The 144,179-nt window shown below is 43.3% G+C and overlaps 3 protein-coding genes across 5 annotated transcripts in view; all 3 read left to right on the top strand.

Annotated features, from left to right (window-relative positions):
• Positions 1-7,612, top strand: part of Slc35f6 (solute carrier family 35 member F6) — a 17,098-nt gene extending 9,486 nt beyond the window's left edge. The window contains exons 2-6 of one of the 2 annotated variants that reach the window (XM_045150556.1): positions 39-111; positions 974-1,145; positions 2,292-2,504; positions 3,039-3,149; positions 5,574-7,612. In XM_045150556.1, coding sequence (XP_045006491.1) covers positions 39-111; positions 974-1,145; positions 2,292-2,504; positions 3,039-3,149; positions 5,574-5,851 — 847 coding nt within the window. In that variant the 3' untranslated portion in view covers positions 5,852-7,612. Of the gene's footprint in view, positions 1-38; positions 112-973; positions 1,146-2,291; positions 2,505-3,038; positions 3,150-5,381 lie in introns of both variants that reach the window. The other variant, XM_004669357.2, reaches the window with a different exon arrangement.
• A 10,151-nt stretch (positions 7,613-17,763) lies between these two features.
• Cenpa (centromere protein A) lies at positions 17,764-26,175 on the top strand. The gene is made up of 5 exons (XM_004669358.2): positions 17,764-18,108; positions 22,382-22,491; positions 23,328-23,405; positions 23,698-23,858; positions 25,870-26,175. Exons 1-4 carry the CDS (start codon positions 18,027-18,029, stop codon positions 23,830-23,832), a joined length of 405 nt encoding a protein of 134 aa, XP_004669415.1. The 5' UTR covers positions 17,764-18,026; the 3' UTR covers positions 23,833-23,858; positions 25,870-26,175.
• Positions 26,176-49,741: 23,566 nt separating this feature from the next.
• On the top strand, positions 49,742-143,680 carry Dpysl5 (dihydropyrimidinase like 5). 2 transcript variants are annotated; one of them, XM_004669360.3, is made up of 13 exons: positions 49,742-49,888; positions 85,310-85,574; positions 115,789-115,947; positions 117,764-117,943; positions 119,785-119,853; positions 122,643-122,687; positions 124,258-124,333; positions 125,536-125,692; positions 131,297-131,438; positions 134,002-134,144; positions 134,598-134,805; positions 137,863-138,031; positions 140,569-143,680. In XM_004669360.3, the coding sequence occupies exons 2-13, from the start codon at positions 85,314-85,316 to the stop codon at positions 140,652-140,654; spliced, it is 1,695 nt and encodes a 564-aa protein (XP_004669417.1). In that variant the 5' UTR covers positions 49,742-49,888; positions 85,310-85,313; the 3' UTR covers positions 140,655-143,680. The 2 variants fall into 2 exon arrangements, with proteins under 2 accessions (XP_004669417.1, XP_045006822.1); XM_045150887.1 differs by lacking the exon at positions 49,742-49,888 and adding an exon at positions 50,854-50,872.
• Positions 143,681-144,179: the final 499 nt, after the last annotated feature.

The following is a 144,179-nucleotide window of genomic DNA, read 5'->3' as shown; positions in this document are numbered from 1 at the left end:
TATATGCCAGAATCTGACCTTTCCTCCCTCTGCTGCAGGTGGGCAGACAACTTCATAGCTGAGGGCTGTGGAGGGAGCAAGGAGCACAACTTCAAGCACCCCTTCCTCCAGGTACCAGCCCTGCCCTCCCAACCATTTTTTGGGACTCACCCAGGTAGCACCTCTGAGGCTGGGCTGTTTCCCAGCCTACCAATAGAGCTCCCCTAATCTTAGAAGAACCATCTACTTTTTTCCTCTTGTAGAATAGGGCCAGAGTCCGAAATGTCCCTTGAACCTCCACAATTCTCGGTGTAAGGCGTGCATGAGTCCCAATGAGCAGTCATGTCTTCACCATGTCCTTCAGGACACATGGGAAACTCCAGCACCAGTGGCAAAAGTGTGCTTTCCATCCCCTTTAAGGTCAGATCCCCTTAGGGGAAAATGGAAGATACCACATTACTGAGCAAGGAGACACAGATTTTTACCCCAGTCTATACAGCTTGTTTTTTGACCTTCCAAAGTCTGAGCTTCTCTGAGCCTCAATGTCTACCTGGATCATAGCAAGGAATTTGCCTGCATGTGTGGACTTCACACAGGGTCACACACCATAGGGCCTCCACTGAGATGTCCTGGGGCCCTTTGTGATAGACCTGTGGAACTGGTTGGCTGCCCATGGCAGCTCTGCTTCTGTCTGTTTAACATGTTGGGTTTCTAGGTCAGCTCTTGTCTAAAGAGAAGTTGTGTTTATAAACAAACAGCAACTGACCATGGCAACCCACTTCGTTAGTCCCAGAACTCAGGAGGCTGAGGGAGCAGGATCACCATGAGTTTGAGGCCAGCCTGGGACTACAGAGTGAGTTCCAGGTCAGCCTGGGCTAGAGTGAGACCCTGCTTCAAAAACACCAAAATAATAAATAAATAAATAAACAAACAATGCTGCTAACGGTGGTTTCAAGGTCCCACCAGTTGAGTTCTCTGGGTCTCATCTCTGCAGGCAGTGGGCATGTTTCTGGGAGAGTTTTCCTGTCTAGCTGCCTTCTACCTGCTCCAGTGCCGAGCTTCTGGGCAGTCAGATTCCAGTGTGGACCCCCAGCAGCCCTTCAACCCTCTTCTTTTCCTGCCCCCAGCCCTGTGTGACATGACTGGAACCAGCCTCACGTATATGGGTGAGTAACCGGGCCAGGCTGAGAAGGACTCAGTAAAGGCTTTGCCTGAAGGAGCCACTAGTGAAATAGCATTCTCATCCCCACCATTCCATTTTCCTAGACAACATATGCAGTCACTTATGGACACAACCAAAATTTAGTGAGAAAGCTCAGCTTGTTAAGAATAACCCTGAAGACACTTGGGTGGTAGCCAGCCTTTGCCCTCATGAACTAACAATTAGGAATGGGCTGGAGAGATGGTTCAGTTAGTGGTTAAGACTCTTGCCTACAAAGACAAAGGACCCAGGTTCAATTCTCCAGGGCCCACATAAACCAGATGCACAATGTGGTGCAAGTGTCTGGAGTCCGTTTGCAGCAGCTGAAGACCCTGGCATGCCCTTTCATCTCCCCCACCCCCCCAATAAATAAATAAAACTAAAATTATAAAAATACTTAAATTGCCGGGCGTGGTGGCGCATGCCTTTAATCCCAGCACTCGGGAGGCAGAGGTAGGAGGATCACCGAGAGTTCAAGGCCACCCTGAGACTCCATGGCGAATTCCAGGTCAGCCTGAGCCAGAGTGAGACCCTACCTCGAAAAAAAAAAAAAAAAAAAATTAAATTTTTGTTTTGTTTTTCGAGGTATAGCCTCACTTTGGTTCAGGCTGACCTGGAATTAACTATGTAGTCTCAGGGTGGCCTCAAACTCACAGAAATCCTCCTACCTCTGCCTCCGTACTGCTGGGATTAAAGACATGCGCCACCACACTTGGCTTAAAAATACCTTTTTAAATGCTTGGTTTGGTAGTGCATACCTATAATTCCAGCGCTGGGGAGGTAGAGACAGGATGATTTCTGGGGCTCAATGCTCAGTCAGTCTAACTTAATTGGTGAGCTCCAGGCTCAAAAAGGGGGGACATTGTTCCTGAAGATGACACCCATGGTTGTCCTCTGGCCTTCACATGCACTTGTACACACATATGTACTTTGGTTTTTTCAGGTAGGGTCTCACTTTAGCTCAGGCTGACCTGGAATTCACTATGTAGTCTCACGGTGGCCTCGAACTCACAGCAATCCTCCTACCTCTGCCTCCCGAGTGCTGGCACGCCTGGCTTGTACATATTATGTTTTTTAAAAAGAGCTAACATTTATGTCTTTCTTTCCCTAGCCCTGAACATGACCAATGTCTCTAGCTTCCAGATGCTGCGGAGTGCAGTGATCATATTCACAGGCCTGTTCTCAGTGGCCTTCCTAGGCCGAAGGCTCGCACCCAGTCAGTGGTTGGGCATCTTAGCTACCATTGCAGGCCTGGTGATTGTGGGCCTGGCTGACCTCCTGAGCAAGCAGGACAGTCAGCACAAGCTCAGTGATGTGATCACAGGTAAGGCCAAACAGTGTGAAGTGCAGGCTGGTGATGAGTAGGAAATGAGAAGAAAGGGCTTGTCTGGATGTGTGGTTCTGCTGGTCTGAGCTGGGGAGATTGCTCAGTGGTTAGTGGTACCTGCTTGCAAACTACTGGTCTTTAAAAGAAAGAGAAGGGCTATCTGTTAAGCCACATGACCAGCTCCATGTACTCTCATCACAGTAACCCAGTTTCCAGAGGGAATCATTACTGTCATGTTACAATGAAGTGATTCCTCTGAGTCACCCAGAGTCAGAATTAAAACTAATGTGTCTCCCTCAAGCCTGTTCTTCTCTAAAGGACCCCATCTTCACCCCACAATACAGCTACCAGGCCCACACGTCCCTGGACTTTGTGGAGCCCCAGGCCTGCCTACTGTCCTGACCTCAGAGGCCTGGAAAGCAGGCCCCATATGAAGCCCTGAAAAATCAGAAACTGGCACGTTCTGTCCCCAGTACTACCCCCAAGCCCAGCCCCAGTGCACACTACTTCACCTGTGCCTCTTTTCCTCAGGGGACCTGCTGATCATCATGGCCCAGGTCATTATTGCCATCCAGATGGTGCTAGAGGAGAAGTTCGTCTACAAACACAACGTTCACCCACTAAGGGCAGTGGGCATTGAGGGTGCGTGTGGGTACATGCCTAGGAGTAGTGGTTGTTAGAAAGAATGCTCTTGCAGCAGCATGAGTTGTAAAAGGTACAAATAGAGCAAGTACAGATGCTGGGGACCCCACAAGAGGGGTGGGGTGAGCCTCTTGCTCTAGCTCTTCCTTTTTCCCCAGGTAAGAGTTTACAGACTTTCTGGGCCAGGCAACAGGAGGCCAAGGACAGAAAAGAGCAAGAGAGGAAGTAGAGACTGGCAGTACACTTGGACCACTCATATTCTAATCATGCCTCATTTGCCAAGTGATTCTGAGTGCCATGGGTTAGGGAGGGTGACATTAGAGCCAAACTTTTAATAGGCAAGGTTGAGAAGAAAGGAATTCTAGATAGGGTAAGGCCTGAATTGCTATATGTGAATTTGGAAACTGGTAAGAAGTCTTTTGAGTGCAGTATAGATTTGATGTTGGGGAACTAATCAGGAACTAAGGAAGTCAGGATCGTATCATAGTGTGGCTATAGACTAGATGACAATCAGAAGGAACCACTGAAGGCTTTTTAGCAGGGAAGCAGCTGTCAAAATTACACTTTAAAAATTCAAGATGCATTACAGCTATGCTTTCAGATGGCCCAGGGCAAGAGCCTATAGAAGCTGCTTGTTTCTGGCCCAGTGAACAGAGGAACTGACTGCAGAATGTAAATCAACTACATCACAAAGCATACTGTTTGTTTCCACTTATTTTTATTTTCTAGTGAGACTTTGTGAATGAAGCAATGCCTTGACTTATATTCTGGCACAGGCTCCTTAACACAGAAAGCTATTCTCTAAAGCTGAGCATGGTGGTACATGTCTGTAATCCCAGAACTTGTGAGGTAGAGGCAGGATCATCAGGAAGCCCAGGTCATACTTGGTTATATAGCAATTCAAAGCTATCCTGGGCCTTTTGAGACTCTGTCTCAAAAACTGAGAAAAGCCAGGCGTGGTGGCGCATGCCTTTAATCCCAGCACTTGGGAGGCAGAGGTAGGAGGATCACTGAGAGTTCGAGGCCACCCTGAGACTACATAGTGAATTCCAGGTCAGCCTGAACCAAAGTGAGACCCTACCTTGAAAAACTAAAAAAAGAAAAATAAAAAATAAACTGAGAAAAATGGGCTGGAGAGATGGTTTAGCAGTGAAGATACTTGCCTGCAAAGCCTAAGGACTCTGATTTGATTCCCAAGTACCCACATAGTCCAGATGCACAAGGTGGTGCATGTGTCTGGAGATTTTTTTTGCAGCAGTTGGAGGCTCTTACAAACCCATTCCATCTGCCTCTGCCCCTCTCTCTCAAATAAATAAATAATTTTTTTTTCAAATGAGAGAAGAGGGAACTATTTTCACAAGCTTGTGAAAGCAATGTAGTAAGTTGAAGCCAACAATTCTTTTTTTTTAAACTTTTATTTCATTGTTTGCACAGTACTTTGAGGCTGAGTTATAATATTAACATCCCTTGATGAAAGCCTAATCTCAGGATATGATCAATCACTGAAAGCTTACAAATGGGAAAAATGGTTTTTTTTGAAGTTTTTAAAGATATTTATTTATTCATTTGAGAAAGAGAGAAGCACCAGGGTTCCCATTACCACAAAGGAACTCCAGACACATGCACCATCCATGGGACAGATGAAAAATGTTTTAAGAGAAGATTTATGTTAGCGTTTTGTTTTTTTTTTTTTTTTTTTTTTTTTTTTTTGAGGCAGTGGTTCATGGAGCCAAGACTGGCCTAGAACTTACTATGTAGCAGAGGATAATTGAACTCCTAATTCTTGTGCCTCAACTTCCCCAGTGCTGTGATTAGAGGAGCCATGTCTGCCTCCTAAAAGTCCCAGCAGTTCTTTTTTAAATGAAAAGAACAGAATTTAAACATTTGCAAGGGTTGTACACAGTACAGTGGGTAGACATTATATTGAGAGTACACATCTGTGCACATATGCATGCCTGGGCATTCCTATGATAAATCACACTATAAAATGCATTTCTTACTCTTGGTTCAGCCAAAAGCCACTGAATGGAGAAGAGGCAAGTAGAGCCCATTGGATAGGCACAGATTCCTGAAGTGAGGGGTCCAGAAGTACACCATGAGTGGGTGGGCCATGGGAACCCAACAAAAAAAGTAGACCTGGGATCAAAGGCTGCTATGCCTGTGGGCTGCTGCGGGCTGTACTAGGAGGACACGAGAGGGTAGAGATGTGATATGCTTCCTGGCTTCCTTCAGGCCTGTTTGGCTTTATGATCCTCTCCCTGCTCCTGGTGCCTATGTACTACATCCCTGCTGGCCTCTTCAGTGGAAACCCTCGAGGGATGCTAGAGGATGCCCTGGATGCCTTCTGCCAGATGGGACAGAAACCACTGATTGCCCTGGCACTGCTGGGCAACATCAGTAGCATTGCCTTCTTCAACTTTGCAGGCATCAGTGTCACCAAGGAACTGAGTGCCACCACCCGTATGGTGCTGGACAGCTTACGCACCGTGGTCATCTGGGCCCTGAGCCTGGCCTTAAGCTGGGAGATCTTCCACCCACTGCAGATCCTTGGCTTCCTTATCCTCCTCACAGGCACTGCCCTCTACAATGGGCTACATCACCCACTGCTGGCCTGCCTGTCTAGGTGGTGGCACCCCACCCAGGAGGGTGAGAATGAGAGACTGCTGGGTGGTAGCCAGACTCCCATCAATGAATCCAGCTGATTCTCCCATAAGGCCTCTGCTACCACCAAAATACTCTTTCTTTCTTCTGAGGCCCATGCAGGATGGTAGGTCTTGAGTGCCCTGACCCCAAGGTCTCACTCTGCCTCTTCCTACTGCTCTCCCCCAGGGCAGCTACTACCAGAGATAATAGGACACCCAGATCCTCTTTTCTGGGAGGCCTGTAGGACTGAGACCTAGCCTATACAAGCTTGAGTGTAGCAAGTAGCCCCGCCCCTCCTAGCTCCTACAACACTAGAAGTAAATCTTGAACATGAATGGGAAGAATTTACAACCCAGATAAAATATTCCTTAAACCTGTCTGGAGTCTTGGATTTCAGTGCTGCAGACTCAGCATGTGCTTTTTCAGTCCTTGAGCCCTGGAGCACAGGTGTCCTGTCCATGACCCCTTGTGCATTCCTCTGAGACTGCCTGAGAAAAGAGAAGCAGCCCTCTAAGCCTTCTCTCCCCATGCCTGTTTTGATGTCCTCCTTCATAAACATAAGTTCCCCTACCTAAAAATGACTGCAAAGTAATTCCTGGCAGCCCTTGATAATCATTTCATGAACTTACTATTTGAGGCAAGGTCTTACTATGTAGTACAGGCCTTGAACTCCTTGTTATATCCCCAGCTAACTTCAAACTCATAATTCTCTTACCCTGCCCCACCCTCCCAGGAATTACATGAATGTGCCACCTCCCCTTGCAAAAGTCCATTTTAATTTTGTTTTGTTTTGTTTTTTTGAGGTTTCACTCTAGCCTAGCCCAGGCTGACCTGGAATTCACTATGTAGTCTCAGGGTGGCCTTGAACTCCTGGTGATCCTCCTGCCTCTGCCTGCCAAGTGCTGGGATTAAAGGCACATCACCACGCCCAGCAAAACTCCATTTTAAGGTGAAGGGATTGAGGCCCAGGGATTGTATATTTGGCAAGGTGTGGGGAGGACCTCCAACCACCAGCTCTGGCCAAGGACCTGAAGAGCCCATATCCAGGCAGCCTTGACTCTGCTACCAGTAAGGACCTAGAGCAGGTATAGCTCATAGCCCCACCCCCAGCAACCTGGCTGGGTAGAGACCTCTACCCCTCACCCCACGCTCCAGGATAAAAGATTCTTTCATGTAGAGTAATTCCAGTATAACTAGCTTCAGAGGTAGGTCCAGGTAGCAAGACTGCTCCCATTCATTCCCCCAAAGGCTAAGTGACTCCTTACAGATCCAGGGTTTGTCTGATTCCACACCTGTGGCCTACTACCATATGGGTCTCTGGGTCTTACAGGGCAGATTTCTATGGCTGGACCAGACATAAAGTGTTATTCTCCCTGTACCCCCCCCCCCCACTCTGAAGAGAGAGAATAACTGCAGGAACACCAAGAAACTGACAGCCCTTAATTCCAGTATGGGTCATAGCAGTGATCGAATGGCAGCTTGATACCTCACTTTGTGAGGAAAGAAGGCCTTAGTGAGCAAATGCCCTCAGGTTGTTTTCAATTCCAGTAGGTTCTCTTAGTTTGTCAGGAGAGGGACCTCTCCATTTCACCAGCCTTGAGCCTCAGAGGCTCTGAGCTTCTTTGAGCTCTGGAGATGAAAATAGTACCCATTTGTTGAGGGTAGTGGGGACATTGTAGCAGCTGCCTTGTCCAAAACACATGCACACACAAACTGAGGCCTTAGAATGTTGTTCTGGACTTTATTTTTTAAAATGAAATGCAAAATTGGCAGTGTCAGCCTTTTTCTTCTAATTGAAATAAACTTTATTTAAAAAATTATATAATCCTCTCCTACCACCTTCCTTTGTCCCCATTCCCCTCCACTGAACTTCTTTCCTACTATTCCCTCTTCTATATTTGATATCTTTTTTTTTCCCACCATTATCCACAACTTTTTGATGGGCCCAAAATTATGCATGTCTTATTCAGGTAGCAGTAGCCACTATGAGATCACAAATACAATAACCAATTTGTGTTGGAAAGACAGCATTCCAAAGTCTTTCGCCCAACTTTTGGCTTATACTGTCTGCTACTTCTTCCACTGTAGTCCATCAGTCTTGTAGGGTGTGGTAGAAATGTCTCTTTAAGTGCTGAACACTCAACTGTCACTTCTTCCCAGCACTCCCATGAGTTTTGAGTCTCTCCTGCATAGACTGTTTCTTTTTAATTGAAAGAAATGGGACACAAGAACTATCAGAGACTAAGGAGTGTATAGAAGGTGAGCGTGAGAAAGCATGGCATGAGCAAAGTTTGGACATCACCTGTGCGACAGCAGGTGGTAAACAACAGCAGGAGAGTCAAACTCTGGCAAGGGGGAGCTGTCTATAACACTCCTAAGCCCACCACCACACCTCCTACAGCAAGGCACCATCTCCCAAATGGCCATGATCTGGTGACCAAGCATTCAAAACAGGAGTTTACGGGAGACATTGATTCAAGCCACTACAACTAGAGAAGTGTTTCCACTCTTGTGAGAACCCACATTGATGTACCTGACAGTGACTGCATATAGCCTCTGCCTATCTTGCCCCATGCATACAATCCTCAACCAGAACCATACAAAGAAATCTCACAGGAACCCTAGCCTAGGACAACTGCTTTGTGTCTCTGAATGTCTGCAGGAATCTGCTAGCCAGTGCAAGTCCTCAGGGCTGCTGTGGACAAGATGTGTTTTTAGACCCAGAGTTCTACTACCTCTTCCCACCTCAGCCTGCCTCAGACATCTGTGCCCACTTTGAAGGTCGCTGAATAGAGCCAGGAAACCAACCACTCACCAGAGCCAACAGCTCACACACCAGTGCTGTTTTACTGACAATGCTATACCATCCCACCTTCCCCCATGACACTGAGAAAACACTTTCTTCAACTTCCACCTGCAGTCCGAGAGCCCAGATAGCGTGTATAGAACCATCTGCCAGAAAACAAAACCTCACTCCCCAGTGCTGGGACTACAAGCAGGCCTGTGCCCAGTGCGAGCTTGGTTTTTTATTTTGCTCTAATCACAAAAGCTCAAACACTAGGGATGGGAATGTAGCTTAGTTATAGAGCACTTGCCTACATTGGCAAGGCCCTAGGCTTTACTCTCAGTATTGTAGATAAATAAGAAAAGATCAACAGAAAAAAGAGCAATTTAAATTTCATACTGTCATACCTATTTAAGAGAGAAAGAGGCAGACACAGTAAGTATGGGCATGCCAGGGCTTTCTGCCACTGCAAACAAACTCCAGTTGCATGTGGCACTTAGTGCATCTGGCTTTACGTGGGTATTGGGGAATCAAACTCCAGTCCTTGGGCTTTGCAGACAAGCACCTTAACCACTGAGCAATCTTTCCAGCCCTCATGCCTATTTTGTTTAAACATATTGTACCTGCCCTGATCATTTAAATTTCTCATTCCTTTGATATATTCATTTGTCAGCCAGAAGCAGGAGTATCAGGCAGTTTTGAACTTTGTCTACAGTTATGTAGAGGCTGGTGGAAAGCCAGGAGAAGTGGGTTCACTGAAGCCATCTAGCCTAGCCTGAGTCAGGAAGAACTGTCATACTCCCCACCAGCCAGCAGAGTTGGCTGTTGGATAATCCAGGAAATTACTTCCAATTAATGTGCATCAGTTTCTCTTCTAATTTTCAGTTTCATCTATGTGGACGTAACCTTGATTGTTAAGTCTTATGAAGGATCTTACAAACATCAGGAATCAGGAGATGGTTCAGCAGATAAAATGCTTACCGCTGAAGCCTGAATACCTGAGTTCAGATTCCCAGACTTCATATAAAAGCCAGACACTATGGCAGACTGTCATAATCTCTGCTCCCCTTCAGCAAAATGGGAGATGACAGGAGAATCTCCCAGAAGCTCATGGGACAGCTAGCCTGGCTAACATAGCAGTGAACTAACACGGCAGTAACAATGGAAATGAGACTTTCCCTCAAAAATGTGGTGAAATGCAAAGACTGATGGCCGAAAGTTGTCCTGACCTCCACGTGCATGCTATGGTGTGCATGCACCCATATTTGTGTGAAAACACACCCCACACGGAATGCTGAAATTCGAGCTCCTGAGCCTGGGAAGAAACCCAACTATATTTCTTCTAGAATCTAACTTGTCTTCAGGAAGACCTGAGACAGTTACAGCGGGGATTTGGCTACTGGGTACTATGTCTCAGATACAATGGCACAACCAATTTCTCTTTCTCTCTCCTTTGCTGGACTCCCCATTGCCAACACCATTGGTGCTCGGTTTTAGGGGTTCCTAGGATCTATAGTTTGCTACTCTGTTCCATTCAGCTTCTCTGAAACTCAAGGAGGTCTAGTATTTACCTGACTCATTCAAGTCATTTAATTATTTTCATTTAATTGTATTTTAAAAACAGATTAGTAATTCAGCTGGTTCAAAATAGCCAGGTAGGGTGGTCTTTAATCCCAGCACTCAAGAGGCAGAAGTAGGAGGATAGCTATGAGTTCAAGGCCACCCTGAGACTAGTGAATTCCAGGTCAGCCTGGGCTATAGCGATACCCCCACCCTGGAAAAAAAAAAAAAAATCAAAATAGTTCCAGAATGGTGGCTCATGCATTTAATCCCAGCATTTAGGAGACTGAGGTAGGAGGAACACCATGAGTTTGAGGCCAGCTTGGGTTTCAGATTGAGTTCCAGGTTAACCTGGAGTGAGACCCTGTGGGTTCTTGGGTCCTTGGGTGGGCTACGGTCCCCCAAAGGCATCCTAGACAGGGTTGGTGAGTGCATAAAAGTAAAAATGCTTCGGGAGATAGTTTCAGTGGACAACTCTTGGTTTATTGTCAGGGAAATGGGTTTATTAGCATCTGAGGGTGGGGGAGGGTCTAAAGATGGGGTCAGGTGATCTAGGCTCTCAGGGGGATGGGCTGTGAAGGTACTGGCTGATAAGGAGTTTCCTAGGCAACTAGCCAAAGGTCCCAGGGCTATGGGCAAAGCCTAAATTCAGGTGTGCCAGGCTTGGAGAGGGAATGTCCTCCTGTAGCCCCAGGGTCCTTAGCCATGCCTGGCAGCTCAGGCCCCTTGCCTGAAGGCTCCAGCCTGTGCCTGGCAGTGTCTGACAAGACCCTGCCTCAAAAAAAAAATCAAGGGCTGGAGAGATGGCTTAGCGGTTAAGGAACTTGCCTGCGAAGCCAACAGACCCAGATTCGATTCCCCAGAACCCATACAAGCCAGATGCATAAAGGGGCGCATGTGTCTAGAGTTCATTTGCAGTGGTTAAGAGGCCCTGGTGTGCCCATTCTCTGTCTGCCTTTATCTATCTGTCTGTCTGTCTGTCTGTCTGTCTGTCTGTCTGTCTCAAATACACAAAAATAAATCTTAAAAAATCAAAATACAGGGCTAGAGAGATGACTCAGTGGTTAAGAGCACTTCCTGTGCAAGCATGAGGACCTGAGGGCCCCGAAAACTACTTAAGTTTAAGACCCAAGGGCTGGAGAGATGGCTTAGTGGTTAAGCGCTTGCCTGTGAAGCCTAAGGACCCCGGTTCAAGGCTCGATTCCCAGGACCCATGTTAGCCAGATGCACAAAGGGGTGCATGCATCTGGAGTTCGTTTACAGTGGCTGGAGGCCCTGGTGCACTCATTCTCTCTCTCTATCTGCCTCTTTGTGTGTGTGTCACTCTCAAATAAATAAATAAAAATAAATAATTTTTTTTAAAAGTTTGAGTCCCAAGATCCACGTTAAACAGCTGGGCATTACCATGTGTACACATGACTCCAGTCCCATAGGGGCATAGAAACCCAAGATTCACCAGAGCTCATGGGCTGGGGAAAAAAGTTAGCTCTAGGATCAGTAAGAGACTCAGGCTCAAATAAAACCAGATGATAGAGCAGTGGAGCAGGATACCCAATGTTCTGCTCAGTACTGCAAGGGCATATACCCATACATGCACCACAACACACAAACACACATATGCACACACAAATGTATATATATGTATAAAAAGTACACATTGATAAAAATTACTACTTCTGTCTTAGTCGTAGTAATTCAATTTCTTTTTTGTTGTTGTTTGGTTTATTTTATTTTATTTTTTATTTTTTTAATTTTTTTAAATTTATTTATTTATTTATTTATTTATTTATTTATTTATTTATTTATTTGAGAGTGACAGACACAGAGAGAAAGACAGATAGAGGGAGAGAGAGAGAATGGGCGCGCCAGGGCTTCCAGCCTCTGCAAACGAACTCCAGATGCGTGCGCCCCCTTGTGCATCTGGCTAACGTGGGACCTGGGGAACCGAGCCTTGAACCGGGGTCCTTAGGCTTCACTGGCAAGCGCTTAACCGCTAAGCCATCTCTCCAGCCCTATTTTTTTAATTTTTATTAACATTTTCCATGATTATAAAAAAAATCCCATGGTAATTCCCTCCCTCCCCACCCTCACACTTTCCCCTTTGAGGAATTCAGTTTCATTAGTTCTTTTTTGGTGTGTATATGTGTATTCACATGCATATGTGTGACATGTACAGGTCACAGAACCTGAACAGGTCAGAGAACAATTTCATCTATTGCTGCTGCTTTCCACCTTGTGTGAAATAGGGTCTCTCATTGTTCCCTGCTGTGGCTGTCCCACAAGCTTCTGGGTGATTTTTCCTGTCTTCCTCCCTTCTTGCCAGCAGGCACACTGGGATTATAAATGTTTGTACTGCAGCATCTGGGCAGCTGGCTTTTTTGTTGTTTTTGTTTTTCAATGTAGGGGGTCTCACTGTAGCCCAGGCTGACTTAGAATTCACTATGTAATCTCTAGGTGCCCTCAAACTCTCAACAATTCCCCTGCTTCTGCCTCCCAAGTGCTGGGATTAAAGGCACATGCCACTACACCAGGCACATCTAACTTTTTATGTGAATTCCGGGGATCCAAATTCAAGTACTTTTATCCATTGAGGCATCTCTTCAGCCTTAGTTTCTTTCTTTCTTCCTTTCCTTTTTTTTTTTTTTTTTGTTTTGTTTTTTGAGGCAGAGTCTCACTCTAGCCCAGGCTGACACGGAATTCTCTTAATATTCTCAGGCCGGCCTTGAACTCACTCAGTCCTTCTACCCCTGCCTCCCAAGTGCTGGGAATTAAAGGTGTGCACCACCACACCTGGCTTTCTTTCTTTCTTAATAGTATGTGTGAGCCTGCTGTGGTGACACACACTTTTTTATGTTATTTTATTGTTTATTTTTATTTATTCATTTGGGAATGACAGAGAGAAAGAGGCAGAGAGAGAAAATGGGCGCACCAGGGCCTCTAGCCAGTGCAAATGAACTCCAGATACATGTGCCACCTTGTACATCTGGCTTACATGGGTCCTGGGGAATCAAGCCTTGAACTAGGGTCCTTAGGCTTCACAGGCAAGCACTTAACCGCTAAGCCATCCCTCTGGCCCATGATACACACTTTTAATCCCAGCACTTGGGAAGCTGAGTTAGAAAAATCACTGTGACTAGAGTGAATTCCAGGTCAGCCTGAGCTAGATTGAGACCCTACCTCAAAAAAACTTTAAAAAAATGTATGTGTGTGGTGTGTATTTGTGTGGAGGCCAAAGTTAACCTTGGGTGTCTTCCTCAATTGTACTCCAACTTACTTTTTTTTTTTTTTTTTTTTGGTTTTGCGGTTTTTTTGAGGTAGGGTCTCCCTCTAGCCCAGGTTGACCTTGAATCCACTATGTAGTCGCAAGGTGGCCTCAAACTCATGACAGTCCTCCTACCTCTGCCACCCAAGTGCTGGGATTAAAGGTGTGTGGCACCACGTCCAGCTTTCAATTTACATTTGAGAAAGTCACTTGAACCCATGGGTCCTTGATTCAGCTAGAGTAGTTAGCCAATGCGCTCTAGGAATCCACCCATCCCTGCTTGTCCAGCACTAGGTTTACAGGTGCATGCTACCAGGTCTGATATTTTATGTGGGTGCTAGGTACTCGTGCTTGGGCCACAAGTACTTTTATCCACTGAGCCATCTCCCAGCTCCAATTTTACTAGCTTCTTAGAATTCTAGAGTTTATCTTTGACCTATTTTTCTACTTCTAATTGAATGAAGCACTATCTGTCTAAAGCAGAATTAATGAGTAAAGATTTTCTCTCCCTCCTCCCCCCCTGTGTGTGTGTGTGTGTGTGTGTGTGTGTGTGTGTGTAGTATGTGTGTGGTGTAGTATAGTATATACATGTGTATCTGCTGATGTGGTATTCTATGGGCAGCCTGTGGCAGTCAGAAAGAAAAACCAAACATACAGGTGCCTCCCTCCATCACACCTGCCTGTTTTTCCTTTGCTTTCTCATGATTCCGGAGCTTGCCAGTTCACCTCTCCAATCTCCACTTCCCCATAAGACGGGTTAAGTAAAGCTGAACACAGGCATAAAAATACCTTCTGAAATGACTGCTTTTAGTTCTTTTGAATATATAGCAGAAATTGATCTCTGATACATGGAGTGACTCTATGTTTGAGTGTGTGTGTTGTACACTAGGGATTGAAACTGGGATCCTACATATGCTAAGTAAATGTTCCACTACTGAACTATCTCCCCAGCTACTTTTTTGTTTTTGTTTTTGTTTTCTTTCAAGGCAGGGTTTCACTGTAGCCCAGGCTGACCTGGAACTTACTCTGTAGTCTCAGGCTGGCCTTGAACTTACAGACATTCCCCTACCTCTGCCTCCCAAGTACTGGAATTAAAAGTGTACAGCACTACACCTGGCCTTCCCCAGCTTTTTTATTTTTATTATTATTATTACTGTTGTTGTTTGGCTATGTTTTATTTTTGAGATGGGATCTCATTGTATAGCCTGGCTGGCTAGAAACTTGCTATGTAGACTAGGCTGACCTCCAACTCCTCCTGTATCTGATTCTCAAGTGGTAAGATTACAGGCATATGCCACCATGCCCTTTTAAAGTATTTTTATTTTGAGACAGGGTCTTGATATGTTTCCCAGGCTGACCTTTAAATCACTATGTAGCCCAGGCCAACTGGCCTGAGACTCTCAATCCTCCTGTTTTAGCCTCCCAAATAGCTGAATAACTGGAATGATAAGATTTATAGGAGTTTAGATCTGTGCCATCCATCATATCCAGGATTTTTTAAGCTGGGGGTGTGGAGTGCTGGGAATCAAGGCCAAAGACTCATATGTGCTACACTCCACTATCCCATCTGTTTTAGCCAGTTTTCTGTTGCTGTGGTAAGATACCTAAGAAAATCTACTTAAAGGGTGAAATTTTTATTTCAGCTCTCGGTTTCAGAGGTTTTTGCCATGCACCCAGCTGAATTGTTTATAGGCCTGTGGTGAGGTAGAATATCATGGCAGGGAGTGTGTGGTAGAGCAGAGCTGCTCCCCTCACAATGGCCAGAAAACAGAGTTCACTTTTTTGAGGGGGGGTGTCTAGGTAGGGCCTCACTCTAGCCCAGGCTGAGCTGAAATTCACTACATAGTCTCAGGGTGGCCTTGAACTCACGGCAATTCTCCTACCTCTGTCTCCCAAGTACTGGGATTAAAGGCATGCACCACCACATCTGGCCAGAATTTGCTTTTAAAAAAATTATATTATTTTTATTTATTTATTAGAGAGGGGGAGAGAGAGAGGGAGTGAGAATGGGTGTGCCAGAGCTTCTAACTGCTGCAAATGAACTCCAGACACATGTGCCACCTTGTGCATCTGACTTATGTGGATCCTGGGGAATCAAACCTGGATCTTTTGGCTTTGCCATTTCTGAACACTGCTTGCATTGGGAACCTAGCCTTCAACACATAAAGCTTTGGAAGACATTTGAGATTCAAACCATAACACTATTATTTCATAGCATCTGTGCCATTTTCCATTCTCTTTAACATTGCACAAGGATTTAATGAAATCACTGCTTATATAAGGATTCTTCTGATTACAGTACACATTCACAGCTGAACACTGCCCACTGGAACTTTTTCCCTGGGGGGACTCAACCACACAACTATTCATTCTAGATGAGGCACAAATGGCACACCAAAGCATGATTGCAAAATTCCAATTTTGGTGAACCAGTGAGTTATATTGGTGTTATTTACTGAGCACAAGTGAGGGTTATTTACAGGAGCATGGGTGACACAAGCAGTTGCATTACCTCAAAGTCCTACCCCGCCTTGATTGATGACCTCATGAAAACTGTATCAAGTCCCACTTCTAGTTCACCATCTACTTCCTATATAAGATCACTTGCAGTTGACAGGAGGGCAGTAGAGAGCAATAGCTGAAATCCCCAGATGAAGTTCTTTTGACCCTCCCCTCCTCCATCTACTAGGGTGTGTCAGTAGCTCACCATTGCCATGGCCATAAACCTAGCTGTCACTGTATTGTTGTGCTCCAAAATTGCCATTGCTACTGGGCCAAAGCATTCTTTACTGCAAGACGGCATCATGTTAAGTCTGGATGGAAAAATGCCATACAGCAAACGGAAAATTCAAAAGAGCAAAATAAAGGAATTAACATTCCTTTTACTGTAATTATGGAGACATAATACTAGTGCCTGTCCTGCCTGCGTTTTGTCCTAAGAGTCCACCATACCAGCTGTCATGACCCTAATCATCTATAAAATTCATGTGGTTAAACTTGCCTCTGAGTTATATTTCCAGGGTGTTCTTGGGGAGGATCACAGGTGCTATATGGGGTTGTCACACTTTGGAGATCTGTTTGCTCATTTACTTTTTACTGTATTATTATTTTATATTATATTTATTTGTTGTTGTTTCGTCAAGGTAGGGTCTCACTCTAGCCCAGACTGACCTGGAACTCACTCTGTAGTCCTAGGCTGGCCTTGAACTCAATGATCCTTCTACTTCTGCCTCCCAAGTGCTGGGAATAAGCATGTATCATCATGCCTGGCTTTGCTCTTTTTTTTTTTTTTTTTTGGTTTTTTGAGATAAGCTCACTCTAGCTCAGGCTGACCTGGAATTCACTGTGTACTCTCAGGGTGGCCTCGAACTCATGGTGATCCTCCTACCTCTGCCTCCCAAGTACTGGGATTAAAGGCATGCACCACCACACCTAGCAAGCTTTGCTCATTTTTTAAAGCCAACTCAGGGTTGACACAGCAACATAAAATGCTTGAAGATAGCGATCTGCTTAGACATATTCTACAAATGACTATGCAAACCTTCAGAATTGAGCTTTCTGTTTTTTGTTGTTGTTTTGTTTTTCGAAGTAGGATCTCGCACTAGCCCAGGCTGACCTGGAATTCATTGTGTAGTCTCAGGGTGGTCTCGATCTCATGTCAGTCCTCCTACCTCTGCCTCCCAAATGCTGGGATTAAAAGCCTGCACCACCAAGCCCAGCCAGCTTTCTAATTTTGTTGTTGTTGTTGTTTTTTATCGTGAACATATAGGTTTTTTGTTTTGTTGGTTTTTCAAGGTAATGTCTCACTCTAGCCAGGTTGACCCCCGGAATTCACTATGCAGTCTTAGGGTGGCCTTGAACTCACGGCGATCCTCCTACCTCTGCCTTCCCAGTGCTGGGATTAAAGGCGCGCGACTTCACGCCCGGCTCACGTGAACATATACGTTTATTTCAGCAATAAGTTTGAAACTCTTGCCTTAAAGCAAGGGTACTACAGTAATTATAAATCAGGAACAGGCAATTCCCTACACTCCAAAGAAAGAAAAGTTCTTTTGCACTTTCAACACTGATCAACAAGCAGAGTCAGTCTGTGTTTGCTCTGACAGATCTACTGAGTTAGCCCAACCTGCTTCTTCAGAGACTCTGGCATCTCAGGGGAGGAGGACGAGGGAGCCTGAAGACCTTCACAGAGTCAGAGATGAACCACCGCAGAGCAGTGAGGGTGTCAATCATGATGATGCGGGCAAACAGTCCCTTCCAGACACCTGTAAAGCCGAGTCTGGTTTTGACCAAAGAGGACGGAGAAATAAGTCCCTCCCTCATAGATCCCAGTAGCCACGCCTCCCTTCCTCCAAGTGCCCATTGGCTGATTTCACTACCGATTCCGCCTTATCCCCACTCTCCTCCTATCACTGCCGCGATCTGTTTCTACGGCTGCATTCTGATTGGTCGTTCTCGCAGCCACTGGGAGTCTCCATATCGAGCTTTTTAAAAAAAGCCGCGACTGGCGATTTGACCCGAAGGTGACCGGACGGCGGCGGAGCACGGATTCTGACCCACGCTGTCCGTGCCCTGGGACCCGGAAGTGTGACGGGGAGCCGCGAGGCCAGGACTCCCCCTGCCCGGCATGGGACCGCGCCGCAAGCCAGAGACCCCGAGACGTCGCAGCTCGAGCCCGACGCCCGGCCCCTCCCGCCGGGGCACCTTAGGTAACCACCCCTTTCCCAGCAGCCGCCGCTCTCCGCTCGCTCTCGGCCAGACCGAAGCTCGTCGGTCCGGTGGTCTTCCACTGCCGGGAACACCTAGGTCCTCTGTCCAGACCTGGCACCCGGCAGGGACCAGCGCCCCGCCCAGAGGGGCTAAAGAGAAGGCGGCAGGCGGGACCACCTGCTCCTAATACCAGTGCATCCTCGTTCCCGAAAGCATTTCCCAAACTCCTGTCACTAAGGCGACATTGTGTTGTTTCTCGTGCATTGCAGGATAGCCTCGAACTCATGACGATCCTCCTATCTCTGCCTTCTGAGTACTGTGATTAAAGGCTTGCGTCACCAATTCTGCTTTTTAAATTTTAATTGGCAATTTCCATACATATAGACAGTAAACTGTGACCATAATCCCCTCCCACTACCTTCTCTTCCCCTGCCCCAACCCCTGTTGTTCAGCTCTTGTGTAGGTAGTATTAACCACCGTCCAGGGTATGATAGCGATATCACAGTGCTGAACACTTCACTGTCACTAGTGAATTTTAAGTCTCCCCAATGGTCACCACATTCTGAAAAAGAGATGCTTTTCTAACAACAAAATATGCGAGTAGCACTATTATATGGGCATAAACATAAATATTTAGAAGGCAGTTTGGTGAGCATAACAGGATTTAGCAGACAACAGTAGTAGTTTCACCTCTAGAGCTTATGATCTCCCCAGCCATAGGCTTTTGATTAGGTTTTCAGTACTAGGCAGGAATTTCCTCTCATGGTGTGGGCCTCAAATCCAATCAGAGAGCATTTGATTTCTCCTGTAATAGACATGCCACTAGTACAATCGGCCCAGCTGGTCAGCCATAGAACTTGCAGGATCCACTTCTGGTTAAGAACATCAATGACTTTTTTCTCCTCCAACAGGCTATATAGCTCTCTACCTCATTATGACAGCTAGTCAAAAGGGAGGAGACTCATCTCAACTCCATCCTGATTTCTCAGTGTCCTGCAGGCCAACCATGAGTCTTCAGCAATAGGGTCTTACCTTCTAGTTCTGTTGGGCAGCCTAGAGCCTTGGCAAGATCACTTGGGGTCACCAAGGATCTCCGTGATACAGGATTTTAAATGTTTGTGCTTTTTTTTTTAAGACTATGTCTCACCAAATCGTCCAAACTAGCCTTGAGCTTGTCATCTTCCTGTCTTAGCCTTCCTAGTACAAGGGTTATGAGCCTAGCTTGTTTGTGCTGGAGATGGAACCCAGGGAGGACCTAGTGCTTCCTAGGCAAGGGCTCTACCACTGAGCTACATACATCCCCACCCTCTATGCCTTTTCTAAATTACAAACTTGTTTATTGGCTTGCTTTTCATGGTCATTTCAAGAGTCCTACCCTTAGAAGATGTCTTTCCAAATGCATTTTACTTCAGTGAGAGGCTGTGTGTGGCTCTCTAGTGCATTGTTGCCACATAGCTGAGAACATTGTGAATAAGTATGTTATAGGTTATTTCTAGGTGTTCCTGCCATAGGTGGGTTTTGTTTGTTTTTATTAAAACATAAAACTTTGCATCTGGCCAATTTCCTAAGCTCCCATTAATTCTAATAGTCTTTTTGTTGCTTCAGTTGGAATCTTTCGACAGACCTTTATATCATCTGCAAATAATGACTTTTGAATCTTTTCATATATTTTTATTTTCTATCTTTGGTTTTTCGAGGCAGGTGCTGTAGTCCAGGCTGACCTGGAATTCACTATGTCATCTCAGGGTAGCCTTGAACTCATGGTGATTCTCCTACCTCTGCCTCCCAATTGCTGAGATTAAAGGCGTGCACCACCACACCCATTTTATTTTAATTTTTATTGAATGGTTTAGTGAGGCCCTGAGACTGGCATTATGACAGCAGAGTTCTGGTTATCTTTGCCCTGCTCTCAGTACTCATGGGAATATTAAGCATGATGCTGCTTTCCAATGTAAAAGCATGCTTCTTGCTAAGTAAAAGGTTTTAGCTCAGATGAGCATTTTCACCTCTTTGCAGTCCCATTGCCCTTGTCAGTTAATCTTGCTTTTCCATCTCATCATGATTATTCTGTACCTTTTTCTCTTCCACTTCCAATGGCTCCAGCCTTCATGCTTACTCCTAGTTAATGGTGGCCTTCCCTAATTGTCCCCTTTCCTAAGCCATTCCTCCTTTGTAGGCTCTTGGTTATATCTTTCTCTTGCCATGAAAGGAACCTTGCTGTGTCCTCTGTACCTGTGCTTAGAATTGAATCCACACTCCTTATATTGACATTGGCAAATGGTCTCCTATATTTATAATCTGAAGGAAATGAGTAGGGATGTTTCCTTGACTCCATTTTCTAATTCTCTGTATTCTCCATTTCTCTCTACTTTCTCTTCATTCCTAACCTTTTAAATACCCAGGCTGTTGTTTATTTTGAGACAATCTGAATATACCCTAGAGAGGGATTACTCTAAATAGCTGGGATTATAAATGTGTGTCATCTCACTTACATCCTTGTTAACTGCACACACATTGTGTCCTTTTTCTTCCCAGTCCCCCTCCCACCCATCCCAATGCTGCTCCCCATCACCACAAGCTCTATTTCCAGTGCACTTGAACTACTCCTACCAGAGCCACACAACTTTCCTGCTTTCAACAACAAAGGTTGTTTGCTACTCTCTGTCTTGGAAGCATTTGACAAAGTGAGCCTCCTCCTTAAAACTTACTGTTTCCATGGCTTTCATGGCACCATGCAGTGTAACAGTTCCTCCTTTTGCTTAAATACCTGTGTTACCTCCAGCTCCTTGCCACCCTTTTCCCTTCATCTCTTTGCTAGAGATATCATCCATCCCTGTGTTCTCTAAGTACTCATTCATTGACAACTCAAAAATCTATAATATCTGGCCTGGCATGATGGTACCTGCCTATAATCCCAGCACTCAGGAGGCTGAGATAGGAAGACCTTGACTTGGAGGCCAGTTTGAGCTATACAGTTTGGGCTAGTTAGTGAGTCTGGGGCCAGTTTAGGCTACACAGAAGCCCTGCCACCCCCACCCCACCCTGTAAATCATTTGCCAAAATCTTTCCTAATTGCAGATTCATCTAGCCAGCTGTCTTTCTACCTCAATGCCCCTATGTTAGTCAAACTAACATATCCAAAGCTGAACTTTTGAATATTCCTCTTGTGGTGGTTTGAATGAAATGTATATTCCCATTATCCCCATTGCCTAAAGTATTTTTTTTTAATTTTTAAAATATTTTTATTTATGTATTTATTTACAAGGAGAGAGAGAAAAAATGGTATAGCATATGAGGGCTTCTAACCACTGCAAACAAACTCTAGATGCATGTGCCACTTTGTGGCTTTACTTGTGTACTAGGGAATCAAACCCAAGTCATTAGGATTTGTAGGCAAGTACCTTAGCCGCTGAGCCATCTTTCCAGTCCCAGAGGGTTTTCTTTGCTTTGTTTTATTTTGTTTTTAGCGGGAGTCCAGGCTGAGCTTGGATTCACTCGGGAGTCTCAGGGTTACCTCAAACTCAGCAATCCTCCTACCTCTGCCCCTTGAGTGCTCAGGTTAAAGGCGTGCACCACCACGCCCAACCCGCATTTTTGTTTAAACTTGCCACTTAAGTCTCCCACAAGCAAAGCCCTGCTGGAGGGTGTGTCACTAGGGGTGGATCTTAAGTCCAACCCTAAGGTGTGTCCAGAGCCAGGGGAGCCCTGGCTGTTGGTTCTTGCTGCTGCTGGCAGCTGTTTCTCTGTACTGTGGATACTAAAGTGAGCCAGCTTCCCCCACCATTGATAATGTTTCCTTTGGAATATGTAAACCTGAAATAAAACTGTTCCTCCAATAAGCTGCTTCTGGTCAAATGTTTGTCCTAGCAACAAAAAGTTAACTGCAATGCCTCTAGACCTCTTTTTCTCCAGTTTTTCCCATTTTAGTAAATGGCACAACTAAATGCCAAGATGTCCAAGCCTGGTTCTTTTCTCTTAATCCCATGTACAACCTAATGCAAATTTCAAGCATTGTCATCACATTGCATAATCTCCCACCAGCTTTGTCCAGACCAACAGCCTGTTCCCCACTACCCTTCAGTTCTTTCCTTGCACAGTAACTGGGATGTTCTTTTTAAGTTAGTCTTTTGGTGTGAATAAAGTAGGCAGAAGTCCCTGCTCTTGTGTGGCTATGTATTTTTGTAGTCTGTTGACAGTTTGTTTCAGCCAAGCTACAAAACTTGACTTATCTTCCATTACACTCCCCCTTCATGATGCAACTGTTTCACTCAGGCACTTCCTTCAGTCAGCGTCATAGGCGAAGAAATGTCTGGCTTAAGGAGATCCGAAAGCTACAGAAGAGCACAGACCTCTTAATACGGAAGAGGCCATTCAGCCTCTTGGTAAGTTCCAGGGAGTTTCTGTCTGCCCTGTGCCTCCTTCCTTTCTTTAAATCTTCCAGGGTTGGGAGACCTTACTATCTGTCATGACATGGCCAAAGGACATTTTTAACGTAGTACCTCTTCTGAAAGGGTACCTTGCAATTTTTTATGAATAGCTTCTCTTCACTACCATTGAAACTGTGTCTTTTGACTATAAAAATAGAACACAGAACCTTCTCTCCTTTGATCCCTTTTGCTACCCTGGAAATAGTTTCTTCCCTAATATTAAGGACAAATGATGGAATGATTTATTGGCATCACTTGGATGATCAGAGAGAGTCTGTTTCTTTTGAATCTCTTATTTTTTTTTAAGAGTTTATTTTCATTTATTTATTTATTAGAAACAGAGAGAGGGAAAGAGAGAGAGAGAGAATGGGCACACCAGGGCTTCTAGCCACTGCAAACGAACTCCAGATGCATGTGCCACCATGTGCATCTGGCTTACATGGGGTGTGGAGAATCGAACCTGGGTCCTCAGGTTTCACAGGCATGTGCCTTAACCACTAAGCCATCTCTCCAGCCCTGAATCTCTTATTTTTAAAAAAATATTTATTTATTTGTTTATAAGCAGAGAGAGAGAGAGAGACTAGGCATGCCAGGGCCTCTAGCCACTGTAAATGAACTCCAGACACATGTGCCACTCTGTGCATCTGGCTTTACATGGATACTGGGGAACTGAACTTGGGTCATTAAGCTTTGCAGGCGAGTGCCTTAACTGCTGAGCCAGCTCCCCAGACTTTCTTTTATTCTTTACTTTTATCACCATTTACAGTTATCACCATTCCACTCCTCTACAGGTAAGAGAAATATGTGCAAAATTCACTCGTGGCGTAGACTTATTTTGGCAAGCCCAGGCCCTGCTGGCCCTTCAAGAGGTAAGAAGAGGCAGATACAATTAATTGGGTGAAGGCTGAGAGTAGGAGGAAGATCCTCCCAGAATTTCACAGGCTGTCTGTGCAGTAACAGTTGGATATGTCCTATTGAAAAGAGAAACCAACATGTTAATACCTGAAGGCTTGGAGGGGGCTCTGTGGTGGCAGTAGAGTTTCATTGCATTTATAAACAGTGTTTTTCTTTCAGTATCTGAGTCCTTAAAGTCAGCAGATCTCTATGAAAAAGGGGTCCCAGGGCCTTCATCTAATCCATCTTTTTCTCTTTCTGCCTCAGGCAGCAGAAGCATTTCTAGTTCATCTCTTTGAAGACTCCTATCTCCTCTCCATACATGCTAGGCGAGTCACTCTTTTCCCCAAGGACGTGCAGCTGGCCAGGAGGATCCGAGGCATTCAGGAAGGACTTGGCTGAGCTCCCTCAGCAGTGACTTTGGCTCTGTAAGTCTTTCTTGCTCACTGTAGAGTTCTGCTCAACGCTGGGGCTGGAGGTTGCTCTGAAGGAATTGTCTTCCATCCTAGTCCCTTGCCACCTCACCTTCCCTTTGTTCCCTAGTAGAGGTTTAGCTTTACATCACTGCTTGGGAATCCATGGCTCATGCCCTTTTGTACAATTAAAATAAAAGCTGGGTATGGTGGCTTGTACTTGCAATCCCAACAAGGTTCAGATGATACAATTAAAGAAGGAAGAAATGGCAAACAAGTAAGCCCTCCTGTGTAAGCCCCCATAGCATTCCAGCCTCCAGCACCCTTGGGGCAACCCACACCAACTCTGCCCAACCCTCTGTTCCTACAGCAGACCAAGAAGGCCCCCAGTGTGACCTAAAGAAACTCCTGTCAGGCTGAGGTGGTTCTGGCTATATCAGAACAACCTAAAAATCCTACTATGCTTGTGGCCATGGTGGTGGTCAGCTCCTGTGAGGCAATGTATTTACCCCAAGTAGAAGGGGATGTCTCTTGGGCTTTCATTGCAGATCCCCCTTTATGGGAACCCCTTTCATGAATGGATCCACCATTCCCCATATTCAGTAATGTCCCTTCTTGGCTAAGATGCATGGAGCCTTTGAAGTTAATTGCCAGTTCAATCTTACCCACATTTCACCTTCAGAAATCAATTACTGATCCACTCATTTCCCAATATGCATGGGTTTTATAATTTATACCTTACACCCAAGCTGCAGATTTTGCTTCACTTAAAAACTGGCCATCAGCAAGCCGAACTTTTGGCTGTGAGTAGTTGTGCACATGGCAAAGAGACAATGACTTCATCTTGACTTCCTATGCCCTTTGGCTATGTTCATCCTAACATTCATTCTGAATATCAAGCAATCCCATGGGAATCATGTTAGGACCCTATAGGGCACATCACTAGATTGAATTATTGATTGGGCCCCTAACGGTTGTACTCATGATAGACATAACCATTTCCTATCTGTCTATACTTCCTATTTCAGTGACCCAATAGTGTATAGCAATGATTCTACTATATGGGTAGAAAGAGGGCTATCCAGCCCCCCAACCCTTTTGAGAATTGAGACCACCACAAACCACAATTTTGTGATTTGGCTATGTCTTTTTTAATTATTCAGTATAGAAAAGTTAAATTGCCAAAGCAAATAAGGTCTCTTCACTTTCCACCACAACCATACCAGACCAATTTACTTATGTACTCTTAATCCATATGGCTTTCTTGTTGGTCCTTTAAATATTACATGAGAAGAAAATCTATTTCATATTCTATGTTCTTCAGCTGCTACTATGCTGCCTGTTTTATCTGCTTGTCTCTGAACCAAAGTGTCATAATTTTGTGGCATAAGGCCTATGCCTATGTCCCAGTAAACCTTGCTGAGCTTTGGGAAGAATTCTGGGTTCTTACCATAATTGATAAAATAATACAAAGATGGTTTCTTAGAATGCTCACAGCCACCATAGTTGCTGCCATTTTTATCCTAGCTGCTTCTGCCATGGTAGTAGCAACAATCATTCAGTTTACTCAAATGGCTTACTTTGTAGATCAGGTTGTATGTAATGTAACAAGCCCCCTTACTGTACAACATGAGATAGACAAAAAACTGCTAGCCCAAATACAACATACAGAATCAGCTATAACATGTTGGATACCAGGTTTAGACTACTCAGCTCTAGGCTGCTTTAAGTTGTGATTAGAAACACATGTCCATATGTGTAATCCTATATCCTTGGAATAAATGTGACCATACATGGGACGGTATTAAGAAACATCCTCAAGGATCCCTACATGGTAATATTACTATGGATATTAATTGATCACATAACCAAATTAGGCATTGCTTGCCTTACAAAACAGTGTTGAAAAGATATCTTGGTGCCAGGATTTTGCCAACAATTTGTCTTGGCTTATCTATCCCTTTGGTTTCCAAGCTCTTGACATTAAACCCTTGGATTAATTATCTGTGCTTTGTTCTTTGTATAGTTGAAAGAATCAGCCTAAAAATACTTACTCCAGCAACAACAACATGTCTGATTCATCTTTTGAAAGAAAAAGAAAAGGGAAGATGTGGATTTCATCCTTCTCAAAAACAGGATAATCTTTGCACAGGCTAAGCAAGCCTGGGGACATGAAAAACTATGCACCTTTGGGTGTGTGCTCCTAGGACATGAAGAACTCAACAGTTTTCTTTATGATGTTATAAGCATGTTCCAAAACAAAATGTTTAAGCCAGTAACTCATGATCTGCCTTATGCCAAGAATAATAAACGTTTTTCAGTTTGGTCTAAACTCCCCCATAACTTTTACTGCCTTAAAACTGTGAGTGGGGCTGGAGAGATGGTTTAGCAGTTAAGACACTTGCCTGCAAAGCCTAAGGACCCATGTTCAACTCTTTAGATCCCATGTAAGCCAGATGCACAAAGGTGAGGCAAGTACAAGGTCATACATGACCACTAGGTGGCAAAAGCATGTGAAGTTAAATTTCAGTGACTGAGGCCCTGGCATGCCAGTTCTCTCTCTCTCTCTCTCTCTCTCTCTCTCTCTCTCTCTCTCTCTCTCTCATTTCTCTCTCTAAAAATAAAAATAAACAAAAAATTTAAAAACTGCAAGTGAAGTCAGCTCAGAGTTTCATTCCAGTGGAGCCTCTGACCCTCCTTCCAATTCTTTGTGTATTGCATGATCATTTTGTGTCGTCCCAGGTATCCCAGGACAGTAAGGATAATTATGTATATTTGCACTTTTATTTAAAATATAAGGGTGGGCTGGGGGCAGAGGTAGGAGGATCACTGTGAGTGTAAGGTCAGCCTTGAACTACAGAGGGAGTTCCAGATCAGCCTGGGCTAGAGTGAGATCCTACCTAGAAAAAACAAAACAAATAGATAAATGATTGATAGATAGATAGATAGATAGATAGATACATACATACATACATACATACATACAACACTTGAATTAGTTGCATGAAAGGACCCAGAACTCCTAGCACACAAATTCTTACCTTCTGGTTTAATCTCATCATGAGTGCCTATCAATAAATGTACAGGGGGTGCTGGAGAGATGGTTCACCAGTTAAAGGTATTTGTTTGCAAAGCCTGCTGGCTCAGGTTCAATTTCCCAGCCACCCACCTAAGCCAGAAGCAAAAAAAGCCATATACATCTTGAGTTTGATTGCAGTGGCAAGAGGCCCTGACACCCATTACCACTGTCTCTCAAATAAATTTAAAAAATTATGAAAAAAATAAGTAAAGGTTTTCAAAACTTAATTGGGGTTGAATACAATTTTTTTTTCTCTCTCTCCTTTAAGTGCTAGGGCTTGAAACCAGAGTTTTGTATATCCTCAGCATGAGCTTTACTGTGAAGCTATAGCCTAGCCTGAAATACAAAATCTTTGTGGTTTCTTCTAGTAAACTGCTAACAAAATCATTCAGAAATCCTAATTCAGACTTTATTCTTAGTTGTAAATCATACAATATATATTAGTCCAGGGCTGGAGAGATGGCTTAGCGGTTAAGGCACTGCCTACAAATCCAAAGGACCAAGTTCAATTCCCTAGGACCCACATAAACCAGATGCACAAGGTGGCACATGCATATGGAGTTTGTTTGCAGTGGCTGGAGGCTCTGGGGTGCCATTCTCTCTTTCAAATAAATAAAAATAAAATATAAAAAAATTAAAAAAAATATCAGTCCAAATTTTTAAAATATTTATTTATTTATTTGACAGAGAAAGAAGGCGAGAGAGAGAGAGAATGGGCATGCCAGGGCCTCCAGCCACTGCAAACAAACTCCAGATGCATGCACCCCCTTGTACACCTGGCTAACGTGGGTCCTGGGGAATTGAACCAGGACTTTTGGCTTTGCAGGCAAAAGCCTTAGCCACTAAGCCATCTCTCCAACCATCAATATAAATTTTTTAAAGTGTCCCCCTCCCCAGTGGTGTTACAGGCATCATTATAGCTTGCATGGGTACTAGAGATCAAACTGAGGTCCTCATGCATGCAAAGCAAGTACTTTACTGACTCAACCATTGTTACAGTCAGGTTTGCATTGCTGGAAAAACTCACCTGACCAAGAGCAGTTTGTGGGGTTTATTTGGCTTATAGACTTCAGGGGAAGCTCCATGGTGGCAAAACAATGACATGAGCAGAGGGTGGACAATAGCAACAGGAGAGTGTGCCAAACACTGGCAAGGGGAAATTGGCTATAAAACCCACAAGCCCGCCCCCCCAAAATACACTGCCTCTAAAAGGTGTTAATTCCCAAATCTCCATCAGCTGGGAACCTAGCATTCAGAATGCCTAAGTGTATGGGGCCACCTGAATCAAACCATCACAACCGTCTCCCCAGCTCATAGTTTCTGTTTTCCCCAAATTTGGAGAAAACATTCTGGTCTGTCTCTTCTCGGGTTTTCTTTTGATGTCTAGTAATATTTGAGGTTGGAGACAAAAATGCTAATTGAGATTTCTGAAAGGGATAGGACTTGTAAGTCTTGACTTTGCTACAGAATGGTCATTTGAGCATTATGGAAAAGAACAACCCTCCACCAGAGTAGACAGATGCAGAACAGTCAGCCTCAGGAGAGGCTAAGGCCTAGATGGATCTAGGGTTGAGGATGCCCTTACTCACTGTGCCCAGCATAGGAGGCTGAGGTAGGAAGATCACCAATGAGTTCAAGGCCTGCCTGGGGTTACTGAGTGAGTTCCAGGTCAGCCTGGGCTAGAGTGAAACCCTGCCTCAAAAAAAAGGGGGAAGGGCTGGAGAGATGGCTTGGCAGTAGCTTAAGGACCCCTGTTCGAGGCTCGATTCCCCAGGACCCACGTTAGACAGATGAACAAGGGCGCACGTGTCTGGAGTTCCTTTGCAGTGGCTAGAGGCCCTGACGTGCCCATTCTCTGTCTATCTATCTGCTTCTTTCCTCTGTGTGTCGCTCTCAAGTAAGTAAGTAAGTAAGTAAATAAATAAATAAAAGCACTGTGAATAAGCCTTCATATTCCTGGCCTTTGACCTTTCTGAGTCCAAAGATCTTCTATTCATCTTAAGACTTATGGGACATCTGTAGCAACAGGAAAAGGTGATCATCCAGTTCCAGTGAGTGGTAAGAAAAACACTAGACAGCTTGCAACCAGTCCTCTGTTTTATTCAACACATGCCTGCAGTTGCAGAAATATCTGATATTTCTGAGCTTGTGAGAATTTTGCAGCATAGTTTGTGATGGTTCTCAGTTTTGCCCACCCCTAGCTTGTGAGCCCACTATCTTGGGTCTATGAAATCAATGTTCACTTGTCCATTTGCTTTTTAACTTTCAAAAATGTGTTGCTGTTTTTGCCTGTCTTGTATGCCCCATCTTTGTGAGTTCATGCTGATTTTCTTACTCTACAGAATTGCATATTGGCAGTTTTCTCTTTTCACATGAGAAAGCTGGTTTCTGTTTTTGTTGAGTTGTCAGTCCAAATGTTGCTCCTTTGAAATCAATACTATTTCTCTGATTTATCTTTTTATTTATTTTGATTAGCATTCATCAAGCTTTTGAATATGGACTAATGTCTTTTCACCAATTTTCAACTGTTACCTCCTTATTACCTCTCCTGGATCTCAATGATTGATTTCTATGCCTTCTCATTCTGTTTTCTATTATTTTATGTCAGTACTATCAGATTATTTCCTCTGCTCAACTTCAAAATCATTGATTTTTTTAAAAATGTGTATTTTGGGCTGGAGAGATGGCTTAGCAATTAAGGTGCTTGCCTGCAAAGCCTAAGGACACAGGTTTGACTCCCCAGAACCCATGTAAGCCAGATGCATAAGGTGACACATATACACAGGTGGCACATAAATACAAGGTGACACACAATTCTGGAGTTCATTTGTAGTGGCTAAGGCCCTGGTGCATCAGTTCTCTTTCTATCTCCATATCATATTTGTATCTTACATAGTTTATTTATAAGAGAAAGCATAGGTGCACCAGGTCCTCCTGTCACCACAAACAAAAATGCATATGCCACTTTGCACATTTGGATTTATGAGGATACTAGGGAACTGAATCCTGGGCCAGTGGTCAGCAAGCAAACACCTTTAACCAATGAGCCATCTCCCTAGCCCATATTTTTAATATACTTTAAAACATCCATTTTCTCCTTTTTTTTTTTTTTTCTTCTTTTTTTGTGTGGTTTTTCAAGGTAGGGTCTCACTTTAGCTAAGGCTGACCTGGAATTAACTCTGTATTCTCAGAGTGGCCTCGAACTCATGGCAATCCTCCTACCTCTGCCTCTTGAGTGCTGGGATTAAAGGCATGCACCACCACGCCCAGCTTCCATTTTCTTAATTTTAGTTATTTTTCTTTAAGTTGTAGAGTCATTTGTTTCTTTCACTGTTTTTTTTTTTTAAGTGGGGCTTTTAATTAATTTATTTATTTGAGAGAGAGAATGGCAGCACCAGAGCCCCCAGACACTGCAAATAAACTACAGACACATATACCACCTGTTGCATCTGGCTTACGTGGGTACTGGGAAATCAAACCTGGGTCCTTAGGCTTCGCAGGCAAGTGCCATACTACTAAGCTATCTCTCCAGCCCTCTTTGGGTTTTGAGGCAACCTCATAAGCAAGGTGGACCTCAAGCTTGCCATCCAGGGATGACCTTGAATTCCTAATCTTCCTATCTCCATCTCCTATAGGATTTCAGGCATGTGAGACCATGCCTGGCTTCCTCCTAATTTTTCCATGTTACTTTTTATAGCTTCCAGTTCCCTACTAAAAAATTTGAGTTTGGTCTTTTTCTCCTTTAATAGAGTAAGCATGGTTGATGATTCTAATATTTGAGTCCCTGTGGATCTGTTTCTATTTATGGTTTCTGTTTGTTCTCACTTGTAGTCTATTCTCTTTGATGATTAATACAGTTAATAGATTAATAGTTAATAGATACTCTGCCTGTCATATCAATATATGGAAGTAATTTAAGGCCTCAGATATCTTTTTCTAGAGAGGATCTTTTCTATCTTTCTGTTTTGTTTTTTTTGTTTTTCATGGTAGGGTCTCACCCTAGCTCAGACTAACCTGGAGTTTACTATGTAGTCTCAAGGTGGCCTTGAACTCTTAGTGATCCTTCTACCTCTGCCTCCCAAGTGCTGAGATTAAAGATGTGCACCACCACACCCAGCAAGAACTATCTTTTAAAAAAAATTATAAAATTTTTTATTTATTTGAGAGACAGTAAGAAAGAAGCAGAGAGAGAGAGAGAACAGGCATACCAGGACTGTAAACAAACTCCAGACACATGTGCTACCTTGAGCATCTAGCTTATGTAGGTCCTGGGGAATCAAGCCTGGGTTCTTTGGCTTTGTATGGAAATGTCTTAACTGCTAAGCCATCTCTCCAGCCCTGGAACCATTTTTAATTGGTTTCTCATTCACATCACTCCATGGAAACAACCAGATTTCCCAGGGCAGCATCCCATGCTACAGCATTCGTCTTCCTAAAATGATGAGGCTGGCTAAAGTGAAGCTCATTTCCCAGCTATTTTCTCAGGGCTAGCAAAACCCAGTAGAGAAAATGTCACAATGCCAACCTAATTTGCTATCAAACCCATCTCAGATTTCCATTCTCTTTGGTCTTGGGTCAGTAATCACTAGCTTATTATCTATTCAGTGCTTTTAATGAAATATGTAAATTCGGCCTGGTGGTGTACATCTGTAATCCTAGCACTTGAAAGGCTGAGATAGCATTACTGTGAGTCTGAGGCCAGCTTGGAACTACATAGTACCAGGTCTGTCAGGGCTATAAAGAAACCCTGTCCCTGGGATGGAAGGATAGCTCAGAGACTAAGTGTGCCTTCCACACAAGCATGAGGGCCTGATGGGGCCAAAGCCTGTCTGAGTTTGAATCCCCAGAACCCATGTAAACAGTGGGGTGTGGCCACACACGTCTGTAGCTCCAGTCCTGTGGGGAATAGAGACCATAGAGTCGCAGGGGTTTGCTAACAGCAAGCTCCAGAACCAGCAAGGGCTCCTCACAAGGAAAAACAGGCAGGTGAATGATGAAAGGAACACCTAGTGTTCTATAGCTGCTGCAGGGAAGAACACAGGACATCAGCACATATGTGTGCATACACCACTCACACCAAAAAGAAAAAGGTTGTGGAGATAGCTCAGTTGGTAAAGTGCTTGCTATGTAAGCCGGAGGACCTAGGTTCAGATCCACAATGCCCACATAAAAGGGCCTGGCCCATATCATTACTTTAGTGTGTACTTAATAACAAAACAATAAATTTATTCAGTATCAAACAGCATATTGTCCTGTGTATCAAAGCAGTGCATTGTAAATTTGGGGAAGGCAAGTCAAATTGACTAAAGGGGGAAAATCTCAAGTAAGGGGACATATTTCATCACAGCTTACTCGAGAGACTATAATGCCATCAAGATGCAGTTTCTGTTCTTGGCTTTGTATCTTCTGTTAATGGCACACTTCAGCAGCCCTTCAGAATCTGTAAATATGTTTATTATGTGACAGGGGAATTAAGAATGCAGATTGTGGCAGTTACCTTCTCATTACTGAACAAACACTTAACCAGAAACAGCTTATGAGAGGAAAGGGCTTATTTCAGGATTAAAGATTTCAGAGGAATCTACATCATGACAGAGAAAGTTGACTCACTTCATACAGCCATAGCAGAGAGATAACATGAACATCCAGAGCTCAAACTGGCTCTGAACACACCTCTTAGGGCTAAACTCAAGATCTGTCACACAGTGACATACCTACTCCAGCTGCAGCCTAAGTAGGAAGCTGAATCAAAATGCCTGAGTCAACCTGGTGGTGGTACATGCCTTTAATCCCAGCACTTCAGAGGTTGGAGAATCACTGAGTTTGAGGCCAGCCTGGGCTAGAAGGAAACCCTGCCTCAAAAAAAAACCCTAAAAAATAAAAATAGTCTATGGGGCCATTTACATTCTAACCACCACACAGATGAAATTAAGAATACTAATCAGTCAATGCTAAAATGGATTATCTTGGATCATGGCTTAAATCTTCAATTGTGTTTGTGGAGAGAGAGAGAGAAAAAAAACACAGGTGCTCCAGGACCTCTTACCACTGCAAACCAATACCAGATGCATGCACTGCTTTGTGCATATGTGAGTACTGGGGAATCAAACACAGGCAATCAGACTTTGCAAGCAGGCAGGCACCTTTAGTTAGCCATCTCCCTCCCCAGCCCTGTTTTTTCCATGTCTTGACCCCTTTTCACCTGAGAATTTTTTTTTTTTTTTTTTTTTTTTTTTGGTTTTTCGAGGTAGGGTTTCACTCTGGCCCAGGCTGACCTGAAATTCACTGTAGTCTCAGGGTAGCCTCAAACTCACAGCAATCCTCCTACCTCTGCCTTCCAAGTGCTGGGATTAAAGGCATGAGCCACCACACCCAGCTCACCTGAGAAATTTTTATAGCATCCTGGTATATAGGTATATAAAATAGTATATAAATCAAACATCTAGATAATAAATAATAAACTTATTTAGAAACAATTTTTGGCTTTTCGAGGTAGTGTCTCACTGGTCTAGGCTGACCTGAAATTTACTATGTAGTCTCAGGGTGGTCTCGAACTCTCAGCAACCCTCCTACCTCTGCCTCCTAAGTGCTGGTACTAAAAGTGTGTGCCACCACGCCTGGCTAGAGACAATTTCTTTTGAAGCAGAGTCAAACTCACAATAACCCAGCCTGACCTTAAAGGCTATCCTACCTCAGGCTCCAGAGTGAGTGTACATATTTTATCTTTTATTAAAGATAAAAATAGATGTGCAAGCTAATGAGGTGGGTATGTGTTTTATTTTTATATAAAGAAATGTTCACTAAGTATTTTTTAAATTTTGTTTTATTTTTAGATTTTTCAAGCTAGGGTCTCACTCTAGCCCAGGCTGACCTTGAATTTACTATGTAGTCCCAGACTGGCCTTAAACTTTTAGCAATCCTCCTATCTCTGCCTCCTGAGTGCTGGGATTAAGGGTATATGTCACCACACCCTCCTTTTGGCTGAGCATTTGTTATTTCAGGTTATAAAACATCTTCAGTATTTTTTAGAGTTATCAGTTTGGGGTTTGGGTTGTTTTGTTTTGTTTTGCTTATACATAGAATGTGTGGTGTGGTGTGTGTAAATATATGTGGTTGGCTCACCTGCAGTTGCTAGAGAAAAACACTGCATGTCCCTCTTCATCATTCACTCACCTGTTGCAGAAAAGACTAGGGTTACAGATACATGTGGCCACTCAGCTTTTTACATAGGTTCTGAAGTTTCCAACATGGACAGTCTTGGGTTCCCCTAGACCCTCATGGTTTGTGCAGGAAGCACACTTAATCCCTAATCCATCTTTTTTTTTTTTTAGCCCTGATCAATATTTGGATTTTATAATTGTCAATGCTTAAAATTCTCCTTCATGTAAGCAGGTAGCATAAAACTGGAGAAATACAGTTAGGCATGGTGGTGCATGCCTTTATTCCCAGCAGTAGGGAGGCAGATGTAGGAGGATTGCCATGAGTTTGAGGCCACCCTGAGACTACAAAGTGAATTCCAGGTCAGCCTGGACTAGAGCAAAATTCTACCTCAAGAAACCAAAATAAATAAATAAAATAAAATTGAAGAAATATGTTTAGGGCTGTTTCAGAAAGTTGGGGGAATTTTGTCCTAATCCCAAACCAAAATTTATTGAACTTAAAAGAAAAATAAAATGAAACTCAAGCCAGAAAGTCAAAAAGCAATTTTTACAAATCAAACATTCAATCATAGTACAAGCTAAAGATACACAAAATTGTTACTTACATGCCAAGAAACAATGCTAAGAGAATATTTTTTCTTTTCCATAATGAAACCACTATGTTTCTATAAGAGCAGAAAATTTTCTGTATGGTAAAAATGCTGCAGTTCATAACATTCAATACTCTGGAATCTGAGCTAAGGTGTTTGAGGAAGCATGTAGCTTAATGGTATGCACAGTGCCAGGAGTACATGATGAATGTTCAGAAGCAAAGCTGCAGTGAAGTGTGATGCAACAGTGGTGACTACTGTCTCTGTAACCATGAGTTCTACTTCCTTGGATTCAGCTAAGTTCGGATAAATTTGAGGGCTGGGCACAGAGCTGAACAGATAAAGCACTAGTGCTCGAGTCCAAGTACCCAAGTTGATCCCAAGACCCCACATATAAAAAAAGAACCCCCCCCCCCAAAATAAACAGGGCCTGGGCTGGAGGGATGGCTTAGCGATTAAGGTGTTTGCCTACAAAGCCAAAGGACTCAGGTTCGATTCCCCAGGACCCTAGTTAGCCAGATGCACAAGGTGGCACATGTGTCAGGTTTGTTTCTAGTGGCTAGAGGCCCTGGTGTGCGCCCATTCTCTCTCTCTCTCTCTCTCTCCCCCCCTCCCTTTTTTCTCTGTCAAATAAATAAAATAAAATATATATTAAAACAAACCACAGGGCCTGAGGAGATGGCTCAGCATTTGCCACTTAAGCATGAGGGCTTCTGGGGCTACAGGCCACCAAGTTTGATGCCCCAGAATCCATGTAAGAAGCTGGGTGTAGCCAGCCACATCTGTAAGTCAAGGCTGTGCACTGGGAAGTGGGAGGTGCAGAGATCAGATGCAGCTGAGCAAAAAGAGGACACCTGACTAGTCTGGCCTCTGTCAACATATGTGCACAGGGGTTGCATGCTTCCATACATGGGCATACTCCACCACAAACATACTCTATATACACAAAGCTGAAAGCCAGATGGGCTTCTGTAATTCTAGTATTTTGACACAGAAGGTGAGACTGGAATTTCTTGGAAGCCCATGAAAAGTCCAGCAAAGAACAATAGCAGTGAGATCCAGAGAGAAACTTTGCCCCACAAGAGGTGGAAAGGTGAAGGCTAACCCCAAAAATTGTCCTCTGACCTCCACACAAGTACAATGGCACTTGTGTGCCTGCTCTCACACACATACAAAGTAAATAAAAAATTTGGGGGAGAGCTGGATGTGGTGGTGCACGCCTTTAATCGCAGCAATTGGGAGGCAGAGGTAGGAGGATCGCCAAGAGTTCGAGGCCTCCCTGAGAATACATAGTGAATTCCAGGTCAGCCTGAGCTAGAGCGAGATCCTACCTCGAAAAACAAAAACAAAAACAAACAAACAAAAAAATTGGGAGAAAAAAATACCTGGGTTACCTCACTAAGTATAATACTTTCCAGATCCATCCATTTTCCTGAAATTTTCATAACTTCATTTTTCTTTACCGCTGAATAAAACTCCATTGTGTAAATGTGCCACGTCTTCATTATCTACTCATCATTTGAGGGACAGCTAGGCTGGTTCCATTTCCTTGCCATTGTGAATAGAGTGGCAATAAACATGGTTGAGCAAGTATCTCTAAGGTAGTGAGACAGTCCTTAGGATATATGCCTAGGAGTGGTATAGCCGGGTCATATGGTAGATCTATTATTAGCTGTCTCAGGAACCTCCACACTGATTTCCACAATGGCTAGACCAGATTGGATTCCCACCAACAGTGTAGAAGGGTTCCTCTTTCTCCACATCTTTGCCAGCATTTATGATCATTTGTTTTCATGATGGTAGCCAATCTGACAAGAGTGAGATGGAATCTCAACATAGTTTTAATCTGCATTTCCCTGATGACTAAGGATGTTGAACATTTTTAAGATGTTTATATGACATCTGTATTTCTTCTTTTTGAACTCTATTTAGTTCCATAGCCCATTTTTAATGGGGTTGTTTGATTTATTTAATTTTTTGAGTTCTTTGTGTATACAAGATATTAATCTTCTATCAGATGTATAGCTGACAAAGATTTTCTCCCATTCTGTAGGAGGCCTCTTTGCTCTATTCACAGTGTCCTTTGCCATACAAGAGCTTTGTAATTTCTTGAGGTTCCAGTGGTTGATCTGTGGTTTTATTTCCTGAGCAATTGGGGTTATATTCAGAAAGTCTTTGCCAATACCAATATGTTGAAGGGTTTCCCCTACTTTTTCCTCTAGCAGTTTCAGAGTTTCAGGTCTGATATTAAGGTCTTTGATCCATTTGGACCTAAGTCTTGTGCATGGAGAGAGAAAAGGATCTATTTTCATCCTTCTACAAATACATATCCAGTTTTCCCAGCACTATTTGCTAAAGAGGCTGTGTTTTCTCCAATGAGTATTTTTGGCATTTTTGTTGAATAACAGGTGGCTATAGCTATCTGGGTCATCTATTCTCTTCTATTGATCTACATGTCTGCTTTTGTGCCAGCACCATGCTGTTTTTGTACTATGGCTCTGTAGTATAGGTTAAAATCAGGTATGGTGATACCACCAGCCTTATATTTGTTTCTCAAAATTGTTTTAGATATTTGAGGGGTTTTTTTTATGCTTACAAATGAAATTTTAGATTTTTTTTCTATTTCTTTGAAGAATGCCAATGGAATTTTGATGGGGATTTCATTAAATGTGTAGATTACTTTTGGTATGATTGCCATTTTTACAATATTGATTCTTCCAATCAAAAAACAAGGGATATCTGTCCATTTCTAAGTGTCTTCTGCAATTTCTTGCTTGAGTGTTTTAAAGTTCTCATTGTAGAGATCTTTCACTTCCTTGGTTAGGTTTATTCCAAGGTACTTCTTTTTTTTTTGATGCAGTTGTGAATGGGAGTGATTCTCTGATTTCATCCTCTGTATGTTTGTTGTTAGCATATAGGAAGGCTACTGATTTCTGTGTATTTATTTTGTATCCTGCTACATGGCTGTAGGTGTTTATCAGCTTTAACAGTTTGCAGGTAGAGTCTTTAGGGTCCTTTATTTATAGAATCATGTCATCTGCAAATAATGATAACTTGCTCTCTTCCTTTCCAATTTGTATCCCTCTTATCTGTGTCTCTTACCATATTGCTATGGCTAAGACTTCCAATACCATATTAAATAAAATTGGGGACAGTGGACACACACTTGTCTTGTTCCTGATTTTAGTGAAAAAGCTTCAAGTTTTTCTCCATTTAGTATGATGTTGTCTGTAGGTTTGTCATAAATAGCCTTTATTATGTTGAGATATGTTTCTTCTATTTCCAGTCTCTGTGGGACTTTTATCATGAAGGGATGTTGGATTTTGTCAACTATTTTTCTGCATCTAATGAGATGATCATGTGATCTTTTTTCCTTCAGTGCATTTATATAATATATTACATTTATTGATTTGCATATGTTCAACCATCCCTGCATTTCTGGGATAAAGCCTACTTGGTCAGAGTGAATGGTCTTTCCAATATAGTCTTTTTTTTTTTTTTTGAGGTAGGGTTTCATTCTGGTCATGCTGACCTGGAATTTACTATGTAGTCTCAAGGTGGCCTCGAACTCACAGTGATCCTCCTACCTCTACCTCTGCCTCCCAAGTGCTAGGATTAAAGGTGTGCATCACCACACCCAGCTCCTTTTTTGTTTATTTTTATTTATTTGAGAGCAACAGATAGAGAGAGAAAAAGACAGATAAAGAGAGACAGAGCATGGTTGTGCCAGAGCCTCCAGCCACTACAAACGAACTCCAGACGTGTGTGCCCCCTTGTGCATCTGGCTAATGTGGGTCCTGGGGAACTGAGCCTCGAACCGGGGTCCTTAGGCTTCTCAGACAAGCGCTTAACCACTAAGCCATCTCTCCAGCCCTATATGGTCTATTTTAGAGAATGTTCTATGTGAGGCTGAAACGAATGTTTGTTCTGCAGCATTTGGATGAAATGTCCTGTATATATCTGTTAAGTCTATTTGTTCTATGACCTCATTTAATCTAAATGCATCTCTATTTATTTTTTGCTGCAATGACCTGCCAAATGATGAGAGTGGGGTATTGAAGTCATACACTACAACTGTGTTTGGTGGTATCTGTGACCTTAGTTCTAGTAGTGTTTGTTTGATGAATTTGGGAGCCCCCATGTTAGGTACATATATATTTAGGATGATAATGTCCTGTTGGAGTGTGCCTTTAATCAATATAAAGTGACCTGCCTTATCTTTCCTAACTGATGTTGGACTGAAGTCTACCTTGTCAGATAGTAGGATAGCAACCCATGTTTGTTTTCGAGGTCCATTTGCTTGAAACATCATTTTCCAACTTTTCACCCTAAGGTAGTGTCCATCTTTTATAGAAAGGTGAGTTTCTTGGAGGCAACAAATTGAAGGATCCTGCTTTTTAACCTTTTTGGTTGGGGCATTGAGGCCGTTGATATTAAGAGTTATTATTGAAAGGTATGCATTTCTTGTTACCATTTTTGTTTTGTATTTCTTCCAGTTTTACCTTTGCTCTCTTGTATTAACTAGTATTTGAATGTGGTTTGTTTTTTCCATGTTCTTTATATGTGTGCTTTTCTTTCTCTTCAGCATGGAGGATCCTTTCAAGTATTTTCTGTAGAGCTGGTTTTGTCTTCAGATATTCCTTTAACCTGTTTTTGTTTTGGAATGTCCTTATTTCTCCATCTATTTGAATGGATAGCTTTGCAGGATAAAGTAACCTTGGTTGACAGTTGTTATCTTTCAGAACTTGGAATACATCGTTCCAACTCCTTCTGGCTTTTAAAGTTTGTGTTGAGTAATCTGCTGTGATCCTGATGGGCTTGTCTTTGTATGTGACTTGCTTTTTCTCTCTAACTGCTTTTTAATATATTTTCTTTGGTTTGTATATTTGGTAGTTTAGTTTCTATACAGCGAGGAGAGATTCTTTCCAGGTTTTATCTGTTTGGTGTTCTAAAGGCTTCCTGTATCTGCATTGGTATCTCTTTCCCAATTTGGGGGAAGTTTTGTTCTATGATTTTGTTAAAAACACCTACAATGCCTTTGGAGTCAAAGTCTTCTCCTTCTACTATACCCTGAATTCTTATGTTTGATCTTTTCAAAGTGTCCCAAATATCTTGAAATTCCCATTCATACTTTCCTATTAGTTTGTCTTTCTTTTTGATGGACTGTATTAGATCTACTACCTGGTCTTCTTGTTTAGATATTCTGTCCTCTCCTTCTCCATTGTACTGGTGAGATTTTCGATAGGGTTTTTTATTTCATTGACTGTGTTCTTTGCTAGTAATTCTGACTGGTTTTTCTTTATTATTTCTATTTCCTTATTTATATCTTCTATTGACCTCCTTATTGCATTAAGTTGGTTTCCTGTTTGATTCCTTTGATTTCTTTGAACATATTTATAATCATTTTTTTGAAATCTTTCTCAGGGATTACCTCTAAGTCAGTCTCACTGGAGGTCATTTCTGATGCACTAATACTTTTTGGTGGATTTATATTGTCTTGATTCTTTTTGTTTCTTGTGGTATAATGTGCATATTTTTGCATCTTGGATTAACTTAATGCTTGGACTTTCTAATTAGCTGTATTATTATTAGATATATCAATCAATCTGATGTTATATATCTTCAGGATAGGAGCTTAAGGTGTGAGGTGTGGCTCTTAAGACTCTCAGAGTAACCACAAAAGTGTTCCTAGTTGTTGGGTTTGCCTGCTATGAGAGTATTCAAGTAGGCTGAGTGGAACAAAATATAGGCATATTTCAAAATTTAACTAAACAATGTACACATTCAATTGAAAACAGTCCCTAAGGATGTGTGTTGCCACACACCCTTGATGCTATCAACTGGGAGGCTAAGATTTTTGGTCTGCAGAGGGTTCCAAGTGAGCTCATGACCAAATGAGACCCTTCCCTAATGAATGACAGAAGAAGAAACAAAGGCACTATTAATCCGGAAGCAGCAAATAACAAGCCCAAAATATAATTTATTTAAGAATGGCAAATCTGGTGGTGCATGCCTTTAATCCCAGCACTCGGGAAGCAGAGGTAGGAGGATTGCTGAGAGTTTGAGGCCACTCTGAGACTACATAGTGAATTCCAGGTCAGCCTGGGACCACAGTGAGACCCCTACCTCAAAAAACAAAAACAACAACAAAAAAGGGCGGGAGAGATGGTTTAGCGGTTAAATGCTTGCTTGTGAAGCCTAAGGACTCCAGTTCGAGGCTCTATTCCCCAGGACCCACATTAGCCAGATGCACAAGGGGGCGCATACATCTAGAATTTGTTTGCAGTGGCTAGAGGCCCTGGCATGCCCATTCTCTCTCTATATATATATCTGCCTCTTTCTTTGTCTGTTGCTTTCAAATAAATAAATATATAAAAATAAACAACAAGGGCTGGAGAGATGGCTTAGTGGTTAAGCGCTTGCCTGTGAAGCCTAAGAACCCCGGTTCGAGGCTCGGTTCCCCAGGTCCCACGTTAGCCAGATGCACAAGGGGGTGCACGCATCTGGAGTTCGTTTGCAGAGGCTGGAAGCCCTGGCATGCCCATTCTCTCTCTCTCCCTTTATCTGTCTTTCTCTTTGTGTCTGTCCCTCTCAAATAAATAAATAAATAATTTTTAAAAGATAAAAATAAAATGGTAAATCTGATCATCTATCAAATTTAACATATAATTTACCCTGACATGGAAGGTGCAATTAGCACTTCCAATTCAAGCCTATATACCAGGCTTATTTGGCAGATACTGATCTGATGTAATCCCAGTTCCCTTTTGGGATGGTTTTGTTTTCAGTTATGCTGTGCTCCTGCTTGGGTTCCTCTTTGCTGCTTTGTGGACTCAGGTAGGCTGACTGCATCACTGGGTTGCTGCTCTCATTGCCTGTGCTGTGTGCTGTGTAGGTGAGCTCCCTTCCCCAGGTCTTTGGTGCTTGCTGGCACTTGAACTGGCAGTTGCGGAGGGGAGGCTGTGGATGGTGGCTGAAGTTCTCCCGCTGGTCCTCGCAATCCTGTTCATTGGTCCCTGCCATCCTCCCTTCATGTTTCTTGAGTTTGCGAGGAGGTCAGTGTGAGTGGAGAATCTCCTCGCCTGGCTAGCTGTGGCCACATGGACCTGAGTCTTCCGCTACCGGAGCCACTTCTGCCTGCGTCTGTGGTCTCTAGACCCTCTGAATCTCTCCTACTTCTCTGCTGCAGTTGGTAATTTCTTATATACCTCACTTTTTATTAAAACATTGTATTTTGCTGGGTTTTTTTTTTGTTGTTTGTTTATTGGCTTTTTCTCCCCTAAGCTACTTTGACATGGTTCCTACACCACCATCTTAACTGGAAGTCCCTTTCTGGTTCCTTGAAGGCTCTCACATAAAATCTCAGAGGTCTGTAGAAAAGAGGCAGGTGGGCTGGAGAGATGACTTACCAGTTAAGCGCTTGCCTATGAAGCCTAAGGACCTCAGTTCGAGGCTTGATTCCCCAGGACCCACATTAGCCAGCTGCACAAATGAGTGCATGTGTCTGGAATTCATTTGCAGTGGCTGGAGGCCCTGGTGTGCCCATTCTTCCCCCCCCCCCCCCGCCTCTTTCTCTCTCTCTCTCAAATAAATAAATGAAAATAAACAAACAAACAAAATAAAACAGAAGAAAAGAGGCAGGTAAGATTGATCCCATTTTCAGATGGGTGAGGGAAAATCCAGGGAGCACGTGTCTTTTCTAGGGAAGGGCTTGCCCATCTCCTATCCTGCTGCTGTGGATATTACCATGGCACAGTGTCATACCACAAAGGTCCCAGACAGAGCCAAGGCCCTGAAGACCAGAATGAGGCTGGCCTTTGCATGAAGCAGCTCATGACAACACTACCAGTGACCCTCGTCTTAACCTCAAGGTCTTAAATCCAAGGGAAATGCCTCTCTGAGGAAGGGCCTAAAGCTCTCCAGTCCCAGGGCTCCGGGTACTCTAGCAAGTTTCAGGCTGGGAGGTTAGCCTCCAATCACCACCCTCTTTGCTGTTCCCTTCTTCTCAGGATTCTCCCTTTTCCTCCACTGTTTCAAACATCTACTCTTCATCTGCTCCCTCAGTACTCAATCTTCATCCCTACATCTCTAACTCCCCTCTGCCTTTGGCTTCTGGCATCTTGCAAGGATGTTTCTCCTTGTCCACAAATAATGGCCCTGTCCTCCCCCTCTTAGCAACTTCCCTCTACATCTCTGTCCACTTCTCTCCTGACATGTTTGCCCTGCTTTTAGCTATGGACCTTCTTCACACTTCACACATTGGTTTTTCAAAGTAGGGTCTCACTCTAGCCCAGGCTGACCTGGAATTCATTATGGAGTCTCAGGGTGGCCTCGAACTCACAGCAATCCTCTTACCTCTGCCTCCCAAGTGCTGGGATTAAAGGCGTGCACCACCATGCCTGGCTCTATTATATTTATTTTTGAGGTAGGGTCTCACTCTAGCCCAGGCTGACCTGGAATTCACTATTTCATCTATCCATGACAAAGAGTATCAGAAAAAAATTGCCGAGTGTGGTGGTGCACGCCTTTAATCCCAGCACTTGGGAGGCAGAGGTAGGAGGATCGCCATGAATTCTAGGCTACCCTGAGACTACATAATGAATTCCAGGTCAGCCTGAGCTAGAGTGAAACCCTATCTCAAAAAAAAAAAAATAAGAGTATCAGAAAAAAATCAAGTAAGAGGGGCAGGGAGGAAGGAGATGGGACCAACACATGACTTAGCCATACAACAGTTTCTAATTAATAAAACTAAAAATCAGGTAAAGTTAGTGATGGGTATTTCTGTTGTTGTTGTTGTTGTTTTTGTTTGTTTGTTTGTTTGAGATAGGGTCTCACTCTAGCCCAGGCTGGCCTGGAATTCACTATGTAGTCTCAGGCTGGCCTTGAACTCAGCGATCCTCCTACCTCTGCCTCCCAAGTGCTAGGATTAAAGGTCTGTGCCATCACATCCAGGCTTTATTTCTGTTTCCATTGTTCGTTTTTGTTTAATTCACTTTGTAAATAACTCAGCTTGTGGGCCGGGCTAAGGGGCTTTTGTCCCAGTGTCCTCAGCTCCTCATACTGTTAAGGGTTTAATGAAGCATTGTGTTGTGGAGTGTCACAGGTGGGGAACAAAACGATGATTGAAGATCTAGCTCCTAGGTTATTTTGTTCTCTGAAGGTGATTGTTATGAGTTGTGGTTCTTGCCCTCATTATTATTCTTGCTAATAAATGGATTTTGTTCAGGGAGAAAAAGAATAAGACAAAGGTTGGTTTTCCTCATCAATATAATGCTGGCATTGTGAGACTCTTCCGTGTCTAGGTCTCTTCTGGTTTAAGAAATCACATTCATGTACAAAAGAAATGCAAGTTTAAAGCTATAGATTTCAGCCATGGGGCTAGGGCAACTAAAATCTTCCCACAGTTTCTCCTGGATACTAGTTTTCTACTTATTCTATTTGTAAGAGCAGACAGACTTTTTTGTTGTTTTTTCTAGTTAGGGTCTTGCTCTAGCCCAGGCTGGCCTAGAATTCACTATGGAGTCTCAGACTGTCTTCAGACTGTCTACCCCAGCTTCCTAAGTGCTGGGATTCAAGGCATGCACTACCAAACCCAGCACAAACTTTTACTTCAAAAGTAAACTTTGAAAAAAAAAAGTAAACTTTGAATCCCATCACTAAGGGGGCTAAGGAGGATTGCCATGCATTCAAGGCCATCCTGGACTACAGAGTGGGTTTTAGGTCAGCCTGGGATAGAGGGAGACCGCTTCAAAAAAAAATAAAATTGAAGTTTATAAAAACCAAAAAAAATTTTTATTTATTTGAAAAGGACAGAGAGAGAGAGAGAGAATGGGCGTGCCTGGGCCTCCAGCCACTGCAAATGAACTCCAGACGCATGCGCCCCTTTGTGCATCTGGCTAACGTGGGTCCTGGGGGATCAAGCCTCGAACAGGGGTCCTTAGGCTTCACAGGCAAGCGCTTAACCACTAAGCCATCTCTCCAGCCCCCCCCCAAAAAAAATTTTTTAATAAAATAAAAGTAGCCTAAGCATGGTGGTACACAGCACTCAGGAGGCAGAGGTAGGAGGATTGCTGTGAGTTCAAGGCCAGCATGAGACTACAGAGTGAGTTCCAGGTCAGCCTGGACTAGGGACCCTACCTAGAAAAATCCAAAAGGAATAAATTAAATGAAAGTAGAATAAAATAATAAATCCTCTTGGTAGGCTAGAGGAAGTGATTTAACTTTTGGAGAGCTCCTCAGTATTTCATATAACAAACCACTGGAATTAACTTTGCTTTCTGCTGAATGCCCTCCCCAGGTCTCCTTTCCTGTGTTGTCTATATCAGGCTGGATCCCATTTCCCACTGTCCTTAGTTTGTATGTCTATTTATCTCTATGCTTATTGGTGGTGTTGGGGATTAAACCTAGGACTTTACATGATGGCAAGTACTCCACCACTGAGCTCCACCCTCAGCCCCATGTCTATATATCTTAGATCTTCTTCATGCTTCTTCTCTCTTCTTTATCCCTTCCCAATACCTTTCTCTTTCTTTGTGTATGTGTTCATTTCAGTGCAGATATGTATAAATGTGTATGTACATGTGTGGAGGCCAGAGAACAGCCTAGGGTATCATTCTCAGAACACCATCTACCTTCTTTGAGACAGGGTCTCTCTTATGGTCCTGGAACTCATCAGTTATTACAGACTAGTTGGCTATTGAGGGCCAGGGATCCTCCTGTGTCTGCCTCCCCAGTGCTAGGATTACAGGTGACTCCCACTATGCCTGCTATTTTTACGTGGGTAATGAGGATCCCACTCAGGTCCTCATGCAAGCACTTTATAGACTGAGCTGTATCCCCACCCCTAATTTTGACATTCCCTGTCACTGTTTTGGTCCCAGGTCTATGACAATGACCTGTACATAGAAGTTTGGCTGATGGCTAATGAGTATCCTAATGGCGAAGTAGATGTCATGGTATGTTCTTCACTTTAGGGTTATCGTTGAGATACATGACAGTGTGAAAGAGAAAGATGAAGAAGAAGCAACACAGGGCTGGAGTGATTAAGGCACTTGCCTGCAGAGCCAAAGGACCAAGGTTCAACTCCTCAGGACCCATGTAAGCCAGATGCATAAAGTGGTACATACATCTGGAGTTTATTTGCAGTGGCTGGAAGCCCTGGCATGCCCATATTATCTCTTTGTCTCTCTATCTCTCTCCTTCCTTCCCTCCTTCTTTCTCTCTCCCTCAAATAAATAAATATAAATAAAAATATTTTTTTAAAGAAGAAGAGGCAAAAACAGAGCTTCTCAGAATATTAGAGAACCCCTTCATCAGAGAGAACAGAGGAGGAACTGCTGAAACTACAAAGGATGGAACATCTGGTGCCAGTGGCTTAGCAATGGGTTGTTCTTGAGTTGTTCACCACCAGGACAGTCTTTCTTAGCTCTGCAGTCAGCCTACTGAGGATGGAGGGACAGGCTGTAGCAGAAGAGCCCAACTGTCCACCAGGCAGATGCATTTGGAATCCTGCTTCTGAACAGTGTGATTTCTTGGCAACTTACTTTAAGTTTGGATCTTTACATGAATAAGAAGTAAGAAATGCTCCCTGCTAGGTAGAGCCATAAAGATTAAAAGATGTGCTATAAAACATCAAATAGACCCTGCTCATAAAAGGAGTTTAGAAAGTGATTTTCCCCTCCTCTTTTTATGATAAGCCTTAATGTGTCCTTTATTTTCACTTGTTGCTAAAGCTATTTCAAGCCCAGAACACATGAACTCACATAGCTCAGTAGTAACCCTGAGTTTTGTGAAGTCTGGCCCCAACACTTGCCTGTTTGGCTATCTTCCTTCTCTTCTACCACCTCCATTCTTGGTCTTAATTTCTAAGCCCTGGTGAGTTCCTAAGCTATCTTCCAAATACCTCTAGGTTGGTGAGGATATATCTCAGTTGGTAGAGTGCTTGCCTTAGTATGCGTGAAGCCTTGGGTTCAATCCCCTAGCACCATATAAACCAAATATCTATAAGTTTCCCCATACACAGATTTACCCCTTCCTCCTTAAATTTCAGACCTCTGTCCAGAACCACCCATATAATCAATATCCAGGGAGGGTGAGGTGGCTCATGCCTATGATCCCAGCATTTGGGAGGCTGAGATAGGAAGCTAGTCTGGCCAACAGAGTGAGTTCCATATCAGTCTGGGCTAGAATGAGACCTTGACTCAAATATAGTCATATCTGGTTCCTCTGTTACCTGGTCATCACTGTCTAGAACTTACTTTTTATCTGATTCATATCCTTCTTGACCCAAATTTATCACAAAAACTTTATAAGAGGTCACGAACTGCTTTTTGTGACTATAATTGTGGGGAATGTTATATATTCCCACACTGTTCAATCCCCTACGCTGTTCAACCACCGTTTTTGGTCAAATGAATGAATAATAATAGTAATAGCTATATACTATATAAGCTAGATAGTAGGCTATGCCCTGTATATTCATTTCCTCATAAAATGATCACAGTAAGGGTAAAAGAATGTATTGTGATCCTTATATACTGGCTGGAGAGGTGTAGCTAATGTTCAGAGTGAGCCACTTTGCCTAGACCAAGTAGCCAGAAAGTGATAGGAACAAGGCTTCCAATACATAGATAGGTGACTCCAAGCTCTGTGTTCTTTCTACTTCTTAGCAAAGAGCCTATATTCAACAAACTAAAGCTAAAATCTCATACTTAGGACATCTAAAACCTCAGGTTTGAGTCCAACTTTTATCAATGTCCAGGTCAACCTATAACCTAGAAAGTAGCCGCCCTTTTTTTGGTCAAGAGTAAGCAGGGGACTGGAGAGATGGCTTAGCGGTTAAGCGCTTGCATGTGAAGCCTAAGGACCCCCGGTTCGAGGCTCGATTCCCCAGGACCCACGTTAGCCAGATATATAAGGGAACGTATGCGTCTGGAGTTTGTTTGCAGTGGCTAGAGGCCCTGGTGCCCCCATTCTCTCTCTATCTGTCTCTTTCTCTATGTGTGTCTGTCACTCTCAAATAAATAAATATAAGTGAAAAAATTTAAAAAAAAAACTAAATAAATAAAAAACTAAAATGTTGGGCTGGAGAGATGGCTTAGCAGTTAAGGCACTTGCCTGTAAAGCCAAAGGACACAGGTTCGAGTCCCTAGGACCTACGTAAACCCAGATGCACAATAGCACGTGCGTCTGGAGTTCGTTTGCAGTAAGATAGAGGCCCTGGCGCGTCCACTCTTTTTTTCTCTACCTGCCTTTTTGTCTCGAATAAATAAGGATTAACAATAACAAAAAGCTGGCAGACCCAAGAAAAAAAGCAAGAGTTCAAATTGGACCACCACAAAATGCTGCAGTAAACAATTGTTGCCACTAGGGGACTCCCTCCACCTTACAAGGCAAGCTAGTGCTGAGGACCTGCTTGCTTCTGGCCCCAAACTAGTTTTCAGAGGCATCCATCCAGGGGTAGGATGCCTTCGGGTAAGGCCCTAGACTGCTCTGGAAGTCCCCTGCCATCAACTCTTTACGAAGAGGGAATGGGAAGGAGGGAAGGACCTCTTAAGATGCTCATCTTCCTCTTTAAAAGTAGAAACCCAATTGGGGTAATCCAGGATTGCATACCCCAGGCTCTAAACCCACCCAGAAAGAAGGGCAGAAAACGTGGCCCAAGGTGACCCTGCTTTGGAGGGCTTAGGTCCCCGCATCCGTGTAAAAAAAAGAAGTTTGGAAGAAACTGGAAGTAAAGACCAAGCCTCCCAAAGTCGTTAATTACTGTTTTCTCTGGAAAATATTCTTCAGAAATAAGCACTTCAGGAAGCCAGCCAGGGAACTCAACCCCACAGGGGCACCAGGGAGCCCGGGAAGTGGGAGGGCTTCTTCAAACAGTAGTGGAGGTGAGGAAGTGATGCTACGTTTTAACACCGTTCACGACGCCTTTGCGGTGTTAACAAATGAAAAGAGGTAGATTATTCAGCTGTATTTAAGCGATCATCACAATTAGAGAAAATAACGTAGTTCTACGACAAAGTCCTGAACAGGGGATTAGGCTAGAGAGAGTGAACCAAGAGATGATGCTCCTCCCGCTCCTATTATGGAGCACTTGTCTTGGCTAAATTTTGTGTATTCAAAAGGTGAAACTGGGACTAGTTTGGTGGCACACACCTGTAATTCTAGCATCCCAGAAGCAGAAATAGGAGGATCATTCCTAATTTCTGGGCAGCCAGGGCTACATAAGCGAGACTATCTCAAACAACAACAAACGGACACACACAGAAGTGGAGCTAATGTGAATTGGGTGGCAAAACATTTTTAGAGGTTTCACTATATCTTCAAAGGAGATCCCAGAAATAGAGTTAGACAGCTTGAGCGGTCTGCATGCAGAAGCCCCAGAGCCGCGCTGGGCAAAATTCTAGCCTACCTAGAAAATGAACTCTGGGTTCGATACCGCAGTGGGGACAGATGTTAACTGAAGAGGCCAGTAATAGCCATCCATTTTGCCTATGGGAATATTTTTTTTTTTCTGGAACGACCACCCTTACCCTCTCCAGCCTGCACTTCTGTTCCAGGCGCAAATAGGACGACCCCAGTGGGGGCCCCGCAGCGGCCAGCGCTTGGCAACTGTTCAGAGGGCCGACGCATTGTTTCAGCCCCTCGGGTGGGTGTCACAGGGGGAGGGGAGGCGATGTGGCCTCCGTATCCGCCCTGTACCCGCCCGGGGGACTCGTGTATCAGTGTGTCCCAGCGCCTGGGCTTTGTGAAGTGTGCTGGGTTACCATGGAACCCCCAAAGGAACGCCGGGAAGGCGCACGTAGGGCGGGGTAGGCGAGGTTCTGAGGCCCTGCCCTCGATCCCCTCTCGGACCCTGGCCCTGAAGCAGGGCCTGTCGGGAGTTGTAGTCCCAAGGCGGCGACCGCGCGAAGGATGCGGTGCGCTGCCTGTCCCCGCCTCCCCTAACCTGCTACCGGGAGGTGGGGAGCGCTGGGGCGAAGGCATCGGCCCGTGATTGGCCGAGGCCGCTCCCAACCCCCACTCGTGTCCCCTCCCCCGCTCGCCTCTTCGGACTTCAGCTCCTGGCGCGCCTAGGCGGCCACCGAGCGAGGGCGCTTGCAGCCGCTCCCGCCCCGCTCCGCCGCGCCCCGTGCATCCGCAGCTACCGCGCCTCGGCGAGACCCCGACCGGGACCGGCCTTCAGACGGACCCTCACAGCCTCAGCATCCTGGAGGAGTGGGTGATGGCAAGCGGGGACGGGGGCTTATTCTCTTCGAACTGGGACGCCCATTCTGCTCCCTTTCTATTTCTCCCCGAAGGGTACAAAGAGGAAGGGATTGGGGTGCGTGTAGGAGCCCCACTGCGGACTGCAGAGGGCTGAGTTGTTTAGATTTGGGGTGGCCGTGGATACTAAGCTCCGGCGCTATCGCGACCTCTTTGTACGCCCACAGAGCGCGGTGCAGTGCTTTGCAGTGCCTAAACGCTTTATCTGTGCTTATGGGATTGACAAATAACTAAGGTGAGGGGAGGCTGGGTTGAAGGGATTCACGTCTAGCACACAGTCTGCGCCTACAGTCGCTTGCCGAAGTGCTTTGCTGGGAGGCTGGGCGGATGGTGTTTGTCCGTGGTCCGCTGCTCCGGTGCCCCTGGATTGACGCTGCCCTCGGTTCCCACATACTGCCTAGATACGCTTTCTCTGTCCATCTCGCCTCAGGCTTTAGATCTGCCCAATCTAACTCAAACCTGGCGATCCATTCCCTTCCGTCCTACTAGCGGAGGGAAGGCCTGTAGAGAACAACCCTGCTCCCTCGAGGCACCTGCCGGACCCACAAAGGCCCTCTGCCGCTGCCCAGCCCCTCTCTGGCACGGAGCTAGGTCCCTTCGCTTGAGCTCTGCCACCCAACCCTCCAAGCAACATCGATTTAGGTGGGCGAGGGACGTCGTCGTCCTGGACCTGGGGTGGGGGCTGAATCTGAGCTGGAGCGAAGCCCAGAAAGACAGGCGTGGGCGGAAGCCTCGATTTAAGCAAAGATGAGCTGGGGGAGCTGGGTGGGGACAGGTGATCGAGTCTGGAGGAGGGGACAGTGGCTGCAGAAGGAGAGAAGGGGGACGGGGCCGGCTCTGAGAGAGACCGATGGAGTGGAGCCCGGTGCAGGTGTCGCGAGGCGAGGCGACGCGAGGCTTCTCTGATGAAGAATGAGAAGGGAAGCAGAGATGCGGGTGGGTGGATGGAGGCCGCCTGGGTTTGAAGAGGGTAGACGGCAGTGGGGAGGAGACCACCGCTGTGCGGGGGAGGGGTCCGCATAGCGAAGTGGGATTCTCCCTGAGGGAGGGGCAGGTTGCTGAGAGGGGCGATTCTTTGGCCTTGAAGACCCTCAGCTCTAGGCTTTCAGCCCGAGTGGCTGGCTGGGCGTGGTCATCGGAACCGGCGAGGGACTTGGAATAAGGAGTCCCAGTAGGGGCTAGGCTGGCTGGGCTAGGAGCTTTGTTACCCAGCTTGGAACGAGCCCACTGGGGACTCGTTTAGGATTTTGTGATAATCCGCCACGCTCCCGGCACGCCCTGTCTTTCTCGCGGAGCTGAAAGGCTATGCCCAGCCGCAGATGCTACCAGGAAGGCGGGATGAGGGGCGTCTCCTGCCCCGGGGACCCGGGAACAATGGCCTGCACTGATGTACACCCAACGTCGAAACCAAGCCCCTCAGAGTTTAAGTGTGCAATGTTCTGATGCAGAAAATGTTCTCCGAGAAGCATCAGAGTACGTGCTGTCTTCTGGGGTTTGCATTAGGGTACTTGCCCCTCATCCCCGGGAATTCCGAGTGGGAGTCGGGCCTTTCCCCAGACTGTGGAGCCTGAGGGTAGCCGCTGCCCCCCGGCTTCTAGTGTTTCTGGCTGCGGCGTCGGCGCCTGCAGCCCGCAGTTGAGGAGCTGCGGTGACCTGTGTGATGGGCGGCGGCGCGGAGCGGGCGATGCAAAACTGGAGGCTCGAGGTACAGCGGTGCAGAGCCGACTCCCGCGAGCCGAGCCGAGGCTTTGTCCGCGGACGACCGCCCCTGTCTAGGGACTGCTGTGCTTCATAGGAGATTTCAGAGGCTAGTGCAGTTTGTGGCGCAACTGGAGGAGAACCTGTGATGAATATCACATATGAAGGGTGTGGCTCTTAGTGTTAGAGCTGGCAGTTGGGGGCCAATGCTTCCCTTTGCCAGTGACCACACCCAAGTCAGGGCGTCCTTTGCACATTTCTTCCGTATTGTCTGCTGACCCAAGAGTGGGATGGCTCAGGGATATCTGGCTGCCCATAGGAAAGCAGCTGAGCAGAGTGAAAACCTACAGCAGATATTCAGCCTAGATGCCCTCAATCTTGCCAACTTGTCTAAGCATTGCGTGTCAGTTTCGCTTTGACTTATGAAGTAACAACCCAAAGCCAGAATTCTGTTTGACAAGATTTCTGTAATAATTTGTGTGGGTGTTAAAGGTGAATCTTTAGCATAAAGTTAAATTATCACAGGTTGAAAGAAAAAAAAAGCAAAAAAATTTTTGCTCTAGGAGTGAAGACAACTTGGCAAAATGACAAAACACAGAACTGTTTGTTACATGTTTGCCATTATGTTAACTTATGAGCCTTTTGGCTCTCCTGACTCAGCCTTGAATCCAGGGAATCTTCTTTTCCTTCTTTCAAGGTAAGGCCACTTTGTGCATCCAGCTTTACTTGGGTACTGGGAAATTGAATCCTGGCTATTAGGCTTTGCAGGCAAGCATCTTAACAGCTGAGACACCTCTTCAGCCTTACTTTTGAAAAAGTATTTTATTTATTTGTAAGAAGAGAGAGCGATAGAATGAATGTGGGCATACCAGGTCCTCTAGTGGCAGCAAACAAATTCCAGATGCATGCACCACTTTGTGTATCTAACTTTACATATGTACTGGGGAATGGAACCCAGGTCATCAAGCTTTGCAGGCAAGCACCCTAACCACTTCACCATCTCTTCAGCCCCTGGTTTTATTATTTTTTTTACACAGGGTTTCACACTTATCCCAGGCTGGCCTCAAGCTTACAGCAATCCTTCTGCCTCAGTCTCCCAGGTGCTGGGAGTTACAGGCATGCAGAATGTTCTCTCTTCCTTAGCTCCTCTAACCAGGTTTTAGCTCCTCAGGACTGTGGACCAATGGAGATGGTAACTGTAGGCAAATCTCTGGGGCAAAAGTAAACTGTGTTTATAGATCTTTTTCTTTGACATTAGAGTATAGAAATTGGTATTGTCAGTGAGTATCTGAAACCCAGTCTTCCTCGTGTAAAAGCTTATCAAATTCTGAGAGAATATAATCCTGTGTATCCTTTATTTATTATTATTATTATTTTTTTTCTTTTGAGGTAGGGTTTCACTCTAGCCCAGGCTGACCTGTAATTCACTATGCATACTCAGGGTGGCCTCAAACTCATGGTGAACCGCCTACCTCTGCCTCCCAAGTGCTGGGATTAAAGGTATGCACCACCATGCCCAGCCTTATTTTTTTACCTTTTTTTTTTTTGTATTTGAGGTAGGATCTTGCTCTAGCCCAGGCTGATCTGGAATTCTCTACGAAGTCTCAGGGTGGCCTCGAACTCAGTGATCCTCCTACCACTGCCTCCCAAGTTCTGGGATTAAAGACGTGTGCCACCATGTCTGGCTTAGCCTTTTTTTTTTTGATCTATAAGAAAATATTTCATAAAAGTCTTCTAATAGTCCATAGGTTCCTGTAGGAGAACAGTAATACAGATCATATTTGTCATAAAATACTGTTGAAATTGGTGTACTGTGAATGATAATAAGAGTGAGTTTTATTATTTTTTAAGATAGCAGATGTGTGATTTTATTTCACTGCTAGTGATAAATGAAAAATAAGAACACTTTGTTTTTTAGTTAGTTTTTTTGAGGTAGTCTTATTCTTGCCCAGGCTGACCTGGAACTTACTCTGTAGCCCCAGGCTGGCCTCAAATTTATGAAGATTCTCTTAACACAGCCTCTTGAGAACTGGGATTAAAGACATGCACAGACATGCCCAGCTTTGCCTATGAAGGCAAAAAGTTGAAAAACTTTTGTATAAATATTTTATGACTTTGATATTTATGTACAAAAGTGAACACAAATTATATATTTTAACAAATTCATTGTCAGGCGTGGTGGTTGCATGCCTTTATTCTCAGCTCTTGGGAGACAGAGGTAGGAGGATCACCGTGAGTTTGAGGCCACCCGGAGACTACATAATGAATTTCAGGTCAGTCTGGGCCAGAGTGAGACCCTATCTCGAAAAAAACAAAAAAAAAAAACTTCATGAGAAGTTATTGTTTATAATTTGTTCTATTTCAGTTTTTGATACTTGTTTTCTGTAAAATAAACTGACTTGAGCCTGGTGTGGTGGAGGTAGCACACACCTTTAATCCCAGCACTGTGAAGGCTGAGATAGAAGGATCACTTTGAGTTCAAAGCTAGCCTGGACTACAGGGTGAGTTTCAGATCAGCCTGGGCTTAAATGAGACCATGTCTTGAAAACTCTAAAATAAATAATTAATAAATAAATGTAAATTGACTTAACCTCAGCATCTCTTGAACCTGTTAAGGGCTGCCATCAATCCCAGCCCAGTTCTGTATTTGTTCCCCTGCATTCTCTCAAATGGGCTTGTTACTACAATCAAGGCTCAGGGACAGTATCACAGGAGAGAGGACTGTACACACTGAGCCACCTCTGACACCTCATGTCTGTCTGACCTTAGGTGAGTTATTTGCCTTTTAGGAACTCACTTTGTTTCTCTGCATTGTTAGCATGGTGGATGGATACAGAATGTATCGGGAAGTTTACATGATTTAATAGACACATAGCCCTGAGAGCAGTGTCTGGTACTAATGAGTGTTCAATAAATATTGCCATTACCATCACCATTACCATTATATCTGCCCCAGAATTCATGCCCAGATAGCAACTTCTTGATTCCCTATTTGGTCTTTTATCCCCAGGGACCAGGTGACTTAGGCTTTCAACATTGGAAACGGAGTGATTAGGACCTCTTTCTGAAGCTCCTCTCTTGCAAATAAATAGTAGGAATAGCTCTGTGCATGGCTTGATCCCCAGCCACCTCTTTAAGTACAGCTGTCTTGAGCAGCTGAGATCCTAGAGAATTTAAGAATATTCCAGAAGTGCTCCAACCCCAGCTTTGCAGAATCATTCCTACCAATGAGGTTAGCCTAGTGTCTCAGTATCCTACAACCATCCAAAGGAACAATCAATCACCTGAAGCCAATCCGTTGTGAGGGGTGATGTTCCAAGCCTATTCTGTTCTTGGGGTGGAGAAAAAGAGTGACTGCTTTTGGTTGATGGCATATTATTGGGAATAAGATATCTTGTTTTCCAAATACACAAGAAACACAGACACTGCAACTCAACACTATAGAACTGCTAATTTTACGAACACTTTCAGAGAATTTCCTCCCAGCAGGGGGGAATCTAATTTCCATGAGTTAGATTCTATCATTCCCATTCTACAGACAGAGGACGCACAAAGGTCACCCAGAGAGGGAACTATCAAGAGTCAGTCAGTGCTCAACCCATGAAGTCATCTTAGGGCCTGTGTCAGTCTGTGTTATCCAGAAAAATGGAACCCACCAAATCGGTTTGGGAGCTGGAAACTGAGGCAAGAACTGATATTACAGTCTCAAGCTAAAATTTATTTTTCTCAAAGACATTGGCTCTGTTTTTCACTAACTCAAATGATTAGAGGCCCACCCACTTTATTAGGAAAGACCCCTTAAAACCAACTAATGGCAGATATTACTCCACCCACAACATACCTTCAAGACCACATTTAAGTGAGCCTTTGATACCTGGGCATTACAACCTAACTAAGGTGACACAAAAAACCAACCATCTGGGGCTGGAGAGATGGCTTAGGAGTTAAGGCATTTGCCTGAAAAGCCAAAGGATCCCCTTTCGATTCTCCAGGACCCACTTAAGCCAGATGCACAAAGGGGTGCATGCATCTGGAGTTTTGCAGTTCCTGGAGGCCCTGGCGTGCCCATTTTCTCCCTCTCTCCCTCTCTCTTGCCCTCTCTCCCCCCCCCAATAAATAAATAAATAAAATATATATTTGAAAACAATTTGTAGGTTCCATCCTTTTAAACACTGCTCCAACCTTATTAGTTGAATACAAAATTTACAGTAAATTAAAGAATTTGAGCTGGCATGGTATGGCACACTTGTAATTCTAGCACTTGGGAGGTACAGGCAGAAGGATCATGAGTTCAATACCATCCTTGGCTGAAACTGTCTCAAAACAAAACAAAAATTAGCAGTAGGTTATGAAATTACACAGTGAAACACCTTACCATGTTTAAAATAGAATCTGTACTACTTTTCTCATATATGTATCTTCTAACAAAATATTAGTTAAGGTAAGGATTCAATAGATTATATAGAAGAAATGACTGATTTAATGATTTAGGTGATATTTTATGGTATTTTCCAGTCATCAGGACATCTGGGTCCTCACTTAAATTTAAAATCATTGGAGTAAATGAAGTTGGGATTTTCTGAATGACTCGTTTCTCTCTCTCTCTCTCTCTTTTAAAAAGAGCATTTCTAAATTTTGAATTGAGCTTTGTCACTCCCTGCCCCCTCACATCTGCCCATTTTCATTAGCTTGGCAAAGTATCTTGGGTCTGTCACTGCCTGGACTGTGTGTGAATGTGTGTCTCCTACACATTAGTAGGGCCCAACATTCAATCTTACTATCTTTGTGTCACTTCAGGGTCCACTTCCAGGCTGTCCCTTTGTTTAAATCCACCATGGGATTGCTGGCATTTCTCAGGCCTGGGGTCTTTAGTCTCTCTTTTGTCTGATCCTGTCCTTCCCTTTGTCCTTTTGTAGAGTAGAATCCTCTGTTGCTGCAGAAGCCACCTCTTGTTGTATTCGAGTTCAGATTTACCAAAACACCAACCCAATTTTAAAATATAATACCTTGTTTCCAACATATATGGAATCCTTTCTACCTTAGTGGACTGTTTTAACTTTGCCAAGTTACCAAGTGGCAATGTATATGCACAAAATGGTGACTCTGGGTGGTAGCTACAGTGGCTGAGAGTGTATTTAAAATGTATATGTATGTATATATTTTTTGGTGCTCAGGATCAAACCCAGGGCCTGTGCATACTAGGCAACTGCTCTACCACTGAGCTACACTTCCAAGCCCCAACATATTGCAACTAAACACACATACTCACACCTAAATAAACTAATGTCATCAGCATCAAGTCAAGGATAAGAAGATCTCCAGTACTGAAAAGCTCTGTATTCTTTCCTGCAGAGTAACTAGCTACCCTCCTGACTTCTTACAGTGCAATTCATTTGCCTTTGCCCATTCCTGAATTTTTATAAATGGAATCTTATAATAAACATTTTTTATTTTACTCAACATTGTTTGTGAAGTCCTTCTACTGTCACATTTAATTTATTAATTTTCCTTCCTATATGTTATTCTATTATGTAAACAGCTTATTCATGGATATTTAGGCAGTTTACAGTTTGGGGCTATTATGAGCACTGCAGCTATGAAGATCCAGCCCAAGTTGTTCCTGAGAAAGATTTGTATTTCTTTTTTCTTTGTTTGTTTCTTTGTTTGTTTGTTTTTGCTTTTTGAGGTAGAGACTCACGCTAGCCCGAGCAGACCTGGAATTCATTATGTAGTCTCAGGGTGGCCTCAAACTCATAGAGATCCTCCTACCTCTGCCTTCCAATCAAGTGCTGGAATTAAAGGCATGCTCCACCATGCCCAGCTCTGTATTACATTTTTCTTTTTTCAAGGGAGTGTCTTACTCTAGCCCAGTCTAACCTGGAATTTGCTATGTAGTCTCAGGGTGGTTTGCACTCATGATGATCCTCCTACCTCCGCCACCTGAGTGCTGGGATTAAAGGCATGCACCATCATGTATTACTTTAAAAAATATTTATTTATTTGAGAAAGAGAGAGAGAATGGACATGCCAGGACCTCTAGCCATTGCAAATAAACTCCAGATATATGCACCACCTAAGTGCATCTGGCTTTATATGGATACTGTGGAATCAAACCTGGGTCCTTAGGCTTTGCAGGCAAATGCCTTAACTGCTGAACCATCTCTCCAGCCCAAGATTTGCATTTCTTGCCTTCTTTGGTATCTGCAAGCCAGAGGTAAGCTGGAGAGATGATTCAGCCATTAAAAATGCTTGCTTACAAAGCCTACTGACCCAATCCCCAGTACCCACAATATGCTGCATATGTCTGGAGTTCATTTACAGTGAAGAGGCCCTGGCACACCCATTCTCTCTGATAAACAAATAAATTCATATATATATATATATATATATATATTTGTTTGTTTGCTTGTTTTTGGTTTTGGTTTTTTAAGGGAGGGTCTCACTCTAGCCCCAGCTGACTTGGAATTCACTATGTACTCTCAGGGTAGCCTCGAGCTCACAGATATCCTCCTACCTCTGCCTCCCTAGTGCTGGGATTAAAGGCGTGCACCGTCACGCTTGGCTAAAAATATTTTTTTTAAGGAAACCTAGAGGTTAAATGGAGTTCCTTAAACATATATTTTATGTCCTTCTTAGCATAGAAGTTTTTAAACTTTTTAAAAATTATTTATTTGAAAGAGAAAGAGGCAAACACAGAGTGAGTGAATATGGGCATGCCAGGGCCTCCTGCCACTGTAAATGAATTCCAGCTGGCTTCATGTGGGGTGCCAGGGAATCAAACTTGGGTCCTTAGGCTTTGCAGGCAAGTGCCTTAATGACTGAGCAATCTCTCTAGCTAGCATAAGAGTTTTAAAATTATATTTTTAGGTTAGCATATAAATAGTAGGTTTCATTATGACCCTTTCTCCTTTTCTTTCCCTCCCTCTCTTCCTTTATTCCTTCCTTCCTTTTTTTTTTTTTTTCTTGAGACAAGGCAGAGTTGTATGCAGCCTAAACTGGCCTCAAATTCACTATATAACAAAGGATGACCTTGAACTTCTGATCATGCCTTTCCCTCCCAAGTGCTAGGGTTATATAGGCATGACCTACTATACTCAGGTTATCATTATGGCATTTTCTTACACATGTATGTCATTATACTTTGTTCTCATAGCATAGGATTTAACTGTGTACTTTAAAAAGTACAAATCTAATATTCCAGTAATTAATCAATTAACCATTTTGTCATGTAACTTTTGCTTGTTCCTTTCAAATTCTTGTCTATATGCTTACATAATTTTTATAGAAAGATAATGCATAATACAAAATCTATTTTGTATTCTGTTCCTTCTTCTAACATTAGCAAACCTTTCCATGCCTGACCTAATTTACAAGTGTAAGCTTTTTTAAAGTTTTTTTTGCTTATTTTTATTTATTTATTTGCAAGCAACAGACAGAAAGAAAGAGAAAGAGGCAGATAGATAGAGAATGGGCATGCCAGGGCTTCCAGCCACTGCCAACGAACTCCAGATGTATGCGACCCCTTGTGCATGTGGCTTATGTGGGACCTGGGAGTCAAGTCTCAAACTGGGGTCCTAGACTTCACGGGCAAGTGCTTAACCACTAAGCCATCTCTCCAGCCCAAGTGTAAGCTTTTAAATGGCTGTGTTCCTCCCATTTCATGGAATGCTCTGTATTCTATTTTAAACCATCATTTGTTACGTCCAATTTTTTAATTATCTTAGTACAGCAGTGAAAACATCTTGACCATTTCTTTATGGCTACTGCATACCTTATTTTACTACCCAGATAATAATATCAGAACAGATGTTTGGAGCCTACAAGAGAGATACAGTGTGTTTTTGTGTCTCCTCACTCAAAAACAAAAAGCTCTGAGACCAGGCAGTAGAGATGACTTATTCTTGATGGAAACTAGTAGCATTTCCAACATTGCCTTTAGTTTTTTGCTTATATTTTTTCAGTGTGTGTGTGTATGTGTGTAGGCATGTCATGGCTCCTATGTGGAGGGGCAAGGACAACTTACAGGCCATTTCTCTCCTTCCACCTCATTTGAGGAAGGGTTTTTCATTATTCACTACTGTGTTCTTGCTTTCATGGATAAATGGCTATTTTGGGAAAGCTTACTTGCATAGAAATTGGTAGCCTCAAACTGAAATCCTATAGCCACAAGGAGGTGCACTCTTCCAACAACCAAAGGAAGCTTAGAAGCAGATTCTTCCCTGGTGCAACCTCCATAATGAGGACACTGCCCATCCCATACTATGATGGCAGCTTTGAGAGGACCCAGGACTTCTGGGCTACAGAAAAGTAGGGAAACTAACTTGGGTGGTTTCAAGCCATTAGTTTGCAGTGATTTGTTACACAACATTGAAAATTAATACAAGACTCTCCCATGACACTTGGCTAAGGCCTCTCACCAAGGTGATGAGTATAAGAGTGTTGAGTTGAATCTATTTCTCTTCCCTTTTGGGAATGTATGCCAAAATAAGTGCCCCAATTGTTCTTATTTGGATGGCTATATAATTTATATTTCAAAGCAGAACACTTTCCAGAGTAAAAGGGAGTTGCAATTAAAAATTTAGTTATATGCATTAACTGAGGGTCTCCTAGGCAGAGCAGGAGATAGGAATGTCCATACCATGCTATCTCACTATTTATAGTCCACACTCCTCATCCCTATTGCCCTGGGCACCCATTGCTTCATTTGTTCATTGTCAGTCTTTTGAGTCGATGTTCTTTCTTCTCCCCACCTACCTCACTCCTGGCTTCTGCTTAAGTAGAGTGGAGAGTCCTTTGCTCCTAACTTTGACAAAGGTGAACGAAGTCACAGGACAGCAAGCACATATAGCCTCTGTGAAGATATGGCAGAGAGGAGGCTGTATAATCCAAGTGGGTGGGGAAGGAGGCTAGGAGGATCACCGTGAGTTTAAGGCCACCATGAGAATACAGAGTGAATTCTAGGTCAGCCTGGGCTAGAGTGAGACCCTATTTCGAAAACAAACAAACAAACATATAAACAAAAAAGAAAGATGGCTTATCTGGGCTGGGTAAATGACTTAGTGGTTAAAGATTTGCCTGTTAAGCCTAAGGACCCCAGTTCGATTCCCCAGGACCCATGTAAGCATAAGGGGGCACATGTATCTGGAGTTCCCTTTGCAGTAGCTAGAGGTCCTGACATGCATTCTTGCTTTCTCTCTATCTGCCTCTTCCTCCCTCTCTCAAATAAATAGTATGTATATATGTATGTATGTATAGAAGGCTCAGCTGCCTTTCATGTTGAGACTGTACCACCAAACAGTAAGTTACAGAGTCTAACTAATGGACAACCCGGCTACAGGGCTGTAGGTGAGGGAACCCTCCTGGCTTCCAGATTCCAGCCCTTCACTTCCCTGCTGTTGGAATGGGATTTGAAGGAGAGGGTACCAAGGATGGGGATGGATGTGAAAAGTACAAAATAAGTCTGAGGAGATGGTAGGATCTGCTTGGCTGGAGAGGGAGGCGTGGGCAGCAGAGAGCAGAGGACAGATATCCAGGGTTGTTAGGGGCAGCTAAAGACATAGCTACCATTCTTATCTTGTTATTGCTGGGGTCTACATGCTTCACAGAGTCCAAGACTGCTGGGAATGAGAAGGTGGCCTGAGAGATTGGAAGTCAACAGACTTTGGCTTTATCTTTGTTAACTAAACAAACCCAGTCATTTCCCTGAGCCTCTAGATCACCTTCAGCAATTTTTTTCCTACAAATTAAAATAAATGTCAATACAGTGACACATTGGGAAATTATTTAGTGTCCTTGTATGTTTAAGAAAATTGTGTGCATAAATACAAAATATTTTTTTCTTTGGATCTGTGTGAAACTAACAACTCCTTCCTTTGGGAACCTGTGTTCAGGTCCTTCATGCTCCAAATAGCCAACAAATAGCACAGAATATGTGGCCTTCCTCAGCTATAGAAACCTGTTCTAGCTAAGATTCAGAGATAAGGTTTTGTGTTTAAGTTTAGGGTGAGCTTGGAGTCATTAGAACATGTCTTATTATATACAAATTATGTCATATGGATGTGGTACTCAAGAAAGATCCTAAGCACAGGAGAGTCAAGGACCTAGAAAACATAGCTCTGGATTTTCTGTTTTTAAATATTTTATTTATTTATTTATTTGAGAGAGAGGGGCAGATAGAGAGTGAGAGATTGGATGCACCAGGGCCTCCAGCCACTACAAGTGAACCCTGGACACATGCACCCTCTTGTGCATCTGGCTTACATGGGTACTGGGGAATGGAACCAGGATCCTTAGGCTTCACTGGCAAGCACATAAGGCATCTTTCCAGACTTATTTTTTAAAAATATTTTTTTATTTATTTGCAAACAGAGAGAGATAGAAGAGAGACAGACAAACAAAATGAGAATGGGCACATCAGGGCCTTCAGCCACTGCAAACAAACTCCAGACTCATGTGGCCCCTGTGCATCTGGTTTACATGGGTACTGGGGAATCGAAACTGGGTCCTTAGGCTTCCCAGGCAAGCACCTTAACCACTAAGCAATTTCTCCAGTCCCAGCCCTATTTTTTTCTTCAATTTTTTATTAACAACTTCCATGATTGTAAACAATATACCATGGTAATACCCTCCCTCCCTCCACTTTCCGCTTGAAACCCCATTCTCATCATATCTTCTCCCTCTCTCAATCAGTCTCTTATTTTATTTTGATGCCATGATCTTTTACTCCTATTATGATGGTATTGTATAGGTAGTGTCAGGCACTATAAGGTCATGGATATCCAGGCCACTTTGTGTCTGGGGGAGCACGTTGTAAGAAGTCCTACCCTTCCTTTGGCTTTTACATTCTTTCTGCCACCTCTTCCACAATAGACCCTGAGCCTTGGAAGATGTGATAGAGATATTGCAGTGCTGAGCACTCCTGTCACTTCTTTCTAGCACCATGATGCCTTCTGAGTCATCCCAAGGTCACTGCCATCTGAAAAGAGAAGATTCTCTACCAAAAGTGAAAGTAGCATTAATATCAGGGTATGAACATTACTGGGCAGTTGGATAAGCATAGTGTATACATTTAGCTAGACATCAGCAGAAGTTACACCCCTAGGACTTATGACTATCCCTGTTTTAAGTTTTCAGTATCAGGGATGTATTCCCTCCCATGGAATGGGCCTCCAGTCCAATTGGAGGGCAGTTGGTTTCCACCATGACAGACATGCCACTATTGCACCTGTTAGCTCATTTGGCCTAGCTGGCCAAATATAAGGCTTGTAGTGTCCACTGTTGAGTATCTTCACTGGTGAATTTTCTCTCTCCCATTGAACTACATGCAGAATGTCTTCTTCCAGCTTTCTGTCAGCTGGTCTACATAAAGGAGGTTATCAGCTCAGTTCCAGCAAGATTTCTCAGTGGCCTTGCAGCCCAAGTATGTGGAATCTTCAGTAATAGGGTCTTACCATCTCTTCCTGGTGGGAAACCAAGGGCCTCAGCAATGGTCTATAATGTTTTGGGGGCATCAGGGACCTCCCTGGCCAACAACTCACTAGAAGGTATCCTATCCCTGGCACTGAAAATTTTCTAGCAACAATCTACAGCTCCTGAGTGTTCCACTGTCCAAAAAAGTAGGTTTCCATATGATTTATTTATATCCTCTTAGATTTTGATTAGCCCTCCCTCCATCTTTCCTTTACTCAGTCTCTTCCCCTGACCTCACTTGGGCCTTTTCACTCCCATTAATCTATCCTTCTACTTACATATATACAATACCATCCTATTAAGTACCCCTCCCTTCCTTTCTCTTTCCTTTATATCTCTTTTCTAGCTTACTGCCCAGCCCTATTTTTTAAACTCCTAAGATATAGCCAGTGACTTGAGGGTTTATAGACACCTGTGCCAAGTATTAACAATCTTGTTATCAACACTAAGATACCTGTTATACACTGCCTCTGTCCCTCCAGCCACTGCAGACTGAAATGCAGTCTTGATGTTTTTGAAATCAAGAATCCAGCAGTAATCATTTTAAACCCCACCATCAAGGACAGGTAGGGATACCCAAGGGGTATTTATGTGCATGGCTAGTGAAGAGAGACACATGAGTTAGTCAGATGAAGGACCTAAAGGGAGAGAATAGTTCAAAGACAGGAGAAAGTGTCTAGAAATTAAGACTGTGCTTATCTTTTTGTTTTGTTTTGTTTTTGTGAGGTACAGTCTTACTCTAGTCCAGGCTGACCAGGAATTCATTACATAGTCTCAGGGTGGACTTGAACTCACAGTGATCTTCCTTATCCGTGCCTCTTAAAGGCGTACACCACCATGCCTAGCTAGCCTGGGCTTATCTTACCATATTTATAAATAATCTATGTGATACCAAGCAAGTTGCTTAACCTTTCTGAGCCCAATGGACCTAATTCTTTGAGATGTTGCCATGATTAATTAGAAATAAAGTATCATCAGCTCCCCATATCTGTACATTATGCATCCTTAGAGTCAGCCAGCCATGGTTTGGACATTATTTGAAAACAAAATACATCTGGGGTGTGGCTCATTGGCTAACGTGCCTACCCAACATGTATAAAGTCCTGGGTTTGCCCCAGCACCACATTCTTGCTTATAATCTGAGCACCTGGGAGATGGAGGCAAGAGGATCAGCAATTCAGGATTGTTTGGGGCTACATAGCAAGTTCCAAGCCAGCCTCAATAGAGGTCTTAAATAAAAACAAGCATGCATCTGTATTTTACATGCACAGATTTTTTAAATCTACCATCCCACAAATAATATAAGAACTATTATTTACATGGTGTTTGAAGTAAGAATTATACATAATCTAGAGATGACTTCGAGTATACAGGAGGATACGTGTACATCCTCAGTAAATACCTCATCACTTCTTATCAGGAACTTGATTATCCTCATATTTTGACATTTTGATGATGGGAGAGCCTGGAACCAGCTTCCCTCAGATATGGAGGGATCCCTGGATACCTAGTCCTGTGCACAACACATGATAGTGCTGAAATGGAAAGGTCCTAAATGATGAGTAGTTTTTGCCTATTTTATTTTATTGTTTTTTCCCTCTGACTTCATTAACAATAAATGTTCAGTGTGAAAAATTACGACTATAAGAAAATGTGTAAAGAAGAAAATGAAGCTGGGTATGGTGGCACACACCTTTAATCCCAGCACTTGGGAGGTAGAGGTAGGAGGATTGCCATAAGTTCGAGGCCACCCTGAGACTCCATAGTGAATTCCAGGTAAGCCTGGGCTAGAGTAAGACCCTACCTCAAAAAATCAAAAAAAAAAAAAAAAAAAAAGAAGAAGAAGAAAATGAAATGGACCTGAAATCCCATTGCCATAAGATACAATATTAACAGTTTGCTGACCATTTTTCACGCATGTTATACACACACACCTTTCTGGGTTATTTTTTTGTTTGTTTGTTTGTTTTGTTGAGGTAAGGTCTCATTCTACCCCAGGCTGGAATTCACTATGTAGTCTCAAGGTGCCCTCAAACTCAGTGATCTTCCTACCTCTGCCTCCTAAGTGTTGGGGCTAAAAAGCATGTGTCACCACACCTGGCCCATTCAGTTTTAATTGTTGATATTATTTCTATTTTAAAATATGAGACTCAACTGGGCATGGCGGCACACACTTTTAATACCAGCACTCGGGAGGCAGAGGTAGGAGGGTTACCATGAGTTTGAGGCAACCCTGAGGGTACATAGTGAATTCCAGGTCAACCTGGGCTAGAGTGAGACTCTACCTTGAAAAACCAAAATAGTAATAGTAACAAGACTCTTTTCTCATTTTTATCAACTCAAATGAATATCACCTCCCCACCCTGAGGTAACCAATGTAAACCAGAATGTCTGTTTCTATTTTACTCCACGCATATATCAATTTAGATACATATACATACAGAAGTAGGTATTGTTTGACCTTGTTCGTTTTGTAAAAATGGAATTTTATTATGTTTGTGTCTATGTGTGTGTGTCACAGGTACTTATGTTAGACTTCCAGTTTAGTAAAATAAGTCTCTGAGACTTGCCTTATCTGGTAGAGAATTTTTTTTTATTAGTTTTGTACTCAGTTAATTCAGTCAAGTTGGTACCATTGTTAGCCTCCTCCCTCCACAGGGACCCTCCTTGTTGAGGTATATGGGTCTTACATTGTGGGGTTACTCATCAGTTATGGGTAGAAGGAAATGTCTCTGTGTATCTTGATCCAATGTGCAGCTCTGACATTTTTTCCGCCCTCTCTTCCGCAAATTTCCCTGAGCCATGCTGGGTTCATTTTAGGTCTGCTTCAGTGATGGGGTCTTGGGAGTCTCTTTGTCTCTGAATATCTGGTTTGGTAGGAGTTGATTGTTCTCTGTGTCCATCTCTTTCACTCTTGTGCTGGTACCAGGTTCACAAAGAAAACAGCACTCTTGCTTGTTTCCCCAACAATTCTTAGTTTCCTCTGGGGCCCTTTGTAGGTATAATAGGGTGGTTCTGTCCTTTGGATCTGTGTCTATCTAAAAAAGAGAAGCAGACTCTCTGACACAGAGTAAAGTTAGCAACATTAATGGGATAACCATTATTTTTAGACAGAATTTAATAGGTGTAGGCCCACTTGTAGCCCACTATTGGTGGGAGCTTGATAATGGAGAGCGGGCTCATTTTTGGATATGGTTCTAACTTGTTTCCCAGCTTCAGCTATGGCTTCCATTCCACTGAGCAGATCAGTTAGCCAGATCAAGAGCAATTGGTTTCCACCATGGCTGTGCACCACTATTGGACTTGTGTGAGTATCATGTCAGGTTGTTTGCTGCTAAGTAGGTTAGACCATGAGTTGCTTGAACAAATATTGGTTGTTTCCCCCCAGTCATGCATATAGCACCTTCTGGCACTAGACACGGCATCTGGTTGTTGTTTTTTTTTTGTTGTTTTGTGTTTTGGTTTTGGTTTTTGTTCTTTTTGAGGTAGGGTCTGACTCTGGTCCAGGCTGACCTGGAATTAACTATGGAGTCTCAAAGTCATGGTAATCCTACCTCTGCCTCCCAAGTGCTGGGATTAGGAGATTTTTTGTTTGCTTGTTTGTTTTTGTTTTTGTTTTTAGAGGTAGGGTCTCACACTAGTTCAGGCTGGCCTGGAATTCACTGTGTAGTCTCAGGAAGCCTTGAACCCATGGCAGTCCTCCCACCTCTGCCTCCCGAGTGCTGGGATTAAAGGCGTGCGCCATCACGCAAGAGATCTTTTTTGAATGCATAACATTCCAAGACATAGATCACATTGTAGTTTTGTTGTTGTTTTGTTTATTTTTTGTTTTTTGAGGTAGGGTCTCATTCTAGCCCAGGCTGATCTGAAATTCACTATGTAGTCTCAGGGTGGCCTCAAATTCACAGCAGTCCTATCTCTGCCTTCTGAATGCTGGGATTAAAGGCATACATCACCATGCCATGCTCATCACTGCAGCTTTTAAAATATTTTATTTATTTATTTATTTGAGAGAGGGAGAGAGAGAGAGAGAGAGAGAGAGAGAGAGAGAGGGAGGGAGGGAGGGAGAGAGAGAGGTAGATAGAGAGAATGGGTGTGCCAGGGCCTCCAACCACTGCAAATGAGTTCCAGACACGTGTGCTCCCTTGTGCATCTGGCTTATGTGGGTCCTGGGTAATCAAACCAGGGTCCTTTGGCTTTGCCACATGCTCCTTAACCACAAAGCCATTTTCCCAGCCCGTCATGCAGTTTTTGCAACCATTACTTACTGATGGGCATCTAGTCGGATTCCATTTGTTTGTGTTTTATTCTACTAACACTGCTGCTGCCACCATCTTTGCAGCCACCTGTTTATGCTCTGTTGTTTTTACTTCTTTTTTGTTTTTGTTTTGGTTGTTGTTGTTGTTTTTTAAGGTAGAGTCTTACTCTGACCCAGGCTGCCCTGGAATTAACTTTGTAGGCTCAAGGTGGCCTCAAACTCACAGCGATCCTCCTACCTCTGTCTCTTGAGTGCTGGGATTAAAGGCATGCGCCACCACGCCTGGCTTTGTTTTTACTTCTGTGCTTAAAGTATTCCCAGTAGAGTTACAGATTTTTCTTAATTTTTTTTATCTTTGCATGTGCATGTATAGATGATAGGCATGTATGATTACAGGTGTGTGCATGTCATTGCACGTGTGTGGAGGTCAGAGTGCAACCTTGGGCTTTGGCCCTTGCCTTCCACCTTGTCTGAGGTAGGATTTCTTGTTTGCTGCTGCATATACCAGGCTATTTGGACTGTGAGCTTCTGGGGATTCTCCTGTCTTCCTCACATACAGACAATATCCACCACTGCAGTAGCATCTAGCTTTATGTGGGTACTGGGAATACAGCTTCAGTTTATCACACTTGCATATCAAGTACTTTACCTGTTGAGCAATCCTTTCTGCCCTGAAATCTTAATAGATATCTTTTTGAGAAATTTCTAAAAGAGTATATAGTAGTTCAGGGCCAGGTGTAGTGGCACATGCCTTTGATCCAGCACTTGGGAGGCTGAGGTAGTAGGACGACTGTAAACTCAAGGTCATACTAGGACTATAGAGTGAGTTCCAGTTTGCCCTGGACTAGGCTAGAGTGAGACCCTACTTTAAAAAAAAAAAAAAAGAAAGAAAGAGAGAGAGAAAGAAAAAGGGCATACAGTATTTTATATTTCTACCAGCAGTGTCTTGACACTGTCCTTAGCCACAACCCCATCCCTTCCAATGTCACAACTATTCTTCAATTTCTGTCATCTGATCTGATGAATGTAAAGTAGAATTTCATTGTTACTTTTATTTGCTGCTATAGAGGTTAGACATATCTTCATAAACTACTGATCACTTAGATTTGCTCTGGTGTGTATCACTTCCCAATATCCTGTAACCCTCTTTTTTTATTTATGCTTATACATGCAGTTGAGTCTCTTGCTGCTGCAAAATGTACAACAGATGCTTGTAGCACTTCTTGCATCTAGTTTTACATGAGTTCTGGGGCATCAAACCTGGGCCAGTAGGCTTTGCAAGCAAATGTCTCCAACCACTGAACCATTTCCCCAGCTCCTCCTCTTCCTTTTGTTTGCTTGAGTTTTCTAATATGTATTTAAGAGATCATAGCTGTCATGTGCATTGTACAAGCTTTCCCAGGCTACTTATTGTTTATTAACTTTATTTCTATGGTATCTCTTTCTCTACCAAGTTACAATTTTTATGGCATTAGAAGTGTGTCTTTCTTTGATGACTTGTAAGTGTCCAAACCAAGTTGAAAAAGTCTCCCATACTCCTTGTTCTTGCATGTATTTTCCTTTGTCATCTAGTATTTTTTTTTATCATCTAGTATTTTTGTTGTTTTGTGTTTTATATTTAGTAAATTACAGATGGGCTATAGACTTTGGTGTTGGCTATACGGTAAAAAGCAAATTTAATTTTCTTCCTGAAGAATAACCAATTGTGCCAGCATCAGTTATTCCATAAGTCATTTTTCCCCACTGAACAGACATATCACTTTGTTGAATTTTTAAGTTTATTTGAGAGAAAGAGGCAGATAAAGAGAGAATGGGCATGCCAGTGCCTCCAGCCACTGCAAACTAACTCCAGTTGCCTGCACCACCTTGTGCATAATTGAATTCTACTACCAAGCACTATATTTTGCTCCACTCATGTCTTTGATCATATACTGATGCCCTTATACTTCTAACTACAGTGATTTCTTATGGCATACTTTAATATTTACCAAGGAAATCCATAACAGTCACCTATCTTAAAAATATGAATCAATGATTTTTCTTGAGGAAGGGTCTCATTCTGGTCTAGGCTGACTTGGAACTCACTGTGTAGACCAGGCTGGCCTCAAACTTACTGCGATCCACTTACCTCAGCCTCCTTAGTGCTGAGATTAAAGGTATCTACCATCACGTCCAGCTTGATGATTAGATATTTTCAGAATTTTGCAAGCATCATACAATCTAAGTATAGAAAATTTCCATCTTTACAAAAAAAAAAAAAAAACACTTAAGCCCATCTGCCATCAACTATCATTCTCATCCCCAGCCCTAAGGCATATCAGTGAAATAAGTCAAAATAGTGAAGACACTCTATATAGTTGTACATTTTCTGTCCATTATGAAATGATTTATTCTTCATGCTTAAGTGCTATGAAATTTTTAAAAAATATTTTACTTTTATTTATTTGTTTGACAGAGAAAAAGAGAAGGAGGGAGGGAGAGAGAGGGGGAGAGAGAGAGAGAATGGGCACACCAGGGCCTCCAGCCACTGCAAACAAACTCCAGATGCATGTGCCACCTTGTGCATCTGGCTAACATGGGTCCTGGGGAATTGAACCTGAGTCCTTTGGCTTTGCAGGTAAACGCCTTAACCCCTAAGTCATCCCTCCAGCCCTGAAATGTTTTATATCATTGTTAATGCAACATCTTTCCTGTTTCTTACTACTTATTTGCTAGAAAAATGGACTATAATATATTATAGACATGGCTTAGCAGTTACGGTGCTAAGGTTCAATTTCCCAGGACCCATGTAAACCAGATGCACAAGGTGGCACATGTGTCAGGCGTTCGTTTGCAGCTGCTAGAGGCTCTGGCCCACCTATTCTTTCCCTGCCTCTTTCTCTCAGATAGATAAAGAAAAATATAGGGCTAAAATGATGGCTTAGCAGCTAAGGTGTTTGCCTGCAAAGCCAAAGGACCCAGATTCAAGTTCCTAGGACCCACATAAGCCAGATGCACAAGATGGCCACATGCATCTGGAGTTCATTAGCAGTTGCTGGAGGCCTTGGTATGCCCATTCTTTCTAGCTGCCTCTCTCTCTCTCTCTCTCAAATATATAAATAAAATAAAAATATTTAAAAATATATTTTAAAATAAATAAAAATATATAAAATAATATATAAAAAAATATAAAAATATAATAAAAAATCAGCCAGGCTTAGTGATGCACACCTTTAAATCCCAGGACTTGGGAGGCAGAGGTAGGAAGATCTTTGTGAGTTTGAGCCTACTCTGAGACTACATAGTGAACACTAGGTCAGCCTGGGCTAGTGCAAGACCCTACCTGAAACACTTTGTGCATCTGGCTTTAAATGGGTACTGGGGAATCAAAACCAGGCTGTCAGGCTTTGCAAGTAAGTGCCTTCAACCTCTGAGCCATCTCTCCAGCCCACAAACATTATTTAATAATAGTGGTCAGGAGAGTTCTCCCTGCTGTGTTAGAATGACTTCAGCTTTAGTGGTTCACCTATAGAATATTTCTTTTTCAATTTTTTTACAGATTGCTTTTTTATATATTATTTCTTTATTTATTTGAGAGAGATATACAGAAATAGGCAGGTAGAGAGAGAGAGAAAGAGAGAATGGGTGTGCCAGGGGCTCCAGCCACTGCAAATGAACTCCATTTGCATGCACCCCCTTGTGCATCTGGCTTATGTGAGTCCTGGGGAGTCAAATCTGCGTCCTTTGTCTTTGAAGGCAAATGCCTTAATCACTAAGCCATCTCTCCAGCCCTTTAATATTTTTCATTTTGCTAACCTATCATCCTTATACTTGAGCAGTTTTGTTCAATTCTATTGTTAGAATTTTTATGGGAAATAGCATTTTATCAGATCTGTTTTTAGCATTTCTTTATTTTGACTGCTTGCCTAGTATAAAAATATATTGTTAAATTCCACGTTCATGCATCATCCTTATTTTATGGGGAAAACCCTAGGAGGTTACACTTATCTTCCTTTGATACATTGCTACATCATGTTTATTAGTACTGTATCTTGTATCTTTTGTTTGAATTACCTTGGCCCCTTTGTCAAAAATCAGTTGGTCATACATATGCAGTTCTATTTCTGGACTCTCTTCTGTACTATCCATATATTTGTCTGTTCTTACAACAATTTGACACTGTCTTGGCACTGTAGCTGCATATTAAGTCTTGACATCAGATAGCTTATCTTCCTAATTGGTCTTTTTTGCAAAATTGGTTTGCTTATTCTAGGCCTTGGGCATTTTTATATAAATTTGAGATCAGTTTATCAATATCTGCAAATAACCTATTAGGATTTTGATATGGGGCTAGAGTCTCAAGATCAAATTGGAAAGAATTGACTTTTAAAAAAATTTTATTTTGTGTGTATACATACATGCACCAAGCTATTTTTGCTTCTAGCTTATCAAACCTGGGCTGACATGCTTTGTAAACAAGCTTCTTTAACCACAGAATCATCTCTCTTCTCAGCGAATTTACATCTTGATACTGTTTTACAATCTATGAACACATTGTATTTCATTTATTTAATTTTATTCAATGTCCAATTTCAACACCATTATGTTTCATTATGCAGATTTTGCATATATTTTATTAAATTCATCCCTTTCTCTTTTTGTTTGTTTTGTTTTAAAGCAGGGTCTGACTCTAGCCAAGGTTAACCTGAAACTCACTCTGTAACCCCAAGCTGGCCTTGAACTCATAGTGGTCATCCTACCTCAGCCTCCCAAGTGCTGGGACTAAAAGCTTATGCCACCATACCTGGCTCATTCCTTTCTTGATGCAATTTAAATGAGATGAAGATGATTTAATAGTGAAACATCTCATTCTGTCAGTTTTCACAAAAGCATTGGACCACTTGAATTCAATAGAATAAGGGAGATTGGGATGAACAATATCTAGAATGGGGTCTGGCAAAGGGACGGCAGGTGACAGTCATTGGAGCAGCTTCATTCCACTGTGCAGAACACCTGTGATGGCAAGGAACAACTGGTAGGTGGGTAACCCAGGAAGGCATCTGGCGAAAACTGGTGGGTAGGAGCCTCTGGTGGGGAGTATAAGCACAGGTAGAGAGGCAGTCACCTGGTGTCAGGAAAGAGTGCCAACAGATGGAACTCCTCAGACATGCACACCTCAGGTCCCTGAAGGAGACGATGGTAGCAACTGAGAGGAATATACAGGTTCCTGGAAGTAAGAATTACTAGGCTCTTTACAAACACCATCTGGGAACAGAGAATCAGTATGTAATACAGATCTGGGGTCTGACTCTTCAGATAGCAGAGTTGGAGTAAGCAGTCAGGGCTTTTCCAGCATTTCAACCTGGGTCCTCCAAGTGTTGGACTCAACTTCTTTTTAAGGACTGGTCCTTGGCCTGGGTCCAAAGTGTCCTAGGAGTGAGAAAAGAGGCTGCCAGGCACTAGGAACCAAGGGAATCTGGCTAGTTCTTCTGGTCACAGCATGGAAAAGAGCAATTACACCCACCTTTCCTGGTGTTTACATAGCTCTTCCATCTCCCTACTATATATTGAAATTTCTGCCTATAACTTTCTTCCCACTCTAAACTTCTGACTCTTGAGAATTGGTTCACAGTCTATCACCTTATACAGGGCCATATAGTAGGCATTAACCCTAGGTATGCATTAATTTTCTTGTTGTGATAAAATACCCCAAAACAACTTAAAGGCGGGTTTATTTTGGTTCATGATTTAGAGGGTACAGTCCATCCTGAAGGGGAAAGGCATGGTGGAGTTTATGGCAGCTCACAGCTGTGGCAGTGGGAGTGGAAAGACTGCTTGCTCACATCTCACAGATTAGGAAACACAGAGCTCAGGCTAAGACACAGGAAGAAATCACCTTCAAGCCTTGCTTCCCAGTGGCCCACTTCCTCCAGCTAGGCTGTACCCTCTGAAGTTTCTACAACCTCCTACAACAGCACCAAATCAGCTGAGGACCAAGTATTCACTCTGTGCATGTGGCTTTACTTGGGTGCTGGGGAATTGAACCCAGGATGATAGGCTTTGCAAGAAAAACACCTTTAACCACTAAGCATTCTCCCCAGTCTCAAACACCAAGTATTTGAACACATAAACCTGTGGTGGAAGTATCACATTCAAACCATGATACTCTGCTTCTGTGATCTGATTTGCAATTTAGAAAAGCCCAATATGTGAGCAGTGTAGAGATCCAGATACCAATTAGAGTATCAGTGTAATAATGATTTCATAGTTCAGGTAGGCTTGAGAATTACTTCCTAGGCCAATGGTGAGGTGGTTTCCCTGAAATGCCATGTACAAAGAGCTATCTTGTGCCTTGACACTCAGTAGTACTTAGGATTAATTCTCTGTTCTCTTCCACCTCCTTACCTTGGGTGATGGATTTAAATGTCATCTTTTGACTAATCTAAAGGATTCCTAGAAAAAGAAGGTAAAATCAACACACACACAGCTACATTTTTTTTCCAGGTAGCTCAGACTTGTGGTACTGTTGCAGTAAAGAAAAGACGTTTATATTCTGCTTGTGACTTCCACCAATCTGAGAAAATAGACTCAAACTGAGAAAAGTCCTTTGCCCAACACCCGCCCCCTCTACCCTGGGAAGAGTTCTGTGAAGCAGCCACTCTGAGCTGCTGGAGGTCTTTGAGTGGCAGCTGCTTCCCTCAAAGCGTTCTGATGGAATTCTTTCTGGGGGCTGGGGACAGCTGGCCAGAGGTCTGGAAAGCTCAGATGAAGTTGAAGAATCTACTAGGGAATGGGGAGGGAGCTGTGAGATAGTGTGGCTTCTGGTCACAGGTGTCACAGGGTATTCTCTGGTTGAAAATCTTAGTTGGGAGTTTGGAATTCTTTGCTCCCATGTATGCACACCTGTCAGCTCTCCTATAAGGTCTGGGGCCTGAGCTTGTGGAGGTGGAGTTTGATCATATTTACATTTCCTAGTACTTGGCCTGTGGGTACTAACAAGGGGCCAAGTTCCTGCTTGCATGATAAAGGCTCCTGTCCCAACCTACCTGCCCCCCCCCCCCCCCTCCCGCCAACACTTGCTGGTTTCTAACAACTGCCAGTTTCTCTTCTGTGCCTTACAGCTAACCCTGCTGAACAAGTGCTCTGTTGCTCCACTCTTTTCCACCCTCTTACAACTAATCCTTGGAGATATGGCTTTTGTCTTCTGTACACTGAGGCTGCTGGCTTACTAGGGCCAGCCATGCTGAGCCAGACCAATCCTGATGAACCCGTGTGATTAAAACCTGTTACTTAATCTTAGCCTGTTAACTCACATCCTCAGCTTCATATTCACCTTTCTGAAGTTATGTTCCCTTTATCTCCTCCTTGCCTGGGCTGCTTGTAGCTCACTTTTTAAACTTTCTCAGGTGAAAGCCCTGGCTCAGTATATTCACAGCCATCACATGAACATGTGTATTGTCTCTAATCCATAGCCTCCCCAGGTCAATTTGGCCCTCCCCTACAGTGTAATAAAAATGGTGGTGCAGAAGTCCAGATGCAGGTGCTTTGTGGTCTGGTACAGAGCACCCTGGATCAGTCCTTCCTCAAAATGGCATGTGTTATTCATGAGCCTGGTGCTGCTCAGCCTCCAGGTTAATGAAAGGAGGCTTGGTGAGACATTAAGAGGCCACCTTACAAGCTGGTCTGGTGTAGTACCAGGTTTGTGGCTACAAAGAACACACAGTCACATGGTGGGTGTAAAATTGGTCATAGCCTCTCTATAGCTTCTGCCTCCATGTGCTCCTCTTCTGCCTGTTTGGTCCTTATTCTTGTCTAGACTTCTGGTGTCCAGGTCCTCCAATAGTCTTTGGTTGTACCCAAGTCCCAGGGGAAAAATGAAGGAGCTGGGTGTAGTAGCACATGTCTTTAATCCCAGCATTGGGAGGTGGAGGTAGGTGGATTGGCATGAGTTCAAGGCCACCAAGAGACCACATGGTGAGTTCTAGATCAGCCTGGGTTAGGGAGTGAGACCCTACCTCAAAAAAAAAAAAAAATATAGGGCTGGAGAGATGGTTTAGCAGTTAAGGTGCTTGCTAGTAAAGCCAAATGACCTAGGTTTGATTTCCTAGTACCCACATACAGACAGATGCCCAAGGTATAGCTCAATTGATAGAGTACTTATCTAGCATGCACAAAGCCCTGGGTTCAATTCCCAGTAGTGCACAAGGTCATCCTCAGCTATACAGCAAGTTCAAAACCAGCCTGGGCCACATAAGACCATAGTCCTCCACCAAAAAACATAAGAGGAGGGGTCTAAATCTTAAACCAGTGCCAAGTTTACATTCTGTATGCTTGAAGGATCTCTTTTGCACCTATTTTGGCCCCTTGTGCCTGTGTGGCCTCTAGCTGAGCTGCTGTGTGGGACAGACTGTGCAGGCTTCCTTTGTCTGATGTCTTCCTGCAGGCATGGGGATCTGGGGGAAGTGATAACAGAAGCAGACATTTCCAATGCACAGGGTAGAGGTTGGCATTTCCTTGGCAGAACACTACTATCTTCTAAGAGTATAGGGTGTGTGCATGTCATGGATGAGCAGCAGAGGGTGCCTTGACCTTGGCTGTCTGCTCAGCAAGATGTTCCTTGTACGATTTCTGCATAGAATGTTCAACTGCAGTGTTCAAAAGATGGAGGTGCTGTTATTCAGTAAGACTATTGTTGGAGAGCATTAATTGTTCCTGTTTTAAACATGAAGAGGCTCTGAAAGACCTCACTCCCTGGTTGTAGTGTTGTCTCCTATCCAGAAATCCCTGTTCCCAGCATGACATGTCACCCTAACACAAACCCATAACTGGCTGGGGAGCATAAGGACTCAGTGCCACAGGATCAGGAAATCTGGGGATACAAGCTGTGTATAGTTGGATAATTCTTGGCATATCAAGACATATACCATCTTGCTGTAGAAGGCATTATTGCTTCCTGAATAAATTATAGAATTCTTCCAATATGTAATATAGCAACACAATGTTCCTCCGAAGCTGATTCTCTTTTTGGTTAAGTCCAGAGACTGGAGGGTGAGTTAGAGCAAACTGGATGAATTTGTCCAGCTGTAGAATTTGATACTTTTGATTTACTCTTTCTAATAGCTTTAACTATGTGGCATTTTTTTTTATTTCTGCCTGAAAGGACAAATATGTGTTCTGAATTCTTTTTCTTGCATAGACAAAATAGCTGGTTGAATATTTTGTTGTTGTTGTTAAACATATGGATCAGAAGTCTTTCAAGGAGGTGACATTTATTTTAAAGCCCATTGTTCTTTAATGGTGATTTGATTATAATATTCACTTCTGTCTGATAGAAGTCCATGTAGACTGCAGTAACAAAGCACATGCCCTTAATTCTAAGCACTTAGAAGGCAGAGGTAGGAGGATCACCATGAGTCTTAGGCCACCCTGAGACTTCTACCTCAAAAAAAACCCCAAATAACAACAATAATAATAATAAATAAATAAATAGTAATAATAAAATTAATTTTTTAAAAAATGCATAGGGGGCAGGCATGGTGGTGCACACCTTTAATCTCAGCATTCAGGAGGTAGAGATAGGAGGATCATTATTAGTTTGAGGCCAGCCTGGGACTATAAAGTGAGTGCTAGGTCAGCCTGGGCTAGAGTGAGACCCTACCCCACAAACAAAAACAAAAGCATAGATTTGGTGGATAGGGAGATGGTTCAGTGGTTAAAAACATTTGCTTACAAAGTCTGTAGTCCAGGGTTTAGTTCCCTAGCACCCACATGTTATAGTAAGTTCCATAATGCTGGGACAAACATCCAACCAAACATAGTTTAGGGGAGGAATGGGATTTATTTCAAGCTTATAAATCCAGGGGAAGTTCCATCAGTGGCAGAAGAAGCTGGCTCCCTTCCCTAAATCCAAGCAGAGAGAGACACCACTAGCAGTCAGCAAACACCAAAAAGCAGCAAGCAGGGATCCTGCCAGGGCTCAGACCTCCCTGCATGCCTTTGGGCTGGAACTCAGATCTGCCTCCAGTAACACGCCCTCTGCAGCAGGAGTCTGCCTGCTGGGGTCTGAAGCTGCAAATGCAATTTTGTAATTTTTAAAAATTTATTATTTATTTATTTGAGAGAGAGAGAGAGAGAGAGAGAGAGAATGGGCATGCCAGGGCCTCCAGCCACTGCAAATGAACTCCAGATGCATGTACCCCCTTATACATCTGGCTTACGTGAATCCTGGAGAGTCAAACCTGGATCCTTTGATCCAGCAAAGTCACCTTAACCACTAAGCCATCTCTCAAACCTTGCAAACTCAATTTTAATAAACACCTGAGTCTGTGGGGCCATACATTCAAACTGCCACACCACATAAAATTAGATGCACAAAAAGAGCATAGATTTGGCCACAGTTGTAAAGCCTGAGAGTGCTGAGCCAAGGTGTTCACTGATTTGGTTGCTGATGAAAGCTCTCTTCCTGTGGCTTAGTAACAAATGTTTTCTTGTTGTGTCCTCACATAGAACAGAGACTGAGGTAGGGGGAGAGGGAGATATGGATCTCCTGACATTTCTTTTTGTTTTGTTTTGTTTTCTGAAGTAGAGTCTCCTTGTAGACCAGGTTGGCCTAGAATTCACTATGTAGTTTCAGGCTGGCCTCAAACTCACAGTGATCATCCTACCACAGCCTCCCAAGTGCTGGGACTAAAGGTGTGTGCCAACACACCCGGCTTCTCCTGACATTTCTAATAAGGGCACTAGTCCCTTGGGATGGAGAAATGGCTTAGTGGTTAAGGTGCTTGCCTACAAAGCCAAAGGACCCAAGTTCAATTCTCCAGGACCCACATAAGCCAGATGCACAAGTGGGCTCAGGCATCTGGAGTTTGTTTGAAGTGGTTGGAGGCTCTGGCACACCCATTCTCTGTGTGTGTGTGTCTTTCTCAAATAAATAAAGAAAAATAAAAATAGCGTTTTTTTTTAAAGGCCAGTAGTCCCATTCATAAGGGCTTCACCTTTATGACCTAAAAGGCTCCATCTCCAATTACCATTTTATCAGGGATTCAGTCAGGCTCAACGTGGAAGAGGGGAACATACAGACATGTAGTTCATAGCATGTAGTGAGCCATATATGAGCTCTGTCTACACAGTTACTCTTTGTGGTAATAAACCAGAAGACTTGAAACATCAGAAATTAGCAAAAACCAATACTAACCTTCTGTATTTCCTTTTGACCACAACCTTGACAAGAATGCTATCTGGATCCACTGTGTGTACCAAAGCAGAGGGAGAGACTAGCCAGAGGGCATTCATGGTGTTTAAGAGTCTGTATTACAGTTATCCCCAAATCCAAATCTTTCTCTTTTAAGGGGCTCTTCTGCAAGGTCCAGCATACCCACACTGAGTCCTTTCTGTTCACACACAGACAGCAGGCAAGGCTGTGGAAAGATGCCAGAAACATGCTTTCTTTGTTCAGTTTAGCAAAGATAAGCAGGACAAGCTGTAAAACAGGTGCTAATGAGGTTATGGGGGTGGTGAGAAGCATAATAAATGTCAGCAGTCAATAGCAGGGAGAGTAGAAGGGGCTAGGCATCTCAGTGACATAAACTTAGACATATAGAAATGTGAGGAAGGATATTGATGTCACAGGCCCTGTACCATCACTGAACAGCTGGTCTCATCCATGCCAGGTCTGATCTAGTACATTAGGAAAGGCATCCAGTTTAAACAAATGCCCGTCAAATTAGTGTTTAGACAAGAAGTGGTCGCTTTATACTTTGTCCTGCTGATGAGGTTGCCTGTGTCTCATCCACCAGGCTGAGCTTCTCTTTGTTTTCTTTAAAAAATTTTTTTATTTATTTGACAGTCAGAGAAAAAGAGGTATACAGAGAAAGTATGGGCATGCCAGAGCATCTTGCCACTACAAATGAACTCCAGACTCATGCACCACTTTGTGCATCTGGCTTTATAGTGTGTTGTAGTTACTTTCACATTGGTGGGACAAATACTTGACCAGAAGCAGATTATGGGAGGAAAGCATTTATTTTAGGCTTACAGAATCCAGGGGAAGTTCCATCACAGCAGAAAAAGCTGGCTTACTCCAGCATCCACAGCAGAGAGAGACCAACCAGCAAGTGAGAACAGCCAGAGCTGCAACTCACTCTGAACACACCTTAGGGCTGGAGTACAAGATCTGCCCCACTAACACCTCCTGCAGCAGGCTACTGGAGGCTTAACCTTAATAAAAAAAAAAAAAAATCCCTGAGGCTGTGAGGGACATACATTCACATTCAAACCACCACACATAGGTGCTGGGGAATTGAACCCAGGCCATCAGGCTTTGCAAGCAAGCACTTTTAACCACTAAGCCATCTCCTTGACCCATCACTGTGTTCTAACCTGTGTCCTATTCATGTTCTCTAGTGTTCTAAGAGAGAGAGAGAATGCCCATTCTGCTACAGTCTCCTATAGGGCAATAATCCCTTTATATCAGGGACCCACCTCTATACCCCATTTTACCTTACACATTCCATCTCCAAATATTGCTAGCAGAACTGAGGGGGTTGGGATTCAGGATGATTTGGAGGGGAGATATAAACAGTCAGTTCATAATCATTCCAAAGACAGACTGACTTTCAATTTCTTATAAACTATCTCTGTGATCTTGAGAAAGTTCCTCTGCTTCCTCTTTGTAAATATGGGGGCAGTCATTATACTTGTCTAGGGCATTGTAAGGACTAAATAAGATAATGCATATTACTGGCTTGGTGAAGGGCCTTCCCTGATAATTTAGTTGGGGTTCTGTGACCATTACTTATTCACAGGATCCTCTTGGTTCCTAGAATGAGTTCCCTCTACAGTGGTCCTAGTAGAGCAGTCCCAACTGGGGTTTCCAAACTAGCCCTGGCTTGTGGGAATGGGTCACCAAACAACGGAAGTTCCTGGACTCCCTGATATTCTTTAAGGCCTTGCCAGGACCAGGTTTACACTTGGAAAAGGGCAGGTTGCATGGTGGTGGCAGCCCAAGGGCCTGAGGGAAGGGAGGAGGGGTTTGAACTATGTGAGCAGCACCACATCCTCCTCTAGGAAAGGATGGAACAGAAGAAATTGTGCCATCTGGCTCTCAATGAAGATCACATTGGATTCCTTTTGCTTCTAGTTAGCTTAAAAGCAAAGCTTGGGGCTGGAGAGATGGCTTAGCAGTTAAGGCACTTGAATGTGAAACCAAGGGACCCAGGTTTGATTCCCCAGGACCCATGTAAAGCCAGGTGCACGAGGTGGCACATGCATCTGGAGTTCATTTGCAGCAGCTAGAGGCCCTGGTACACCTATTCTCTCTCTCTACCTGACTCTTTCTCTCTCCTTCTCAAATAAATAAATAAAATAAACAAAGCATTTAAATAAAAGTGTCAAGGTTATCAAAGGCAATTCAAGTTTATTACATAGCATTTTGAAAATGCTGGAACCTATGAAGAATGAACACAGCAACCACCTTTTCCTCTTCTGTACAGAGTTTTCTCCACTACCTTTTCTTCCAGTCTGATAGGCTGGTCTGAAGTGTGTTCCTTCCCCTGCCGTGTGTGACTTTCAACATGGTCTTGTTACCTGTTACTTTCAAGCTTGCTATTTCCTCCTGCTCAACTAGGGCTAACTCTTCCCACCATATTCCCACTTTGCAGGGTTGTATATAAAGTGGGCACATGGTGTTAATGTACTGATAGCCGTTGCTACTGTTTCTATTGATGGCTCTTGATTCCAACAGCAAAGCTTAGAGCAAAATCTTCTGTAAATCGGGCTGGAGAGATGACTTAGCAGTTAAGCGCTTGCCTGTGAAGCCTAAGGACCCCGGTTCGAGGCTCGGTTCCCCAGGTCCCACGTTAGCCAGATGCACAAGGGGGCGCATGCGTCTGAAGTTCGTTTGCAGAGGCCGGAAGCCCTGGCGCGCCCATTCTCTCTCTCTCCCTCTATCTGTCTTTCTCTCTGTGTCTGTCTCTCTCAAATAAATAAATAAATAAATAATTTAAAAAAAAAATCTTCTGTAAATCATTCCTGTCCCACCCTCCCAGGCTGTATGTCCAGCATGCATGTGCTGTGAGCACTGAAGCAAACCAATATTCTCATTTGCAACATGAATATAATGACTATGTGGCAGTGTTCTGTCATAAGTATGCCTATTTTTCCACTTAAAGCTGCTTGAAAAGGTGAGGGTTGGGAGCTGGGGAGATGGCCCAGTGGGTAAGAATGCTTACTATGCAAACTTGTGAGCCTGAGTTCTATACCCAGCCGCCACAAAAGGAGGACAATGGACATCTTCTGGCATCCCTTGTATCTGCTTTCAACAAGCAATACCCCATAACCACCACCACTACCACTGTTGCTCCTCTCTAGTCATGGCAACTGGGAACTTAGACCTCCCCTTTCCTTGTCAAGCCTGAGCTTGGTTTTGGAATGAAAGAGAGGGTCACCTGAGAATTAAACTCATTTCTAGATTATTGCTTATGAAGTTCAGACTGTAGTTTCTAGACTATAGGACAAAAGACTCCCCTGAAATATGTCCAGCCTCAGACAAGAGGCTTGTGGCTCTCCATCCTTCCAGTCTCTTCAACTAAACTCTTCCCAACATCTCTCTGCCAGTGCCTTTCACAGTAGAAAGCAGGCTTCTCTTCCCCAAAAGTCAGAATGATACCTTTCAGAGAGAAGATATTCATGGAACATAGCTATCACTTGTGGCCACTTGTCTTGTGTCCCAGCATTCCCTTGAGCAGCAGTCCCTGAGTGCCATCCTTTCCCAATAGCACAGGAGCACCTGGTGTCAGGCTCAGAAGGCACAAAAGGCTCTGGGAGATGACCTTCCATAAATACCAGCCTCATGAACCTGACAGAAATAATAATAATAGTAATAATAATAATGAAAGCATTGCATAAACATGTCTAGTAGAGCAGGCTAAGTGCTTTCATGATGTGTCCCTTCTATAGATCCTGAAATACTTCTGGGCATTTGAGGAACTTTCCTGGTAGCAGGCAAAATTAAGTGAGGATGAGAGAAAACACATTACTTCCTTCACTCAGCTCACAGTAAACTTGCTGTATTACCAGATAGCTCAGGAACATATCCAGAATTGGTCAGCTTTAAACTGTTTAGCTATCAGAGTGCAGTTGATGAGGTCTGGCCAGTTTTGAGTATCCTCTACTGGTTGCTGGGAGGAGAGGCAAGACAAAGGTGACTGGATGAGATTTCCCTCAAGAACTTTCCAGTGTCATGGAAGCCCATGAGTTTGTGGAAGACACAAAGAGACACAGAAAAAGCTTCTTTTTTTGTGCCCCCCCTTTTTTTCCCCAAATAGAGGATAGTTAAATAGGGTCCTGAAGAATGAGCAGTTTATCATATGTAAAAGTGAGCAGAGCTTGGCCACCAATACATCTCAACAGCTTCTCCACAAATTTACCATATAGCCAGCTAAGGAACTTTTACAGATAGCAGACTTTTGGAGACCAGTGCAGTAGCATGAGAAATGCTGACTATATTAAGAGTGCCTCCCCCCAAAAGCCAGGCATGGTGGTGTGCGCCTTTAATCCCAGCACTTGGGAGGCAGAGGTAGGAGTATTGCCATGAGTTCGAGGCCGCCCTGAGACGACATAGTGATTTCCAGGTGAGCCTGAGCTCGAGTGAAACCCTACTCAAAAAAAAAAAAAAAAGATCCAGAGCTAGGCATGGTGGTGCACACCTTTAATCCCAGCACTCAGGAAACAGAGGTAGGAGGAATGCCATGAGTTCAAGGCTACCCTGAGAATACCTAATGAATTCCCGGTCAGCCTGAGTTAGAGTGAGACCCTGCCTCAAAAAACCAAAAAGAAAAAAGAAAATAAAAAAAGAATGACCTGTTAGACAACTGTGTGATTATTTAAATTCTCATAGCAGGATGGCATGGGGATACAAAACTGTAATCCCAGCTGTTAGATGCATCTGAATGCACACAAGTTCAAGGCCAGCCTGGGCTACACAGCAAGATCCTATTTCAAAAATAAACATCATGGAAAATGTTAATAAAAATTAAAAAAAAATAAACAAACTCACATAACATTTTGGGAAGATAAAACGTGATGCCCACCAGATGCACAAGGTTGCACATGCATCTAGGGTTCATTTGTAGTGGCTAGAGGCCCTGGAGCACCCATTCTGTCTCCCTCCCTCTCTCTCTCTCAAAAAATAAATAAAATATTTTTAAAGTGATACTTCTCTTTTTCTTACCCATTTTCTTTTTATTGCTATTGTGTCATGATTCCCTATGAGACCCAGTGTGAGTCAGCAGGAGGATTGTGATTACAGCTAGCTATAGGATCAGGTTTTTTTTTAATTTTATTTTTAAAATACCACATTTCATGTAGATTTTACAAAGGGGTGTGTGGGGAAAAGGGAAGACCGAGAGAGAGGTAAGGGGCATCAAAGTGGGGAGAAGTATACCATGTGGAGCCCAAAAGCCCATGTGGGCTATGTGTCGCTCAGGAGTCCATGTGACTAGATAGGGTTCTGGGGGAAAAATCGTGGAAAGAAAAAGAGAAAAGAAAGTTCAAGGAGCTCCTGCCATGTGAGGAGCTGGAGGAGATAAAGAATCCATGCAGAAGCCGGGCGTGGTGGCGCACGCCTTTAATCCCAGCACTCGGGAGGCAGAGGTAGGAGGATCTCCGAGAGTTTGAGGCCATCCTGAGACTACATAGTGAATTCCAGGTCAGCCTGAGCCAGAGTGAGACCCTACCTCGAAAAACCAAAAAAAAAAAAAAAAAAAAGAATCCATGCAGAGAGTAAGGGCTAGGGGCGCCCTCCTGGCTAGGCCTGGGCTAGGGCCTGGGTTTAGCCCCTACCGGCTAGGCCTAGGCCTGGGCCTTGGCTGAGGCAGCCCAGGCACAGCTGAGGGAAAAACTCACCCAAAGCTGGAAGTTCCTAAGTGATCAGAGAGATAGAGAGCCCTGCCCTTCCCTTGCCAAGGTATTTATAACCCTAGGGTAGTAGGCTAGCTTTTAGTTAGAGCTAGGGACTGTCTTAGGAAGAAATTAGCTCTAGGGGCTGAACTTGACCAACCACAGTGTGTAAATCCTATGACAGACCTCCTTCCCAGGGTCCTAACTGTGAAAAAACAGTTCTTGGGAACTAGGCAAGAGATAAGAAAAACTTTCCTACCCTTTTTACCCTCAGGGTCCAACTCTACCCACCTCCTCATTTCCCCCTCTCATGAGAAGACACTCTAACTGCTGTTAGGGGACAAGGGGGTGATAATGTCAGATCGTTAACTATTTCCTGCTGAATGTGGCAGCTAAAGGGTCTCTACCAAAAAGGGAAACCTAAGGAACCCTGGAAGTGTATTGATGGAATGCAGGAAGATAGTCTTGAAAGAGAATTTAGGGGAGAAAGAAAAAAGTAAGGAGTTAATAATAAGTGAGCACATAACAATCTGGTCTCCTTCATGGTTATCCTTCTTGTGGATGTCTAGGCCTTGGGAAGCATCCGAGGGAACCCAGGTAGATAGAGTTGGATTGTCTCAAGACCATCTGAGCATGAGCTGGCTGAGATTTTCTTCCAGAACTGTTCATCAAATGGGACAGTAGTGTCTGACATGGCCTGAATTTGTTTCAGTATGGCTTGTAAAATGGACAAGATATTAGCAGAGTTATCAGAAACATATGCACAACATTTAACTTTGATAGCATATTTTATATAATAACCTTCCAGAGTGTACCTTTTCAAATTTGTCATGGGGGTAGCTAGAGTCAAAGGTTGATGCCATAGAGCCATTAGGTGCCATTAAAGGCTATACAAATACATTTTTGATCTCAGGACTTGTTTAAGGATGTAGGATCAGTTTTCTCAGGCTGTGGAGTCATTTCCCATCCCTGCTTACCCTGACTATAGAATTTAGCTCTGAGAGAAAGGGGTGGGCCTTAATGATAGTGAAAAGGACTTTGACCTTGACCAGATCCTCTCTCACCCTCTATAGGAACATGCTTGCCAATTCAGCCAGCGTTCGCATTCTCATCAAAGGAGGCAAGGTGGTGAACGATGACTGCACCCATGAGGCAGATGTCTACATCGAGAATGGCATTATCCAACAGGTGGGCCGTGAGCTCATGATCCCTGGAGGGGCCAAGGTGATTGATGCCACTGGGAAATTAGTCATCCCTGGAGGCATTGACACCAGCACCCACTTCCACCAGACCTTCATGAATGCCACGTGTGTGGACGACTTCTACCATGGGACCAAGGTAATGCTTCTATTTGCCAAAAGTGGCTTCTTTGTTTCTTATTCTGCCTGTGGGACTGCTCCAGACAAGACCCTTGTGAAATGGTGCTTCTGCTGTATTGCTATCAGAAGAAAGGTATCTCTAGGGTCCACTATGGCTACTAGGGTAGGGGGTTTCCAGCTAAATGCCATGGGCAACTTAAAAGAAAGCATGTAATCTTATTTTGCTTATCAAGTCACTCAGCCATGTACTCAGACCAGGAGCTGATTTTATTCTTATATTGTTTTCTTTTTTAAAATTTATTTATAGCCAGGTGTGGTGGTGCACGCCTTTAATCCCAGCACTTGGGAGGCAGAGGTAGGAGGATTGCCATGAGTTCAAGGCCACCCTGAGACTACATAGTGAGTTCCAAGTCAGCCTGGGCTAGAGTGAAACCCTACCTTGAAAAACAAAAACAAACAAACAAAACAAGAAATAAACAAAATTATTTATTTATTTATTCATTAGAGGGAAAGAGAAAGAGAGAGAGAGAGAGAATGGAATGAGAATGGGCACACCAGGGCCTCTAGCCACTGCAGACAAACTCCAGACACATGTGCCACCTTGTGCATCTGGTTTACATGGGTACTGAGGAATTGAACCTGGTTCCTTAAGCTTTGCAGGCAAGTGTCTTAACTGCTAAGCCATCTCTCCAACCCTATTATATTTTTATGTCATGTAATACGGACATAGAAAAATATGAGAATCATCGGGTATTTATTATTGTGTAGAGGGTGGGTTAGTTTGATGGATTTGTTTACTTGTGGTAAACTAAATTAAATCCCCCAAATCTGCAACATATTATAAGTCACCTCTAACTGGTTTAAATGGCAGAGACTATAAAAGAGACATAGCTATCTCCTGAAATCTCTCCTAGCTTATTCATTTTTATTTATTTACTTTTTTGAGACAGCCTCTCTGTAGCCTAGGCTGTCTCAAATTCTCAGAAATCTTCCTGCCTCTGCCTCACAAGTGACAGGTATGAGCCATCATGCTGGCTTTATTCATTATTTATAAATGGGGTTTTTTGTTTGTTTTGCTTTGTTTCTTGGTGGTAGTGCTAGGGACCTGTGCATGCTAGGCAAGTGCTCTACCATTGAACTACATCCTGAGCCCTTATTTTAAAAATCATATTAAAAGTACTGATGGGGGGCTGGAGAGATGGCTTAGTGGTTAAGACGCTTACCTACAAAGCCAAAGGACCCAGGTTCAATTCCCCAGGGCCCATATAAGTCAGGGCACAAGGTAGCACATGTGTCTGGCATCCGTTTGTAGTGGCTGGATGTCCTGGCACATCCATTCATTCTCTTTCTCTCTATCTCTCTCTCAAATAAATAAATTAAATTTAAAAAGTATCTCTGAGTTCTCTTTTCAATGTAAGCTGTTATAGGCACTTCTGAATATTTCACAAGCTGGATGTGAGCTACTGTGTGTTCCTGAACATGAAATCCAGACCTGTGAAATATACCAATCAGGAGAAAACTACGTTTTGCAAAAATAGCCACAAATGGGTGGCTCTGTGCTCCAGAAACTTTGTCATTGCTGTCATCCCTGTTCTTTGTAGCAATATGTCACATGCCAACATCTCCCTGGTCATCAGACAATGGGAGAGCAAAGCCTGGCGTATTCTTCTGCACTCTATGAGCTGGTGCTGAGTAGAAAGCACTAAAGTAGCTGTCTATAATTATTTGTTCAATGAATAAATGAGCATGGCTTGTGGATCTCTATACCTAGTGGGCATCAGATTTACTATGAAAGTGTTTTAAAATACACAATCAGGATCTCCAGGGACATAAGTGTCCTACACTGATAGCAGCCCCTTATACTACCCGATTTGTGAAGGACTCAGCTCTCATGCTGCCTGGGTAAAAGAGATTTACCAGATTCTAGATTTATGATTTCATTTCTATGTCCTACTTAGGTCTACAGCCTCATGTCTCCCCAGCACCTTAAAATCTACCTCTTCTCCATGAGGCTTTCTAGGGATCCTTAGGGCTTTCTTCTTGAGATTAATTTCCTTGGGCTCAGATGTGCCTGCTATTTGGCAGCAACTGACAAGGTCCTCTAATCCCACCTTGAGGAACCTGGCTAGGGCTTTAGGGACAAGAGAGAATGGCCCTGGAGACACAGCCTTTGGGCCTGTCTACCCCAAGCAGATGGGCTAGAGTTCTCTTTTAAGTGAAGACATGCTCCCTTCCCAATGCAAAAGCTGCAGCTGTGGCAAGCTGGGCTGTGACAAGTCACAAAAGGCACTGTCTGAGTCCAAGAAAGAGAAGGTAGACAGACCGTCCTACGCTCTCCCCTGAGAACTCTTCTGGACTCTGCAGGTGATACTTCACTAGTGAAATAGGGAAACCCATCCTTTTAAACCCTAGTAACATTTGGGACCTTTCAGATCACCTAAGTCACTATCCTGGATAGGTACCCTGAGCCAAGGCAGAGCCTGTTTTATAAGAAGTTTTGTTACTGTCATTTTCATTGAAATTTGGCATACATACAGGAAAGTTCACAAGCATACAGAGTTGTCACAATTAAACATGCCCTGTCTCCAGCTCCCTGTCAATAAACCAAATACTCCAAAGCATATCCTAGTCATTGGCCCCATCAAGGGTGACCATTATCTTGATTTGTACACTACAGACATTTTCTAATACAACAGCTTAAGGTATCATTCACATACCTTATAATTCACCTGTTTAAAATGGAGAAGAGTTGGTGTGGTAGTACATGCCCATAGTCCTAGCACTCAGCAGGCTGAAGTAAGAGTGTTGTTGCAAGTTCAAGGCTAGCTTGGATTACAAAGAGAATAGCAAGCCAACCAGGGCTATGATGGCACATCCTTTTAATCTCAGCACTCCAGAGGCAGAGAGAGGAGGATCACTGTGAGTTCGAGGCTACCTTGAGACTACATAGTGAAAACTGAAAGAAAGAAAGAAAGAAAGAAAGAAAGAAAGAAAGAAAGAAAGAAAGAAAGAAAGAAAGAAAGAAAGAAGGAAGGAAGGAAGGAAGGAAGGAAGGAAGGAAAGAAAGAAAGAAAGGAAAGAAAGAAAGGAAAGAAAGAAAAGAAAGAAAGAAGAAAGAAAGAAAAGAGAGAGAGCGATAGAAAGAAAGAAAGGGAGAGAGAAAGGAAGGAAGGAAGGAAGGAAGGAAGGAAGGAAGGAAGGAAGGAAGGAAGGAAGGAAGGAAGGAAGAAAGGAAGGAAGGAAGGTAGAAAGAAAAAGGAAGAGAGGAAAGAGGGAAAAGGGAAGGGGGAGGGAGGGAGGGAAAAAGGAAGGAAGGGTGAAAAAGAGAGGGCTGGAGAAATGACTTAGTGGTTAAGGTACCTGCTGCAAAGCCTAAGGAACCAGGTTCAACTCCCCAGTACCCACATAAAGCCGAGATGCACACAGTGACGCATGTGTCTGGAGTTTGTTTGCAGTGGCTAGAAGCCCTGGTGCACCCATTTTCTCTTTCTCTGCCTCTTCTCCCTCCCTCCCCCTCCTCTCACTCTCTCAAATAAATTAATTAATTAAATATTTTACAAAAAATAAATCAAAACATCAAATAAAATAAAACAAAATGTTCAAATGAATGCTCTCTAATATGTTCATTATAGTTTGGTTTTGACTATGAATTACTTTATACAAAGTATATCAATGAAGTCAAGTAGTATATACCTTTGTGTTGGGCTTGGACTCTTTTCTTTTTCTTTTTATTTACCAAAGAAAGAGAGAGTGAGTATGAAGATCTCTTGCCACTACAAACAAACTCCAGACACATATGCCATTTTGTGCATCTGGCTCTACATGGGTACTAGAAAACTGAACCTGTACCATCGGGCTTTACAAGCAAGTGCCTTTGCCCTCTTAGCTATCTCCCAGCGGGTTCTTTTACTCATTTCATACAACTTGTAGCATGTTGTTGCATTTTGTTCACTTACATTGTTTTGTGGCATTCTACTATGTGAGGAGCCACACGGGATTTATTTATCTTTTGGTCAGTGTGTATTTGGGTCTTTGCCCATTTGTGCCTTCTACAAATACTGTTACTGTAAATATTTTTGTATATGTATTTTGGCATTTATGGACAATTATGTACACAATGTTGTGCATATTCCCAGGAGTGCAATTGCTAGGTCATAGTATAGTACATACATGTTCAACTTTTCTAGATTCTATCCAATAATTTCCACTATTTGTGACAACTTATTCTCTCAACAATAGTGTAATAGTGTAAGAGGGCACAATATTTAACATTAGCATAACTACTAACCATGCCATTCTATCCTGAGGCCCATTCTGCACTTTAGACCTTAAATCAAAACGTATACCTTGATAGTGCTTTCCCTGCTTTGGGGAGACCTTTTAGTCCAAGGCTAGATGGCACACTACCACTCTACTGTCTACCAGCCTTGCAGAGGGCAGACTGGCCTACTACGTCTTAGTTTTCCACACTATCAGCTGTCAGGGTCTCATTTGCCAGAAGTGACAGGGTTTCTCTGAGAGCCTTCAGCTCTTTATAGTTAATGAAGAGAGCCGGGCGTGGTGGCACATGCCTTTAACCCCAGCACTCGGGAGGCAGAGGTAGGAGGATTGCCATGAGTTCAAGGCCACCCTGAGATGACAGAGTTAATTCCAGGTCAGCCTGGACCAGAGTGAGACCCTACCTCGAAAAACCAAAAATAAATAAATAAATAAATATAGTTAATGAAGAGCTCTGTTCATGCATCTTGTATGAGGTGGTGAGTAACTCTTGATCTTTTCCAGGCTGCTCATCCATAGGGACAAAACATCTGAGCCCCAGCTTACAACTTCTGTAGGTTTGAGCTGTTTCAGCTACCCCTACTCCATATTATGCATTGTGGGAAATTTAGACCATAGACTTCTCCCTAAACCATCTCAGTTGCTTATGTCATCTAAATGGACCTTTTGTTATATCCACCTCCTAAGCAAGATTTGACCTTACCTTTCTATCCCAGCCATCTATTGCCCTCTGTCTGAGTAACAGAGCCTCTGATCCAGCCTTCCTTCTCTAGTAGACCTTGCTGGCCTCTTGCCTCAGGCTTCCTAAGAAGGAACTTCCTGCCCCTGCCTTCTCTTCCTCAAAATCCCTGAATCTGGGGCGAGGGGGGGGGGAGGCTATTGCCATGGGATATTTTTTATAATCATGGAAAATGTTAATAAAAATTGTGAAAATAAAAAATTTTTTTAAAATTAAAAAAAATTTTTAAAATCCCTGAATCTCCCCTCCATTTGCTGTTTCTACAACAGAAACAGTTTGATTTCCTAGTTCCACCCGTTCCAGAAAAACCTACTTCATAGGAAAAATGCTCTCATGTTAACACTGGCTGAAGAGAACCTTTGGATTTATTTTCTCATACCACCTTGGCCTTCATGCAAAGGCTGTCCACCCTGGATAGACAGCCACTGACCTGCTGAGCTTACACCAAGGAAGGCTGATTTACTTTAAGCATCTGGGTTTATAATAGAATAATAATACTGAAGAAAAGCTCCCAACAGATAAGAGAACAGCAGGAGGAAACAAGTTGTGCCTCTTTGTCAGATCTGCTGGGTCTTGAACTCTGGACCGCCCTCCTCAGCTTTCACACACTTGTCAATTTAGAGGCAGCCACCAAGGTCTTGAAAACACAACAGTTGAAAGCCTGGCTTGCCAAGAGCATCTGGTTGTCCATTGTGCTGTGTCTGAAAGGATTCCTCTCCAACACTGTAGCAATCGCCTGTGAAGCTGTGGCAGGCTCTGCCTGGCTCCCCTGCTCACAGCCTCACCATCACTTGATCCACTAGGTCATCCTGCCTGCTCCAGACACCAGTTCTTCTATATCCTTTGACCTGCAGACCCTGTCCTCCCAGGACCAGAAGTCCAACCTCTTCCTTGTGGAGAGGCAAGCAGAGGGCTAAGGAAGCATCCAGTGACCTAGCTGTGTTGGTTAAGATGTGATATTTCAGTCCAGCTTTGGAGCCTTATGTCAACATTCTGCTTCACTTACATAGAAGTTGCATTTATTCTCTTGTAGCCTTCTCATATTGCATTACAAAGAATGTTTAAATAGGTTCTTGGCTTCCATAAATTAATTCTTTTGAAAAAAACAATATTGGGACTGGAGAGATGACTTAGTGGTTAAGGCACTTGCCTGTGAAACCTAAGGACCCAGGTTCTGTTCCCCAGAACCCATGTAAGCCAGGTGCATATGGTAGCACATGCATCTAGAATTCATAGAGGCCCTGGCATGCCCATTCTCTCCCTTTCTCTCTCTCTCCCTCTCTCTCTCTTTCTCTCTCTCTCTCTCATAAATAAATAAAAATTTAAACATATATCATGTGTGTGTGTATGGGGGCACATATGCCACAGTGCATGTGTGGATGTCTGGTCAGAGGACAATATCGAGCATCAAGAAATTAATTCTCTCCTTCCACTTTCTTTGAAACAATCTCTCATTTTGCCACTACGCAGGCCATATAGCTGGCCCCTCTAGCTTTAGAATTCTCCTGTCTTTGCCTCCCATTAATATTAGGTAAAATAGAGTCACATACATATGTGCCACTTTGTATCCAGCTTTATGTGGGTGCTGAGGATTTGAATCTCCCCATTCAACCACCACTACACACACAGGCTTACAGATCAAGAGCCTTTAACCACTGAGCAATCTCTCCAGGTCCAACCAATGGTTTTTCCAGCCAGGTGAAAATATCAGAATCAGGTTTTCAAAATGATAGGCACCATCCTCTTCACTAAGATGCTGGTAGGTGGAGTTAGCTATTTACTATTAAGCAAAGCTCCAGTATACCTTTCCTGCAACCCTTGATTCCAAAAATATCTTAAGAACAACAGTCTAGGCTGATGATTTTCAGTACTTGAAAGAAATTACATAGAACCACTTGGGGAATTTTTAACAGATGACAATATTAGGATTTAGCCCAGACCAATTAAATCAGTGTCTCTAGGTCTGCCTCCTTCCCCATCAGTAGTTTTTAAGCCTCCCTGATGATTCTAACCACTAGCAGAAAGATTATTGAGTCACTTTCTTGGCTGTCTGAAAGAGCCCTGTGCCCTGGAGGTATTTGGTGCCCATCTGACCCTCACCTCAAGTGCCAATGCTAATAGCTGAATTCTGTTTGATAGCATAAGTCTGCTTTACCAATCTTACCTGCTTCTGTTTTTCCACTCATTCTAGGGTACTAGACTTGGGCTCCCAAAATCTAAGCTGAAGTCTGTACTTGCTAAGTGTCTGTGGCACAATGTTCTGCCCTTCCATCAACAGAAATCATGAAGGGAAAAGTGGGCAATTGTAGAGCAGTCATCAGAGTATGGGCTAAGGGTGACATACTTCTTGGAGGGCCCAGAGACAACATCTTGCCTGTACCAAGGGGCTTGTGTGGTCACAGAGACAGCCTCCCATGAACTCAAAGCATCAGCAGGAAATCTTACAGTCAACCAAATCCTAATCAAAAGAGTGCTGTCTAGCATGAGATAGGCTGAAGGGACATTTAGTGGTCTAGGCTAGGATGACTTGTCATGTCCCTACCCCAGTGGAGGGCCCTGGCTTTCCCTCCCTATTTCTCACTGCAGAGGACATTATCTTTTAGGGTCTCACTCTAACCCAGGCAAACTCATGGCAATCTTCCTACCTCAGCTTCCCAAATGTTAGGATTATAGAAATGAGCCACCATGCCCTGTTCCTTTCTACTTTTACTTTGACTCTAGTTTCTTCCCATTTCTGTTCAGTTCTGGTCACAATATTCTTTCCAGTCTTTAAGCACTGTAATAATACTTATTGCCTGTGGGAAACCAGAACCACATGGTCTTGTTTACTAATTGATGTTCCCAAATTCACATAACATATTTCTTTATTCCTATGAAAAACTGAAACCTTCAACATCATGTAATCCCACTCTATAATTGATAGAGAACCAGAGAGGATTAGTTGCCCCCAGTCCCAGAGCTAATTGGACCAGGATATAGTTTTCTGAGTCTGATTTTTTTTCATCAGCCCACTCAGGGTCTCCATAAACTTCAGGAGTAGATGGTCACCTTTCAGGTAGCCTGTGACCTCTTGGTCAGCTGCACACAAATTCTTTCCTTAGCATTACATGGTTTTAAAATTGTGTGAACTAAAGCGGGGTGTGGTGGTGCACGCCTTTAATCCCAGCACTCATGAGGCAGAGGTAGGAGAATTGCTGTGAGTTTGAGGCCACCCTGAGACTAAATAGTTAATTCCAGGTCAGCCTGAGCCAGAGTGAAACCCTACCTTGAAAAAGAAAGAAAGAAAGAAAGAAAGAAAGAAAGAAAGAAAGAAAGAAAGAAAGAAAGGAAGGAAGGAAGGAAGGAAGGAAGGAAGGAAGGAAGGAAGGAAGGAAAGAAAGGAAAGAAAGGAAAGAAAGAGAGGATGGGGGAAGAAAGAAGGAAGGAAGGAAGGAAGGAAGGAAGGAAGGAAGGAAGGAAGGAAGGAAGGGAGAAAGAAAGAAAGAAAGAAAGAAAGAAAGAAAGAAAGAAAGAAAGAAAGAAAGAAAGAGAGGGGGGAGAAGAAAGAAAGAAGGGAGGAAGGAAGGAAGGAATGGAGAAAGAAAGAAAGAAAGGAAAGAAAGAGAGAAAGAAAGAAAGAAAGGAAAGAAAGAGAGAAAGAGAGAAAGAAAGGGTCTGTGTGGACTAGATGAGGATATTACGGAATTGACACACTTCAGGAAGAAGCTGTTGAATTCTGCTCACCAAAGATGGTGGCCCAATTTATCCCTGCAGGGATAAATAACATGAACATCATCTCAGAGCTGGAGAGTTCACCACATATATATACCATTATAAATGGTGCTTGGGGGGGGGGCTAATGGAGTGGTGCATGACAAATACTTCACATAGTGCTTGAGTTAGAACATACAGAAAATAAACGTGGGGCCTGCTATTTGATCCAGCCCAATCTTTTTCTAGTCTCTTGGATCTCTTACCAAAAACAAAATCCACTCACTTTTATTTCACAATGAAATGGTTCTACCATACTTTCTTTTTTTTAAAGATTTTTAAATTTTTATTTATTTATTTATTTATTAGAGACAGAGAGTGAGAATGGGCTCACCAGGGCCTCCAGCCACTGCAAATGAACTCCAGACGCATGCGCCACCATATGCATCTGGCTTACATGGAACCTGGAGAATAGAACTTGGGTCCTTAGGCTTCACAGGCATGCGCCTTAACCACTAAGCCACCTCTCCAGTCCCATACTTTCTTTTTTTAATTAATTAATTTTTTATTGACAACTTCTATAATTGTAGACAATAACCCATGGGAATTTCCTCCCTCCCCCCACTTTCACCTTTGAAACTCCACTCTTCATCATATCCCTTCCTCCTTCAATCAGTCTCTCTCTTATTTTGATGTCATTGTCTTTTCCTCCTATTATGATGGTCTTGTGTAGGTAGTATGAGGCACTGTGAGGTCATGGACATCCAAGCCATTTTGTGTCTGGAGGAGCACGTTGTAAGGAGTCCTACCCTTCTTTTGGTTCTTACATTCTTTCTGCCACCTCTTCTGCAATGGATCCTGAGCCTTGGAAGATATGATAGGGATATTTCAGTGCTGAGTACTCTTGTCACTTCTCAGCACCATGGTGCCCTCTGAGTCATCCCAAGGTCACTGCCATCTGAAAAGAGATGCTTCTCTAACCAAAAGTGAGAGTAACATTAATATATGGGTATGAACATTAACAGAAGAACTTATTGGGAAGTTTGGTGAACATAGTATATACATTTAGCCAGACACCAGCAGACCACCCCTAGGGCTCATGACTACCCCTGCTGTAGGTTTTCAGTATCATGGATGTATTCCCTCCCATGGAATGGGCCTCCAGTCCAATTAGAGAGCGGTTGGTTTCCCCCATAACAGACATGTCACTATTGTACCCACTGGCCAAATATAAGGCTTGCAGTGTCCATTGTTGAGTATCTCCACTGTTGATTTCTCTCTCTGATTGAACTGCATGCAGCATAGCTTTTTTTTTTTAGCTTTCTGTCAACTGGTCTACCTCTACCATACTTTCTAACACCTATGTTGCCTATTTCTCTGTCTGTGACACCATTACTGGCCTTGTTTGGGCATCAACCCTCACCTGCCAGCTTGCTTTCCTGGTTCAGCTGCCATTATACCATACTGCCCTACTTGCTGTCCACCACCCCTTGGCTTGGATATACTGGTTGGGATCAGCTTAGTGAAGCCTTTCTGTGCACTTTGAGCTCTCAGTCACCCACATCATACTAGAGTGCTATAATTGTTTTATGATGTGATGTTTTCCCTAGCCACTGGAGGGACATCCTCCTACACTTCCCAGTGATACCTAGTCTGCTTACAAGGGGGTGTGTTAGTTTTCTTCAGTGTAATGAATTACTGCAATCTTAGCAATTTAAAACACCCATTTATTAGCTCACAATTCTGTAGGATGGAAGTCTGGGTATGATGTGACCAGGTCACCCATGGTCTCACATTAATGTCTCATTAGAATAATTCAAATCTGGAACTTAAGGTCCCCTACCATGTAGTGGGAGTGGAATTCAATATCTTGCAGTTCAAGGTCTGAGGGCCCTATATCTTTGTTGGTTCTCAGTCAGAGGCTAGTCTCAACTCCTAGAGGCTACCAGCAATAGTTTGGCTCACATCCTGTTACATCTCCAAAGCCAGCAACAAAGGTTCTCACCTGGAATCCCTCTGTGGCGTCAAATCAATCTCAGCAGGGATCACCTTATCCCAGTATGAGTTCACCTGATTAGCTGAGAGTCACTGAGAGTCAGCAATCTTTCTGGCAATCTTTATGCCCCAGAACATTTCCCATCATTTTCACTTGCTTCCTCCTTTCCTCATGAAAGGAGATCATGCAAGGGTATGGATCATTGAGAGTCTCCTTAGAAGTCTTCCTGTCACTGGAGAATGCATACATGAACATGGACATTCTATAGGCATTTTGCCCTAATGTATCTCCACCCACATCATCAGTCACTTGTTTTTACTACTTAACCATGAAAAAGAGTCTACACTTATATTTTCTAAATCAAAAGTCTCGTTCGCCCCCTTAAATCTCAGCTGCTTCTCTGTTTTGTTCATACCCTAACTTGAATATCTGCAGTGGCTCCCTGTTGTTTAAAGTGTCAATTCTGGGCTGGAGAGATGGCTTAGTGGTTAAGCGCTTGCCTGTGAAGCCTAAGGACCCCAGTTCGAGGCTCGGTTCCCCAGGTCCCATGTTAGCCAGATGCATAAGGGAGCGCACGTGTCTGGAGTTCGTTTGCAGAGGCTGGAAGCCCTGGCGTGCCCATTCTGTCTCTCTCTCCCTCTATTTGTCTTTCTCTCTGTGTCTGTCGCTCTCAAATAAATAAATTTAAAAAAAAAATAAAGTGTCAAGTGTGAATTTCCAGATTTTAACCATTGTACTTTCCATCTGTCCTTACTGGCTATACCCTATTGCCATCTTCCTTGCCCATCCATGGAGCCCCTCCTTCAATGCTCAGGTAGCACACATTTCCCCCCAGTGAATTCAGGTCCAGGCTTCTACCTCTCATCAGCTCAAGTCATTTGTCATACTTGGCTATCAGATTGTTTTCTGTGTTAAGTGTCCAGCCAGATGGAAGACTCAGGGGCAGATACCATGATTTATATTTAGCTTGTGATTGCTTGGGGACTCACACAGATCTAATCATACAGCAGACTTCCTCCATGAACTAGTTGGCTGTCAGCTTGGCATGGTAGTTGTGAGCAAAGTCAAGGCAGGCTGCATGAGCTTGAACTTCAGCTCCATCTTCATTAGCTGTGTGATTTGTGCAAGTGAATATCTCCATTTCCTTATCTAGAAAATGAGTGGAGATGATAATGGTATTTCGTGCATATTTGTTGAGTTACTATTTGTAAAGAACTTAAAATAACACTTTATGCTTATTAAGCATTATGAGTGTTTGTTAAATAGACAGGTAGATCATATTGACCAAATACAGATCTCTTGAAAACCCATGTTAAACTGTTAGGCATTAGCTAGGACCTAAAAAAAAAAACAATGGTTCCATTTTTACTGTAAGGTTGGCTGGGTATATGTTTTAGGTTTCAAATGGAATCAGTAATGGTGATAAGTTCTAGATAATGTCTTCTCTTCTCTTTCTCGTAGGCAGACATAACTCTACAAGCATACAGAGCTATTTAAAGATGCCCTGCCTCAAACCAGTTATCCTGCTTAACAAAACCTTGCTGGCACACACCACCACACCTAGCATTTATTGGGTGCTGGGGATCCAAACTTAGGTCCCCACACTTGTACAATAAGCATTGTACTCACTGAGCCATCTTCCCAGCCCCATGGTTTTTAAAAATATTTTATTATTATTTATTTATTTGAGAGAGAAAGAGGAAGAGGCAGATAGAGAGAAAGAGAGAATGAGCATGCCAGGGCCTCCAGCCACTCACTGCAAATGAACTCAAGATACATGCACCCCATTGTGAATCTAGCTTTTGTAGGTCCTGGGGAGTCAAACCAGGGTTCTTAGGCTTCACAGGCAAATGTCTTAACTGCTAAGCCATTTCCTCAGCCCACCATGTTGTTTTTTGAAACAAGGTCTTGCTTATGTAGTCCAGTTTAACCCTGAATTCTTAATCCTTCTGCCTCTGCCTCCTTAATGCTAAGATTATAAGGCATGTACCTCCATATCTGATCAATATGTGAACTTCTGAGAGACACATTTAAGGCATTACAAGTTTCTTCTAGGAGGTTATAAGTGTACTGAGCAAACTAGGTTGGACTTAATTTCTAACCACAGTTCCCCTGCACCCCTCCTTTCCCTCTGTCATGTCTCTAGTCTCTTTGGAATCCATTTTTCCTACCAGACCTTCTTGTTTTAGGCTCACTGCCAGATGTAACATACACTTGGGCTTAGATTTAGAAGAGCATGGTTCTGAGCCTTTAAGTTCCAGACTCAGTGACCATGAAAGCCTATTTTTCCAGCTCTGAGGTAAGTACAGTGTTCAGAATGGGACACAGTCATCCCCTAACAGGCTTCAAACCCCTACTGGTACCCAGAAACATGTGAGTCCTCCAAAACCTGAAGTTTTTTCCTTCCTATCTCCCTGCTCTGATAGGGGTACACCTGAGCCATCAAACCTGAACTTTGGGCCCACTGATCAGAACACTTCTATATTGGTCATGTGCCTTTTTTTTATTCCCCCGAGGTAGAGTCTCACTCTAGCCCAGGCTGACCTGGAATTCACTCTGTAGTCTCAGGGTGGCCTTGAACTCATGGTGATCCTCCTACCTCTGCCTCCTGAGTACTGGGATTAAAGGCATGCACCACCATGCCTGGCACATGTACCTTTTTTGATCTTTGAATGCCCACTCAGGCAGCCTTGTTGTCTTTCCTTCACAGGTGGGAAGCTGGGTCTTTGAGGTGAAATCACCTGCCAGGCTAATAAGTGCAGAGCAGGTCTGGCAGCAGCCTCCCTCAGCAGCTTCAGGGCACTGTCACCACTTACCTGTGGAACTAAATTAGGGCCTTGACAACACTGAAACAGATGAGGGACAGAGCAAATGGGCCTGCATGTGTTTCATTTGGATTGCTGATCAGCCCCTCCTCTCCAGCATCTGTGGACAGTCTGGACTTGTATTAAGTATCCTCATGGCCTGCTGGTTCCATTTTGGCATTGGAAGGGGTTTTGCTAAGGACGTCTCTGTGTAGCTCTATTTTAGAATGGTTTCCATAGGCCTCTTGGCTCCTCTGACATTGGCAGCCGTGTTCCCTCTGCCATACTGCTCCCTTTGAGGATCATCTCTAGTCTCCATGGTAACTGCATGTCGGGAGACAGTCTGCTCAGTGCTGGGGCTTTGTATTAAACACAATGAATTTAAATTGGATGCTCAGTAGTGAAGATAATCATTCTGATCAGAGAAAAGCCTGTGCTCCTCATTTCATATTTTTAAATTTTGGCACGATTCTAAATGTTAGCCCTATAAATCAAGCCCCAATCACACCCTCTCCTGTGTCAGCTGCAGTTAGGTTCTACCTCCTTTGGATTTTTCTCCATTCTCTGACCAAGGAGTCTTGGAACTGGGGAGCCTCTTGATCAGGCCAGGCTACCCCAAACTCAGGAAGGGATGACTGGTAGAAAGAGCCTGGGGCTCTGATCCTATGAAACCTCATTTATTATAGCTATGCAATATTCTTTTAGCCCTTTTCTCATCTGTAAAATAAGAAAAGTAACCCTTATCCTACCATCATTGAAGAAAAAATTTATGTTTGTCAAATACAAACAACATAAAACTTTTCCATTTTCAGTCTGGAGAGATGGCTTTGTAGTTAAGGCAATTTCCTGCAAAGCCAAAGGACCAAGGTTCAATTCCCCAGGACCCGTATAAGCCAGATGCACAAGATGGCACATGCATCTGGAGTTTGTTTTCAATGGCTGGAGCTGGAGGCCCTGGCATACCCATTTTCTCCCTCCCTCCCTCCTTCTCTCTCTCTCTCTCTCTCTCTCTCTCTCTCTCTCTCTCTCTCTGTCTCTCTCTCTCACACACACACCTCTTCCTCTCTCTTTCTCCCTCCCTCTTTCTCAAATAAATAAATAAATATTTTTAAAATTCCCTTTTTATCATGTCTAAGTGGGATTAAGCACATTTGCTTTGTTGCATAGCTGATCCAAGCATCCATTGTCAAAGCTATTCCATCTTCCCCAACTAAAACCCCATAACTACTAAATACTAATTCTTTATTCTCTCTCTCCTCCTAGCAACTATTCTAATTTCTGTCTCTATGAATCTGATTACTCAAGTTCCTCATATAAGTGAAATCATACAGTCCTTTAGGACTACTTGTTTCACTTAGTATAATGTCTTTAATATTCATCCATGTTGTAGCATGTCAGAATAATATTCCATTGTATGTATAGACCACAAGTTACTTATCCATTCTTCTGTGAGTGGATTCTTTTAAAAAAAATTTATTTTTTATTTGAGAGAGAGTGAGAGAATGGGTGCTCCAAGGCCTTCAGCCACTGCAAATGAACTCCAGATGCATGTGTCACCTTGTGCATCTGGCTTACGAGGGTCTTGGGGAGTTGACCCTCGGTCCTTTGGCTTTGCAGGCAAGTGCCTTAACCACTTTTTAGCTATTGTGAATGCTATGCCCAAGGGTGTATATATGTCTGTTCAAGTCCTTGTTTTTAATTATAGAGCCATTTTGAGGCTCAAATAAGACAGTAAATGTTAAGTGCACTGCACATAGTGGGCCATCTGTCAGTATTAATTTCTTTCCTGAAGTTAAACTCGGAAGCTACTGCCACAGTGGTCTGATGATGCCTGTGAGAGTGATGTCACTCTATACTAGCAACAGGCTGCTACTGTATCCCTGAGAATGCTGATCTGCCTTGAGAAGATTCATTCATTCTAGAGTTTAAAGGAAATGTCTTAACCATGGAAATGAGTATCATGCCTCACTACAAAAGCCATGCATGTTTTTATATTCCTCCCATCAATGGATATTCATATAATCCTAGTTCTAACTTTTAAAACCTGCCAGGCCTGCAGTGTGTACTTCCTTGTCAACCATCTATTTTAAGCACACCCTCAGGGGGACACTGAAGCTGGGGTGGAACTGCCTCAGGCTTCAGGCTCTCTGCTTGGTGACTTATTCAGCAGCATTACACCTGTTCTCAGTGTCGCAGAAGAGTATTGAGTGAGAGTACAAATACCTGGATTGCAGTGTGGCTGGTCTCTGAAAATCTGTGGTGGCTATGAAGATGAAAAGAGGGAAATACTTTTCTGGACCCATGACCCATCCCTAGAGGGCTCCATGCATTCAAAAGAAAGGGAGAGGGATTTGGGCTAGTTTGGGTCTAATTTCACCCATTCACCACTCCCAGTCCTCAGCTCCCAAGCCTGCTTTCTCTCTGTCTTTCTCCTCTCTTTCCTCCTGGTTTTGGCCAAGCCCTGTAACTATCCCTCTTGATGACCCTGAAATTCATTTTCCATGTGTTTTTACCAAGCCTCATCTTGGTTCATGTCAGCAATCAAGGTTCCCCCAAAACTTTGGCTTCACTTCTTATTCTGCTAGGAAGTTAGGGACCCAGAACCTACTCTCTCTCAGTACTTCCTCATGTGACTCAGTTGTCCCTTTCCCTCTGTACACTTGCTCCTGACTGGATGGGAAGAAGTATCTCAGCCTAATATAACTCTTATTGTGACTGTTCCCAGGGTAATGTGAACAAATGTCTTTTCACCAATGATAGACCAAAGACATAATTCACCACAAATATAGCTTAGCAAACCAGTGAATTTATTGGGGTTATTTACAGATCAGTGGGGATAATGGCACCCTTTTCATAGGGTGTTATGGGAATTAAACAAGCATAGCTCAATGATGTTCATTATTAGCATATTTTCATCACCACTTGAATGTACCTTACTCAACTTTATCTCATGTCTAAAAACTCTCTTCTCTCTCACACTATTTTTCAGCCACTAAAGCATTAAACCTCCCCTGTAACTTATGTTCCTCCTCCTTCACTTCTGGGACTGGGAGATGGCTCAGCAGTTAAGAGCACTTGCCATGGAAGTATGAGAATCTGAGAGGGCCTGAGTGTGGTCCCCAGAACCTATTTAAAAAGCTGGTATGGCCACACATGCCTATAACACCACCCCTGTAAGTAGAGACAGCAGAATCACTGAGACTCACTGGTTAGCCAGACTGACCCCAACCAAAACCAAAACAACAACAAACAACAAAACCTGGGATCCAGGTTTAGAGAGAGACTGTCTCAAGGAAGCAATGCAACAGAAAAATACAGGAGGATACCTGCTATTCTCCTCGGGCCTCTGCATGTTTGCAAATGGGGCACATGCAACCTGCACACACACATGCATATACCATACATATACACCACACACAGTATACACAAACACACACATCAAAATTTTTTTTTTTTAGAAAAGCTCCCTTCTGCTGGGAAGCATATGCCCTATCCATCCTCACCCCAACATTCAGATTTGTCATTCCCACCCTGGCACTGAGCTTGTACACATAGCCAAAGTAACATGCCTAAGGCTGATGCCCATTCTCATTCATTCATTCTCTCTCTTTCTCTCTCCCCCACCTCTGTTTCTCTCTCGCTCTCAAATAAATAAATAAAATATTTAAAAATAAGTAAAATTGATGTTCTCCATCAGGCTTAAGGATTATCTCCTGTGCTGACTTGTACTCACATTAGTACTTGTAAGTCCTTTCTATTAAAAAAAAAATGAAGTTATGAAATTTGCAGAAAAATGGATGGACCTGGAAAGTATTATACTAAGTCAGGTAACCCAGGCCCAGAAAGCCAAGCGCCACATGTTCTCTCTCATATGTGGATCCTAGCTACAGATGACTGGGCTTCTGTGTGAGAATGAAAATACTTAGTAGCAGAGGCCAGTAAGTTGAAAAGGAGACATAAAGGGTGGAGAAAGGAAGGGAGGAGGATACTTAATAGGTTGATATTGTATATATGTAATTACAATGATTGTAATGGGGAGGTAATATGATGGAGAATGGAATTTCAAATGGGAAAGTGTGGGGGTGGGGAGGGAGGGAATTACCATGGGATATATTTTATAATCATGGAAAATGTTAATAAAAATTAAAAAAAAAGAATGTTTTCCCTGTCCTGTTTGCCAATTTGACTCCACACTCTGAAAATTATTTACATTTCTCACTTCTGGAGAACCTGCTACACAGTACCAAGGACATAGAATGCACATTGTGCTGCCTGCAAGGTATGCTGTTGCTGACAATCACCACAGTTTTCTTGGCCCCTTCTATGTGCAGGCATAGATGTTTTACATGTGTTATCCCACCTAATTCCCCTAGTAACCCCACAAGAAATGTATTCTTGTACTTGTTTGCAAAATAGAGAAATGGAGCTCAACATAACTAAAAAAATTGCTCAAAGTCTTACAAGCGATAGAACTGTGAGGGATATATATTTCTCGTGCTATGACCAAATACCTAACAAGAAGCAACTTAAGGGAGGATTTATTTCAGCTTAATTTGAAAGGATACAGTTTACTAATAGAAGCATGGAGCAGCTAGTGACATTCAATCTGCGAACAGGAAGCAGACATGAATATTGGCATTCAGCTTGCTTTCTAATTTTTATTAAGTGTAGGACCCCAGTCCATGGAATGGTGCCACAGTTAGGGTGGGTCCTACTTCAAATAACTTAGTCTGGAAACTCGCAGGCATACCCAGGTCTCAGATGATTCTAGATCTAATCAAGTTGACAATAATACAAAGTAACCATTGAATATATTTTTGGCTTGTTTTTTAATATTTTTATTTATTTGCAAGCAGAGGGAGATAGAGAGAAGAGAGATAGAGAGAATGGAATGCCAGGGTGTCCCAATTACTGCAAACTCAATCCAGATGCATGTGTCTCTTTGTGCATCTGGCTTTATGTAGGCACTGGGGAACTGACTCAAGGTCATTAGTTAGTCTTTTCATGTAAGCGCCTTAAGTGCTGAGCCATCTCTCCAGCCCTTGGTTTGTTTTTTATTTTACCAATGTTTCGTGTTAGTCCCTCCTGGCCTCAAACTCACTGTGTAGCTGAGGCTGGCTTTGAACTCTGAATCCTCCTATCTCCTCCTCCCAGGTACTGAGATTAGAGGCATGCACCCCTAAACTGGCTTTGGAACTGGAATTATAAACCTAGATTTATCTGCCTTAAAATCTGATTCATGTTACCATACTATTTTGCCTCTAAATATAGCATTTGTGTCCTTTAAATGTCAGACACATTAGGTATAGGAAATAGTGATTTTCCTAAAGTGCATCATGGATTGAATGTTGCCTTTTTTGCTCTGAGGAAAGTTGAATGAAACAAATGTGAGTTTTAGATATAAGAATGAGTAGGGCTGGAGAGATGGCTTAGTGGTTAAGCACTTGCCTGTGAAGCCTAAGGACCCCGGTTTGAGGCTCGGTTCCCCAGGTCCCACGTTAGCCAGATGCACAAGGGGGCGCACGCGTCTGGAGTTCGTTTGCAGAGGCTGGAAGCCCTGGTGCGCCCATTCTCTCTCTCTCCCTCTATCTGTCTTTCTTTCTGTTTCTGTCGCTCTCAAATAAAAAATAAAATAAAATTTAAATTAAAAAAAAAGAGTTACTGAAATGCATGTGTTTATTCTGGCCTTGTTTAAAAAAAAAAAAAAAGAATGAGTAGGATGAGCTGGGAGTGGTGATGTATGCCTTTAATCCCAGCACTTGGGAGGCAGAGGTAGGAGGATGGCCATGAGTTCAAGGCCACCTGGAGACTACATAGTGAATTCCAGGTCAGCCTGAGCTAGAGTGAAACCCTACCTCGAAAAACCAAAAAAAAAAACCAAAAAGAATGAGTAGGATGAACATTAGGAGTTGAGGAAATGGGACCATGCTCTATAGAAGATGTGGTAGAGGCTGTGATCCCTGATGGGAGGACTGGAAAATGAAAGGAAGTTCAGTAGTGGAACTAGTTGCAAGTATGGAAGTTAGAGAAACCCCATCAGCTACAGGGTGGGCTCAACTGTCTACCAATTACCTGCCACAAGAAGATTTGAGAGCTGGGTGTTGCCAGAAGGGCAGAGAGGGCAACTCTAAGAATTGATGAGGCAGCACCTGGATGCCTTAGTAGAGACTGCTTTCTTCAGAGGAAACAGGCATTGGATAGAAGGGTTGGGGAGACTCCATAAGGATGGAATGGCAGTCAGCATTCCTGCAGCTTTGTCAGAGAAAGGGTCAGTAACCAAGTGTCCCAGCACCCACTGTGAGCTAGCAGAGTTATCCGTGAAACCCAACATAAGGCTAAAAAGAGTGCTAACATTACATCAGTCAGTGCATATGATGAATGCTGGAAGGAATGGCTTCATAATTTGTAGGAAGGACACAATGTAAAAAAAAAAAAAAAGAACTCCTTTTAAAATATATATTAAGAAGCCAGGCGAGGTGGTGCACACCTTTAATCCCAGCCCTCAGGAGGCAGGGGTAGGAGGATCGCCATGAGTTCGAGGCCACCCTGAGACTCCATAGTGAATTCCAGGTCAGCCTGGGCTAGAGTGAGACCCTACCTCGAAAAGCCAAAAATAAATAAATAAATAAATAAATAAATATATATATATATGATATATAAAATAAGAATTTCTCTGATAGTAATCCCCAAATATTAAAGCACACATTGAGTGCAGCTGCATAAGGTCACTGCCCATGAAATTGCACCTGACTGACTGGCTTATGTTGTGGGATAGGAAAGTACTTCACTGTGTGCCAAGGATGGTTATAAATGCCAGATAGACAGCTTCTCATTTGAAGCAAGCCCTTCTCTGAGGTTTACTTCTATCCCTAGGCATAGTGGTACTAAGAGTTAACTTCCCAGAGGGTTAGTGAACAGCAGATAGAACCTTGAAGGTGAAGGATGTTACCCAAAACAAGAGAGAAACTACTGAACTATTTTTTTTTCTCTCTCTGTCTCTCTCTGGACTTAGGGACTGTGTGAGTTAAGAAAAAAAAACCTGGAAGATAATTTTAATGTGAAGTGAAAAAGCATTCATTCAGCAATTCTCTTTTTGTTAATTTTTTTAATCATTTTATTTATTTATTTGTTAGATACAGAGGGATAGACAGAGAGAGACAGGGAGAGAGAATGGGCATACCAGGGCCTCTAGCCACTGCAAACGTACTCCAGATGCATGTACCGCCTTGCGCATCTGGCTAACATGGGTCCTAGGGAATTGAGCCTCGAACAGGGATTCTTAGGCAAGTGCTTAACCACTAAGCCATCTGTCCAGCCTTCATTTAATTTTATGTGAGATATTAAGAGAGTGGAAACTTAATCCTTCTATAGTGTTTAGCTGTGGGGCCTTTGGGAGGTGATTAGGATTAGATAAGGTCATGGGACAGACATCCCATGATTGAATACTGGTGGTTTTTATAAGAAGAGACCCAAGAATATATAGACACATATCCACATGCTCCCTAGCTCTTGCCATCTGTGCCTGGGCGCACACATCTGGAGTTTGTCTGCAGTGGCTGGAGGCCCTAGCGCACCCATTCTTCGCCCCCCCCCCTTCTCTGTGTCTGTCACTCTCAAATAAATAAGTAAATAATAAACAAAAAAAATTTTAATTAAATGTTAGGACTGGAGAGATGGCTTAGCAGTTAAGGTGCATGCCTGCAAAGGCTAAGGACCCCAGTTCCATTCTCCAGGTCTTAAATGCAGGCTGGAGAGGCCCTGGTGTACCCATTCTCATTCTCTCCTTCTCTTTCTCTCCCTCTCTCTGTCTCTAATAAATAACTAAAAATAAAAATCTTTTAAAAATTTAAATGCTAACCCATAACCTGTTGGTCAAACAAATCACTCAGACAATATCCAAACCATCACAATGTTAAAAACTTGTAATTTTATTTTCAATGCAGTATTTCTTCCTTTTTATTTTTATTTATGAGACAGAGAGGGAGAGAAAGAGAGAATTGGTATACCAGGGCCTCCAGCCACTGCAATTGAACTGCAGATGCATGTGCCACCTTCTGTGCATGCATGACTTTGTGCAGATGCATCACCTTGTGCATCTGGCTTACATGGATTCTTAGTTCCACTTAGCCATTTCTCCACCCCCAGTATTCCCCCTTTAACATGAGTTTCCCTCAAGCCATACCTAGATAGTAGAATCCTGTTCACCTTCTCACATACATATACACACCTTTATCATACACCTGTATGTACATATTTGCTAGGAAGTCCCTACCTCTTCCCATTGAAAAACCCCATTGATCAGCTTTGGTCCGATGCCTTCTCAGCAGCATAGCTAAATTTGTCCCCTGATTGGAGATAACTACATTGGATGAAAAAGTGATATGGGAGAGGGAAAAACATTGCTAAGGAAAACTCAAGGGAACATGATTAGATCTGCAGCAATAAGGAGTATGTTAAGTTAGTGGCTCTTTGAAGCTGTTTGCCTCGATAAAGCCAGAAATGAACTGTTGTAATTCATATTGGCTGCCATCTTGACAGTACCTAGAATCACCTGTGATCCATGTATATATTACATATATTGTATGTAGGTTAGCCTCTGTGCATGTCTTGATTAGGTTAATTAAGGTGGGAAGACCCATCTTAACTGTGGGTGACACCATTTCATGGACTGGGGTCCTGGACTATGTAAAAAGGGGAGAGCTGGCTAAGCTTGGTATCCATCACTTTTTGCTTCCTTGCTGTGAAGACTATGACCAACTGCTTCAGGCTCCTGCCACCATGCCTTCCCACCATGATGGATTATAACCTGGAACTGTAAGCTAAAATAAAGCCTTCCCTTAAACTGACTTTTGTCAGGTACTTTTGTCCCAGCAACAAAAATCGACTAACACAGGACCCACACATTGTCCCCTCCCACACTGTGATGTCAGCAAATAAACTGAACAGCTATAAGTATCTGAAATTTTTAGTTTGCTGAGCAGGCAGCTGATTAACATGGAGGCTTCTAGACAGGTTGGTATGATAAATTTGTGAAGTATAAAGGTGACATATAAAATTTTTAGGTTGAGTTCCAATACAGGTTCCTGCTCTTCATTAACTATATGCTTGGAAACTATATAATAAAATAGAATATCACTAAGTATATTAGGTATTTTTAAGGAAACAAATAGGAGTAACATTCCTGAGCAACAAATAAACCTACATTTACCCAGCAGTATGTTATATAAGTCAAAAACAAAGCAACAGGGCAGTAGAGATGGCTTAGCAGTTAAGGTATTTGCCTGCAAAGCCAAACGACCCAGGTTCCATTCCCAAGATCCATGTAAGCGCAAGGTGGCATGCATCTGGAGTTTGTTTACAGTGGCTGAAGGCCCTAGTTTACCCATTCTCTCTTTCTCTCTCTCCCTCTTTCTATCCCTCTTTCAAATAAATAAAAATAAAACTTTTTAATGATTAAAAATCAAAAACAAAGCAATAGTAATCATTTAGAATGGTGAAATAATGTTTCTTGCCTTACCAAATGTGTATAGTGGTATCTGTGACTGTTGATTAGACAAATGGTCCTCATCCACATTATTTTAATAGTGAATAATGTGAAGTCCTATAGTACAATAAATATAATACCCATGTACATTCTGAGAAAGGCTTAGCTGGACCAAAGTTTATCTTAAAATTTGGGAGGGGGGCTGGGAAGATGGCTCAGTGACTAAAAGTGACTTCTTAAAATCCAGGTAGCCCTAATTCAGTTGCCCAGCACTCCAGGTAAAGTCAGACACAAAGTTGCACATTCATCTATAATCTGTAGGCACCTAAGACAATGGGAGGCAGAGCCAGGAGGATCCAGAAGCTTGAAGGCCAGCTAGAATGATGCGCACGCAATGGCAAAAATAAGAGAAACCCTGTCTCAAGCAAGGTGTGATGAGACGACTAGTACCCCAGGCTTGTCCTCAGACCTCCACACATGGGGCTTATGCATGCCCCCACACAAACATCATATACATCCCCATACATACATGCATGCCCCACACAAACATCATGTGCATCCCCATACATACATACATGCCCCACACAAACATCATGTACATCCCCATACATACATGCATGCCCCCACACAAACATCATGTACATCCCCATACATGCGCACATACATAATAGTTTTGGTTTTTTGGTTTTCCAAGGTAGGGTCTCGCTCTCCAACTCAAGCTGACCTGGAATTCACTATGTAGTCTCGGGGTGGCCTTGAACTCATGGTGATCCTCCTACCTTTGCCTCCCAAGTGCTGGGATCAAAGGCGTGCACCACCACACCTGGCTAATTTTTATTTTATTTATTTCTTTATTTATTTGCAAACAGAGAGAGAGGTAGAGAGAGACAGACAGAGAGTGAATGGGCATGATAGAGCCTGTAGCCACTGCAAATGAACAGCAGATGCATGTGCCCCTTGTACATCTGGCTTACATGGGTCCTGGGAAATCAAACCTGAGTTCTTTGGCTACACAGGCAAATGCCTTAACTGCTAAGCCATCTCTCTAGCCCTAATTTTTGGCTGGAGAGATAGCTTAGCGGTTAAGGCTCATGCCTGTGAAGTCTAAAGACCCATGTCCAACTCTCCAGTCTCAAAAAAGCCAGACACACAAGGTGATTCAAGTGCACAAAGACTGCACATGCACAGAAGGTGGCACACATGTCTGGAGGTCAATTACAGCAGCTGGAGACCCTGGCGTGCCAATTCTCTCTCTCATAAAAAAGGTCAGTCTGTTGGGCTTGCCTGAAAAAAAGAAAAAAAAGACAAGAAAAAAAATATTTTTTATTTTGAGGCAAATATGGAAACTGAATAATTTCACAGCACAAACTTTTTCCAATATTTATATTTATTTATTTGAGAGAGAGAGAGAGTAGCCACAAGCACACCAGGCCCTCTTACTGCTGCAAATGAACTCCAGAGGGATGTGCCACTTTGTACAAGTGCCTTTATCTGCTGAGCCATGTCCCCAGCTCAGATGAGTCATTTTTTGTGTTTTTTAAACTTTTTTATTGATAGCTTCCATAATTATAGACAATAAGCCATGATAATCCCTTCCCTGCCCCCTCAAAAATCCACCCTCTATCATATACCCTCCCCCTCTCAATTAGTCTCTGTTTAATTTTTGTTGTTGTTGTTGGTTGTTTTCAAGGTAGGGTCTCGCTCTAGCCCAGGCTGACCTGGAATTCACTATATAGTCTCGGGGTGGCCTCGAACTCTGCCTCCTGAGTGGTGGAATTAAAGTCATGTGCCACCATGCCCAGCCCTCTTTAGTTTTGATGTCATCATCTTCTCTTCCTATTATGAGGGTCTTATGTAGGTAGTGCCAGGCACAGTGAGGTCATGAATATCTAGGCCATTTTATGTCTGGAAGATTGCATTGTAAAAAGTCCTACCCTTCATTTGGCCCTTACATTCTTTCCACCACCTCTTCTACAATGGATCCTGAGCCTTAAAAGGTGTGATAGAGATGTCTCAGTGCTGAACACTCCACTCTCATTTCTTCTCAGCATTATGGTGCCTTTCGGATCTTCCTAGTGGTGGTCACTGCCATCTGAAAAGACAAGCTTCTCTAACAAAAAGCAAGAGTAGCATTAATATAGAAGTTATGAATGTTAAGTAAAGTGCTTATTGGTCAGTTTGGTGAGCATAATATATGCATTTAGCCAAATGAGAAGTAGACATTACTCCCTTAGGGCTCATGACCTCCTTCACCATAGGCTTTTGACTTGGTTTTTAATATCAGGCATGCATTCCCTCCTGTGGAGTGGGCCTCCAGTCCAATTAGAGAGCAGTTGGTTTCCCCCATATCAGACATGCCACTGTTGCACCAGTTGGCACATTTGGCCTGGCTGGCCAATCTTAAGGCTTGCAATGCCCACTGCTGTTTATCATCATTGATGACTTCTCTCTCCCAAAGGGCTGCATGCAATGTAGCTTTTCCCATTTTCCTTTAAGCTGGTCCACAGGGAGGTTTTTAGATCAGCTCCAGCTTGATTTCTCAGTGACCTGCAGCCCAGACATGTGGAGTCTTCAGCAATAGGTTCTTACCATAATCTAGTTGTGTTGGGAAACCAAGAGCATTGGCGATGGCCTGTAATGTTTTGAGGGTATCAGGGACCTCCCTAACCAACAACTCACTGGAAGGTATCCCATCCCTGGCACTGAAATTTTTCTAATAGCAATGGCTTCTGGGTGTGCTGTTATCCAAAGAGTAGGTTTCCACATGGCTTATTAATAACATCTTAAATTTTGATTGACCCTCCTCCCACCCTTCCTTTACTCAATCCCTTCCCCTGACCTCTCTTAGTCCATTGCATTCCCACTAATCTGCTTATCTACTTACATATGTATGATACCCTCTTCTTAAATCTTCCCCTCTCCTCCCTCCCTTATAGCCCCTTTCTAGCTTACTGGCCTCTGCTACCAATTTTTACTCCAACTCACATAAAATCTAAACATTTGTAGCTAGGATCCACATATGAGAGAGAACATATGATGTTTGCCTGGGTTACCTCACTTACTATAGTCCTTTCCAGATTCATCCATTTCTCTGCAAATTTCATATTTCTTTACCACTGAATAGAACTCCATTGAATAAATGTACCACATCTTCATTTTCCATTTGTCACTACAGGGACATCTAGGCTGGTTCCATTTCCTAGCTATTGTGAATAGATCAGCAATAAACATGGATTCCTAGCTATTGTGAATATATCAGCAATAAACATGGATGAGAAACTATCTCTAAGGTAGTGAATAGAGTCCTTAGGATATATGCCTAGGAATGCTATAACTGGGTCATATGGTAAATCTATTTTCATCTGTCTCAGGAACCTCCATACTGATTTCCACAAGGACATTACATTGCCATCCTTGCCAGAATTTATTGTCATTTGTTTTCTTGATGATAGCCATTCTGACAGGAGTGAGATGGAATTTCAAAGTAGTTTTAATTTGCATTTTCCTGATGGCTAAGGATGTATAACATGTTTTTAGATGTTTATAGGCCATCTGTATTTCTTCTTTTGAGTAGCCTATTTTTGATTAGGTTATTTGATCACTCATTATTTAGTTTTTTTGGGTTCTTTCTATATCTGGGATATTAATCCTCTGTCAGATATGTATAGCTGGCCAAGATTTTCTCGTATTCTGTAGGTTGTCTCTTTGCTCTATTCACAGTGTCCTTTGCTACACAGAAGCTTTGTAATTTCATGAGGTCCCAGTGGTTGATTAGTGGTTTTACTTCCTGAGTATCTGGGGTTGTATTAAGAAAGTCATTGCCTATGCCAATATATTGAAGGGGTTCCTCTACTTTTCCCTCTAGCAGTTTCAGAGTTTCAGGTCTGGTATTAAAGTATTTGACCCATTTGGACTTGATTCTTATGCATGGAGAGGGATAAGGATCTATTTCATCCTTCTATATATAGATATCCAGTTTCCCCAGCACCATTTGTTAAAGAAGCTGTCTTTTCTCCAATGAATATTTTTAGGATTTTTGTCAAAAATCAGATGGCTGTAGCTGCCTGGGTTTACATATGCATCCCCTGTTTAAGCTGTTAAATTTGAGTAGTTGATATATGGACATGTGTTATTCACTTTTACTCTGCATCTGAAATATTTTGTTACTAATGTATCTTAAACACATAAACATGGATAATTAAATTTTAAATAATTTTAGCTGCCTATAAATTTATCTGTATAGTGTAAATTAGAAAGGAAACATTATTTTAGTGTATATTATTAAAAGAATATATTCTATTCAATTTTTTTTTTTGTTTGTTTTTGGTTTTTCAAGGTAGTGTTTCACCCTAGCTCAGGCTGACCTGGAATTCACTATGTAGTCTCAGGGTGGCCTTGAACTCTTGGCAATCCTACTACCTGTGCCTCCCAAGTGCTGGGATTAAAGGTGTATGCCACCACACCCGGCTAAGTAAATTTTTTAAAGAAGAAAAAATTAAATTACTCAGGATCTCATCACCCCAAAATATCCATTGTTAATATTTTAACATCCTTATTTCAAGATTTCTTCCTTTTGTGGGATTGTATGATTAAACATAGCTCTAAATATCTTGTGTATGTATACTACTGAATTCTGCCTTCTTTGTTTATTATAGTGTAACTTTCCACACTATGACTTAGCCTCTATGAACATCATTTCACTGCCTTTCATTAAAGCTTTTCCACAGCTCACCTAAGCCACATAGTTTTTGTGTAAACACAATCTCAAACATGTGATAAGCACATAGTCCCATAGTCTTCAACAATCTTTCTGTACATGTCAGGGATTAGCACAGGCCCTTGTTCCACTGATGATCTCTGCAAGGCTGTTCCGTGTAATGACACTAAAAAGGTCTGTTATATGCATGATATCATGCTCCTGTGAACACTATGCTTGTGGCCCTCATCCCAAGGTCAGAACTGCACATATTTAGAAAGCCAGTCCTGGGCTGGAGGGATGGCTTAGCAGTTAAGGCGTTTGTCTGCAAAGCCAAGGACTCTGAAGCTTGCAGTGGCTGGAGGCCCTGGTGCACCCATTCTCTCTCTCTCTCTCTCCACCCCCCTCCCCCCAGTTCTCTGTCAAATAAATAAATAACTATATTTAAAAAGCCAGTCTTGTGCTTATCTTGTCTGAGAGGAGACAAATCTGTGCACATCTAATGTCAGATGAGCCCTGAGCCTGCAGCTAGGGAGTTTGCTTGAGCTTGAGAACTTTGATTTGGAGGCCTTGGAGTAATTGCAGTAATAATGGTAGCACTTCCAGATTACCTGTACCTCCTTCAGAGGCTGTCACATCTGCCACCCCTAGGAAGGAGCTAAAGTGCTGAGGGATCACATGGTTGCTACTAGATTTCAGCCAGTAAGTGAGAAAATCAAGTTCACCTCCTGATGTCCCACATTCCTTCCAGGACTCTCTTAGTTCCTGTACTTATACCCAGGCAAGAAGAACCTCTGCCCTGGGCGCTGGACTCCAAAGGAGGATGCTTGGACCCTCTTTTCCATGGCACCCAGAGACTGCCCAGAGCCCCCCGCCCCGCCCACTCCTAGACTTCTCTTGGCCTCTGGAATTCTCTGACAAAAGGCCAGCAGCCATTCCAAGACCCACACAAGCCTGACTCTGTCAAAGGCATCATTTTACAGGGTTGGGCAGAGCTTAGACCTCTGAGCTGCATCATTAACCCAGGGTACAAGGACCAGGCATGAGCCATCCAACAAATTTTTTTGTTTGTTTGTTTTTGTTTTTTTGTTTTTCAAGGTAGGGTCTCAGTCTAGCCCAGGCTGACCTGAATTTAACTTCGTAGTCTCAGGGTGGCCTTGAACTCACGGCAATCCTCCTACCTCTGCCTCCTGAATGCTGGGATTAAAGGCTTGCACCATCACACCTGCCTTCACGCAACAAAATTCTAAATCCAAATCTAGTCTTGCTCATTATAAGGATATAGTGATCAAAGGAAGGTAATAGCTTATTAGCTTGATCTATAGTTGGAAATTTGGCCACCTTTCATACTCTTGCCATAGGATCCTCAGATGTTCAGAATGGATCTTTTATTACATGCTGCTGTTTGCAGGTTCCCTTTTTGCTCTACAAGGCTGTAGTTATACTGAGGGGATACAGAGGGAAACAATTTAGAACTACAGAAGAATAAGACAAATGTGTAAAATCCTCATATATCAGACAGCTCCATGTGCACGTGTACAAGTGAGAAATGCATGGTAGGACAAAATAGAGCACAACCACCTGCTGTGAGGATGAATCAGTCTGGCAGGATCCAGCATAATCAGGAATAGAAGCCAGCTCATAAACTACAATCTGCCCTGCTTCTCCTCTCACTCTCCCCAGCCTAGTTCCTAGACTTCTCACACAGAACTACACCCTCTGTTGGCCACTTTAAGCAATGCAAGACATCAGACCACTGACAGCCAAGGTTCTGAGATTTTTCATTGTAAAAGGTTTTTGGTCTTCGAACTAGGTTTTCTTAATGCCTTATTCCTCAGCAATATTTCTGAATTATGATCAAGGATTAAACTGAATAGAGAAGCATGAAGTCATAAAGCTTATTTCATTGTGCTTTAATTGCTCCTAGGATAAGCAAAACTTAATTTAAATAATTAAATGTACATGTCAGGACACTTTACAAAGGATACTCCCTAAGTGATATCTGACTGGACTTTTACATCTGTCTGATCAGGAAGCTATCCAAGTGTGTGTGTGGGTAAAGAACCTGTACTTCAGAGAAATTAACCTAGCTGTATGATCCACCTAGGAACTTGAACCTGGAGCCTTCATTCCAAGTTACTGAAAGGACTCCACTAGAAGACATCTTTTCCTAAACTTGTATAACTTGGGCATTCAACTATGTCATCTGTATATTAAAGTTAGCCAAAAATCATTTTTGGGAGCAGGTCTTAGTGGGTAGATAGGGTTGTCCTTAGGCTTGGTAACATATTAAGTGGTTTTTCCAAAGCACCAAGCTGGAACACTGGACAAGGAAGAAGCAGAGTTACCTGCTAGACAGACAGCTCTACAAAGTTGCATACTTTCCCCCAGTTCTATATAGCCCCTCACAGTTTCCCAAACCTTGCTGGGTTTAATCATCACAGCCTCAGTTGTTGTCCTGAGTGTCTCCTGACCACTGTCTTACCATGACAGTGAGTTGACTGCAAGCAGAGCTATAATAAAATTGCTTTCCCTCACTCCCCTAGGCTGCACTTGTTGGGGGCACCACCATGATCATCGGCCATGTCTTGCCTGACAAGGAGACCTCCCTTGTGGATGCCTATGAGAAGTGTCGGGGTCTGGCTGACCCCAAGGTCTGCTGTGATTATGCCCTCCATATGGGAATCACCTGGTGGGCACCCAAGGTGAGTGCTCATGGAATCTCCAAAAAAGTACAAGTGGTCTGGTGCACTGAGGGACATGTGGGCTGATCTAACTGGGGCCTAGTGCTGTCCTGCATATGTGGATACCCTCCTGCCTCCAGCCTGGTTCCTGTGTGCCAGTAGAAAGAACATAGAGAAGCCCATAAGGACAGTGGGTTGGCCTGCTCTGCTTAACTCACAGAGCCTATTTTCCAGCAGTCACAGTGAGCCCCAAGCTGCAACAGAGTCCAAGGCCAAAGGCCAGCCACAGGACATTGGCCCCCTGCTCTGACTACAGGTTCTCAGTATGTCCCAATGTGCACAGGAGGTGCCACAGTATTGGACAGAGGTTAGTCACATTCTGGCTCAGCACTGCCTGGCAACGATGTCCCTGGGGACCTTCTTGCCCACTGAGCTCTTCAGGGAGAAGCCCTAAGGCCAAGCTGGGTCCCAGCGTCAACACTTTGCCTCTGTCTGTGGCCTCTAGTTTCCCTGTTCTCCCGCTGCCCTGGCCCCAGGATAAATCCCTTATACTCCACACACAGTCTCTGTCTCTCTCTCTCTCTTTCTCCACACATACATAAATAAATAAAAATATTTTATAAATAAGTAAAACACACCAGCCATGGTGATGCACACCTTTAATCTCAGCACTCGGGAGACAGAGGATCACTGTGAGTTCAAGGCACCCTGAGAGTAGTAAATTCCAGGTCATCCTGGGCTAGAGCAAGACCCTACCTCAAAACAAAATTAAAAAAAAAAAAAAATCAGTTAAACTCATTCTGTTTCTTGGATTTTAACCTTAAGTTTGGATTCACCCAGTCTTTTCCATTAGTTTTGACTTGCCACTTACAGAAAGCACTGGAGCCCTGTATCTAGCTAACAGTGCAGATTTTGCTGATTGGCCCTTAGCAGTGGCTCCTCCCCAGAGACTGTCTGCATCCTCCTCAGGAGTTAGCCTGCAACCAAGTATCCACCCAGATCCCCAACAGCACTGAGGCCTAGCAGCCTTTCCTCCTAAGTTGTCAGAGGTAGTATAGACTTTCCTGCATCTAAAATTCAAAATTTTGTAAATATCATTTGTTAATTACAGATTTTCAAAATAGACAAGAAAGCAAACACATAATTCAAATTGATCCCTGTGGTTGTATTAGCTCATTTCCTGCCAGTCTTTTTGTGTATACTTTTCCCATAGTAACCTTTAGCCTGAGTGGGAGCAGTTTCTATTTTTCGGCACAGTCATCTTTATGACCTTTAGTATAATGGCCACCTAATGTTCTAGCAAGTAGAACAATCTTAACTTGTTTCCCTACTGTTAGGCCAGTGTTACTTCCATTTTTCCCCAAAAATAAATGTTTGGGAGATGAATATCCATATTCATATGGCTTTATTCATGTTTTGCTTTGTTCCTAATAAGATTTTCCCAGTCTCTAGAATTCTAGCATGAGTGTGCCTTCTTGGTAACAGTACCTTCCAGTATGGGGCCTGGAGGACAGACCACAGCAATAACAGTTGTTCTACCTACCCACCAAGAAGGTGGGCTTAGAGTCAGGACTTCAGGACAAGCTTATATGACAGGGGAAAAATAATGTCTATAATGTAACAGTGTAATTCTTGTTATTGGGTTAGCTTGACAGTTTTCAAAGTTTATTCTTTTGCATTAGTTTGCTCAGATGACCTCATAGCAGCAGGGGGTCAGTGAGGGAGAAATAATGACACAATACAGAGGAGCTGGTGGTCATACAAGGCCAGTTCCATATCTCCTCCTTGCTGGACATTAGACTCATCTGGCATTTGCCTTTGAATCTTGTAAACGCAGGTAAAAGCAGAAATGGAGACATTGGTGAGAGAGAAGGGAGTCAACTCATTCCAGATGTTCATGACCTACAAGGATTTGTACATGCTTCGAGACAGTGAACTCTACCAAGTATTTCATGCCTGCAAGGACATTGGGGCAATCCCCCGGGTTCATGCTGAAAATGGAGAACTTGTGGCTGAGGCAAGTCTTCAATAGATGTTATTGGATGGGGGTGGGACCAAAGAAGACAGTTTGCAGGGAGAGCCTCATCACTTGTCACTGATTCTGACATTTTGGGTGCCAAATCTTGGTCAGAAATCCAAACTTTTCTACTATCTATTAAAAAAAAAAAAAAAGAACCGGGCGTGGTGGTGCATACCTTTAATTCCAGTACTTGGGAGGCAGAGGTAGAGGGATTGCCATGAGTTCGAAGCCACCCTGAGACTACATAGTGAATTCCAGGTCAGCCTGAGCTAGAGTGAGATCCTACCTTGAAAAAACAAAAAAAAACAAAAAACAAAAAAAAAACAGGGCTTGAGAGATAGCTTAGCAGTTAAGGCACTTGCCTAAAAAAACCTAAGGACCAAGATTCAACTCCCCAGAACCCACGTAAGCCAGATGTACATGGTGGCATATATGTCTGGTGTTTGTTTGCAGTGGCTAAAAGACCTGGCATGTCCATTCTCCCTCTTTATGTCCCTCTCTCTGTGTGCTTCTTTCTCTCTCTCTGTCTCAAATAAATAAATTTAAAATATATATATTTTAAGCCAGGCGTGGTGGTGCACTCCTTTAATCCCAGTACTTGGGAGGCAGAGGTAGGAGGGCCACTGTGAGTTCAAGGCCACCCTGAGAGTACATAGTGAATTCCAGGTGAGCCTGAGCTAAAGTGAGACCCTACCTCAAAAAACAAAATGAAGGGCTGGAGAGATGGCGTAATGGTTAAGCGCTTGCCTGTGAAGCCTAAGGACCCCAGTTCGAGGCTCGCTTCCCCAGGACCCACAAGGGGATGCATGTGTCTGGAGTTCGTTTTCAGTGCAGGGAGGCCCTGGCGCACCCATTCTTTCTCTATTTATCTGCCTCTTAATCTTTCTGTCTATTGCTCTCAAATAAATAAATAAAAATGAACAAAAAAAATTTTTTTTTATTTTAATTTTTTAAAACCTCTTTATATGGGTTAGAGTGATGGTTTAACAGTTAAGGCGCTTGCCTGCAAAGCCTAAGGACCCAGGTTTGACTCCCCAGAACCCACATAAGCCAAATGCACATGGTGGCACATGCATCTGGAGTTCGTTTGCAGTGGCTAAAGGCCCTGGCACACCCATTCTCTCTTTCTCACTCACTCTTTCTCTCTCTTTCAAATGAAAATAAAACATTTTTAAAAAGCTTTATCGTCTCAAAAGTATTCTAGTCTAAGAGTTACTAAAATTAGAGACTTGTCTAATTAATAGTACCTGTCTTCAGTGTCCCCAGACCTATGGCTAGTTAGTGAACTATTTTTTGTTGTTTTTGAGGTAGGGTCTTGCTGTAGCCCAGGCTGACCTGGAATTCACTATGTAGTGAAAGGTTTGCCTGGAACTCACAGTAATCCTCCTACCTTTACCTCCCAAGTGCTGGGATTCAAGGCATGTGCCACCATACCCAACTCTATTTTTTTTTAAGTGTACTATTTTTAAGAGAAAAAGATATATTTAATCATTAAGAAGTGAAGGTCAGCTGGGTGTGGTGGTGCATGTCTTTAATCCCAGCACTCAGGAGGCAGAGGTAGTAGGATTGCCTTGAATTGGCCACCCTGAGACTACTTAGTGAATTTCAACTTAGCCTGAGCTATAGTAAGACCCTACCTCAAAAAAAAAAAAAAAGTGAAAGTCGAGAGGCTAACTGCATGGGGAGCCCCAGATTCATCCTTCAGAAAATGAATTTCATAGAGGACAGATGCAAACAAAGCCTATTGGAATGGGCTGTGTCCAACGTATTTTACTGTCCTTTGAGTTTGATATTTTCTTTTACTGTGATTCAATTTTTGTTCTCTTGCTGTTACTCAGGGTGCTAAAGAGGCACTAGATTTGGGTATCACTGGCCCAGAAGGAATTGAAATCAGTCGTCCAGAGGAGGTAAGTAAAACTTCCTTTATTCATTCTCAGCGTTTATCATGTGGACATACTGAGTAGTTAGCTTTTTGGCACTGTAAAAAAAAAAATGCCAGGGCCGTGTGTGGTGGTGCACGCCTTTAATCCTAGCACTCAGGAGGCAGAGGCAGGAGGATTGCTGTGAGTTCAAGGCCACCCTGAGACTCCATAGTGAATTCCAGGTCAGCCTGGGCTAGAGTGAGACCCTACCTCAAAAAACTCAAAAAAAAAAAAAAAATTCAGGGCTGTAGAGATGGCTTAGTGGTTAAGAGCTTGCCTGTGAAGTCTAAGGACATGGGTCTGAGGCTTGATTCCCCAGGACCCACATAAGCCAGATGCATAAGGTGGTGCATGCATCTGGAGTTCGTTTGCAATGGTGGGAGGCCCTGGCGAACCCATTATCTATCTGTCTGTCTGTTGGTCTCAAATAGAAATAAGCCAAAAAAAAAATTTTCATTCTCTCTCTGACTCTCAAAGAAGTAAATAAGTAAATAAAATATTTTTTAATTTGTTTATTTTTATTTACTTGAAAGTGACAGACAGAAAGAGAAAGAAGTTTAGTTGATGTTTGCTTGTCCCCATCTGTTTGAGCAGAACATCATGGCAGTGGAAGCATATGGCAGAAGAGAGCTGTTTATTTCATGGCCAAGAGAAAGTAGAGTGAGACAGGAAGCAGCTAGGGATATTATACTACCAGAACCCATCCTTAGTAACCTACTTTTTCTAACTCAGCCCCACCTCCTAACTTTCCAGAACTTCCTAAAATAGCATCACCATGTTGAGATCAAACATCCATATCATGAACCTATAGGAGATATTACATATGCAAATCATAACATGCATTGAATATTTTAGAAGAAACATTAAAATTTTAATTTATGTCACTTTGTCCATGAATGAAATTCCCAGCTAGAAGCTTCCCAGAAAACTAGCTTCCTTCATACTGAAGCCAACTTGACCTTGAACTTCTTTGAAAAAAAATAGGGTAAACCCTGTCATCCCTCAATGTACTCTGATTTCAAGGCTTTGGTGGGAGACAGTGTAAGTACTCCAGGGGTTCCTTTACTCAAAATTGAATGGGGAGACAAAAGAGTCTGAAAGAACCACCTTTATATGTTAGAAGAAAATTCCAAAGTATAAACCAAAGGAGCGGCATTTTGGAGAAGAGATTACCATCTGAGGAATACTTTGAAATCCTCCCATCTCAGAAACAGAAGCACATGCCTCTTCCATTATTCTTCATTGAGTGAAAAGTGAAAGTTCATTTCTCCCCTGCCTCTGCTTGTATCTCTGCATGTATTTTTTTAAGATTTTATTTTTATTGATTTATTTGAGACAGAGAGAGTGGGGGAGAGAGAGTGAGAATGGGTTTGCCAGGGCCTCTAGCCACTGCAAACGAACTCCAGATGCATGTGCCACCATGTGCATCTGGCTTATGTGGGACCTGGAGAATCAAACCAGGGTCCTTAGGCTTTGCAGGCATGCACCTTAACCTCTAAGGCATCTCTCCAGACCCCTGCATGTATTTTTATATGGCATTGACATAAATGTCCACTGGTCCCTGCTGAGTAATTCTGCTCTGATGGAACCACATTAGATAGAAATGACATCTAGGGTTGGAGAGATGGCTTAGCAGTTAAGGTGCTTGCCTGCAAAGCTGAAGGACCTCAATTTGATTCCCCAGACCCACATAAGCCAGATGCACAAGGAAGCCCATGAGTCTGGAGTTCATTTGCAGTGGCTGTAGGCTCTGGTGTGCCCATTCTCCCTCTCTCTCTCTGCCTCTCTCTCTCTCTCTCTCTCGAATAAATAAATAATAAAAAGAAAATGGCATCTAGAGTCTCCATGGTGGCATATGCCTTTAATCCCAGTGCTTATACTCAGGAGGTTGAGGTAGGAGGATTGCCATGAGTCCCAAGGCTAGCCTGGGACTGCAGAGAGAGTTCCAGGTCAGCCTAGTGTAGAGTGAGACCCTGCCTCGAAAAAAAACCCCAAAATATAAGTATATAATAATAGTGGCAGTAGGCCAGGCATGGTGGCACATACCTTTAATCCCAGCACTTGGGAGGCAGAGGTAGGAGGATCACCGTAAGTTCAAGACCACCCTGAAACTACATAGGGAATTCCATGTCAGCCTGAGCTACAGTGAGACCCTACCTCAGAAAACCAATACTACTACTAATAATAGTGATAGTAATACTGACAACAGCAAAAATGGCATCTTGGGCTATGACTCTATTCAGACCTTCTCTACCTATCCTTACTTCAAAGCCTAAAATGCCAAGTGGCAGAAGGACATGGTAGCATATTCTCATCCCGTAAAAATTGCACTTGGGAAACAGGCAGGAAGTTCACAAATTCCAGACAAGCCTGGGCTACATAATAAGAGCCTATCTCAACACATACAAACATACACACACACACACACACACACACACACACACACACACACACACACAGACAGACAGACAAACATATATATAGATATATAGACATACAATGTAGGGTGGTGGTTTGATGTCCAAGAGACTTTAGGAGTGTTCCCCCCATCACTCAGCAGCCATCAGGCCCACCTTCTTCCTGTCTTTGATCTGTCTGCCACTGCCTTGAACATAGGCCTTGTCCCCAAACTCCAGCCAGTCCCTGTGAACTCTGCCACTCTCTCTGCAGTGTCAGACCTCTAGCATGCCCTATGCAGAGAGCTGTCTGGCAGATGAAGCTGGTTTGAAGGAGATGATAAAGCTTGGTTGCTTCCTGTCCTTTGTTTCTAACAGCTGGAAGCTGAAGCCACTCACCGTGTCATCACCATTGCAAACAGGGTAAGTAACCCATCTAAATGCTAGAACCATTGTGTTATCTCATTCTGCTCTAAGGGCCACACACACCACAATGGCTCAGGCCTGTTTGCTCAATGGACATATTTCTCCCTGAATTCTGGCGTAAGTCTTTTCTGCCCCTAGCTCTCTCTTCTACCCTTTTGAGCTAGCTGAAGCTGAGATTCATTGCTTGAATATAAATGACTTGGAGAACCATAATTTAAACCTATGTTGATAGGTCCTTGTTTTCTCTTCTTTCTTAGTTGGGCTCAGGTAAAGAAAGCCCTTAAATAAGGGCTAGGGTCAGGGTTAGGGTTAAAACATTCTTTTAATCCCAGCACTTAAGAGGCAGAGGTAGGAGGAGTTCAAGGCCAGCCTGAGACTACTACTAGTGAATTCCAGGTCAGCCTGGGCTGGAGCAAGACTTAACCTCGAAAAACCAAAAATAAATAAATCACTTTCTTTTGACTACATGCACATCACATTGCCCTATGATCTGCTGTTACAGTGTATGGAATCAGAATGATAGTGACGCTTTTCACAGGATAGAATTGAATTCAGTCTCAGGCCCTCATTTAACTGCTGAGGCATCTCTCCAGCCCCAAGTACATTGTTTTTTAGCTCAAACATATGCACAGAGAAGTTAAGCTGTGGACCATGTTTGCATGGCGTTGTAGGAGAAAAGCTAATCCATGTAACAGTCTGTTCACAATATTAGTCTTGTCTGACCTACACTCTTAACCTTGTTCTTCTCCAGGGTAAATTCTATGTGTTGATAAGGCAGCCTATAAACTGAAGGCATCAGGATTTCCAGTATATAATATACAACTGCTCTGGATCATCACATTTATGAGCAGGAAATTAAAACTGACAAAGCTGTCCCTCTCTATAAGTTATAGAAATGGTGGGATCAAAAGATGTGACTCAAGCCAGGCGTGGTGGTGCATGCCTTTAATTCCAGCACTTGCGAGGCAGAGGTAGGAGGATTGCCAAGAGTTCAAGGCCACCCTGAGACTACATGGTGAATTCCAGGTCAGCCTGAGCCGAGAGTAAGACCCTACCTCAAAAAAAAAAGTGACTCAGGCTGGAGAGATAGCTTAGCAGTTAAGGCATTTACCTGTGAAACTTAAAGACCTAGGTTTGATTCCCCAGTACTCATGTAAGCCAAATGCACAAGGAAGCATGTGCTGTGGTTAGAGGCCCTGAAGCATCCATTCTTTCTATATGCCTCTTTCCCCACACCCCTCTCTCCCTTGCTTTCTCAAATAAATTTTATATATATATATATATATATATATAAATTATGTGACTCAGTAGTCTTGACCCAAGGTTGCCTTCTGAATTATCAGGCTCTGGTGCTAATGCTGACTGCCACCTCCTTGCTCTCCATATAGTTCCTCAGTCTGGCTTGTGTTCAGACCACCTGCATTCTCAGCCTAAGACTGCCACCTGAGTGGTGGGGATGAGCAACACAGAGGAATATGCTGATGCAGGGCTGAATGTAGCAGCGTTTGGGGGGTGTTTATTAGTTGTGTGGACTGAGCTTGTACCTCCCAATGTCTCTTGTGTTTAGACTCACTGTCCCATCTACCTGGTCAACGTGTCTAGTATCTCTGCTGGTGATGTGATTGCAGCTGCTAAGATGCAAGGTGAGTCCTTGGGTTTGGACTGATAATGTCCATTATGGAGACAAGGGCAAGGTCCAGCCACCTCCACACTCTCCACACTCTCTTGGCTTTCCCATTTGTCTGCTACTATCTGCCTCAGACTCCCTCCTAGCCTAGGCTCAGTCTTCCTCCACATGTGTATGCATCACAGCTTTCTAGAAACATCTATTACCTTGCTTCAGGTCTGGTAAAATTACCTAAGTTTAAATAGTCTCAGTAATTGGTGTTTTTTTGACCAGTTAGGTATGACTAACAGTTGCAGTGGCAACTAACAAAACTATAATCCAGTTCCAGTGGGCCCTGAAGAAACATCAGTTTGTGGGCTTAGCCTCTCTTTCTAGCCACCTGGAAACCTATGTCCAAGCCTGAGGGCACTTGTGTGATTCCCAGTGTGGTTCCTCTATAATAGTTGTAGTTGTTTCTTTATAGCTGGTAGCCCAGCTCAATCCAGCATGGGATGCTGGTGAAGGCCTGATAATAGGAAAAACAGTTGGAGTCACTGCCTTGGGTATATAAGACAGAAGCAAGGATACCCCAAACTCACACCATTCTGCCCTCTGGACACAAACTCCTACCTTTTCTCTGATGGAGGACCTTCATGGGGTTCCCAGCTAGACTATTGGCCCATCTGCTAGAAGGACTCTCCTCCTGACTCCCTGCCCTGCTCTGGATATCACCCCAGAAGTTCTCTGGGGACTTGACCCTACCAGAAAACACCTGCCTGATCAGAAAATAAACTCAGGGAGAGGGAGGGAATTTACATGGGATTTTTTTTATAATCATGGAAAATGCTAATAAAAATTTAAGAAAAAAAAAGAAAAAGAAAATAAACTGGACTGCCTATCAGGCCTGGCACTCATACCCTGAACACCTGGCACATCACCACCCAGTTTTATTCCCCACAACACCCATGCACACAGCCAGGCCAAACTAGAATCCCCACAGGACCCCTCTATACTCCCAGGTCTCAGAACACATGCCCTTCTCTTCCCCCTATCCCAAGGTCAGCAGAAGAATAGGGGAATCCCTGTCCTTGAGTATACTTGTGCTCTCACACATCTGGACCAGCTTAGACAGGTCCCTTCCTGTCTGCCTTTAGCTCCTTCTGTACAGTGAGAGGGGCAGCCCAACCATCGTTCAGGACTAGGAGCTTCTTAGTTACATTTTAACCCTTTTTCTTCCAGGGAAGGTGGTACTGGCAGAAACCACCACTGCACACACCACGCTGACAGGCTTGCACTACTATCACCAGGACTGGTCCCATGCTGCCGCCTACGTCACAGTCCCTCCCCTTAGACTGGACACCAACACCTCCACTTACCTCATGAGCCTGCTAGCCAAGTAAGGTGTTTCAATAGGACAGCACACTATTGATGTATGGTGCACACCACATGGTGGTTATAGGTCTTCAAGATCATGTCTTAGAGGTGCAAGAAACAAACCTGACCTAGGTTTGGTTTTGTTGTACACATACAATGATTTTACTCTCTTGTATTAACTGTTAATTGAGTATGGTTGATTTTTTTTTTTTGTATTTCATTATGTGTGTGCTTTTCTTTCTCTTCAGCATGAAGGATCCCTTCGAGTATTTTCTATAGAGCTGGTTTAGTAGTCATATATTCCTTGACTGTTTTTGTTGTGGAATGTCCTTATTCATCAATTTGGATTGTCAGCTTTGCTGGATACAATCTTAGCCAGGCGTGGTGGCACATGCCTTTAATTCTAGCACTCAGGAGGCAGAGGTAGGAGGATTGCCATGAGTTCGAGGCCACCCTGAGACTCCATAGTGAATTCCAGGTCAGCCTAGTCTAGAGTGAGACCCTACCTCAAAAAACCAAAACGAAAAAAATGATAATAATAAACTTGGTTGACAGTTGTCATCTTTCAGAACCTGGAATACATCATTCCAAGGAGATCTAGCCTTTAAAGTTTGTGTTGAGTAATCTACTGTTATTCTGATAGGTTTGCCTTTATAAGTAACTTGCTTTTTCTCTCTAATTGCTTTCAATATATTTTCTTTGGTTTGCATGCTTGGTAGTTTAATGTTTGATGTCTTCATAGAGTCCTGAATGCCTTGAAATTTCCATTCATGCCCTCCTATTAGTTTGTCTTTCTTTTTGTTGGACTGTATTAGATTTGCCACCTAGTCTTCTAGTTTAGATATTCTGTCCTCTCCTTGATCCATTCTACTGGTGAGACTTTCTACAGAGTTTTCTGTTTAACTTACTCTGTTTTTCATTTCTAGTATTTCTGATTGATATTTTTTCATTATTTCTATTTCCTTACTCATGTCTTATATAGACTTCCTTATTTCATTAAATTGATTTTCTGTGTTCTCTTGGGATTCCTTCCGGAGTTTGTTTTCTTCTTTGATTTCTTCAAACATAGACATGATCTTTTTTTAAATTCTTTGTCAGGCATTTCATCTAAATCAGTCTCATTGGAGGTTATTTCTGATGGATTTAATTTTTGGTGCAATTATATTGACCTGGTTTTTCTGTGTTTCTTGTATTATAATGTAGAGAGTTTTGCATCTTGCGTTAATTTGATGCTTGTGTTTTCTAATTATCTGCAGTATTCTTAGATGTGCAAATCTGACTTTATATTTCTTCAGGTAGGAGTTTAAGGTGCCAGGTGTGGCTTTTATATTCCTCCTAGAGTAATAGCAGAAGTGACCCTAAGTGTTGAGTTTGCCTGTTATGCAAGTATTCTAGTAGACTGGGTAAAGCAAATTACTGGCAAATTTTAAAATTCAACTGAGCAATATACATATTCAATCAAAACCAGTACAGAAGCCAGGTATGATGGCACATGCTTTTAATCCCAGCACTTGGGAGGCAGAAATAGGACATCACCATGAATTCGAGGCCACCCTGAGACTATAGAGTGAATTCCAGGTCAGCCTGGGTTAGAGTGAGACCCTACCTCAAAAAAAAAGAAAAGAAAAGAAAAGAAAAAAACAGCACAGAGTATTTATGCAAGAGTATGGATTAAAACAAATGAATAATCTAATAAAGTCAAAGTCCCTAAGGTTGTATGTTGCCCCACACCCTTAATCCTGTCAGCTGGGATGCTGAGATTTCTGGTCTAAAATGGGTTCCAGGTCAGCCTAGGGCTGAATGAGACCCTGCCCCCAAGAATGACAGAAGAAAGACAAAGGCTCTATAAACCAGGAAGTGTCAAAGGCAACAATAGTCAACACCAAAATACAGTTTATTTGAGAATGGTAAAGACCAAGAATACACCAGTCAAATCTAACACATAACCTGCCCTGACATGGAAGGTGAGGTTAGCACTTCCAGTGCAGGCCTATATACCTGGCTTTGTGTAAGTAGGTCATGTTACCTTTTGGGATGACTTCCAATCTCACCTATATTGAGTGCCTACCTCACTCCCTCTCTGTTGCACTATGTATTTGGTTAGGCTGCTTGGATTGCTGTATCTGGTGTTCTGATGAACTGTGCTGGATGCTGTGTGGCTGGGGGTAGATGAGTTCTCTGGTGGTTGGGAGGCTGTGAAGGATATCTGCACTTGCATTGGAGCTGCTCCCTGCTGTCTTCTCCATGTTTCTTGACTTTGTGAGGAGACTGGTATGAGTGGAAAATCTCCTCACCTGGCTTCTGCTTCTGCAGCTCTGTGCTGGGCCGGACAGGAATGCGGACTGGGGCCACCAGCATAACGGCCGGAGCTGATTATGGCTAGTTTCCTGATTCCTAGAAGATTTGGGTCTCTCCGTCTTCTCTGCTGTGCATGATAATCCCTTATACACCTTCACTTTTCAGTAGAAGAGTATATTTTGCTGTTTTTCTGCTTATCTAACCCCCCCCCCACCAGCTGCTTTGGTGTGGCTACTATACCACCCTGAATTCCTTTTTAAATAGTTTTAAAATTTTACTTCTTTTCAAGCAGAGACAGAGAAAATGAAAGAATGGTCATGCCAAGGCCTACTGTCACTGCAGACAAACTCCAGATGCATATGCCACTTTGTGCATCTGGCTTTACATGGGTATTGGGGAAGTGAACCCAGGCTAGTAGGCTTTTAAAGCAAGTGTTTTTAAGCACTGAGCCATCTCCCAGCCCTGAATCTCCTTTTTTTTAACAAACTCTAGACACATGCACCACTTTGTGCATCTGACTTTATGTGGGTATTGGGGAATCGAACCTGGGTCCTTTGGCTTTGAAGGCAAGTACCTTAACCACTAAGCCATCTCTCCAGCCCTTTTTTTTTTTTTTTTTTTTTTTGAGGTAGGGTCTCTCTCTAGCCCAGACTGACCTGGAATTCTGGAATTCACTAGGTAGTCTCAGGGTGGCCTTGAACTCATGGTGATCCTCCTACCTCTGCCTCCCATACACCACTACATCCAGCCTGAATCCCTTTTTAAACAACCCTTACTAATAATGTATGCCATTTATAGGATTTGAAGTATAATTATTTTATTCTCTATTCTTAGAGAAAGAATGGAACACCAGGGCCTCAGCCACTGAAATCAAACTCCAGATGCTTGTGCCACCTAGTGGGCATGTGCGACCTCATGCCTGTCTCACCTTTGTGCATCTGGTTTATGTGGGATCTGGAGAGTCAAACATGGGTCCTTAGGCTTCACAAGCAAGCATCTTAACCGCTAAGACATGTCTCCAGCTCTGAAGCATAATTTTAACATTTTAATTTTAGGAATTTATAATTACTATAATTTTGCTTTTATAACATTGATATAATTTTTATGATGCAAAATACTTGAAAGAAAACTGAAACACCATCTACAGTTCCTATAAGATAATAGCTGCCCCATCATTACCTACTTTATGATGAATTCTCAGCCCAAACAGGAATTTTAAAAATACAATCTATATATATTTGTCCTTTATTTAAAATTCGAGTTCAGAGCTGGAGAGATGGCTTAGCAGTTGAGCACTTGCCTGTGAAGCCTAAGGACCCTGGTTCGAGGCTCAATTCCCCAGTACCCACATAAGCTAGATGCACAAGGGGGCACATGCATCTGGAGTTTATTTGCAGTGGAGGCCCTGGTATGTCCATTCCCTCCCTCCCTCCCTCCCTCTCTCCCTCTCTCTCTCTCTCTTTGTCTCTCTTAAATAAATAAATAAAAATATGTAAAATCTGAGTTCATGGGCTGAAAAGATGGCTCAGGAGTTAAGGCACTTGCCCTTAAAGCATATGAACCTGAGTTCAATTCCCCAGTACCCACATAAAGCCCAGATGTACAGAGTAGCACATGCATCTGGAGTTCATTTACAGTGGCTGGAGACCCTGGCATGCCCTCTCTCTTTTTCCTTTTTCTCTGCTTCTCTTTCAAATAAATAAATAAATAAATAAAATATTTTAAAGTCTGACTTTTTAATGTTTTTTATATTTTAGTTATTTATTTGAGAGAGAGAGAGAAAGAGAATGGGCACATCAGGGCCTCTAGCCACTGCAAATGAACTCTAGACCCATGTGTCACCTTATGCATCTGGCTTTATGTGGGTACTAGGGAATCAAACCTGGGTCTTTTGGCCTTGTAGGCAAGTGCCTTAACATCTAACCATCTCTGCAGCCCTAAAAATATGACTTCTTAATAAAGAAACCAGACTCTTTTTTTCATTTAGACATGTAATATGTCTTGTACTTGACAAAGCCAGCTTGTGTTTTAAATTTAAAGAATTTGAACAGGTGGTTTTCTCTCTCAGATTCAGAACAGCATTAGGGGAATCTCAAAAGTCCTCAGGAAAGTAAAATTCATGTATACCTGTTCAGTGACACCTAATTGTGTGGGTATCTTCTGAGGAAGTTGGACATTCAGTTCTAAGTGGGAGTGGAGCCCAAGCTGTGGGGCCTTTGACCTGCAGTCTGTGATCCTGTGATGGGAACCTGCCTCTTCTGATCTAGGCCACACCTGGGTGTCTGGAGGCCCCAGAGGAGATGGTAAAACCCTGAGATCCCATCGTTCCTGAAAGGTGCTGCAGGTGCAGCAAGTATGGTGAACTTCAGGGAATCTAGAACACACCTGCTCTGTGGAAGAGTTCCCCGGTCATCTCTGTGGTCCAGGGAGATATCAACCCATGCCACAAGAAGCACTGAGTCATCTTACTATAAATTTGCTGAGGGAATTAGTCATTTGGCAAGAGCTATAATTCATAAGCCTTCCATACCCCAGGAGAGACAGCCCTCTATGTAGTCTAGCCAGGAATCATCCAAGAGCCTCCTTGCTGACTCAGAGGATGACTTTGCTTCTAACTTCCCTTCTGAGTGGGTGGCCCAGTGGTCCATGTGCTCACCTACAAAGAAAACTAAACTACTATAGCTGATTCTCACAGCCTCACTAGAGACTCCCAGGAGTGGTTCTTGGCTCCACTTGATATCTTTGGCTGCAGAAAGGTCCCTCCTGAGGTTGCCCTGCTCTGGTGATGTAGGCATCTTCCTCACTGGCCCTCCTTGTCTCTGACCATCAGTCCACAGAGGTCTCAACATGGACCACCTACCTGCCTTCCTCTTTGGCAGATTGCAAGCCACCTTTTGCCCTCTCTCACTGTCCTGCTCAGAGCCTTCTCTGGTCCTAGAACTTGCTGAGGCCCCAATTGTGCCTTAGTCACTTACTTGCACTACTAACTGACTGAAGATCTGGTCATGAATGGCACTGGTGATAAGCCCATTGGCTTTCAGACTATTAGTTTTCATTAAGTCATACTTCTGTCTAGGCTCCTATGTTCTTCTTCTCTTCTCAGGGCACTATGGTGTCAACTTCTTAGCAAAGCTTAGAATTGAATTTGGAAATGCTTTGCCAAATACCTGTTTGTGACCAACAGGGATATTGGAGGTCAAATAGCTGATGAGAAGGAGTTGACATGTGAGGCTTTAACCATACAACCACCTTCACCCACTCTCTGTCCCCATCCTCTGGGGCTCTGACCTCTTGTTCCCTCACCAGTCACTTCCTTCTCTCTCCTCAGTGATACTCTGAACATTGTGGCATCAGATCACCGACCATTCACCACGAAGCAGAAAGCTATGGGCAAGGAGGACTTCACCAAGATCCCGCATGGTGTGAGCGGTGTGCAAGACCGAATGAGTGTCATCTGGGAGAGAGGAGTGGTAGGTTTTCTGGAGCCCTGCCTGCCTCTGTCCCAGTGAAAATGCTTGATTCAAGGATCCTGAAAAAATAATAATTAATTAATTAAAAAAAAAAAAACTTCTTAGAAGGACTGGCTCAAACATAGCTCCTGTTTCACTCAAAAACAAGAAAACAGTGGACTGGAGAAATGACTCAGAGGTTAAGGCACTTGCCCGCAAAGCCTAAGAATCTGAGTGCAATTACCCAATACATGTAATGCCACATGCACTAGGTTGTAGCTAGATGCCCTGTCATGACCATTTTTCTCTCTCTTTCTCTCCCTCTTTCTGTCTCAAAAAAAATTTTTTTTTGTTTTTTGATTTTCAAAGTATGGTCTCACACTAGCTCAAGCTGACTTGGAATTCACTATGTAGCCTCAGGATGGCCTAGAACTCACAGCAATCCTCCTAACCCTGCCCCCAAAGTGCTGGGATTAAAGGTGTATGCCACCACGCTCCACTAAAAACACATTTTTGTATTGTTGTGCCTCCTAACCCCACCTGTATTCTTGCCCATGGTGCCTAGTGAACTCAGGTGTCCCCTTCATCGCTCACTAGCCTGTTTTTTCCTTATGAGAGAGTCTCTTACCAATGCTAGGACTTCACAAGCCCCAGTAATTCTTCAGTCTCTGCTCTCACAGGACTGCAGTTACAGATGTGTCCAGCTGCTTATATGGTGTCTAGAGATTCAAACTCAAGTGATCCCAGGTCCTTTACACTTGCACAGGAATCACATTTAACTGCTGAACCATCTCTCCAGCCCTCAAAGCATCTTTTTTTAAAAATATTTTTTTATTTATTTGAGAGAGAGGCAGATACAGAGAGAGAATGAGCATGCCAGGGCCTCTAGCCATGCATCTGGCTTACATGGATTCTGGGAAATCAAACCTAGGACCTTAGGTTTCACAAACAAGTGCTTTAAGCACTAAGCCATCTCTCTAGCCTCTCAAAACATCTTTTTGATGACTGGTGTCCCTCCAACAGAGGGACTATAATTTAATCCTTCCTTCTAAACTTTTGCTTATTTCTAATTTTTGCACTTTCAAATTATGCTATGAAGAACTCCTTGCTTGTGAATATATGTCAGAATTTCTAATTACTTCCTTAGGGACAGATTCCTAGAAAGAGTTTTTGAGCCAACCGATATGGACATATTTGAAGTTCTTGGTCCATTTTGTGTAATTGAATTTCAAAAATGATAGGGACGGGTACTTCATTTGAATACCACCTGTTCTGCCCATGAGAAATAAGTATTTTTGGTCTTATCTATCATGGATTAGACTCAACACAGAGCACCAGCCCAGAGAAATCTGAAGTCCTGAAGACTAAGCCACTAGCACAAGGAAAGGCCAGAGATGGCTCAGGACAGACCTCTTGAGAAGAGGAGTCCCAGGTTCCTTAGCTTCAGTCTATAGTCCAGAAGTAATAAATAATAAATAAATTCATGAATTCAGAATTCATAAATAAATTTTGGATGTTCATGGAGGTTGTTTTTTATTTTTATTTATTTATTTTGTGTGAGCCTGTACATGTGAGATACAGAGAGGAGTAGGCACACCAGGGCCTCTTGCTGCTGCAGACAAATTCCAGACACATACACCACTTTATGCATCTGGCTATACATGGGAACTGGGGAATAGAATCCAAGCCAGGAGGCTTTGCAAGCAAATGCCTTTAATTGCTGAGCCATCTCCTCAACTCCATGGTTTTAAAGATTATTTTATTCATTTGTTTGTAAGGAGAGAAAGAGAGAATGAGGGGGCATGAGCATTCCAGGGCCTCAGGAAAACAAATTTCAGGTGCATTTGCCATTTTGTGCATCTGACTTTATGTGGTATTGGGGATTTGAACTCAGGCCACTAGGCCTTGAAAGCAATCACCTTTAACCACTGAGCAATCTCTCCAGTCCCATGTTTTGTTTTTTAAGGCAATCTTTCACACTGTAGCCCAAGATGGCAAGGAACTCACTATATAACCCAGACTAGCCTAAAACCCACTTCAGCCTTCTTAGATCTAAGATTATAGCCATCATGTCCAACATTTTAAGTTTTAAATAATTTTTATTACAGTTTATTGTTAAAATTATCCTACTATTAGTGTCAGTCTCTTAAATACTTATAAAACTTATAAATTAAACCTTATTACAGGTCTGCATGCACAGAGAAGAAATGAGTATATATAAGGGTCAGTACTATGTTTCAGGCATCTAGGGTAAGGGCTTAGAAAAATCCACACGGAGCCTTTGCACATGAAGGTATTCCCCTGAATCTCCTTAATAGACACATAGGTAGATTGCCTTTTATGCCAGTCAGGAAGTCTTTGGCACAAGTCACCACTGTGGCTAGATGAGAAAAAAAGAAACAAGGGGCTCTGGGGCCAAGCCCTGTAGGATGGCTTATCTGAGATGGTACCCATAGCATTTTTCTCCTTGGTCCTACAGTTCTGACCATCTGAACTAAAAGGCTACATGCTGGGGTCACGAATGACTGTGGTAGGAGGCACAAACACAGATCCTGACTCACTTGATACTTCTGCAATGTTTCAGGTTGGAGGAAAGATGGACGAGAACCGTTTTGTGGCCGTCACCAGTTCCAACGCAGCCAAGATTCTCAACTTGTATCCCCGCAAGGGCCGCATCATCCCTGGAGCCGATGCTGATGTGGTGGTGTGGGACCCAGAAGCCACAAAGTAAAATTTGCTGCTAGTCTCCAGGACTTAGAAAGTGATTTTTAAGAACTTGTATTATAGAACTCCAAAGGCTTATAATCTTTGTATCATTTTCAGAACAGCCATTGACACACCAGAATCACATGTAAAGAAGTGTGACTCTGGTGTGCCAATGGCTGTCTCTCTCTTTCCTCTGTGTACCCATGTCCCCTTTACAAGGATACTGGTCAGGTTGCAGTTAGGCACACCTGTATGGTCTCTTTTTGTATTAATTACCTCTCTAAAGACTTTATGTCCAAAAATGGCCACACTATGAGATGCTGGGGTTTGGGACTTAAGCAAAAGAATTTGATAGGATGAAATTCAGCCCATATCAGCTAGCCCTGGAGTACCATCCCTTCCCATTGGGCATTCTCTTTCTGTCAATCTGTGCCATCTGTTCCTGTGCTCAAAAGCTTCCTTGTCTCCTACCAGGACCATCTCAGCCAGCACCCAGGTACAGGGTGGAGACTTCAACCTGTATGAGAACATGCGCTGCCACGGTGTGCCATTAGTCACCATCAGCCGGGGGCGCGTCGTATATGAAAACGGGGTCTTTATGTGTGCTGAGGGTACTGGCAAATTCTGTCCCCTGCGGTCTTTCCCAGACACTGTCTATAAGAAGCTGGTGCAGAGAGAGAAGGTAAGGTGGGACAATGACAAAGATGTATGGGAAGAGGTTGAAGCCCTATTCCAAGACATCTTCCCTTTTAAGTCTCAGACATTATCATCATGTGTATTAGTTATTTTGTATCATGTGACAAGAATACCTGACAGAAACTACTTAATGGAGGAAAGGGTTATTGTGGCTCGTGGTTTCAGAAGTTGTAATTTGGCATGGCAGAGTTTGTGACAGTGGAAGTGTACAGATAATGGCTGTTCACATGCAGCAGGCTAGGAAGCAGATGGAAGCCTGAACCACAAGCCAGTTAATAACATTAAAAAGCCCACCCCAGTTACCTGTTTCTGCCAATCAGGCCCCATCTCCTATAAGTTCCAGGTCCCACAAAACAGAAGGCTGGTAAGCATTATAAGAAATCCTTTGTGAAAAAGGTGTATACTGACAGCTTTGCAGCTCACTCCAAGGGGTGAAGTCCTGCTCTTCATAGAATGGACCTGGGTCCCTGTGTTCTCAGAGGTACTACAAAAGGGCCTCTGGTTCTTAAAGATATCCCTGCAGCTTTCTCAGTACAATCCCTGAGCAGAGAGTCCAGAAAACTGTTAAGACTAAGTTACTGTGAAGCCCACTTGAACCACTGCATTTTAAACATTCTCATTTGAAGGAAGCTGACCTCCTATGATGAGGTTGTAGAATTTTTTTCTATGCAGCAACCTGTGCAATGGGGGAAGAGATGTATCTGCTTTTGAGCAACACCCTCTTTTCTTCCACTTTGACCTTGGGCAGTGGTGCAGTTGCTGATCAAAGTTCTACACCTGGTCAACTATAAGGATGATGGAACAAACTGACGTAGTCAGAGTACTTCCTAAGAAAGGTGTCAGGGAGTGAGGCAAAGAGCCGTTTTGTGGTGGTGAGGCTGTGACCATAATGTCCCAGATACTGTGCCCAGAACTTCCCTTATAGAGAGTTGAGAAAACAGAACAGAGTCTCCCGCTTGAAGAAGATGAGGTTACTTTTGCAAAACACATTATAGAAATTTGGATGATGGGCCAGCAAAATGGCTTAGAGGTTAAGGTGCTTGCCTGTAAAGCTAGAGGACCGAGGTTCAGTTCCCCAGGACTCACGCAAAGCCAGATTCACAAGGTGGCACATGCATCTGGAGTTTGTCCACAGTTGCTGGAGGCCCTGGCACACCAATATTCTCTCTCTCTCTCTCTTTCTCTGTCTCTTTCTGTCCATCTCTTTCTATGTCTCTCTCTCAAATAAAATAATAAATTATTAAGAAAAATTTGGATGAGGTCAAAATATTATAGATAGACAGGTGAGAGGGAATAATTAAGAAAGCAAAGGTTGGAGAGATGGCTCATTGGTTAAAGGTACTTGCTTGCAAGCCTGAAGCCCAAGTTCATTTCTCCTGAATCACATAAATCGCATAAATCACATAATGCGATCCTGGCACACCTGCAGCAATGGAAGGGAAAGCCAGGAAAATCATGAAGCTCATGGGGCAGCTAGACTGGCGCATGCAGTGGCAAAACAATGACAGACTGTCTCTAAAAGAAAGGGGAAGGAGAGGACAGACATTCTAAGGTTGTCCTTAGATCTCTACACATGCATGAGCACACATGTGCCCACACGCGTGCGCCCACGCACACACACACCCACACCCACCCACACACACACACACACACACACACACAAATTTAACAAAAGAAAATAGCTTTAGAGGAAAGCTCCAATAGGCCTGGAAATCAATAAAAAGTAAAATGTCACCCTTCTGTCACACCCAGAGATCATGAATTACAGTGTTGGCCAGCAAGCCTCAGAGTTAGACTTGTGACCTGGTTCCACTGTGTGACCTTGGGCAAATTATTTAGCCCTCTGGGCTTCAGCTATAACACAGAGTAGCAGTAGCACTTTCTCATATAGATGAGTGAGAGTTAAGTATATTGATATGTGCAAAGCTGAGTCCTTAGAACAGCTTCTAAGTGTTTAATTCTTAGCTATTATTATTCTTTCCCATGTGAAAGAAAAAAAACAAGGAATCAAATCTATGGTGGGAAAATCATAAGGAACATTCCAGTAAGTGTACTGATTACAAAGGCACTATAACTAAAGCATTTACTATCTTGGCAACTTTAAATCCTTAGGGAAAAGCATATTGTATAGTCCCTGTCCTCTTTTTTCAAAATGATATTATTTATTGTTTATCTGTAAGCAGAGAGAGAAAGAGAAATGGGTGCACCAGAGCTTTCTGCCACTGCAAACGAACTCCAGATGCATGTGCCACTCTGTGCATCTGGATTTACGTGGGTATTGGGGAATTCAATCCTGGTAGTCAACTTTGCAAGTAAGTGCCCTTAACCACTGAGCCATCTCCCCCTCCCTAGTCTCTGTTCTTCATCTCAGCTACTTGGTAATAGAATGCAAGTTTTTAGGAAAGAAGCAATAAAAAAAAACTCATTTTCCAAAAATTAAAGATGAACAACTCCTAAAGTGTAGGCCTCAGAGAAGCAGCCTTGGGCAGAGCTGGGTGTGTAAGGAAGGAAAGAGCTATTCTAGACGCTGTCACTGCCAAGTCCCCAAGACCCCAGCCTCAGATGCCAAGAAGTCACAGTCCAACATAGTGAAGATCCAAACAGTTCAGACTAGGTTTGGTTTAACTTTATAGCCTAACTATTGATCTCTTATCAGAGAACATCAAGGAATCTGTCCAAAGTAGCTATATTTAGCCTCAATTTCCACCCTGGTTGCCAGATCACAGTGAAAGGTTTGACCTCTCAGGAGCCTGCACTGAGGGGACACCACTACACTTGTCGGGATACTGCTAAAGCTGAATGCCTCTCAAGTCTCCCTACTAAATTATCCTTGAAAGATTCCATCCATGTGGAGGGGAGCTAGTTAAGCTCTCTGCACATGCACACTTGTGCACATGTACTATGCAAGAGGTACAAGAGACTAATTCTCCAGCCCCTGGGCACTAGGCACAAGAACCCTTATTACCTGTGTGAACTGGGTCATAGAGCAGAATGGGCCCACCATGCACTTGGCTCTGATGCTACTATCTTGTCTCTTTATCAGACCTTAAAGGTAAGGGGAGTGGATCGCACCCCCTACCTGGGCGATGTCGCTGTTGTTGTGCATCCTGGGAAAAAAGAGATGGGAACACCACTGGCAGACACCCCTACACGGCCAGTCACTCGACATGGGGGCATGCGGGACCTTCACGAATCCAGCTTCAGCCTTTCTGGTAAGGTCAAGGGCGAGGTGGGAGGTAGCTGGGGCAAGAAAGGTCCCTGCAGCAGGCTGCATCTTGCCTCTACAACCTTATCTGGTGGTAAGCTCTGTCTGCTATTAGAGACACACACAGATTAGGAGACACAGGAGGGACAGAAGAGTTCACCAGCTTCTCCGATAGGCCATGGCCCACCCTCTGGTCTTTAAGCTAAGATGTTTTTGCTCCTTGAAACATCATGAGGGTCCCACACATCTGGTGCTCCAGACCTAAGCTCAGAAAGATAGCCCTCTGTGCCTTACATAAAATGCACCCCACTGTTCCTTCCCCTCCCTAACTTCTCTGAAGTATCTTTTATTCTCATTTTTGCTTTTTTTTCTCTCCCTGACCTTGCTACCCCATCCTCACTGTTGTCCTGCTTTCACCATTTAAAACAAAACCCAATAGTTGTATTATGAATATTTCATCAACTTTAAGTAAAAGAAAAATGGGTGGTGCTGGAGAGATTGCTTAGTGGTTAAAGAGCTTGTCTGCAAAGCCAAGGGACCCAAGTTCAATTCCCCCAGGACCCACATAAGCCAGATACACAAGGTGGCACATGCATCTGGAGTTTATTTGCAGAGGCTAGAGGCCCTGGTGTACCCATTCTCATTCTCTCCCTCTCTCTTTCTCTCTCTCCTTCCTTCTCTATCTCTCTTCTGCTTTCTCTGTCTCTCTCTCTCAAATAAATAAATAATATTTTTCTTTTGGCCTACAACTCCCAGTTTCTCTCCCTTTCTCTCTGTTCCTTGGGCCATAACCTGGCTTCTGCCTATCTGTAGACTCTCTGGATTCCTTGGACATGTCCTCTTGTCCCCATTTTTATTTTTTTTTAATAAATGTGTTCTTTTTAAATATTTTAATTTTTATTTATTTATTTGAAAGAGAAAGAAATAGATAGAAAGAATGGGCACTCCAGGGCCTCCAGCCACTGCAAACAAACTCCAGACACATGCAACCCCTTGTGCATCTAGCTAATTTGGGTTCTGGGGGATTGCACCTGGGTCCTTTGGCTTTGTAGGCAAATGACTTAACTGCTAAGCCACCTCTCCAGCCCTTGTCATCATTTTTTGTTTAATTAATTAATTAATTAATTAATTTGGGAGCAACAGAGAGAGAAAGAGCCAGAGAGAGAGAGAATGGGCGTGCCAAGGCATCCAGCCACTGCAAACGAACTCCAGACGCATGTGCCCCCTTGTACATCTGGCTAACCTAGGGAATCAAGCCTCGAACCGGGGTCCTTAGGCTTCACAAGCAAGCACTTAATCACTAAGCCATCTCTCCAGCCCCTTGTCCCCATTTTTAATACCATCTCCCAGTAATACCAGTGAGCCCTAGGGTCCTCTAAGCCATGGTTGTCTGTGCAGTTACTGTATAGCAGCCACATGCCTCAGGTATTCTGGGGACTTTGTGGGGGGGTGGTGGACACTGTCTTATAAATAGTAAAGGCAATGAGGAGTCCTTCCTGCAGCTTTGGTGGAAACTGTCACCACCATTTGAAAGGTCAGAGGTCTTCCTGATCCCAGCTTAGTAGCCCTCAGGACTAGCCAGAGAGAACCTGTTCTGCTTGGGCTATGCTAAAACAGGAACATTGAGAGAAGCAAGGTCCAGGTCATTGCATGGGAAGCATGGAGTTCATTGTGGAATGGGGTGAGGCTTCCAGTATGAGAGGCAGAGACTACACATGTGATTCCCACTAGAGATGCTGGTAGGCTGTGGGGAGGTGTCTTTCCAACACACACTTCCACTTCCACCAATGATGGGATATGAGTTCTGGGGGAAAGGGGCATGTTTCTGGAGCAGTATCCAAATACGCTAAAGCCTTTCCAGTCCACCTGGGCAGTCACACCTGTAGCAGCAGCCAGCTTCTCAAGAAGTGACAAGACCCACAGCTATGGGATCCCACTGGCCTCTTCTGCCCCTACCTTAGAGCTATGACTGACAGAACTCCCCTCAGACACAGCAGACCCCAGGAAGCATTTACTCTCTAATCTTGTCTCTTTTAAGTGAGGTGTGCTGAAGAGCGTCCACTGAGTTCTCTAGGGCAGTAGGCACTCCTTTTTAGGTTGCAAGATGGGTAAAGCCTTTGGGGATGGGTCTTTCATTTTCCAAAATAGTGTTCTGCTTTCTCCTTCTCTGATCAACTCATTTAGTTCTGTTTATGAAGGTCTGTGTGCTAATAAATTGATCCTATGACCTGCACACACAGAGACCGTATGTCCCACTCAGTAGTGAGGCTGGCAGAGTAAGTGGAGCAGCTCATAAAGTGAGGTCTGAGTCAGGAAAGCCTGAGCTCAAGTCTTATGTACTGTAAAACAGGTGAAGTTATATAACGTCCCTGAGCCTCAGTTTCTTTATTTGTGAAATGGAATGGAGCCATGAGAATTAAATGAGAGAATAATCCACAGAGGGTTTAACTTAGCCCTAGCATGATGTGAGCCATCGATGGTGACTGTAACCTGTTTTCCCGGGCAGGGACAGCCTGGTTAACCCTTTGTTCTTTATTCCCACAGGTTCTCAGATCGATGACCATGTTCCAAAGCGGGCTTCAGCTCGGATCCTCGCACCCCCTGGAGGCAGGTCAAGTGGCATTTGGTAAAGGCACTGACCAGCCCCAACAAGTGAGGATGCACCACTACCACCCACCTGCACACCTTCTGGCCTCAGCTGCAACGGGGCGGGAGAGGCTGGGCTAGGCAGCACACCACCTGCAGGAGCCTCAGGAACTGGGGACCCCACTCCTCATCTGAACAAGATTCATGGGGCTTTGAGCCATCCTAACAGGCACTTTGAGCTGTCCCTCCTGCTGTGCTCCTTCATGCCTTTACCCAGGGGCTTCTCTGGGCCCTGAAAGCCCACACTATGCACAGAGCCTGATGCATAGTGCCTGACCCAGCCCCTCCTCTCCCCACTGACTCCTGTGCTGGCTCTAGGAAGGCCCAGACTTTAGTGCCCTGCCCTGCCACCAGGCCAGGTGTCCAGAGCACTTTAGCAGCTATGTTTTATAAGTAAAGGCCTCCCTTCCCCACCCCTTAGGTCCTGTGGTGACATTTCTCAAGTCAGACAGGTGTCATCTTTCTAGCCATGCCCAAGATGTCCCATCTCTCCTAGCTCACCCCTGGCCCTATATGGGTGCAGCAGGGACACTTTGGGTATAGCTGTGGTTAGGACACTCTGTGCCCTTTGCCAGTCTCTTTACAATCCCTACCCATACCCTCTGGGAGTCCCAAGTCCAGAGGCATAGCCAGGTGGGCATGGGACTGGTTCCAGGCGCGTGTAAATGGTTTTGTTTTGCACGTTTGGTTTGCGCAGTGGTTTGGTTTGACTTGTTTGTGCATCCTGTGGAAAATAACGGTGCTTCGTGTCACTAGCATAGCATAGAAACAGGAATAGATGTGGTTCTTAGGAGACGCTGCACTCACCACCAACCAGACAGCACAGGGCAGAGGTGCGGGAAGAGGAGCTGGTCTCACAGGTCCTCTCTCCTGCCCAGAGGCCCTGAGCCATGTCTCCCCCACTCCCACCCCTGACCTCCCCTCATAGCTTTCCTGCATTCTGGTGGGCCTGAATGCTGACCTTGAAGACTTTCTCATCTCAGACCTTGGTCACTTCCAGCTCTAACCCCACATCCATACCCACTTACCCTCCCCCCCACACACAAAGCTTCCTATGACCTCCCCTGCTGGACAGAGGCCTGTCCACTCCTGCTGTGTGATTGGCAAGAGGCCTTATACCTGCTGAGAAAGGGGAAGTGAGAGGGACCAGCCAACTTCCAGGAAGGAAGAGACACCAGCCTGTAGGGCCTGGCTGTAAAGCCCCATCCCATTGTGCAGGTGCCATGGTACCCTCTGCACAGCACCACCTCTCGTGGGTGCAGGCTACTCTCCCACATCCATTGGGGCCTCCCTGCTTCAGAAGTTCTACAAAGATTCCTATGGGTGGCTGTGTCATCCAGCTGCCTGTCCTCTATAAGCCTTGTTACCCCTTTGGGAAGTGATCTCACATCAAATCTTTTGTTTGAGCACCCCAGGCTTGCAGGGGTCCCCTGGAATCTGGGTAATGATCACACTATCACATTTCTATAGTGTTTCTCATCTATCAAAATACTTCTTTATATAAGCTCTTACTTGCTCCTCACAACAGTGAGACATGTATTACTCTTCCCATCTTACAAATGAGAGAACTGAGGTCTGAAAAGTATAGACCCCCTGGTCCCAGAAGTGTCTGTTACTTCCCTTATGACCTTAGCTATCTAATCTAGTAGTGGAGAAGAGTTGTGGGCTGATGCCAATCCTACCAGGAGCTTAACCAAATAGACCACTTTCTCCCTTGTAGCACTCTGTCTTGTTTTGCACAAGTAGATTTTTCTCATCTTTGTTTTATACAAACTAATGCATAATTCTTGGTTCAGATCAGGATTAGAAAAACATTAGGGGTTTGCCACGTAGTTTGAACTGTATCCCCATCCTCTCTTCACCCCCATTATCCTCATTTAGGAGCTGAATGGAGGGAAAAGGTAACCAGGGAACAAAAGCAGCCATGGGACAGTAGGTGGTAAGCCCAGAAAAGTCTCCATGGGAAACAGAAATGGTGACACTGACCCCTGGTACAGTGCACATTATCTTTCTTGAGACAGAGTCTCACTATATAATAGCCCAAGCTGGCTTTGAACTCATAACAGTCCTCCTGCTTTAGCCTCCCAAGTGCTGGGATTCCAAGGTATGAACTACCATGTCTGGGTACACATCTTCTTTGTCTATTTCTGCCCTTGCAGGGTCAGGGGTCATGGACCTTGGGCAGATGCCAAAGAGCTAAGTGGTGTGGGGCCAGCTGGGCAGAGTGTCATGCTTCAGCTAGGAAAGCTTTACTTTCTCTGAGTGCCTCCACCTGAGAGATGCTGGGAGATCACATGTTAAAGGGGCCACTGTAGGCCTTCCACTTCATCCAGTCCCACCCTTCCATAGACCGTGTGCTTGCTCAAGAGCTTCTAGATGGAAATCAGGAGGTTCAAGGCGTCATATAAATGAGCGGTCATTCCCTACCACTCTCCTTGCCCCGTGCAGAGCTCCAGCCAGCTCCATCACCAGCCCACTGGCTGGTGGCTAGAACGAAAAGGGTTTCTGGTTGCACTGAATGCAGCTCTCAAACTGATCTTGTACTTGCTGAATAAATACTGTTGTTCTTGCCTTAGCTGCTCTCTAGGTTTGTGGGGTTAACTTACCAGAAAATTGTGCTACTGTGTGTGCGTGCGTGCGTGCGTGCGTGCGTGCGTGCGTGTGTGTGTGTGTGTGTGTGTAGTGCTAGGAGTCCACAGTAGGTCTCTTGTCAAGCCAATGCCATGTTGAGGGCATTTCCCATACTAACCCAGAAACAACAGAATCATGCAGAAGCCAAACCCCCTCCAGCTGCTGAGGTGGCAGGCAGGTCCTGGGATCTTGACAGAGCTGCCAGCACCCCAGCTCCCAAGGGACTTCCTCACTTCTCTGTAAATGTCATGGTGCTAAGATTGTGTCAACCACAAGATGACACATGGTCCTGTGCTTTGGCCACTGTTGAGGCAAAAACAAAACAGCCCAACATGTTGTGTTCTGGTGCAGGTTTGTATTAAACTGTAGCTACTTCTCACGTTGCCTCTGTGGTGTTTGTTCAATGAAGAGGGAGCCTGGCAGAGAGCTTCTTCTACAGTGGCTGGGGAGGCTTCATTACCAGGAAAACTCAGCTTTGATCCATCACTCCAATCCATGGCAGCTCACTGGGAGGCCTGGGCAGAGTGTAGGAAAATTTAAAAATATTAATTTAAATAGACAGCTTTTGAGGGGGTCATCCATGTCTCTGGAGAGCTTAGAATTTCTGATGAGGAAGACAAAAAAAATTGTTTTCAGAAATATTTTATTTATTTATGAGAGAGAGAAAGAATGGGCCCACCAGGGCCTCTAGCCACTGCAAATGAACTCCAGACACATGTGCCACTTTGTGCATCTGGCTTTACGAGGGTACTGGGGAATCAAACTTGGGTCCTTAGGCTTTGCAGACAAGTACCTTAACCTCTCAGCCATCTCTCCACTCTGCCCCCAAAAAGTTTTGTTTTTGTCTTTTGGGTTTTTTTGTTTGTTTTGGTTTTGGT

This window comes from Jaculus jaculus, chromosome 5 (assembly GCF_020740685.1).
Source record: "Jaculus jaculus isolate mJacJac1 chromosome 5, mJacJac1.mat.Y.cur, whole genome shotgun sequence".
Classification (NCBI taxonomy): domain Eukaryota; kingdom Metazoa; phylum Chordata; class Mammalia; order Rodentia; family Dipodidae; genus Jaculus; species Jaculus jaculus.
The sequence above is the reverse complement of the archived record's forward strand: the minus strand, read 5'-3'. Positions and strand labels throughout refer to the sequence as shown.

Bases quoted from the DNA above. Each gene is read 5' to 3' on its own strand.
- Dpysl5 (XM_004669360.3), top strand. From the start codon at position 85,314: ATGCTTGCCAATTCAGCCAGCGTTCGCATTCTCATCAAAGGAGGCAAG. The intron at 125,693-131,296 runs GTAAGGTGTTTC...CTCTCTCCTCAG, and splicing joins CTCATGAGCCTGCTAGCCAA to TGATACTCTGAACATTGTGG. The intron at 134,806-137,862 runs GTAAGGTGGGAC...TCTCTTTATCAG, and splicing joins AGCTGGTGCAGAGAGAGAAG to ACCTTAAAGGTAAGGGGAGT.
- Cenpa (XM_004669358.2), top strand. From the start codon at position 18,027: ATGGGACCGCGCCGCAAGCCAGAGACCCCGAGACGTCGCAGCTCGAGC. The intron at 22,492-23,327 runs GTAAGTTCCAGG...ACTCCTCTACAG, and splicing joins AGAGGCCATTCAGCCTCTTG to GTAAGAGAAATATGTGCAAA. The intron at 23,406-23,697 runs GTAAGAAGAGGC...TTTCTGCCTCAG, and splicing joins CCCTGCTGGCCCTTCAAGAG to GCAGCAGAAGCATTTCTAGT.